This window comes from Acanthopagrus latus, chromosome 1 (genome assembly GCF_904848185.1).
Source record: "Acanthopagrus latus isolate v.2019 chromosome 1, fAcaLat1.1, whole genome shotgun sequence".
Lineage (NCBI taxonomy): Eukaryota > Metazoa > Chordata > Actinopteri > Spariformes > Sparidae > Acanthopagrus > Acanthopagrus latus.
Genome location: NC_051039.1, coordinates 5,582,199 through 5,688,936, shown reverse-complemented (window position 1 = coordinate 5,688,936; position 106,738 = coordinate 5,582,199). Strand labels below are relative to the sequence as shown.

The 106,738-nt window shown below is 41.2% G+C and overlaps 8 protein-coding genes across 14 annotated transcripts; 5 read left to right on the top strand and 3 right to left on the bottom strand.

Moving 5' to 3' along the window:
- Nucleotides 1–2,793: 2,793 nt before the first annotated feature.
- LOC119016969 lies at nucleotides 2,794–30,684 on the top strand. The gene is made up of 74 exons (XM_037093359.1): nucleotides 2,794–2,816; nucleotides 2,991–3,027; nucleotides 4,496–4,618; nucleotides 4,895–5,094; nucleotides 5,175–5,278; nucleotides 5,630–5,742; nucleotides 6,582–6,812; nucleotides 6,922–6,996; nucleotides 7,098–7,339; nucleotides 7,640–7,721; nucleotides 7,869–8,012; nucleotides 8,398–8,600; nucleotides 8,710–8,819; nucleotides 9,008–9,126; nucleotides 9,216–9,392; nucleotides 9,484–9,515; nucleotides 10,315–10,412; nucleotides 10,539–10,561; nucleotides 10,665–10,686; nucleotides 10,788–10,815; nucleotides 10,903–10,981; nucleotides 11,066–11,212; nucleotides 11,342–11,547; nucleotides 12,423–12,517; nucleotides 12,611–12,723; nucleotides 12,821–12,997; nucleotides 13,082–13,113; nucleotides 13,211–13,308; nucleotides 13,511–13,533; nucleotides 13,622–13,643; nucleotides 13,741–13,768; nucleotides 13,859–13,943; nucleotides 14,054–14,200; nucleotides 14,277–14,488; nucleotides 14,588–14,691; nucleotides 14,986–15,098; nucleotides 15,196–15,372; nucleotides 15,457–15,488; nucleotides 15,586–15,683; nucleotides 15,886–15,908; nucleotides 15,997–16,018; nucleotides 16,116–16,143; nucleotides 16,234–16,318; nucleotides 16,429–16,575; nucleotides 16,650–16,861; nucleotides 16,961–17,064; nucleotides 17,783–17,901; nucleotides 17,994–18,149; nucleotides 18,317–18,534; nucleotides 18,618–18,703; nucleotides 18,819–18,955; nucleotides 19,048–19,173; nucleotides 19,260–19,450; nucleotides 19,545–19,633; nucleotides 20,148–20,275; nucleotides 20,355–20,482; nucleotides 20,612–20,729; nucleotides 21,033–21,251; nucleotides 21,359–21,529; nucleotides 22,164–22,313; nucleotides 22,408–22,472; nucleotides 22,556–22,685; nucleotides 22,804–22,889; nucleotides 22,981–23,110; nucleotides 23,950–24,140; nucleotides 24,334–24,424; nucleotides 24,536–24,656; nucleotides 24,746–24,936; nucleotides 25,448–25,603; nucleotides 25,685–25,821; nucleotides 26,903–27,045; nucleotides 27,140–27,234; nucleotides 28,334–28,988; nucleotides 30,195–30,684. Exons 3-74 carry the CDS (start codon nucleotides 4,565–4,567, stop codon nucleotides 30,284–30,286), a joined length of 8,985 nt encoding a protein of 2,994 aa, XP_036949254.1. The 5' UTR covers nucleotides 2,794–2,816; nucleotides 2,991–3,027; nucleotides 4,496–4,564; the 3' UTR covers nucleotides 30,287–30,684.
- A 1,442-nt stretch (nucleotides 30,685–32,126) lies between these two features.
- LOC119017520 (lipopolysaccharide-induced tumor necrosis factor-alpha factor homolog) lies at nucleotides 32,127–33,587 on the bottom strand. The gene is made up of 3 exons (XM_037094227.1): nucleotides 33,466–33,587; nucleotides 33,172–33,304; nucleotides 32,127–32,381 (listed from the first exon to the last, which is right to left on the bottom strand). Exons 1-3 carry the CDS (start codon nucleotides 33,488–33,490, stop codon nucleotides 32,273–32,275), a joined length of 267 nt encoding a protein of 88 aa, XP_036950122.1. The 5' UTR covers nucleotides 33,491–33,587; the 3' UTR covers nucleotides 32,127–32,272.
- A 2,967-nt stretch (nucleotides 33,588–36,554) lies between these two features.
- On the bottom strand, nucleotides 36,555–45,872 carry txndc11 (thioredoxin domain containing 11). The gene is made up of 13 exons (XM_037093516.1): nucleotides 45,285–45,872; nucleotides 43,816–43,912; nucleotides 43,603–43,722; nucleotides 43,208–43,305; nucleotides 42,750–42,879; nucleotides 42,467–42,560; nucleotides 42,097–42,209; nucleotides 41,803–42,006; nucleotides 40,700–41,408; nucleotides 39,898–40,085; nucleotides 39,577–39,689; nucleotides 39,370–39,450; nucleotides 36,555–38,841 (listed from the first exon to the last, which is right to left on the bottom strand). The coding sequence occupies exons 1-13, from the start codon at nucleotides 45,407–45,409 to the stop codon at nucleotides 38,319–38,321; spliced, it is 2,595 nt and encodes an 864-aa protein (XP_036949411.1). The 5' UTR covers nucleotides 45,410–45,872; the 3' UTR covers nucleotides 36,555–38,318.
- Nucleotides 45,873–47,990: 2,118 nt separating this feature from the next.
- On the bottom strand, nucleotides 47,991–56,223 carry LOC119017198 (bifunctional apoptosis regulator-like). 3 transcript variants are annotated; one of them, XM_037093715.1, is made up of 9 exons: nucleotides 55,964–56,223; nucleotides 53,990–54,290; nucleotides 52,664–52,762; nucleotides 52,168–52,261; nucleotides 50,432–50,604; nucleotides 50,051–50,195; nucleotides 49,505–49,684; nucleotides 48,670–48,866; nucleotides 47,991–48,262 (listed from the first exon to the last, which is right to left on the bottom strand). In XM_037093715.1, the coding sequence occupies exons 2-9, from the start codon at nucleotides 54,268–54,270 to the stop codon at nucleotides 48,070–48,072; spliced, it is 1,362 nt and encodes a 453-aa protein (XP_036949610.1). In that variant the 5' UTR covers nucleotides 54,271–54,290; nucleotides 55,964–56,223; the 3' UTR covers nucleotides 47,991–48,069. The 3 variants fall into 3 exon arrangements, with proteins under 3 accessions (XP_036949610.1, XP_036949601.1, XP_036949618.1); XM_037093706.1 differs by having other exon boundaries at nucleotides 55,960–56,222; XM_037093723.1 differs by lacking the exon at nucleotides 55,964–56,223 and adding an exon at nucleotides 55,808–55,906.
- A 1,987-nt stretch (nucleotides 56,224–58,210) lies between these two features.
- LOC119025850 (zinc finger protein Xfin-like) lies at nucleotides 58,211–89,997 on the top strand. Its single transcript, XM_037109890.1, has 26 exons — nucleotides 58,211–58,351; nucleotides 60,402–60,576; nucleotides 60,680–61,131; nucleotides 62,043–62,241; nucleotides 62,687–62,739; nucleotides 63,271–63,424; nucleotides 63,524–63,616; nucleotides 63,770–63,844; nucleotides 63,931–64,026; nucleotides 64,423–64,500; nucleotides 65,241–65,483; nucleotides 66,214–66,995; nucleotides 67,778–67,910; nucleotides 70,310–70,408; nucleotides 70,953–71,092; nucleotides 75,041–75,158; nucleotides 75,658–75,850; nucleotides 78,939–79,009; nucleotides 80,087–80,230; nucleotides 80,735–81,001; nucleotides 82,032–82,630; nucleotides 85,656–85,773; nucleotides 86,062–87,014; nucleotides 87,145–87,328; nucleotides 87,449–87,580; nucleotides 88,370–89,997. The coding sequence occupies exons 1-26, from the start codon at nucleotides 58,343–58,345 to the stop codon at nucleotides 89,065–89,067; spliced, it is 6,258 nt and encodes a 2,085-aa protein (XP_036965785.1). The 5' UTR covers nucleotides 58,211–58,342; the 3' UTR covers nucleotides 89,068–89,997.
- On the top strand, nucleotides 68,398–72,326 carry LOC119017314 (zinc finger protein 239-like). Of its 4 annotated transcripts, XM_037093967.1 has the most exons (5): nucleotides 68,546–68,744; nucleotides 69,105–69,157; nucleotides 70,275–70,408; nucleotides 70,953–71,225; nucleotides 71,490–72,326. In XM_037093967.1, exons 3-5 carry the CDS (start codon nucleotides 70,291–70,293, stop codon nucleotides 72,104–72,106), a joined length of 1,008 nt encoding a protein of 335 aa, XP_036949862.1. In that variant the 5' UTR covers nucleotides 68,546–68,744; nucleotides 69,105–69,157; nucleotides 70,275–70,290; the 3' UTR covers nucleotides 72,107–72,326. The 4 variants fall into 4 exon arrangements, with proteins under 4 accessions (XP_036949866.1, XP_036949862.1, XP_036949858.1 ...); XM_037093971.1 differs by lacking the exons at nucleotides 68,546–68,744; nucleotides 69,105–69,157 and adding an exon at nucleotides 68,398–68,539; XM_037093963.1 differs by lacking the exon at nucleotides 69,105–69,157.
- Nucleotides 73,317–78,001, top strand: LOC119017342 (zinc finger protein 239-like). 2 transcript variants are annotated; one of them, XM_037093987.1, is made up of 4 exons: nucleotides 73,317–73,406; nucleotides 75,025–75,158; nucleotides 75,658–75,924; nucleotides 77,155–78,001. In XM_037093987.1, exons 2-4 carry the CDS (start codon nucleotides 75,041–75,043, stop codon nucleotides 77,772–77,774), a joined length of 1,005 nt encoding a protein of 334 aa, XP_036949882.1. In that variant the 5' UTR covers nucleotides 73,317–73,406; nucleotides 75,025–75,040; the 3' UTR covers nucleotides 77,775–78,001. The 2 variants fall into 2 exon arrangements, with proteins under 2 accessions (XP_036949882.1, XP_036949892.1); XM_037093997.1 differs by having other exon boundaries at nucleotides 73,319–73,411.
- Nucleotides 89,998–90,965: 968 nt separating the features above from the next.
- On the top strand, nucleotides 90,966–101,862 carry si:ch73-12o23.1 (lysosomal alpha-glucosidase). Its single transcript, XM_037093397.1, has 21 exons — nucleotides 90,966–91,115; nucleotides 91,913–92,037; nucleotides 92,727–93,299; nucleotides 93,638–93,783; nucleotides 93,882–94,047; nucleotides 94,682–94,778; nucleotides 95,104–95,223; nucleotides 95,577–95,695; nucleotides 95,781–95,912; nucleotides 95,997–96,107; nucleotides 96,226–96,339; nucleotides 96,671–96,755; nucleotides 96,847–96,964; nucleotides 97,058–97,191; nucleotides 98,193–98,344; nucleotides 98,426–98,574; nucleotides 98,664–98,805; nucleotides 98,907–99,005; nucleotides 99,703–99,867; nucleotides 100,057–100,203; nucleotides 100,375–101,862. The coding sequence occupies exons 2-21, from the start codon at nucleotides 91,945–91,947 to the stop codon at nucleotides 100,435–100,437; spliced, it is 2,925 nt and encodes a 974-aa protein (XP_036949292.1). The 5' UTR covers nucleotides 90,966–91,115; nucleotides 91,913–91,944; the 3' UTR covers nucleotides 100,438–101,862.
- Nucleotides 101,863–106,738: the final 4,876 nt, after the last annotated feature.

Below are 106,738 nucleotides of genomic sequence, written 5' to 3'. Positions count from 1 at the left end.
CCAGAGTGACCGATGTGTGAGAGGAGGAGGACCGATCCTGAGCAAACACTCACAGCTCAACAGGTGATTTATTGTAACACATGAATGCACGTTGGAATATACAGCAAATGAAACAATGGATGAAAGAGAGAGTGTGTGTGTGTGTGTGTGTGTGTGTGTGTGTGTGTGTGTGTGTGTGTGTGTGTGTGTGTGTGTGTGTGTGTGAGGAATCAAGAGGAATCATGTTTTATAGAGGTTGATATTGGATCCAGGGATGGTGCCATTCTAGCTTCCAGGTTTACTTCCTGATTACGTCGCTCACTGACTATACATAGAACTGTTTGTCCTGCTGGTCTGACCCATGAATTTCTTCTTGGTTCATAGATGTCATATTTTCATGAACTTAAAGGTTTGTAAATCACTTTTCCCTGCCTGAGGTTTTTTCAAATATGAACCCTCAGTGGACCAAAAGTTCACAAATAACCTTGTTTGCATTGCAAGTTGTTCTGTCAGTATTTTCAAAGACTTCTCTTTTAATAAGGTGGTTAATGGGGAAAATGCTTGTTAGGCTGCTGCATTACCTTTGAGTTTTATGAATATAAGTTTATATATAACAATGAAAGCTAGGCTAGTGTCATATCCAGGTCTTAAAAACAGGCGAATTGCATGGTACAAATCCTGTTACACTAATGCTGCTGGATGTCTGCAAAATGTCAGAATAGATAATTGTTTGCTGACACATTTGTCTGAACAGTTTTCCGTCAGGTTTACAACTCACTCCTGTTCCAGTTTCCCTCATGGGACCTTATTTAGGAAAAACTTTTTGGATGAATGGAGAAACACAAAAAATGCTTCAGTCCTGCTTGATTTGTACCATGAACGACACATATGATGTTTTTGAATTCAGAAAATATTCTTTGAGTCAAGAAAGTCACAGTTTGTCGTAATTAAAGTAAAATATCATCTGGTTTTTGTGTTAAAACGCTCAGCGAACAACATCGTCTCGCTCAGCACACGTCACCAACACCAACATGGCCGTCAACTCGGCACAGAAACGGACTTCAAAAAGATGAAAATCACAATTTATCTGCTCATCTTGACGGCTGCAGCTATGTGAAAGCTGCTAATATACAGGACGAAGTCTGTGATGTTGAAGTTACTGGTTTGACTGCGTGACTGTTGGCTGTGATGATCACACTTCACTTTCACCTCACTGTCTTCTAAATTTACCAACATCAGACGTGTGATTCACGGCACAATTCACACAGAATCAAAACCCGATTTGTCTCCGCCCATTCACTGCCAGACACAGTTTTTTCTGAAAATAAAACCAAACCAGAAGGATTAACGCAGCTTTTAATATAAGTCTTGTGTGGTCAAGGTTTGTGAAATTATACAGTAAGAGACACAAGAAGACACAGAAGATGACAGATATGACAGATATCTAACAGCCACACATCTTGAACGACTTTCCTGCACAACAAAAGTCACATCCAGTAAATAAATCAGCCGCATATGAAGGCGTCATCAGTGTAAAACGGGGTACATTATTATTTGCTACGGTTACATTTTACAGAATATGTTCTGAAGACAGGTTCAGGTGCTCCTTTTTTCCTTTGTTTTCATTGTCTGCTGTTGAACGGTGTAGCGTTTCAGCATTCTTTCCACGGGCGCCTCCATTGTTTCATCTTTGCACCACTATGTTAAAGGTCTCATTCTGTAACTGACTGTACAAAATCTGACTGCCACTCCCTGATTCCTATCTGCCACCAAACCCACAAGCATCAACTTCGACATTAGATGGCGAATGGGCAACAATGGTGCGACAAGAAAAAAATGTCCCGGTTCACTGGCCTTGATTACGTAATCACTTACGGTGCTGTACTTGTTGCTCTCAAACCGAGATGAGTGTCGATGTAATGTCTGTGTTTGTTTGTTTTTTTAATATATCCTTGAGTTAAAAGAAGGAGTCCCTGTGATTTCTAAGTTGTAATTTATGACGTGCTTTCTCTGATTTCCTCCACAGAGAATTTCCTCACAAAGCCTCCCCCTCCCATGAGATCAATCATATCATGAGATCACGTAACCTGTTCCTGCTGGTTTACCTACTGGGAAGCTGCTATGGTGAGAGCAGAATGAGTCTTTTCTCCCTTTTTTTTAATAAGTGTTATAATCCTTCGTTCTGTCTAATGGCCAGCAGCGGTGTGCGACTTTACTGATTGCACAAAGGAGTTAGATAAATGTATGAGTTCAGGCGCGGTATCGTGGGCAGCAGGACGTCTTGAAGACGGTTCACCTCTTTTCTTCAGTTCTAACTAACTGGAGGCTATTAAACCATGTGTGGGAGTGTCCTTACAGAGTCGTTAAGGACACAGGTGAGCTCTGAGGTTCAGGGTCGTTAGCGGTCTGAGGACAGAACTCAGTCCTGTATTGTAGTTGGGTGATAAATAATGTCTCAGGCCAACTCCTCTGTGAAAAGACAGTCATTCAAGTTTGACAAAGATGGATTCCTTCACTCATCTTTCAAACCATCTATGTCAAACTGCCAAAATTACCTTTTAAACACCACAACATGATTTACAGCTGCTGCACATACGTGATAAAGGAGGCATCAGGATAAATCCATTGCAGATAAAATTTAACTTTAAAGCTGAAACATCTCAATGACACCAGCTCAGCTAACCCTCTTCTTTTCAATTTTTATGATTTGAACACTCAACAATCCAACAGCAGTGTGTAAGATGTTGTGAAGGAGAGAAGAAATATCTCAAAATAAAATTATCTCATGAATGTCTTCTTTTCCTGACAGGAGCATCAAATGAAACAACGAAAGATCCGTAAGTTGGAATAACTCAGTGGTGAACGATGCAAACATATTTCATTACAAATCCAGTGGAGCATATGTGTCCTTTTCCACTTCAGCCATGTGATTGTGCTTGTTATCATAATGAACCGTGTTGTCTTTTGTCTCTCAAAACTTGTTTTGTTGCGCCACTGATGGAACTTTACAGGAATGCAACCTGCGATGCAAAAGAAAACTGTAATCAGGTGAGTGGCACACACTCACTGAAAAGGACAGAAAGAAAATTCTACCAAAAAAGTGTTTAAATAATAAATGTTTTTTTTTTTATGATTATGTTGATGAATTGGGATTATAATCAAAATCAAATCCCTCCAAATGTCACCGGAGCAATTATCAAATCCTGATTTTTTTCTGGTCTGAAGACAATTCCTCATTTATTTCCTAAACAACAACAAATTGGCAGTAAAGTCTCTAAGTGAGGGGAAAACAGTAGTACAGTAGTGTATGGTAGTGTTTTAATAGTACAGAGTCATTGATATGAGGAGACCAGAGATGATATTTGTCTTTGAAGCCGCTGTCTCCTCGTGACTTCGCCGTCTCAGGAAACTGTAATGACTCAAATGTACAGTAGCAAACTGGTAATATCACATATCAACAGGATCAATATTTCACATTGTTACCAGATATATGATACTGATAAAACACTGACAAACACAGCAGAGTTTATCAAAAACATCTGGTAGTCAACAGCCACAGACTGCACAACAAAAACACTGGATACTACATTTACCTGCTGTGATTACAAATGGGAAACATGTTTTTTGTGTTTTAAATGTACAATATATAAACATATATGTCTATATATGTGTGTATGTATTACTTTAAGGTACACATAGGAAGATCATCTGCCTGGACGTTGTTTATTTTTCAGTTTGCTGGTAAAATGAATGAATGAATTAATATGCAGCTTTGGCTCTGATGAAATGTGTAATCTGCAAAGTAACGAAAGATATCAAATGAATGTAGCTGAGCATGAAAAGTACACTACACTACCACTACAGTGTTGTATGGTGACATTATTAAGTATCAGGAACATGGAAATACTCAAATAAAGTGTGAGTATGTCAGAAATGTACAACGGTGAATGATTTTTGTGCTGAGAGTTTCAGATTTAAGGTGTAACTTTGGCCAAAAAAACACTTAAGCGGAACAAAGTGAGTGCCTTAAACTGGATTCCTTTCAAATGCCAGCAGGAGGTGACTCCACTGGTTGCAAAAAAAGGCTGATAGTATGTAAGCTTATGAGAAAATAACCCTACTTCTCATCTGATTTATTACCTCAGTAAAAACGTTCCTGTGTTCACAGTTTCTTAATTAGTTTATAGCCACAAATTCAAGTGTTCTTCAACAAAACACGATGTTCATTTTGTAAATATGGTCCCACTCTGAGTAAAATGGAAAAAAAATGTTGAAATCACTGTTAAATGCTGCACGATTAGTCAGCAGGCCCACAGTCAGCTTTGGCTTCCTGAGAATCTACGTCACATTCCTGATGTCACACATGGATCACATCAAACCAGTTTGGTCTCTGATGTGATTTCTAATGTCTTCAGATTTCTGCGATGAACTTAAACGCAGCTTTGGAATGCGTTTCATCAAATCGTTTCCTCATCACTCAACTTTTCCCGCTTTTTTTTGTCATTTTTATTCCAAGGTGCCAGATTCGACCTCGGGCTTTCTCCGGTGTGTGGGATTGCCATCGACGGACACGGGGAGAGATCACATGCGGAGGCTGAAAGACATGCTTGAAGCGGCGATGGACGTGTACACGTTCATGGTACGGATGAGAGCATCAGGAATGTCCTTCAGTGGAGTCACACTAAGAAAGGAACACAAATTCCAACCTAACCAGTTCGTTGGGTAATATTGGCAGTCATGGAGTAACGCTCAGACTTTGACTGTTCCTCTAATGAAATGTCGTGTTAGCTTTTCAGGGAGGCTCTTTCACTCACATGCTGGAAATACATTTAAAACTATCTCTCTATCAAGCCACTTTCATCCCGTCTTATTTTATTTTGTTTTCTCTCACACCCCTCCATCACCACAACCACAGAGGTCCAGCATGACAGGCGTGCCACTTCTCAGCCTGCAGGGGGCGCTGGAGTTAAACCAGGAAGCCGACCCTCTCCAGAATGAAGATCTGGTGCACATGTGGATGGAGGTGAAGATGAAACCGCTGCTGAAGTCCATCACCAAGAACTTCCTGTCCTGCCTGAGCACCAAGAACTTCAGCTGCTCCTCCTACCAGACCGTGTACGTCTGAGTCTCCGTCTACGTGTTTCTGTTTCCTCCTCCGCTGCAACAACTTCTCACCATCTGACCTCTTCCTGCAGGGTGAAGGAGCTCAGTCACCATTTTTCTGAGATGGATCCAGTCAGACAGAAGTGGATCTACACTTTCTTCATGCAGCCGTTTCTGTCTGGAGACAGAGTAGAAGGTAAAGCTTTCATTTGGACTTGACTTGGACTTTGGACTGGAGTTGGGACTGATCAAAACCAGAATCATTATCGGGTATCGATACTGACATAATTCACTTGATGTATATCAGAAGGATGACGTCCATACATACTGAACCTTTAACCGGCACAGAAAAGTTTATTTTTGAGTCTCATCCACAACTGATCAAATACTGACGCTTCAAGATTGAATGAATTGTCAGCCGAAGCCTCAGTATTTGACGAGTCGGGAATGAATAAATCAGTTTTTATTACAGAAAGGACCTTTAAGATTTTTTCAAGATTATTTCTCCACAGATTGTGTGTTTATGTGCTGTATAATCTCTGTACAGGCTGTGTGGGCAGGAACGAGAGCAGTGAGGAGTGGCTGATGAAGAACTTTGGCGCCTTCAGAGCGATGGCCCGCATGAAGGACTTCTCAGCGCTCAACATGGTCTTCAGTGGAGTGAGTTAACTCGAGTTTTCTTCAAAATGCTTAAGATTTAAAGGAATGGGTCGCACAAAACAATCCAAAGGTTAGTTGTCTTTTCCCCTCTTACCTGCTGGGCTATTCATTCATCTGGATTGATTTGGTGTGAGCTGAAGAGTTTTAGAGAGTAGAGATGATGGAAGTGCCAATAAATGGATTTCAAAAACTCAACAGAAATCCAGAAATCCAGATCCTCCAGAAATCATGACCTGGTTACTCAACATGATCCAGGATTTTCATGTAGGAACTATTTTCTATCCGTATCGCCTCGTAGAAGGAAGAACATATCTACTCATGGATGATAGGCTAGCTAACTAAGCTAACTAAGCTAGCTAAAGTTGTAGCCCGGTTACCAGGTTTTAATCTTAGCAGTGATTTCTGCAAACCATAGATACGTCCGAGGTGACATTTCACATTCATACCATATACTTATTAACAGTCAGGAAGTGGAGGGGAAGGAAGTGGTGTTATTACAAGCTACAAGGCTTCCAAACAGACGACTACAGCTCGAGTCTGTGGGGACGTTTTCCAGCTGTTTCACTGGCGACCAAAACCAGCTATTGCTGTTTTTGTGGTGACAAGAAGAAGGTATTTTAAGCCAAAGCTCGGGTTTTCCAAACCCTAAACAAGTGTTTTTTTTGTGTCTTAACCTACGCAGACCGTTAGCACCATGTTCTGACAAGAGACAAGTAGAAAAATACAACTAAAACAAATGTAAAGTTGCAACGTAAAGAAACTCTGCAACGAACACAGTCCGCCTATTTAGTTTAAGTGACTCAGTAGACGAATAAGTTCCTCTGGCTCTTGTTCCACAGTTGGAGGTTCTCCACCTGCTGTCTCCGGCGCAGAAGGCCGAGCTGCTGATGATGCCTGAGGTCGCAGGTTTGGACAACGGCACCCTGACCCTGGTCTTCCACAGTTTGTTGACAGGCAGCACCGGCCCTCCGCCCCCGACAGGCGGCCCTGGATGGGGCCACAACTGGACCACCCCTGAATACCCGCTTAGCATTGGCCCACCTCAGCCCCCACAGAACACCTTCCAAGAGGTACTGTGATGTCACATGGATGTAAAACCTGAATAACCGGTTTTTAACAACATGGTTTTGACTGTCGAGCGCTTGTTTGCGAACCTCATCTCCTTTGTCGCACTTACAGATTGCAAATGGTTTCATGATGGCGTTCAGACCTGTCGGGAGCTTCGTCCATGACTTTGTGTCCTTCACACAAGAGGTGCAATATCACACACACACACACACACACACACACACACAGATACATAAACTGACCACCTGCCAGGAGAAATGACTCCTGACCCGCTCTGTGTTCTCCAGAGGGACATTTCACAAATACGAAGCACCACTCTGACCCAGTTCCTGCTCAACTGGACTCTGGCTGAGCTGGCAGACATGTACCGAACAAACGACACAGCCGTGGTTCCCGAGCAGCTGGAGTTTGACGTGACGGATGTGGAGGATTGGTACAAGCAGGTGGTGATGCCGCTGTTACGGAGGTTCCTGCCGAATGAAGAGGCCCTGCTGGACGGAAACATCAAACTCGCCTTCCACGAAGTGTTGTCCGTAACTCTAATTTTTTCCCTATTGTATTCTTTATTTAGTGCGTGTCAGTACAGATACAAAAAGAGAGACAAAGATCTATATGTACATATTGATACATATTACCAAAATGTATTGTATTGGCATTGTATTTTGGTAATATATTTTTTGATGGAAAATCATAATTTACAGTCTATTTATCTATTTATTTAGTCCACCAGTCTCACTTTCTCCAACCCAGATCAGTGTGTTTGTTTCTATGATAAAATAAGTTATTACAATGTGTTTTGAATGTGCATTGGTGTGTTGTTTGTGTGCAGCTATCTGGACCACCGCATGGACAACGAAACCTCTGAACACATGGACGTCTGCAGCATCACTCTTGATAAGCGTCCCTGTGGGGTGAGGCTTCATTTAATCTTTGCACGTTTAAATGCTCAGAATTGTGATCTAAACCTATCTCAGCTTCTCCTTGTTGGCCTGTAAAAGTCCACCTTCAACTCCTGCACACATCTTTTTTTTGTTTGTTTGTTTTTTACCCCCTTCCAGCTCACGGACGCAGTGGAAAATGTGGCGAACGTCTTGCACTGCGCCGCTCGTACCAACCTGACGATGTCTGAGGAGACGATCATGAGAATGATTTCAGAGCTGATGGGACGTCTGAACTCGCTGATGAGGGAGTTGTCCACCGCGGTGAGGATGTTAACGACTCCATCCTTCTATTTATCCATCTTAAAAACACTGTAACCTTTACCTTTTGTCTCCTGCTGAAATATTTGATAATCAAAGTTTCTCAATGGACCATAAATCAGAATATTTGCCTGTGTTACTTCATTGTTTGCACACATATACACACTTAGATTCAGTGTTTTTTGTTTGCCTAGAGCTGTGCATTTAAAGAACTAACTTAATAATAAAAGTTAAAAATCAGCTGAATGTTACAAACCAAGATTACTTTTACATATCTGTAGATAATCATGACAAACAAAACCTCCAGAATCAAACTTAAAGAAATGCACAGCGACTTGAAAACATTTTGGATAAGAATTTAAATCAGAGCTTCCTTCTCCTCCCGTAGAACTTCACCGAGTTGGCGTCTGACTTTAAGGAGATCTTCAGCGAGGCCGACTCTTCGCCGATGACCAAGGAGCACCTGAACGACCCGGACTTCATCAAACTCTGGTTTAAGGTCAAACTGATGCCCCTCCTGCCCGACGTGCCCACAGGCCTCCTGTCCTGCCTCAGCACCAAGAACTTCACCTGCCCAGTTTACCAAACCATGTGAGTCCACAGGCTTCAGGAGGTGTTATTTTCATCTCACACACACACACACACACACACTGTAAGGTGCGTTTCATGTATTTTCTTTCTTTCTTTTTACTTTGTGCAGTGTGGCAGACCTCAGTAGACACATGAGTTTCATGGACGCCGACCCGATGTTCAGTCATAATATCTACAGGCACTTTATCTTTTCCTTCCTGCTGCATCACAACACCTCTGGTATGTAAACTGTCAGCAAAAGTTGCAGCTTATAAACAGAATTCAGAAGGTCTTTTTCAGACGAGTGGTGAAGGTGAAGTACCTTAAATCTGCCGCTGAGTACTTTCAGATTCTTTTAACTACAATGTCAAAACAAAGGTGTAATACTTGTTAATTTATTAAATATACATTAAATGTGCATGTTTCAGATCCTGGCTGTGTGTCCTCAGCCAATCACAGTGCAGAATGGCTGAAAGACAACTTTGGTTTCTTCTCAAGATTTGCCTCCGTCACCGACTTCTACCTGCTCCACTCAAACTTCTCTGGAGTAAGTCCAGACGACCTGAAAAACCTCCGTCTGAGCTGAAGCCTGCACTTGCTGTTAATCATCTCTTCTCTGTTGTTTTTCTCCTGCAGCTGGAGGTTCTTCACCTCTTGACTCCCGACCAGACGGCAGAGATGCTGCTGCTGCCTCTTCCCGCCCCTCCTGAGAAACACGTCGTCATCGACCGAGTGTTTGACTTCCTGCTGGAGTCACCCGAGGAGAGGAATTTTGCATCGGTCCTGCACTCGCTGGTCAAACTCACCAAAAAGGTCACTTTTTTTTCAGACACAGTAACTTTAACGCTTTTGGAAAACTTTGAACTTTTCTGGATGATTAATTGTAAAATATTCACACTTTCAGGACGATCCACCGTGTGGTGTCTACAAACAAATGTGAGTACTTTAAGGAGGTTTTATAACTTAACACATTGCTCATTAGTTCCATTGATTTTGTTTAGTTATTTTCTTTACGTTTAAGCACTAAAACGTAAGATGAAAGATGTTTTTTGTCCAATCCCAAGACGCCTCTGATGATATTTTTGAATTTCTTAAACTTCTAGCCTCCTCAGATTTGTCTCTTTTTCTCTCCAGTTCTGCAACCAGTGCCTTTTAAATGTTCCTGTAGATATATCAAATGCATGTCTCTGATTCAAGTAGATCAACTTGTTTAAAATGATTAAATACATTACAAGACCGTCAGCACCAGACAAAAATAGCTCCTTGACCACCATGTTCCTGGAAATAACCAGAGGTGTCCTCCGCCAGGCAAACATTTCATATAGTATCAATATGCATCATGATATATTACATTCTCTGGAAAAATCAATTGAGAAATGTTACGTATCATGTATATTCATTACCTTACGCATCAAAGCATGAGACCTTTCAAAGTGGAATATGTCGGGAAGTTTGGGAATCACTTCATAAACCAGTTGTTATCAGGTTAATTCAATTTGGTTTACATTTGCCTCGATGTCCTCATCATTACCTGTTTATTTGTTATTTGGCAGCTCAGTTTATTTTTTCTTAAATTGAAATTGATGGACAGCTGGACTGTTCTGGTGTGGATGTTTGTTGTATTTCACTTTAATTTTTGGACACTTCTCTCTCACATTTTCTTCAATAAAATCTGGCACCTGTTCTCATCTTTAAACGAGGGTTTTATATTTTATTCTTTTCATTTGCGTGTCAGATTTGAGAGATTGTACGGAGCGATGCCATCTCTGCCACCAGACCTGGAGCCGGTCATCTGGGCCGGCATAGACAGCCTGACAAACATCGCACCGGAGGGTCAGTCTCTGTCTCACACACACATGCAAACACAAAGGATCAATCGCTCCCCTTATACCTATATTTTATTATATGCACACAGTAGTTAACTGAATATTTTCTCATGTTTCTATTCTACTTGTGTAGAGTGTGTGCCAGAGGACATTGCGGTGAGATTTCTCTTGAATTTATTCTTCCACTTATTCTATTTTTGTAGCTTTCGTTTCAATTTTACTGACAAATAATTGTATTATTCTCCTTAAAATGTTCCAGTGCCCAGTAACCCTGTACAATGGTAAGATCTGTTTGAAACCTTGTTGTGAAGTCTCTACTTTGAATGCTTAAGAAGCATTAAAAATCATTTGTGATTTTTTTTCTTCCTCTGCTGTTCGACAGGCACTAAAGTCTGCAGAGGAGTTAACAGGTATCTCATTTGTTATGGTTTTTATCCAGAATTACCAATAAATATGTCGATAGTCTCTGTGCTGACACGTTTAATGTGTTTTCACAGCTCTGCCCTGCACCTCCACCTCAACACCTCTACAGAAGTTTCCTGCAACGTCACCTTGGAGACATATGCTTGTGCACAGGTTGGTATCTAATTCAAAAGAGTCCAGTTGGAAATACGAAGATTTATTTCCACATGAACCGCTTGCTGTCTCTCTCTCATGCAGCTGGAGAACTTCTCAGCCCATCAGCTGGTGTCTCTTCTGAAGTGTAATCTGCCCGGAAACAGCAGCCACTCCAAAATGCTGTGGAAGATGGTGCTGACCAAGTTATCCTTTGTGCTGGATCCAGCTCTGGACATCTTGGCTAACATGGTCAGTGACCCCTCTGATGGACATACATGAAATTCCTCAACTCCTTTTCAGGGTTATTAAAATAAACAAATCAAAGCATCTCTTATTAATTTAATCAGTAACGACTCAATCAACTGATCCGTCCTACAGTCCGCGGTTGTTCCTTCAGCGATGGAGGTTCTGGATGTGCTTGGAGAGATCAGAGTGTCGATGCTGACTGACGAGCAGCTCAGGAACAGCAGTGTCATCATGACGTGGTTCTCCGGACGTCTGAGCGGGTTTCTGCCGTCGGCGTCAGGAAGGTTCCTGCACTGTCTGATCCGCAGGAACCTCAGCTGCCACTCGTACCAGCAGATGTAAGTGATTGTCCACAGATGCCCAGTCTTACATGAGAGATCAACATGCATATTGCGGTTTATCACACTTTATATCCAACATCGTATTTAATATGATTTAACCAAGAAATGTGCACTTAAACATCCTCGAAACTTTGGTGGTCTTCTACACAGTCCAACAAGGCGTTAAAGTTTTTTGCGTGGCTCGATAATCAAACTGCCTTTCTCTCCATAACTGCTCTGTTCATACAGTGTGTTTCACTACAACAGCTCTCTGAAGTGTGTTCCTTCATTTTCTGGAGGCATTTCTTCATCAGGAGTCACGTGACGTTCTGTGGATATGTTTGGGTTTAGTGTGTTCCTCCATGCAGCTCCCACAGACTTCAATGCAGCTGTCATGCTGATGACCTTTCCTTCAGTTTTTGGATTCCTTGGTTTGCCTCACTTTCAGCCCAGAAGGTTGCTGCTTGGTTTAAGGACGAAACAGGTTAATGTTAAGTGTAAAGTCGAGAGACTCAGATATAAATGGCCACCAAACAGCGGGTTTGATTTAGGTTACGACATGGCAAGATGTGTCTGTTGTTTAACTTTTTTTGTGTGATTTAGTGTTTAATTAATCATCTTTGACGAGTAGCAAAATACTGAGGACCCAAATGTAAGACACACAGGAGGGAGGCACGGTCAAAAACAACAAGCAGGCTTTTTATAACAAAATCAAAAAATATAGAATCCAAAATATGCAATCCAAGAAGTGCAAATATATATATAATATATAAAGGCAGCAGGGAGCATGAAGACTATATACACAAGGGCTGAATAACTAACAGGACACATGTGAATACGTCTGCATACGTCTATATATGTACGTCTCATCCTGTCCTTCACTTTATTGTCAGTCTGAAGGTTTTCAGCCACCAGTTTGACAGGATGGACCTAATGCAGCAGCACCTGGTCCTCAAGGATTTTGTCCTCCGTTTCCTGTCGCACTCAGGTACTCGCTGCACCATCCGATTGTCTTTTTTTCAAATCTGTGAACATATGTTATCATTTACATATATCTCTTTATCTTCATGACTTGGTCCAGGTCCAGACTGTGTGTCCAACAACAGTGCAGAGTGGCTGATGAAGAATCTGGGTCCGTTCTCACAGTTCTTGTCCCTCAAAGAGCTGCTTCACCTCAACCCACAATTTAACCCTGTAAGGTTTCAGTCCTGCTAACATCAAGGCTCTAGAAAACCAGTATTTCAATTTTCAGCGGCTGTAAACATGTTTTTGTTCCTGCTCTTCCATTTAGCTGGAGGTCCTCCGACTCCTGACTCCTAATCAGACTGCAGAGCTGCTGGTGTTGACTCTTCCAGCTCTTCCAGACAAAGACGTCCTCATAAATAAGATCTTTGATCACCTGACTCAGTCTCCTGACCAGAAGAAATTCACAGAGTTCCTGTCCAGCCTCACCATGTTGCCCCAGCTGGTAAAAAGACAAACATGATTCCTCTTTATTCAAAATCTGCACTTTGCACTGTTTGTTGATCCTCTGTGTTTTCTGTGTTTGAAGGGAAACTTCTCCTGTGCAACATTCAGAACACTGTAAGTTCATGTTCACCTTTGATTATTATATAAATATGTTTTAATACACTTATTAAAGACATAATTGCGATGTTAATCCCACATGTTGCTGTTGTAGGTTTGACAGAATGGACTTGGCCATGATGAATGTTTCTCTCGATGTCGTGTCATCCATCACATACAGCAAGATTACTTTATCCAGGCACATACCACCAGGTGAGAAGAACAGGATATAACACACTATTGACATTTATATACTATAAAATAATATATTTACTCATTCTGTGTAAGTTATGTGCTGTATCAAAGTCTCTGTGTGTCATTGTTATATAATCTTATCATTGAAATGAGCATTTTAATGCGTGTTTATCTGAAGTATGTTTGTAACTAATTTGCGTATCATTTACTTTTTTTATAGGTTGCATCATTTACAGTGGAGAGGTAATTAAATGTGCTTTGTTCTACTGATTAGTTTCATAATTAGTTTGATGACAGAGAACTAATAACTCTCTTATCTTTCCCCACTAAGTGCACAGTTACCATGACAAACGGTAAGTCGTCTCACTGCTTCAGCAGGTTCATTTTGATATAATTCAGTATGTGAATGTCGATAATCACCACAAACTCATCTCTTCTTATTTTACACAGAGACAGACATTTGTGTTGGAGTGAACAGGTAAGATTTATAAACCACGCTCTGTTAAATTCTTTTGTGAGTTACTGTCAATAAATATTTGACGTTTCCTGTTTTATTTTGAAACTCCAGCACGATGCTGCAGCTCCACCTGGACAGCAGACGGATGAACGGAAGTTTCTGTAACTTTCCTGTTGAGGAATTTGCTTGTGCCTCGGTGAGACACATCTCTGATCTACAGCCGTCCTAAAGCTGCTGACTTATGAAACTGTTTGTTTGGAGCATTTTCTCACGTCACCCTGTTGTCTTTCTGCTCCGTCATCACAGCTGTCAGGGCTGAAAGCCGAGGATCTGGCTGAGTTGTTGACATGTCATCGCTCCTCCAACTCCAGCAGCTCCAGACCCGTCTGGAAGCTTCTCCTCTCCAAAGCCTCACATGTGCTGGATGAAGCTCTGGATCTTCTTACCAACAAGGTGTGAATCAGCAACGCTCCTCACGTTACTCACTCCTGATCAGATTTAGACACTGTTGGTGTGTTTTTCCTTGCAGACTCTCGACCCCAGAAATCCTGCAGTGATGATGATTTTGGACGCTATACGAGAAATCCGATTGGATACATTCGGCAGTGCCGGCCTCAGTAATCCCGCCCTCATCCAGCTGTGGTTCAACCGACGGCTTCTTCCATTCCTGCCTGCAGTTTCTCCTGACTTCCTGTCATGTCTCACCACGAAGGGACTGAACTGCAGCAGCTACCAGCAGATGTACGCTCAGTTATTCACTGTCACCTCAGTGACTATCTCTGCTTGTTGTTCTTTGTATTGTGCATTTAACACAACCCTTTGTTTTATTTCTGAACTCAGTGTGCAGGTTTTGAGCCGTGTCCAGCCACACATGACACACTCCGGGCAGATGTTTGTCTACACACACTTCATAAAGGCTTTCCTGACCAGGCAGAACACCACAGGTAGGGATGTGGACATCAGTGAGGACATTTATTATTGATGTAAACTCACAAAGGGCAAAGAGTGCAACATTTAGCCTGAGAGTGGTGCTAAATAAGAGAACATCTAGTGACCTAAAATGAATTAATATACTTATACACGTGGTCCTCAAGGAGTTAATCATCTGTTTCCTGTCGCACTCAGTTTCTCGCTGCACCGTCCAGTCGTCTGTTTTCAAATCTGTTTCATATTTTTGAACATGGATGCGAATATGTTATCATTTACATACATCTCTTTATCTTCATGACTTGGTCCAGGTCCAGACTGTGTGTCCAACAACAGTGCAGAGTGGCTGATGAAGAATCTGGGTCCGTTCTCACAGTTCTTGTCCCTCAAAGAGCTGCTTCACCTCAACCCACAATTTAACCCTGTAAGGTTTCAGTCCTGCTAACATCAAGGCTCTAGAAAACCAGTATTTCAATTTTCAGCGGCTGTAAACATGTTTTTGTTCCTGCTCTTCCATTTAGCTGGAGGTCCTCCGACTCCTGACTCCTAATCAGACTGCAGAGCTGCTGGTGTTGACTCTTCCAGCTCTTCCAGACAAAGACGTCCTCATAAATAAGATCTTTGATCACCTGACTCAGTCTCCTGACCAGAAGAAATTCACAGAGTTCCTGTCCAGCCTCACCTTGTTGCCCCAGCTGGTAAAAAGACAAACATGATTCCTCTTTATTCAAAATCTGCACTTTGCACTGTTTGTTGATCCTCTGTGTTTTCTGTGTTTGAAGGGAAACTTCTCCTGTGCAACATTCAGAACACTGTAAGTTCATGTTCACCTTTGATTATTATATAAATATGTTTTAATACACTTATTAAAGACATAATTGTGATGTTAATCCCACATGTTGCTGTTGTAGGTTTGACAGAATGGACTTGGCCATGATGAATGTTTCTCTCGATGTCGTGTCATCCATCACATACAGCAAGATTACTTTATCCAGGCACATACCACCAGGTGAGAAGAACAGGATATAACATATTATTGACATTTATATACTATAAAATAATATATTTACTCATTCTGTGTAAGTTCTGTGCTGTATCAAAGTCTCTGTGTTTCATTATTATATAATCTTATCATTGAAATGAGCATTTTAATGCGTGTTTATCTGAAGTATGTTTGTAACTAATTTGCGTATCATTTACTTTTTTTATAGGTTGCATCATTTACAGTGGAGAGGTAATTAAATGTGCTTTGTTCTACTGATTAGTCTCATAACTAGTTTGATGACAGAGAACTAATAACTCTCTTATCTTTCCCCACTAAGTGCACAGTTACCATGACAAACGGTAAGTCGTCTCACTGCTTCAGCAGGTTCATTTTGATATAATTCAGTATGTGAATGTCAATAATCACCACAAACTCATCTCTTCTTATTTTACACAGAGACAGACATTTGTGTTGGAGTGAACAGGTAAGATTTATAAACCACGCTCTGTTAAATTCTTTTGTGAGTTACTGTCAATAAATGTTTGACGTTTCCTGTTTTATTTTGAAACTCCAGCACGATGCTGCAGCTCCACCTGGACAGCAGACGGATGAACGGAAGTTTCTGTAACTTTCCTGTTGAGGAATTTGCTTGTGCCTCGGTGAGACACATCTCTGATCTACAGCCGTCCTAAAGCTGCTGACTTATGAAACTGTTTGTTTGGAGCATTTTCTCACGTCACCCTGTTGCCTTTCTGCTCCGTCATCACAGCTGTCAGGGCTGAAAGCCGAGGATCTGGCTGAGTTGTTGACATGTCATCGCTCCTCCAACTCCAGCAGCTCCAGACCCGTCTGGAAGCTTCTCCTCTCCAAAGCCTCACATGTGCTGGATGAAGCTCTGGATCTTCTTACCAACAAGGTGTGAATCAGCAACGCTCCTCACGTTACTCACTCCTGATCAGATTTAGACACTGTTGGTGTTTTTCCTTGCAGACTCTCGACCCCAGAAATCCTGCAGTGATGATGATTTTGGACGCTATACGAGAAATCCGATTGGATACATTCGGCAGTGCCGGCCTCAGTAATCCCGCCCTCATCCAGCTGTGGTTCAACCGACGGCTTCTTCCATTCCTGCCTGCAGTTTCTCCTGACTTCCTGTCATGTCTCACCACGAAGGGACTGAACTGCAGCAGCTACCAGCAGATGTACGCTCAGTTATTCACTGTCACCTCAGTGACTATCTCTGCTTGTTGTTCTTTGTATTGTGCATTTAACACAACCCTTTGTTTTATTTCTGAACTCAGTGTGCAGGTTTTGAGCCGTGTCCAGCCACAGATGACACTTTCAAAGCAGGTGTTCGTCTACACACACTTCATAAAGGCTTTCCTGACCAGGCAGAACACCACAGGTAGGGATGTGGACATCAGTGAGGACATTTATTATTGATGTAAACTCACAAAGGGCAAAGAGTGCAACTGAGAGTGCCACTACATAGCTGTTAACCAACTGCAGTAAAATCCTAATCAGGAAATACAGCAACCAAGGCAGAAAGCAAAACCAGAGAACTGAAGAGAAACAAAAACAAAAGCAAAGCACAAACCAGGAATGACATGGGCAATAAAAACCAGAGAGACACGACGGGGATGTGGACACATGAGCAGGACGGGATGGGAAACTGAACAGATTAATTTACAAAGACGGCAGGGAGTGAACAGTAGTATACACACAAGGGCTGATTAACTAACAGGACGCAGGTGAGCACAGGAAATCACACAAAGGACGGAAATGGAAAGCTAAATATGAAACATGAGGGCAGAACTTCAAGCAGGAAATAACAAAACCACAAATTACACAAACTTCCCACCTCTGCATGCTTCCAGATATGTAGTCTTAGCAGTAATGAAGGCTGAAAGCATTGAGCAGAATGGAAATTCACATTTTTCATTAAGGGAACCAAACTTTAATCAATTTGGAATCAGTTCTAATATTGATGTGTCTCATAATCCGTAGCATGATTACTGCGATCTTGTACATCTTGTCTTGAGACACAAACAGAACTACGATTCTCCAGATGCAGCACATTAGATGTATGTACAGTATCCTGTAAAACTTGTCTTGCGGTTCAGATGTCAGCTGCAGCTCAAACACGAGCAACAGTGGAGACTGGCTGCAGAAGAACTTGGGAGGTTTCTCCGCCCTCGTGTCCTTCCGGGACCTGCAGATGCTCTACTCCAACTTCTCCGGGGTACTTCCTGTCACATTCTCTCCTCTTTTATGATGTTTGTTTATTTCCATTCTTTCTCTACTTTTGTCTCACCTGTGTTGTCGTACTTGCAGATGGAAGCCTTACCACAGCTGACGGTCAGACAGCTGGCAGAGATGTCCGCCACGCCTGGACAGCTCAGCTCCTCCGCCCAGGTTGCCACGGTGATGAAACACGTCCCCACCGAACACCTCTCGGCCTTCTTCGATGACTTCTCACCTGCTATGAGCGTGAGTGTAAAATTAAACACCAATTCTTAAATCACATCTTGAACAAACAGCACAGATATAATTTATCTACTTTTATAGGCTAGAAGATAGAAAATTCATACATTTATCATGAACGTTTACTTGTTTACATATTATCTGCTTATCCTTTATTTTCTCTCCGTCCGCAGAATCATCAAAACATGTTCCCCTCTGCGGTGAGGTCGGCCATGTTGCAGGTGGTGTTTGACCGCGCAGACCTCTCGAATACCTCGACGGTAGCTGATGCAGTTGTGATGCTGTGGCTCCACAACCGGATGAGCCCCCTGCTGGTCGACCTGTCGCCAAACCACGTTGCGCCGTTCTTCCGCATTCTGGCGGGAAGAAACTGCAGCGTCGAGCAGCAGGGGTGAGGAGTCTCTGAAAATGTAGTCATTTTGTGTCTTCCTCTTTGCCCGTACGACAAATGTCACATTTGTTTTTATGTTTCAGAGTCGAAGACCTGAATTCAACAATCTCCTCGCTCAGGGAAGTCACGAAGAAAGAAATCCACAATCACATCATTCAGTCGCTCAGAGGTAAAGACAAGTGTTCACAGAATAAAACTACTGTAAATCCCAAATTTTTGAAAGTACGGCTTTTAGCAGATCAAAGTTTGTTTGACAGATGATCTCTTTCTCTTTTTCTTCCCAGGACCAGTCCCTCTCAAGTGCTACGGTGACAACTACAACCACAGTTTCTACTCCTTCATCGAGCGCTCGTTCATGGGATTCCAGTTCCCCAACCTGACCACCTTCATCTCCCTCATGACTCACAACAGGACGCATCAGGTAAAAGAGATTATTGAAAGAAAGTCATCAAGCTTTTCGTTTGGATGAGAGCAGGAAGAGGATGACTCACTGAGTGTTTGCTGTTCCTCCAGCTGGTGAACTCCATGCCTCCGTCACATCTCGGGGATTTCCTTCGTCGTCCTGACGTTGTCGACAACGATGCCGAGCTCTGTGTGATCTACAGCAACTACATCCAGACGCCTGTGTTCCTGGAGACTGTATGTACCGCCGCTCACATAAAAACACACAAAAAAACACAGACACACTGATGATGTAAAAACAAGTCTGTGTATATTCACTGCAGGAGTCTCTCCCGGCGGCGGTGCGGCGGCCCACGCTGCCTTGCGTCTGGCCCGTCGCTCTCAGCAGCTCCAGCAGGTCAGAGGCCGACGCCTGGTTCGACCGACGCCTCCCCAACTACTTGGCGTTCCTCAGCAAGACTCTGATCGGCTCCAACGTGACACACAACGCCTCCTGCATGGCCTTCCAGAAGCTGTACGTTATGGTTTACACAACATTACGTGCTCTTTCTGTGAGAAATGTATATTTTTGTCTCTAAAAATAATTCAGTTTTAATTTTGTTTTTCAGCGTCTCTGTTCTGGGTGAAAACAACTACACCACTGCAGACTTCACGAGGGAGGACTTTTTCAACACCATCAGGTCGTATCTCACCTCAGGTCAGTCCTCAGACTAACACACACCTACAGTCTCGTTTCCAACTAAGCAACGACTTCCAGTGACAAATCTAGAGATGTAACGGTCCGACTCCAACTCTTCTCTCCTGAAGAGAGTCACCAATATTTCTCAGTGAACGTGTTCTGGTGTTGTGTGTTTGGTGAGTGGAGGAGAACAGCGGCACGTTCAAATACACATATTTTAAGGTAGAACTGGTACTTCTTCCTGTAGTTGATGGTAAATTTAAGCAGCTTTTCAGTTAATAAGCTAGAATAATGTTTAGCATTTGACAATAAGCACTTGTAGAGTCACATCTAGTGATGCTTTGGTAGCTAAATGCTAACAAAATGATAATTGTTCATACTTGTCTTCAAGAAAAGTTGTAGATACAAGTTGATATCAAGTCAGGCTAAAGGGTTTAGTACAGGGCTCTCTGTTGATTTGTTCCCCTTTCTTTCTTTACTTCACTTCCTCAGAAAAATCCTCTATGTAAATATTTGTAATCTGTCGTTGTAGCGACCGTGCCGAGGTGTTACAGCCAGTCCGACCCAGAGCTGAACTCCACGGCCTGGTTTGCTGAATACATCGGCCCGTTCATTTCTTTCCTCACTCTGGAGGACTTCCAGACATTCGGCTCTGCACAGGTACTGAACACAGTTTGAGGGGATCATGAGCTTAAGATATATGGATTGATAAAGTAACACCCACCGATTTCTCCTGCAGAGTATCCAGGTGTTCACAGTGAACCCTCTCAACATCGCACTCTTCAACCACTCCGTCTTACCTGTCAACGTCACCAACTACTACACTGAGCTCATTTATCAGCAGGACAGCAACTTCAATCCCTTACTGTGAGTCTAAACCTTTCAGATGTGTTTTTACCTTTCAGCCACACGCACCTGAATACTTCCTCCACCACTACGTACCTGAACGATTCTATACTATTTGTGTGTAACGGATTCTTCTCTCTCTCTCTGCAGTCTTCCTCTGGTGTTTCGGTGTGTTGTTCCCGGTCCAGCGTTCCTCCAGCTGAACGCAGCACAAAGTGAAATAGTTCTGTACAACCTGACCACCCTCTGTACAGACCTGGACCCACAGGTGATGAAAACACAAGAACACACACTTACATTTCGGCTGATGCGACCATTTTTTTCTGCAAGCAGACAGATCTGCCGGAAGGAAGAAATGAATGAAGGAAAATAACTGAAATACTGAGCAGCTTAGATTTATCCTTGTTTGTTTTTTGGTGGGATATGATTAATTTTAGGGAGTTACACGTGCCCAGTTAAGCTCCTCATTTTTGATGAGAAGTGTCCTGGTTCATCCAGGGACACTGCTCTATTTTTACGATAAAATCTTCATTACAACTGACAAAGTTTAACTGAGCTTTTTCCTCTGTAGGTCGCTGCAGCTCTGTCGAGTAACTTCGGCGACAACATTGACGCCTCGGTCATTTCTGCCCTCGGCAGCGAGAGCACCGGCATATCCACCGCTCAGATCGCCATGATCAGGCCTCAGGACTTGATCGCGTCCATCGGCATCCTCAGCAGCGTGAACGGCTGGAGTGAAGGTCAGGCCAAGGCCATCATCCAGTCGCTGATGTCTTCGGGGATGATGCAGGTAGCTGCAGTCCGTCGGCTGAACCACGAGATTTGATTTTGAGGTGCAGTGGTTCTTGTCTGCGAGCGCAAAGCCGTCTCACAGTTTCTCTGCTTCCATTTCGCCAGATCACCAATGCGTCAGCGCTGCTCATGCTGGGCTCGCTTGTTACGGGAATTCCTGCAACGACGTTCAGCAGCATCAGCGGCTCCCAGCTGATCACTGCGTCCCAAAATCCCTCGTTTGTGACACACCTGACGTCCGCTCCTCAGATCGTCCAGCAGACCTTCGTTACTCAGGTAAAACAGCTGTATTAATTTATTTATTTATTTATTAGGATTTTACTGTAACACTTAACAACCATGATTGAAAAATGGTTTAATTTCATAATTTCCACTGTTTATTGTAATGTTGCAATCTGTGTTGGTAATATTATTTTATTTGGATGTACATTTGAAAGTTGCAGGTTATAATCTCTCTCTGTTCATATTAGACAATCGCTTTTTAATCACAGCTAAAAAAATGTTCCTATTTTGCTCTGCGTACTCTAACAAATAACAGCTAAAGATGAAATCCTCTAAGCTTGGCTGCTTTTTTATGTTATAAATTATATAATATATAGTAATTGATTTCAATTTTAGTCATCAAAATACCAAAATATTGGAGTATTTACTGTATTCTTGTGTCTTTGTTCATCCCTTCATTTAAACTGCGCTAGTTTAATTCTAAACTCTGTTCCCAGGACATCTTACCTGGACTTCTACACCTCTGAATTGTTAACCTTTACTGTTTTCCCGTGAAGCAAATTGAATTGTTTTAAAGTTTGCTCGCCACGTTACATCTGTTTTGTAGAGCACAACTTTGAGACCACTCTGCTACATAAATAAAGGGCAGTGAGACTCGTTAACCTCACTTTTCCACATCCTCACTCAGATCATATCCGTGAACAGCAACAGTGAGACGATCATCCAGAACGTTCCGGATGAACTGGCCACTGAGATCCCTCCTGCTCTGCTGCTGGGCCTCTCAAGTAGCACCACCGTCATCACCAGACTCAACAAGAAGAAATGGAAACGGCAGCAGGTTAAGAGGAAGCAGCCCTGTAACGCACACCTTTGGTCCTGATCACGGCTCCTGGACCGTACGTCGTCACACTCTGTGTTTTTATTTTCTTCAGGTCGAGTTGTTCTTCGACGTGGTCGCCGTGGAAACTGCAACCGCAGCGCTGGGAAGTCCGAACAAGTGAGTCCCCGGAGAGTGTTTTTCGATAAAGCGGAGGGTTTAAAAGTGAGATAAACTGTGTCTTTGTCTGTTTGTGTGTGAAGTTTGTCATCCTCAGTGCTGCAAGGGTTCACGTGCACCAGAGTGAGGACCATCAAGAGGGGTCAGATCAACAAGCTGATCAAAGCCTGTCGGAGGAGAGGCAGGAACAGGGTCAAACTGGTGGAGACTCAGGTACTTGTGCACCTAATTTATCAGTTTTTCCACGTCAACATCTTCTCACCTGCTGAGTGGAGCAGTAACAGGAGTGCACGCAGAACTGATGACGATTTCATGCTCGTGTCTCCGACAGCTGACCTGCATGTACAGCTACATCAGAGCAGAAGCCGATGCCACCAGCTTCGACCTCTATCCTCCCGACGTGCTGCTGTACTACGAGTGAGTTTTGAGTCGTTTGCGTTGGACTGGAGTTAGAAACCATCAGAGCAGTTTTTTTTTTTTTCTTAATTAAGTCTCTCCGTCTCCTCAGTTACTCTCTGGTGCCGCAGGCCAGCTGCAGGTTTTACTTCCAGCAGCTGGCGGATGCCGACTTCTCCGTTTTCTCCACCGACCTCAGCTACAAACGGAACGATCTGTTTACTAATTGCAGGAGCTGCCTGGTGAGTCCCCCAAACACCCACACAAACATCTCAAACTGGCATTTACACAACCGTTCTATAATGGAAATGATTACAGTATCATGACAACTGATGCACCAGTTATTGATACTTTGCAGGCTTGAGAAGAGTTAATAATAGTTTTATTAGTTTGCTCTAAATCAAAGTGTCTTTCTCAGAAATGTCCCTTTGTTGAATTAATTGAACTAATTTCCTGAAGGAACATTAAAGCATTACATGACGGTTTAATTACATTTCTGAGGAGGCCGATTCAGTTAAATTTTGGGTTGGAGCACCAACAAGATCATCAGAAACAACCTAATAACTTTACTAGAATCGGTATCAGAGACATTTTTTGAGGTTTGAGTTTTCCTCGCTGTTTTAAAATCTGTCTTCACTTTTGCTTTTTTCCCCCTCCAATCTGATTACAGTACAGGGGTTAAAATGAATCTTTGAAATACACAAAAATCAGGATACACTTCAGGAAGCCACATTTTAAGACACAATGTCTAGATTATGTTATATTTTATTTTATTTCATTCAATTCAAACCGTTATTTGAGCCCCAAAAAGTTCTCAGTGAAAACAGTTGCACAGTTGTTTTGAAATCATTGCCTTGAATTGTCCATTTGTTGTGAATGTCGATCTTGTGATGCTTTGTAGATAATTCTGTGTGCTCAGATTTAGTTCAGAATAAACCTGCAGGACTTGATAGATGTTAATTACATCTCTGAACCACAAAGGACAAATCAACTGATTAAACTATTTAAATTAAATGTCAGATCGAGTGTCAGTGAAAATCTAACAGAAGCTTACATGTGCTTACTTGTTTTATTTTCTAAGGGTATAACAAGCACAAGTTTGACTGAGGATAATATATCGGTGATGGGAAACATGTGCTGCATTCTGGACGGGTCGTACATCCAGAACTCCGACCCGTCCATCTTGGATAAACTCAACAGCTGCCCAGAGCTCACGGACGCTCAGGCAGCTGCTGTTGAAGCTCTGCTGCAGAGCGGGAAAACAAAATACGGGTACGTCAGCAGAAGATGATACAGTGAACGTTAAACCTCACTCGGCAGATTCATTTCTGGCCAACAACCTCCAGTTTCCTTTCAGATATTCCCCTGTTGGTCTGTTTTTCTCCACAACAAAATAGTCAAACTTTGGGTTTTTGTTTCGATTTGAGTTTCACTGTTTTTATACTCTCTGTTTTTCATCAACCAGAGCTCCATCAACGTGGAATGAAGAGACTCTGAGGGACCTCGGCATGTTACCGCTGTATCTGACTTCAACCTTCTATGGTAACTTTGACAAAGTGAGTAACTCCCGTTCATCCGCAGCATTACCTCACCTGTCTGCTGTTGTATTGAGGTGGGTGACTCGTGTTTTGTTTAATTATCTGTGTCTGCTTTATTCGTGCGAGCAGAAAACAAAGAGGAGTTTCCTGAGATACTTCCTGAGGACCAACAAAGTGGACAGACAGAGGCGAAAGGCGATGAGGAGGGAAATAAGAAAGTCTGATAAAAAGAAGTCAAAGCGATCTCTGGGTGAGTCGCCCTCCGTCGTCTGCTCTGCTCTGACATCCTCCTGAATTTATAACTTTTAACTTTTTTGTGTATTATCTCGTGTGTTTCAGCAAGCGAGTGCACTGTGGGAAACATCACCATGGTGACCATCAGCGATGAGACGTTCCCCTTCGACTACGACGACATCAACCAGTTCGACTTCTGCCTCAGTGCCGCCACTGTGAAGAACAACCTGGATGCAATCACTCAGAAGGTGGACCAGGAGGAATACCTCGCCATTGTTCTCAGAAAGCTGACAGAGGTAGGGGACGCCTTTTTTAAACTGAGAGGTTAAAGTGAAACTCTCTCAAAATGCAACCTAAGCTCTTTTTATGAATGTATATGAGTCAAACCTTCGTGTAAAAGCATAAATACAACGAAAGGGGCACTTTTAAGATTTACCATGTATTCGTTTTCGGGTCAAACTGAGTTCCAATGGGAGTGCTACGGGCACTTTTACGATAGCATCAAAATCGCTATTTCTAAAACACTAAGAAGGCTCGACACAACATGAAACTTTGCTAGTAGTATTGCCAGGGTCTCTACACATGAACACCAGCATTGAGAACATTGTTTGTGAGTTTACTAAAAAGAACGATCACCTTAGCAGTGCTTGTTTCGCTCCCAGTCAACATGGCAGCCGAGAAGCATTGATTTTCGAATGCGACGTAAACTGTAGGACAGTTAAGGTGACAATGAAGATCACATGACGACAATAACAGTCAAAACACCACTGATAACTTTTATGTTGTCTCATTCTCACATATCTGTAGGCTTACGCTGCCTCCATCCCAGAGAGTCAGGTTCAGCTCTTAGGCCCAGCGTCCCGTGTGGCCAGTAAAGATGACATCAGCAAGTGGAGCATCACTCAGATCGACACGCTCTCTGCGTTGATGGACTCGACAAACGGCCCGTGGGACCCGAGCCTGGTGAGCAGATCAGTAAATGAGTAGAGTATACTGCGTATCTGTGCATTGAAGCAGGTGAGTGACTTGTGTCTTCTCATCTAGGCGGAGGCCATCATCTCTAAATATCTGAGTAAGGAAGGGAACGAACTGGGCAGCGCTGAGCTCAACGCCATCGGAGGAGCCAACCTGTGCTCTCTGGACGCCGACGTTTTGAGGAACATTTCCCAGCAAAGCCTCAAGTAAGAAGTCAGGGCAATGTGTGTGTGTGTGTGTGTGTGTGTGTGTGTTACCATTGTTGCTTGTGAAACCATGAGTGCAAAGACAAATGTACAAATTGGAGGTTAAAATAAAGTCAGGGATCTCGAAAAACTTTCTTGAAACTATGTAAAATGCTGATTCTTGTGATAATGTTGTTGGGTTTACACAAAGTTGGCCCAAACTCAAGGCACACAGGCCAGGCAGGTAACGAAACAAGAGACGAGCTTATAGAATAAAGCTGTTAACCAAAGTTGATAAAAACAAATTACAGAAAAAAACTCAAAAGCTTAATAAAGTACGAGCCAGATATAAACGCAAGGAATCAGAACCAATGACAAACTGACCAAGAGACGCTGCATCCTCTCTGGAGACTTCACTGGACTTCACTGATTCAATTACCCACAGTTCATTGCAATACGGACGTGACATAATGGAACTTTTTATGAACAGGTAAAAGTTACTTTGTTATAATGTCATTGAATCGTTTAGGCTAGAAATAAAACTCAACTGCATGATAATACAGAAATATTAAGAAGTAAAGACTGTTGAGGTAATCAAAATAGATTTTATTGTTGTAAGTCTCATAGCTGTCTATCAGTGACTTAAATTTGCTGTCTTATCTCACGCGCTCCAAGCGTGAAGTGATGACAGTGAACATGTCGCGGTACGTACAACTGAAGTTCAGGAGGGGATCAGTTTGCAAGTTCAGAGGGTGGAGATTTGGATTCAGACTTAAATACTCAAGGGTTGAGGAGTGAAAAGGGCAGGAAAACAGACAAAGGGAGGCAATGAAAAACAAAACATGACATATGAGGGCAGAATTTCAAAATAAAACAGGAAATAACAAAACAGTGACATATATCTACCCAGCAAACAACAAATGAAGATGAAATGGAGTTTTGTGCTTTCATAAAAATGGCACTATGAAAAGAAATAAACTATTGTAAATATATTATTGCACCCAGATTCCAGATCGTGTGGGAATTATATTTTAGTACTACCTCCTGTATCCAACGTCTACTATTCCTCCTCTCATTCCTACTGTGTTTGTGTCTCCTGAAGAGACGCCAACGCCCTGGACGTGTCCAACTGCACCACAGAGAAGAAGACCGTCCTGTTCAACATCGCCAGTCAAGCGTTCGCCACAAACACGCGTTCTCAAACTATCTCTCTTTCCTCCTACCAGCTCACAAAAACGTACCTCGGTACGCAAACAGACACAAAACACATCGTCACACTGCATGATGAACTTCATGTGAGCAAAGCTGACTCACTGTTTGTTTCTTTCGTGGCCTGCAGGGGGCGCAAATGTGAGCTACGTCCGAAGTTTGTCGGCCTCCAACGTCAGCATGGACATGGACACCTTCACCAGTCTGGATGGGAGCGTTGTACTGGTCAGTTGTGTGTTTGTTTGTGTGTGTGTGTGTGTGTGTGTGAGTGTGTGTTTGGCTGTTTCTAACTGTAATTTATTAGATTTTAGTGGTGTTCATGAACAGCAGGAGTCTCAATGTACATTGATTGTTAATTAGAGGTTTCAAAAAGGCAACAATGCCCGAGACAGAAGGCTGAAGTGCTGTGAAGCATTCTGTTTTTGCATTTTGTTGCAATGGGAGAGTGGAGTTCAACGTACCTGGTTCGTTCTGCAGGATTAAAAAAGAATATAACTTAAACATTTTTCATAAAACAATTGTTGCCCGTATGTTCTTGAAACAGTCTTTGCCGGCTGTAATCGTTCATACTGCTCATTAAGAGCTTCCTTCCCAACATGCTGTCGATGTTAGTGATGATAGAGAAAACCCACAGTCCTCGCTCAGTGTGAGGCTTCACATGGCCTCAGCAGTCTGACACATCAAGTTTTTTTCTCTTAAAACCTCAAACTTACAGGCTGCGACTCAAAGACAGTTCAGGATTTATCTTGAAATCAGATTTTCCTTGCAGAACAGGGTCTGTACAAAGGAAACAGATCAGGCAAACAAGTCTAGACGAGCAATTCTTGGTGGTTTGAATGGCTGCTATCTTTCCGTCTGTATATCTACTTCCTATATAAATGTATGGATCACTCACAAAACTGACCGTTAACCTGGAAGAGGACATGTGTTGTAAATGTGGTAAAAACCCCGATTGAGAGGCATTTTACAAATTCCCAGTAGACATCTCCAAAGAATGCTCCGAAAAACCTGAATCGAATTGGCATATCCAACATGTCCTAGTCAGAAAACTTAACTTTAGGAATATCTTAATGAGTTGGAATACCCAAACAGAATATGCAATTTACACGACCCTTCTATGATTTATAATGATAAATAATATTCTGTCTATGACCCTGTAACCATTCCGGTACCAAACAACTCCACGACTCTACATTTTACTCTACATCACTGACATTTGAAGCATATAAGAAAGAGATCTTCAGGCTATCATGGACCGGAGAAGACAGAAAATTGTGACTCATTTACACCCATATATAACATTTCTCTGCTCTGCTCTCCCTAGCAACTGTCAGTTGATGAAGTTCAAGGTCTTCTCGGCCAGAATGTGGCAGAATTGAAGTCCTATGAAAACCAAACGCTGGTACAGAGTTGGATCAGGGCGCAGCCTCAGTCACAGCTCAACACACTCGGACTGGATCTTACCGGAGGCAGGGCTGACACGACAACCGCCACTCCAACCACCTCCAACGCTGCGAGCTCCACTACTGTGGCCACCGGCTCTACAACCACCTCCAACTCTGCAGGGGCTTCTACAACGACGAACGCCGGCTCTACAACCACCTCCAACTCTGCAGGGGCTTCTACAACGACGAACGCCGGCTCTACAACCACCTCCAACTCTGCAGGGGCTTCTACAACGACGAACGCCGGCTCTACAACCACTTCCAACTCTGCAGGGGCTTCTACAACGACGAACGCCGGCTCTACAACCACCTCCAACTCTGCAGGGGCTTCTACAACGACAAACGCCGGCTCTACAACCACCTCCAACTCTGCAGGGGCTTCTACAACGACAAACGCCGGCTCTACAACCACCTCCAACTCTGCAGGGGCTTCTACGACTGTGAACGCCGGCTCTACAACCACCTCCAACTCTGCGACAACTACCGCTGGGTCTGGATCCGCCGGCACCACAGCAGGATCGACTGCCACCACCGGTGAGTCCTAAAAACTGTGGTTGCAAGATTTGAATACTACTAGAGGTGTGAGGTAGATTAGAAGTCCATCCAACCTTTAGATGAATCTAAGATGTCCTGAGTGTTTCTGATGCACCCTGAAATACAGCAGTTTAGCATCCCTGTATGTTTGCTTGGGCCAATGATCCCAGGGTACGTCGCACCTATTGTAAGACTTTGGTACGGACTATCTGTACAGTTTAGTTGCAAAAGAAAGACAGGAGAGGTGTTGATACAATTCGTATTTTGTAAAGTACAGCACCAAAAAGGTCATCCATGCTTGTTTGGTATGTGAGGTTGTAGGTCAACCGGATGAAGGTCAAGCAGCAACTAGCTGAAACAAGCTGCAATGTCGCCGCCTACAGTGATTGAGTCGGACATAGTTTTGTCAATAACTTGATTCTCCTCTGGTTCCTTGAATACTGGGACAATGGCAGTAGTTCAATTAAATGTGGAGCTGTGACTGGATGGTAACCATGTGAGGTGGGACAGTTTTCCCTCATGGGACCATATTTCACAAAAATATTGATCCCATTTTACAAATATCGTCAATTCACGGCACGATTCAACTTAATAGATACTTTTTTTCAACTTGAGAAAGTCACAGTTTGTTGTGAAGTTGGTAAAGAATCATTGAGTTTTGTGTGGAACTACAGCGTCTCGTACAGTGTACATCACCGACACCGACACGATCGTCACCTTGGCACAGAAAAACTATTAAAAAAGGTGAAAGTCTGCTCGTGTGGACGGCTGCAGTTATGTGAAAGGAGAGTTCGTCCGTTCTGTGAGCTGGTTATTATATCGGCTCTACAACATTTAACTTACAGTGAGCGTTAAATGAGACGGCTGTTGCGTATTACGTATATCCACAGTCACATACTTACTCGACTTTCTTGAGTTGAAAAAACATCCTTTACACTGAATATCATGTGTAGCTCGTAGCATAATTCAAACAGGCTCAAAACAAATTTCTCACCATTAACTGCTGCACATTTTTTTTCTGAAATGAGGTGTTAAAGAGGAGAAGAGGTGCGACTTTGCCTCTCCAGCATATATTCTTATAATCACGGTATAACATGTGACACTGATTGCAGAACATATTTAACGTTGGTTTGATAAATTGTGTACACTGTACGTCGTGAGATGTTACTGATCTCTGATGTGAGTCTGTGTTTGTGTGTTTTTTAGGCAGCAGTGGCGTTGGCGTCCGTGCCGACGCCGGCTTCTCCGTCCTCGTTCTCCTCGTGCTCCTCGTCACTTCTCAGCACATTTTTGTGTGAGGAACAAACGTGGCTGTTTAATCTAATTAATAAATGCACTATATATGTACTAATAGGAGGGAAATACTGTCAGACAGCCAGTTACCTCAAACCATAAGTGACATAAAACGACATTTACTACTTGTTGTAATACAGGTGAATAACGTATTCTTGATTAATGAACCCTTCAGTGCTCTGACACATTTAACTTTGCATTCCTGGTGGTTCAGTTGTTTTATTCGTTAAAATGAAGGCTTAATAGACAAATGAATGTGATTGTTTCTGCTGTATTTGTGTTGTTGTTATCCTGCGTTTCCCCCTTTGTTTTTTTAAGAGCAGGCTTGCCTTTAAAATGAACGACATGTCTGGAGCTGTGGGACGTTATTAATAAACTCAGATTGTATGTGATTGCAAAATCATGGGAGCTCATCGTCGTAGTTTATTAATATTCAGGGGTTTGACAGAAGGCCAACGTCATTTCATCTGTGAAACAAACACATTTTATGACAAAGCTATCATGAATATATTAATAAATCTGAGCTGTAAGTAAGAGAACATCACCCATTTCTCCAATCTAATTTTGTGAAACCCTTTAAAGCGAAACTCTCACCAAAATGCAACCAAGGCTTTTTTTGTGAATGTATATGAGTCAAACCTTCATATAAAAGCATAATTACGATGAAAGAGGCACTTTTGAGATTTACCGTACTTTCGTTTTTGGATCAACCTCATTTTCAATGGGAGTGCTACGGGCACTTTAGCATAGCATCAAAATCTCTATTTTTAAAACAGTAAGAAGTCTCGACACAACATGAAACTTTGCTGGTAGCATCACCAGGGTCTCTACACATGAACACCAGCATTGAGAACATTGTTTGTGTACACAGAGTTTACTGAAAAGAAAGTTTTTGAACAACTCACGTTAGCAGTAGCTTGTTCCACTCGCCGCCATCCTGCCAGCAGAGAAGTGTCGACCTCTGAATGTGACGTAACCTGGAGGACAGTTCAGGTGAAACTCTACTGTCTTCCGGCGACAACACAATGTGATATCTCACGTGACTTGTCCGGCTTTTTATTTTAGTATTGTTTCTTATATGAGGCTCCTTTTTCAACTTCAAGGTCAATATTGTTTTTCACTAACGACAAAACAATGAATTATCTGTGCATTTATGTGAAACTAAGCTTTAGGAGCGTTCCGCCTTAACTCTCTACTAGGTTACATCGCATTCGGAGATCAACACTTGTTGACTGGCAAGACAGCGGCTAACGGAACAAGCTACTGCTAACATGAGTTGTTCAAAAACTTTCTTTTCTGTGTACACAAACAGTGTTCTCAATGCTGGTGCTCATGTGTAGAGACCCTGGTGATACTACGAGCAAAGTTTCATGTTGTGTCGAGTCTTCTTACTGTTTTAAAAATAGAGATTTTGATGCTATCGTAGAAGTGCCCCATGCACTCCCACTGAAAATTAGTTTGACCTGAAAACAAAAATATGGTAAATCTTAAAAGTGCCTCTTTCGTCATGATTATGTTTTTATACAAAGTTTTGACTCGGGTAGATTCACAAAAAAAGCCTAGGATGCATTTTGGTGAGAGTTTCACTTTAAGGCAGCAACAACTGAGAGGAATGAGTCGACATGTAACAGAGTCAGAGGGATCTTTCATTACAGTCAGATTCACTGGAATTACAGTTCAACAGTGGTTCATTCAGGAACACAGCTGCTGTCTGTAGTGTGGTGGACTGATTCGTGTGTTGAAGGTTTAACCCTGAGGACGCCAAATCAGTTAGTGCTGCAGTTAATGCTTATTTACATCATTGATTAACCTGCCAGTTATTCTCTGAATACATAATGTTGTCAGTAAAATGTCAGAAAGTAGTGGAAAAAATGTCCTCTGGTAAGTTTGCAGAGCCAAGATGAAACAAAAAGTCCCGAAATCCAAACAACATGTTGAAGCAGAAACAAACACGTTTGAACCTTAAAGCCTTTAAAAAGATAAAATATAGTTTATAAGCGTTTATACACGCCGAGTTCAGTCTTGCAGGTCGGGCAGGTGTGCTTCGCGTCTCTCAGCCGGTCCACACAGAACGGGATGAGACAGCAGCCTAAAACAAAGCTGGAGAGGACAGCAGCGAACGTCAGGATCAGTCAGCCTCATTCACGTAATATATTGTATTTATACTGAATTTTAAACATTGTTTGGTCATTTATCTTATTATTATTATTTAAAATAAAAGATGGCAATGGTTAAATTGATTTCACAAGTCAGTTTCTTCTGGTCTGTCACTACACTGTGTAACCTGGTCAAAGTCAGACTCATTTAAACATGCGTGCAGTTAACTTAACTTGTTCTCTGGCTTTTTCTGTTTGATCCAGATTTGAATATCTTGAACACACATGACATTCATGGTCCTCAGAGGATGAATCCTCATCAAGACTTTACAACTAGTGCCAACGATATTTCAAAATGTGTGCTTGTCCAACACTTCAGAGTAAAGTATGCACCAAATTTCTGTCAGCCTCGACTGCTTTTAGCTAATATGCTAAATTGCTAATGTGGCACATTTCCATGCTAAGATCAGCAGATTGGTACAAACAGGAAAACCTCCTGTTGTTCCCTGCGTTGATAGCCTTGAATGTGTTAGCTTTGGCACCGGCTATTATTTGTGAGTGCTGCAATGGCTTTGAAATCCTCGAATCTTCTACTTTATATTACAACTGGTGGCGAGAAGTGTTCATTCCCACGAGGCTTCTTGTTTTCACAGACTAAAAGCAACTTCAGATGAGAGATTTGGCCAAGTACAGCTCAGACAAATCTATTATGACCTTTTGAAAAATAGTCCAACTAACCCTAACCCCAAGACTTGTAGCCTTCATGTATATTATAATGGAGCGCTCCCTCTTACCCACAGAGGAAGAGTCCTCCACAGAAAAGGTAGGTGAGCAAACCGGCGGAGTAGTTCACCTTGGACAGAACTGTCTGATGGCACTTAGGACAGGTGACCTGAACCGGACTGTCGCCCAGCGGAGCGACCGGCACTGGATGAAATGAGGAGGGAAGAGGACAAGTGAAAAGTGAGGACAGCGTGGTGAACAGACGAGTTAAAGTTAAAGGACATCACTGGTCTACAAATCTCACACACACACACACACACACACACACACACACACACACACACACACACACAGTGTAGACTCACCAACAGGCATTTGTGCATTCGCCATTGTTCCTGTAAACAATTCATATCAAAGATTTTGGTGAATACAGGCAACAACATGAGCATATTAAAGACAGGAAACACAAATTATAACAAGATTTAAAACAAGGAAAATAATTCTTCTTCCTTTATCTTTACATCAAAATATAAAAATGTGGAATAAATATTATTTGTTCAACATGTAATTCTTGTTTAAACATGCCTTTATCAAACAGTATTGAGACTTTTAATTATGCACTCTATCATTGTTCAGCAGTGTGGACGAGTTCACAACCTAACAAGAAGAATTACCTGCTCAACTACCTAAATATTAACTAAATTCGTAAAGATTAAAACCAACCATGACTTTTTACAATAAAGGCGGAGTACTCACAGTTTGTGTGGAGGAATGTTTGACCGCAGCGAGCGCAGTTTCTCTCAGCGCGGTCTTCACCTTCCCTGCCAACCTTATTTTCGTCCAGGAGTCATAAGATGGCTGGAACCGCCTGTGTGAATTTCTGTGACCCAGCCCTGTTACCACCCAGATGAGCGAGGAAAACATATAACCCAAGATTTCCAATTTCCCAGATGAGTGCGTGAGAACAGCTCTCGGCAGAGTTGTCTCTGAGATGCAATCTGACTTTACAACAGTGTGTTTTTTATCATAATTTGCACCCACACTTCTTGATTTTTACTCTTTTTTTTCCCTACTTATCCACTTCTGTGTTGGCTGGTAGGATTAATTCAATATCATCTTACTGTCATGCACATATATGGATTTAAATAGATGTGGAGTCAGTAAATTTTAAACTTTGACATACTTTTGTGAGCAGTTCTGGAGAAAGACAGCTTATAATTGAGTCTCATCAGCCCAAAAGCGTCTTTCTTCAGGATGTTGACGCCCAGAAACAAACAGAAATAATAAGGATATAAGAATAAGTAAAGACGGAGGGCAGAGTCTCTGCAGACACAGACACGACAACACACTTAAACAGACTGGTGAGTGATGAATGAGAGGGATGATTTTTTACAGAGGGATTTCTGGTGTGTTGGAAAACATGCAGCCGTTTCTGTGGCTGAGAGACTCGCAGCACATGCATCTAACAGAGGACAAATAATCTTCCATTCAGACTGGAATTAACAGCACATGCTCCTGCTGCTGCAAATTAGACCTGGTATTTAACTCTTTAACGGACGAGCAGCACAGTTCATGGCTTCGACTGTGTCCTTATAGGAGAAGGTTTGAAATGTTTCTGTGTTTTACTTGAAAATTAAATGAAAAGACAACAAGCATTTTCTTTTTGAGAGAGAAGTAAATAAAGTCTGTTATTATTATTATCATTATTATTTTACAAAAACTTAAATATCTCCCTTGGACACAGTAGTTTTTACCAAACACTATTAAAACAGTTCATTCATTCATACGGGAAGATTTTCAGCCTTAGATTCATATTTGTTAGTAAGTTTAGTGAATGTGAAACTTGTAGGTAAATGTTTCCCTTCTCAGTTAACATTTGTCAAGTAGTCAGGAAGTCTAAAAGCTTCACACTAACCCACATACTCGTGCATGTCTTCTGCAATTCTCTTTAACCACCCGAACAATTGTATAAAAAAAAAACAAAAAACATTCATTTGGGTGTCTTGATTGATTGATTGTCCAAATCAAGTCAGGTCAATTTTTTTTTTATGCAGCCAAGTTTCACAGCTCATGTTGTCTCAGGTTTTTTTTTTACAATATTGTGTCAGTTTACTGTCTGTAAATACTCACAAACCAGCCACAACATACATAAAATATATATATTTAACAGACAACCCCAGGTAGTTGGATAGTGCACAGATTCAGAACAGAATGAGTTTCTCCTGTGTGCCTCTTAAGCCTTCACAGACAGGCGTCGTCACAGCCTGACTGGCTCGGAGGTGAACGCTCCAGGCTGCTGTCACTCACTGATCAGGAGCCAGTGACCCTACAGGTACAACCACAGGTGATCTGAGTCAGTCCAGAGGGAAGAGCCACACAATGAGACGGCTACAGTATGTTCAGTGTGTGACACCACCCTGGATTTGATGTAAGGGTGTGAAGACAGAAGGTGAACCACAAACCCACAAAGTACCTGCTGTTAATAAAGAAATATTGCATTTAAAAAAAAAGAAAATACTGTCTGATTTATGAATAAATCATTCAGTCTTGTTCTGTTTTAATCTCTCTGTTAGTACTCTGTTCTTCTTCCTCTTCATCTCTGAGATCTTCACTCTGCTGTGCTCGTTAACAGATTTGTAATCAGCATCACCTGAAGTGAAACAAGAGGTGAGAACGAGCTGCGACTGACAGGTGCTGCCATCTTCTGGTGAGTCAAACAGGATGTGTGTTGTGTTCTGAGTGAAATGAAGCCTCTCATATGCATTTATTTATACAAACAAGACATTTTACATTGTTTTCAACCAGAAGACAATCAGATTAACGAGCCACATACAGTAAATTAGTTAATTCATATTCATATTTTGACCGCAGTTCATTTTGGAAGCTACATTATTCTCCGCTACATTTACTGGACATTATTTTAGCAAACTGAGATTATTTTATCAAGCCTATATAAAGTAATATAATTGTTTTACTGCACCTTTACTAGAAATGAATAACACCTGAATGCATCACTAGTTATAATCCAGTGATTTCATGTATTTGTCTCCAAAATGAGACTTTCTGAATGAGCACTTTTACTTCTTGTAACGATCAGGATCCCGAATGTAAGACTTGTACTTGCAAGTTTCTCTCAAGTGAAATTCAGGTACTTCCATCCAGCTCTTAATCAATTTGTGAGCAGCCTTTGAAGCCTAAAACTTGTGGAGGAAGGAATGAATTTGATGGAGATGACTGATAATAGTATCGAAAACCTTTGCTTCTCCCCCAGTTCATTCCTCTTTTTAAAATTTAGACATTACAATGATTTGTACACACTTAGAAAGTTTAAAAAGAGGAGTAATTGTCATGAAGAAAAATATAAGGTTGATTCTGAATCTCTGACACAGAACAAATATTTTAAATCCACAACCAATTTCAACAATTAGACGCCGACCACGATAAAACACAGGAGTCCGATAAGATGAAAGATTTTTTTTTTTAATCAGTAAAAACAGGTGCAATATTTCACATGTAAACAATTGCAGCATCTCATTCTTAATACCTGAATAGTTACAAAGAAATAATATTTTAGAGACTCAATGATTCCTGTAAAAATAGATCCGTTTAACAAAAGCATTATATCCCCTTCAAGAAAAAAAACAACAAACAAAAAGAAAACAGAAACATCTTGCTAATTATTTCAAGTGCTCCGAGGCTCGCCTGCCGATCAGTGAGCAGGTGACACGTCTTCAGTATTAAATAAGTCTCGGCTTCATCAGTAGCCGTCTCTCTCCTCCCTGCAGCCAGAGTCCATCTCCCTGACCTGTAGTCGTGCTTTTACCTGCTGCTCAACATCAACCTGAAAGACGATGACTGGAACATGTTGTCACTGTCTCTCAGCTTGTAGAGCAGCAGGTGAGTGCACACTGGAACTTCTCAAACAGAGAAGCAGGCTTTTGTTTCTTAGATTTCCTGTTCCTTCATAAAATGTAGTTTAACGTGTTCCACCGTGACCTTTTTCCTTCCAAATAAACGTCTGTGAATGAAACTCATCACCTTCCTCGGCATCCTTCCTTTTATATTTAGATCAGGAGGTGTTGAGTTTTGTTGCCGCAGCTTCACTGTGTTTAGAAAGTACAGCAAGGAGGGAACAACTGGAATTAACTACAATATGAAAGCATTGTGTCTGCGGACAAAAAGAGAAACTGAGCGACTCTGTTGTTCTGCTGAGGTTGCAACCAAGTCCAAAGTGACATCTTCAAACAGCTTTTATTGTCCAACAACCAGTTAAAAACCAAAAGACTCTTTATTTATGATCATGTATGAGAAAGAAAAGCAGCAAAAATCCTGACTTTTCAGCAAACGTCTGACGTTTGCTAAAAAAAATGATCCAAAACAATTAATCTAGTATCTCAAAAGCTGGCGATTCATTTTTTTTCTGTTGACCAATCAATGAATCAACTAATCACTGCAGCTCTACATGCAGGAGGATTTGCTGATTTTATTTAATTGTCTTGTTAAAGAAGACTCAAAATTCAGGTTTTAAACTGTCTGATCAGATGAAACAAACTATTTGAGGATGTCACTTTGGGTTTCAGGAACACGTGATTGACAGTTTCCTACCTTCACCAAACACTGTTCACCTTCACCTGGCCTTTATTTGTTCATGCTGGCTATTATCTGAGCCTTGGCCTTTATTTAAATATCATCTATTGCATAAGAACTCAGGGAGGGTGCGCTCTGGCTGCAGGGCTCTGTGTAACTCGATCAACTCTGGTTACGTCTTCACACTTCAACAGACATTACATTTGTGAAAGCACAGCATCAGGACTGAGTAGTATTGATTTTAAATTGGACAGTTGGCACTTAGTTCCCATACTAGTGTGTTCCTAAGAGTGGATAATCCCACCATCATCACAGTACTTTTATGTAGTATTCTGACTCTGACCAGCACTGATGTTTTGCTGGCTACTTCTCCACCTTCTTTTAAGCGTTTCCTCACATCTATCCTGACTTAGCAGCAGTGTTAGATGCTCTCCTGACAGATCGGAGCCGTCATTTCATCCTCCTTTCCTCTCACGATGACATGTCTAGGTCTTTGCCCTGTGGGCTTTGAATGACCTCCTCTGCTCATCTTCATTTAGCTCAGTAATTCCTCCTGTTTCACCTCTTCTGTCTTCCTTTCCTGGCCCTCTTTTCTCTTCTCTCGCTCTCAAGATTCCCTGCGGACTCGTGGTCATGACGCCATATGGCTTCTCTTCTGTTCTGCCTCTTTTCTCTCCACCTCCACCTGTTCTTTAGCCTCCGTCCTGCCCTTCAGCGCCCTCAGCAGGACCCTGAGCAGTGTGTTCTCGTTCAGCAGGTTTTCAGAGGCGTCTGCCAGGTCCTGCAGCCGCCTCACCGCCTCGCCAAGCTGCCTACTTTTCTCCCGGTGCTGCTCCTCTAAGTTTTGTCTCTCCTGCTGCAGCTCTGAGTTCTTGGCCTCTAAGGTGCGAGTGTCAAATGTCAGCCGCCTGTTGTCACGCCACAGTTGCGCCAGCTGCTGGGAGAGACGTTCACGGGCGTGACGCAGCGTTTGAACCTCATGCTGGAGTGCCAGGAACTCAGCACGGAAGATGGCCCCCGGCCCCTCACCCTCGCTAGAAGAAGTCGCTGGTTTGTCTGCGTATTGTACTGAACCAGAGTGCTGCAGGATGAAGCGTAGGAGGTTGGGTAATGTGATGGGCAGGTCGTCAGGAAACTTCACACTAAAATGTTTTCTTGAAGAAAAACACAGAACAGAGAAAACAAGAGTGAAAACTGAAATTCATTGATGATATTGTGGTGAAATCCTTCCATCCTAAGTGATCTGACCACAAGCAGACGGCTTCACTGTCAGTTCACAGCTGGCATTAATTAAAAAAAAACCTAAAAAAAACCTAAAAGTCCTAAAATCCAAAAGGATGTCTTCAAATTGTTTGCATTGTCTAATTAAACAGTGTAAAACTGTTAAGACAAAAATAAATAAACACATCAAACACATTCCTCACGTGTGTCAACTGAAGGAAAACTCCTCACCATATATCCGATAATCAATAAGTTGTTTCAGTCAATTTTTAAACATTTGTTGGTTCAGGATTTGCTTCTTTTCTTCGTCATTTCATGAAGATAATCGTTAATAATATCATCAGTTATCAAAACAGTTTCCAGATTCAGCTCTGACACACGTCCTGTGGTCACTGCCAGTCAAATGTCCAGGGATTATTGGGAAATGCAAATGTCAGTGAATTTGCGTTTGTCTGTCTTACCTGTATTTGGGAAAGAGAAGAACAGAGGGAACGTGATCCACCATGAACTCCCATGGAAGGTCGTTACGAGCAACATTCACCCTGCGGAAACAAAATTAGGATGTTAATAAATGTTAATATCAATACTAGATCCTTAAATTAACTTACACTTACACACACTGTACTGACATATAAACCTGTACTAACTAAGATTTAAACATTCTGTACCTGGCGACAGTGATGGTGCTGTTTCCCTGTAATAATCTGGCCAGCTGGATGAGGACGTGGTTGAGAACAGAACAAAATCCACACCACTGAGTGTAGTAGAACAGCAGAACATCCTACAGGAGAACAGACAGCAGCTCAGGTCCTTGAACTCAACACAGCTGACCTTCAGACTGAACATCAGTCACTATACAAAACACTCACAGCATGAACACCGTCAGACGGGGACATGGCAGTGAACTGGCTTTTGGGGAGTTGTGTTATGTACTCCCATTCAACTTTGGCTGGTTTGGGGACGACGCCAGTATTTGAGTCTTTTCTCACCTTTTGGACGTCCATGACAGAAGGCAGGAAGGAGGCAGTGTTCAGTTCTGTGATGAGCGGGCGAGGCGACGAGTGCTGGTGTTGGTCTGGATGCCTGGTTTCCCCCTCGCCATCTTTCCGCTCTTCCTCTCCCACCAGGTGTCTCTGGAGGAGGCTGTATGGAGCACTGAAGTTCCTGATGAAGGCCTCTTTAAGTAGACGACGAAAGCAGAGAATTACTTCTAGACTCATATTCAATCATGACTGAAGCTTTTACTCAGCTGGGGTGAGCCTCACTCAGCTTAAACGCTCACGTACGACTGTAAAGGCCACTACACCAGTTTCTTTGTGGTTTCAAACTATGCAAACAACAATGAAACTGAGACATCTCAGATGATATGCATAATATGCAAAACTGTGAAACAGCACAAGACCATGTCCCACAGAATCAGGGGATTCAAACAGACATAGTAACCACACGCTGAATAGACTCTGTAGCTTTCCATTCAAACACAGATCTGAGAAATGTGTTTCTAAACTACAGCTGCATCCAACTAGGTGGACTTTCACACATGAAGTCCAGATAAAACCTTCTACATTTAAATCTAAAACATGTTTAACTGTCTCAAAACTAATATGAGCAGCTATAGCCTTTTATGGCCACTTTTATTAGATGTATAAAAGGGCATTTATTTATGTGATTAAAATTATGCACAACTTGTAACATCAACATCATCACAATGTGTTGGTGTGTGTTCAGTGACTTTCTTTCTGAGCTACAAGCCAAACAGAACCACGTAATATGAATGAAACACTGTCTTACCCAGAGACTCGGTCAGTGTGGTTTCTCGGTTGCGGTGGAGAACATAATGAACCTCGTCCTTCAGGTTCACAATAGCTGCAAACGACCCGTCACTGCTCCCACCGCCAGCCTCCTGGTGTGAAGAAGCACTTTTGTTGCCCGTTGCTCCGAGCCTCACCGCCAAAGGCCAGTTCAGAGCGACATCCAGCACATAAAACCTGAGCGTCCTGTTGGTCTGACACCAGAGCCCTGTGATCCCGTCTGCTTCCTGCTGAGGGCCAGACGGTGGAGGTATGGATGAAGATGGGGGCGTGAGGGGAACTCTTTGCATGTCTGGCTCCTCTTTGGCTTGTGATTCGTTGAGTTGAGGTTTAACTTTCCTACAGCAGGCACTGTACTGACTAAATGGGCTGTAGCTGTTCAGAAAGTTGCTACAGCCCAATGAGGTTGCGGTTTTTATGGACGCGGGGTCCGATTCTTGGTGCAGGCAGCAGTGTCTGAGATAAGACTGCAACACGTCTCCTCCCTGAGCCGTGGAGGAGAAGGAGCAGCACACAGAGGAGCTGGTCAGGAGCGATCGCGACAAGCTGAGGCACACCTCACACACACTGGTGCTGGACTCTGGGAGGAGGACTGACTGGCAGCACTGCGAGTGGGAGGTGGAACTTTCGTCCGAGCTGGAGTGGTTTTTGTTGTCACAGGAATGATAACGCACAGCGATGTCTGCAACCTGAAAGACAAAAGATGGGATGTGGTCAGGTTTTATTGAATTTTTTGAGAACTTTGCTGACACAATTGGAACAAACTACAATTGGAAGATGTTGCTTTTAAACATTGATAAACTGAGATGCAGCAGTGTACATGGATACCTCTTTCAGGGTCGTCAGAGGATAAGAAGATCTAATTTTTGGAAAGGTATGTATTTGGAGGAAAGAGGACTGTACAACCTTCTCAAAACTGATGTCACCATCGAACAAGAATTCCAGATTTATAGCTCCAAGATTAACACATACTGACTGCCAGTGTTACACAGATGAGTAGACTGATTAATGTTCACAAATAAAATCTGTATTTACAAATCTATCTCCACAGATCAGGTAACTCTTACTCCCTTCCCTGCTCACCTGCTGCAGTATGGGACTGGGGCTGGACCCGAGCGGATTGTGTGGCAGGAACAGCAGCAGTGCCGGACCTTTAGTCAGCTCACGTTCCAGGAGGCGGGACTTTGTTCCTGGAGGCTGCAGCCAGTGGAGGACGGTCTCGTGGTGTTCAAACACCCAGCTACAGATGGCCTCTGATGTGAAGTTGCGCTCACTTCGAGGGAAGATCTAACAGAAGAAAACAACCCCAGTCCGTGAGTGTACACCTTAAATTACAGTCAGAATCTGCTGTTATTTTCACTGCTGACTTTTACTTACCAAAGAGGAATTCAATCTTCTGTAAAGGTAAACTGTTTCATCGTCCTGCAGCGGGATGGCCTCGGCTACCTGTTTGTTGGTCACAACCCCGAAACGTACAGCACCGCGGAAATCTGTACCAGGAAAACAGAGAAGACTGAAAACATCTGAACTTCATAAACCCACTTTCAGCACATTTGATAAAGCGAATGCATTCACAAGACTGAACATACAACACTGACATTAATCCATTATTGTACATTTTTCATTCAAAGCTCACTCACTTTTATCTTCAATGTTAAAGTTTCACAAACAAGGCCGTTTTTAATCCAACACTTTTTTTTTTTTTTTACAAATGAACCAGCTTCAGTGCCATATGACATCTTCTTACCCCTTTTTAGAGCCTGCAGAGCAGAGGACAGATATGTGATGTACCCCGGCGGCTGAGGAGAGGAGTTGAACTGGAAGAAACCCACCACTCGAGGCTACAAACGCACAAGAGACAGCCAATTACATTCCAAAGTATCATGGAAATACAGTCTTATTCAAAGAAGACACAGGTGTAACAAACACAGATTATGTAACTTAACTCAACTTTCCGTAAAGAGAGAGCCAACGTTAGTGACTTTACATGTTTTCCTGCCAACTCTCAATCAAACGAAGACAAAAAATACCTCGTGATAGGAGAGGAACTCTCTCAGTGTTGCTCTGGATGGGAGGTAAGTGAGCGGCGTGATGACTCTGAGGATAAAACTTTCCACATACGGAGCCAAAAATGGACCCTTGTACTCAATAGGCCCAAACCTGCAGCACAGAAATGTAAATAAGTAGTTAAGATGACATACAGGAATTGAACATTAAAGTTCAACTGAAATGAGTGGTGGCACTATTTTCATACAGGAAATGCCTGAGACAAGACGAGATGGATTTTAATGTGTTAAAGCTCAGACACATCAACATCTGACACATTACAAACCAAAGCCACTAATGCACTGATCAGTGTGTCAAGTTTCCAGCAGACAGAATAAAGACTTCTTAAACTGAAGTAATCTTATCAGTTGAGGCAGGAATGTTAAAGTCACGTTGTGCTCTTCAGTTTCATTTTTCATGTGCCCATTATTCAGCATCTTACCTTCTATAAAACAAATGGATGATCGGGTACTGATAGAAGCGGTTTTGCTTCCTGCATTTCCCCTGACTCCACCAACAGTTAACGGCCACAAACTGCACCTGTGTTTGTGTGAGAAACAGAGAAACAAGAGCTGAACCGTGAATTTCCAGACGACAGAGATGGTGTGATGTGTTTTCATTGTCAGGGTCAGAGCTTGATGAATTACATCTCAACAGTCAGACAAGTACAAGTTAATATTTTATGAGCTGTATTCACTCTTTCTAAGTTGACATGCATGTTTCCATAACGTCAAGCCATTGTTTGTTGCTGCCTTGTCAGCGGTCATCAGTTAAGGTTGTTTTCTGATATCAAAACAGCCCTGCAGGGTGTCTGTTGTGTCCTCAGGTGTGCTGTACCTGTTTGGCCAACTTCTTGGCGACCTGCTGCACTTCCTGCCGCGCAGCCATCGAATGAGCACACCACGGTGCGTAGAAGAAGATGAGCGATACCTCCGCCATGCTCCTGAGACGCTCCACCTGCAGAGAAAACATTACAGACGTGTCACAGCCCGACGACTGTGGAAGATTTTAACTCTGTGTGGTCATTGATTTTACCACCTGGCGTCTCACCTGGTCTAGCTGACCCATGTAGAGGTCCACTACCGGGGCCTCGGTAGAGAAGAACCGCACCGGAGGCCGAGCCGATGCCACCACATTCTTAGCACGGCTACAGAGAGAGAATTTTCAAAAAAAAAAAAAAAAGACTTCAGTGCAAATTCAAACTTTCCTGTGTTGAACTAAACACTTTATTCTCTGGAGGTTTCACAGGTGGAAAAAGACTGCCAGAGTCACGAGGCAGGGAGTGCCCGACATCATTTGTCTACTATTTGCTTCTCCACTGGAAGTTAAGTCTGTGATGTTTAGTGCTTAAACTATTTGTTAATTAAATCATGAGTCAATTGAAGAAAACATAAAAAAAACACAAGAAAAGAAAAAAAGTCAATGTTTGCTTTACTTCTATAATAACTATGGATTTCAATGATTAAACGAATCATCGCTGTTAAGAATTTAACAGATAACCAACAGTGAGTGATGGGCACAAATGCATTTAATCAAAATACACTAATTTGAAACTTAAAAAATACAACATAACATTTAATATTACTTAAATTAAGTCACTATTTTATTTTGTGTTCATGTTTTGCGTAGTTTATCATTCAGGTAACTTGGTCTTTACTTTATTCATGGTGTTTGTTTTAACTCCTGATGTTTGCATCAAACATAGACCAGCATTAGTGGTTCAAACTGTCAGCTGGACAAACGGAGAATTGTCCAGTATAACTCATATATCATCAATGATTAACCAATAATCGACTGATAAGGCAGCCAACAATCAACTTGGAAAACTGCTTAAAATTTGCTTCCATCACAACAAAAAGTCAAATTATTGACTGTTAAATCAAAACAGCTACAGGCACTGTACACTGCCTTTACTTGACTAATAAAACAGTGTGTGTGATCAGATCTACAGATTGTGCTGGTTATACTTTTGAACAACCCTTACACTAATATTACTACTTTTACTCAACACTTTCAACACTTTGTTCTGGCACCAGAAACAGGATGTATCTGAGATCATTTGTCCACAGTTTGCTTCAAGTTTCACTCCTAACAGCTGTAACCTCCACAGCTGGAGGATCAATGTGTTGTTAACTCCTGAGCTGAGTTTTTTTTTTTTTTTAAAATGTCTTCTGGGTCACTTTCAAACACACCTTGAGGATGTCCCGGAGGAAAGACAGACAGTAAATACACTGCTGTCTGTTTAAAAAGTTTTAAAGGTTTTTAAGCAGGGTTAATCCTCTTGTCCTGCAGTTCACGTCAGGTTCAGATCAGCAGCACAACACACGAAGACCCCCACCTGGTTTTTTAAGTAACCAGCTCATTATAAATGTTAGCTAATTAACGGTTTGCTAATGCTACAACAACAACAACGTTTATCTCCACGTAACCACCATGTTCAGTCAGGAGGTCTGTTAGCCTGAGAACTAGCTCACACTGACAGACTTGAGGCTGCTCTGGCTGACGCTGCTGACAGTTACCTGCATGTGAATTTGACGGCCAGGACGAGCAGGACGCCGAGCACGATAGCCCCGCAGAGCAGACCCGGTCTCCGGGCCATCAGAAACAGCACCTGCCGGAGAGACTGCCGCACCCGGCGCAGCATTACAGGCTGTCGTCGGCTCTCCGTCCCATTTATACGCCCCGGGTGCTGCTCAGCGCGACCATTAGCCCAACGGGGGCGGGGAGGAAGACTGGTTAGACGGGGGACACAGCTATCCTGGATTGGACATCGGTGCTGCTGGTGTGTACGGTATTCAAACGCGGTCAGACCAACCTTTCTTCCCCACGTAGACTTTTCACTTCCGCAACAATGACGTAAGGGACAGACGGTAAAGTGCTGTCGGCGGCAAACGCGAGATTTGTGCCGATAACATTAAGCAAACACTAGGATTTATAATCCGTTAGTCTTACGTTCTGGTGGATTTAACTGCGATACGTGACTATCTTGTTTGAATTCGACCGTAATAAGTGTCCTTGTGATTATTTTTGCGTTTTGAGTCCTACGTGCTCTTTACAGATAGCCCCTACGTTGTTATGGCGACAACCGTTGCTGCCATGGCGGCTGGCGGACGCTAGAGGGCGGTGTTTCCAAAGATTATAATCAATTAAACTTTATTTAAATAGCACCCCTCGACACACAATTAAGGTTAACTTTATGGGCCACACGCAAGATATTGATTACATTTATTTTTCATAAGTTGTTTTTTTTTCTTCTTCTTTTTTTTCTCTGAACATAAATATGACAAATATAAATTGTGTAAATCATTCCACACATATTCTATGTACAGTTAATTTCACTTGAACAGTAAATTAAAAATGGTCTTTCGTCAAACTTTTCTTTTTTTTTTTTTTAAATCGTACTTGTTGGTTTAGTCTGTTTTTGTCTTTTCTTATACAATTTGGCTTTTTAATTGTATTTGTAAATACCGTAAAATAATAGCAATAAAACATTTTAATCATAAGAAAGGCTAAAAATGTAGTTATTTTAAGTTTAAGTTAGGATTTAGCCCAAATTCTAATTATTAATGTATTGTAATCCGTAAGGGAAGACAGATCCATACAGTGAAATTCTTCTCTTAACTTCAAAACAGAACAAAATCTTACATTAATAATACATAATGTGGAATATATAAACATATAGTTGGACTATACATATAAAAATATACTTAATGTAAAAATATATTATCGGCATATGGCAGACAGTGCACATAACACTGAGCATGTGGAACCCAGTAAGTATATTTATAGATTCATTCAACCTGATCTTATGTAGGATTATTTGTAAAGGTCAACAGATGTAGTGAGTTAAATATAGCTGGTAACATGTCTTTGTCAATGAAGGGTTGTTTTGTGGGAGTGTTATTTCAGATATGTTAAGATACTGTTTATAATCTACATACTGTAATTCCTTACACTGTTTATTTCATCTAAATTATTTTAAAGGGCTCTTTTTGTAATATAAGCACACATGCAGTTATTCAAAACGTGGTGTTCCTATTTCTGAAGTTCAGGTTATCACATCTCCAGAGTGTGGATTCAGCTTTTCTTATAAACATAATAATCCTCAATACATTTAAATTGTTCAGGAATTACATGGTCATGATAGAAAGAAATCCGCACAACATCATGTAAAAATCTTTATTTTTTCATTAGAGAACATTGAAACAAAATCACAGTGTAGAACTTTTGAGTGCAAATGAACTATGTAAAAAATAAAGGCTTTGATTAGCTCTACCCTCCCGTCACATGAAAACAGAATGCAGACAAAATGTTTCTGAACGATAAAAAAATGTGCTAAGCAATATTTGTCAGCAGAGCCAGCAAGTAAAATCTGCTATGAACACGTTCTGTTTAAAAAATCATAAAAATTAGGGAAAAAAAAGAAAGATCTGTTTTGGAATCTCACAAAAAATTAAGAAAAACATAATCTAAGTGCCACATATATTGTGAGATGTTTTTGTTTTCCCTTGAATCACCTGTAAAGTCTGACGTTCCCATCAGGCTGCAGAACGACAAACGTCAACATTTGACACATTTCACAATCGTGTTGCCAAACCTCGCAGCGCTCTACACTTCAGACAGCTCTGCAGGACCAAGATCACAGTCAAACCTGCCCTGAAGACCCGAAGAACATCATCGAAATTCATGCAGGATAAGAATTTGTAACTTTCTATAAAACGGTTTCCTTCAACCAGATACTTTTAAAGCTGCAGTTGTTCGTTTAACTGGCTGTGGATTACATGTTATTAAGACATTTTTAATCAAACAAAAATTAATTCTTGTTTTGTTCTTCGTTCAGTCGCCAGGTCACAGACATCTTAGTGCTACAAAGCTGTCAGGAAACTCCTTACGAGGCCGTCCTTACCACCACCGGTGCTGGAACATGACTAATCATTTGCATAACTGCCCTCTGGACCTTTTTAGGCAATGTGGTTTGTGAATGCACTGTGCACGCAGAGAGAGAGAGATCGCTGCGGTAATCTCTCTTTATCAATAACACCACAGATATCTCACCCGTTCTCATCTTGTTGGCCTTGTTGCTCCTACAATAGCTCAATGCCTCTTTTGTTTCACATGGCAACCATCCAGCAGAGAGACAAGACTGGAAGTGAGAAAACTTCCCACCCAGCAGAAAAGAAGCCAGTCTCATGTGATTTCACGGCCAAAAATAAACACTTGTCCACTTCAGCAACGGGATTTCTGGCTATTTTATTTGCTGTGAATTGTACGGCGTTAATTGGGCGACTGACTGCATGCAGTTTGTTACGGTGCCTGAGTCTCTGGGTGCATCAGTTGCTGCACCACCAGGTCTATATTAATGATGGGACTGAAGTACAGAGCCCAGTAGAAGAGGCAGTTGCACACAAACTGCGGGACAAAAGGCCACATGATGGCGAATGCGAACCCCTGAGATAACATCTTCCACAAGTGGTTCCACATCTTGTCCGGCAGAGACCTGAGGAAAGTGGAAAATCTAAGTTAGTGTATGTAGCCAACCTTTAACTAAACATCTTCACATGCCTGCAACAGACATAAAAGCTTGATATTTAAATGGGCTACTTGTAAGAATTGAGTATGAATTTGACAAGTGCCAAATGCTAACACGTCACCTTTTATAAGCTAGAATCTTAAGACTTCATCCTTTTTTCCCCTTAAAAAAATTAGTCTAACCCATTAATTGACACAATCACAATAGTTAATTTCACAGCTGACAACTAATCAACGAATCAATCGTTGCAGCTCTAGCAGATCAAAATTGATCACATTCTTAAAAAAAAACACGTCTGTATTTGACTGTGTATCAAAAAGAGAGAAAACAATAAAAAGCAGGAACAGAATGCCCGGTGTTCCCTCTGAGTCTACCTGATCGTGGCTCTTGTCCAGAGTCTCCACAGTGCGCAGCCTTCCAGCACAGACAGCAACATGGTGTTGACAATAATGAAGCGAGATGTCCAGTAGTGGACGGCCAGCCAGTCCCAAGCAAACTCTGCTATCAGCTGGTACGGAAGCAGGAGGTACTTCACAAGAAACTCTGCCCACTGTCGCCAGCTGGGCTCCAACTAACGAACACAGAACCACCACAGAAAACAAAAGAAGCAGAGGAAAAAGTCAATTCAGTTTGTTTTACAGTAAGATCTGCATCCTCAATAACTATATTATAATTACATACAATTTTAAATGAATCATTATAGCTTTGATATCAATTATCACTTCTCATCGTATATTGCCTTTCTCAAATTTGACCAACTATTCTATTTTTGTCAAGACTTTTATGATAATCCCACGAAAAGCAACAATAAACTGATCACGCTATCAAACATCCTGTGTATTTAAAGCCTCATTTTGTCCACTGTTGTTAAAAAACTATTAAGATGACTAAACAGGGTGACATATTGCTGGAAACAGTCCCAAATAAAGACACTGTTACCTCCTATTACTGTAGAAGTTACTGAAAACTACAGTGCCAAAGTTATGTAGTTGTGTTAGGAACAATCTTTCCTGGGGGGGCACTAACAGGGAAGAGAAGTTGGAAAATACAGAGAAACAAACTAAATATTTGTCTCTTTTGGTCTTTTGATTGCTGAATTATTGACTAAAAGGTGGTGAGTGAATCGATGCCCCATAAAAGTATAAATATGTACCCACTGATTCTACCTCTTGAATGATATTTTCTATCTGGCAGACCGCAAACTCTCACCTGTGTGTTGAGGAAGCTGCCCTCCAACGAGTGGTCGATGTTTGCGATGGCCGGACAGCAGGTGTGCAGGAAGGGCAGGAAGGTTTCCGAGTAGTCGAATAAATACAAGTAGAAGAGTGTGAGACGAGGGGAGCGCTTCAGTGCGTACAGCAGGAACAGAGACTTCCCTGCATTAGCAGCCTGGAGGATGGAAGTGATGGAAATACAAGAGTACAGAGAAGGTGGACGGTCATTTGGTTGTACGTGGATGAAATTAAACAAACATTAACAGGAGACTCTTCTTAAAATCTCAATTATGGCAGTTTTTGTAGAATGAAGGGACGATGGTATTAAAATGAAAGCAAAGGTCACATTTCCTTACAGACCACGAGTATAACAGGATTCTTACACACTTTCTCAGAGGTACTAATACTTCTAATTTGCCATCAAGAATTAATGAAAATATTACCAACTTGGGAAGTATATCCAATCAACAATTCAACAATCAATACTGAGAAGGCTACTATTGATTAACAGTGTATTCTGGGGCCGCCCAGTCCTCGTTACCTTGTATTCCCAGAGGTTCTGCGGAGGTTTGACCCCCAGAGTTTTAATTCTGTCCAGTTCAGCCAGAACCGCCCGTCGGTGAGCCTGATTTTCAATGTTATAAGGAGGTTTTAACAACTCTTCATCCCCCAGCATCAACAGCAGCCTAAAGCAAAGAAATAATCACCACATGACACGAACATAATGATCTACAGCATAAGCTGCAACGCTCATTATGTACTTTGGGACTTTGCAGGTCTTAACCTCAAAGAAGAAGAATGTACCACAGTTCTACCCATGTTAGATGTTGGATAAATGTTGAATAGATGGCTAAACTTTCTGTCTTGGAGGAGGTAATGTGTCTGCATGTTGAAGTCTAGTCAAAACACATGATTTATCCACCTGCCATTGACGTTCTCCTGCTGGAAGGGCTCCCTGTAAAGCTGAGCCCAGGGACCCAGGTGATCGAGCCAGGACACGACTTCCTCCGGCGTCCAGCGAGACACAGGTTTACTGATCAGCGGGTCATGCTCGTCGACCACACCACTGCTCCAGTGATACACCAGCACCATCACCTGGAAACACACAGAATTATTAAAACACAGTACAGTGACCACTCGTTTACCTGCTTATACTGCACCAGGGTGCGTTTGGTATTTGGCTGCAAGGCGAATTTTACAGGTCTGCACGGTGGCACGAAAACCTCATAAGCTGGTCTGGTGCCAACCTGGTGTGTCTCTACTAGATTCAGTTACTGTGTCTTGCATGAATCAGCCACTGCCAGTAGAGGCCACTATATGTGTTTGACTAAACCCTGCAGCAGTGTTTCAAAATAAGCACATAATGAGTCCTCTTAAGAGCAAGGTCACTTCTAAACAAAGAACAATAAGCATTACTAAAAATAAAATTCCATGCATGACAATTTGCCCCCAACTGCCCTAACATTCTTCATGGACAGTTGTTAAGCCGGCTCAGACTACAAGAGCTTGAAAAATCAGTTCAGTTTTAAACTAAAATCCACAAGTGTCCATTTGGCTGTATGATACAGATAAAAAAAGTAACTGTAACTCCACCATTAAATATCAGTACTGTGCATAATAAACAGACTATAATAATAATGGATAAAGTGAACAAAATCACCAATAAAGTGAGCAAATGGAAAACCAAGAAGTTGTTTGTGGTGAAAAAACTAAAAAACTGCGAAAAAGAATCCTATACATCTTTAGTTTTGGAAATAAAATGGTAAAGGACATCTTAATTTGAGTTTAGAGAAAGGGTGAACCCAGATCAGCAAGTTGGGCATATGAAATTAACCCAAAAAACAAAATATTAACCTGAACATGTAAACACTGATTACGTTGAAGTTTCATGCCCACTTGACGTGATCAAGCATGACAGATTTTGACAGATCAGCTGTCATTAGTTAATTATAGATAAAACTTAACACGTCTCATGAATCTGAAATGATCTGATGCTCGTGGCTCAGGCTCTTCTTCTCTGAATGACTTGATTCAGTCATGATATTCATAGATGAACTGTGGACAAAATCAAGACCATGCTGTTCTATTTACATTCTTACCCAACAGCACACACACACACACAAACAAATGTACTGCCACACGGCAAAACACACAGTGACGTTGCTCCCGGGTGCCACATGGACAAAATAAACATGGTCTGTCTACATGATATGAACCCACCTCTTCAGTCACGACTGTGGTGACCTCAGCAGGTGCATTTTACAATACCATGGAGTAAAAAAGTGGGCACACGCAAAGACAACTCTTTAGATAATGTATATTACAAAATATCATTGATTAGCAGTGCAAAGTAAATATCCACCAACTGGACACTGGTAACGTTTGCTGCATCTTACAGGCCATGAATCTAATTTACCAATCCAGTAACTAATATCAAACTAAATGTAATTAATCTAATTTAAACTATCCATAATTTACCTGAATATTCTGTTTGTTTAACATTGTAGGCATTTACAGCAATTGCCTCCACAACAACTTACAATTGCTGTCACAGAAAAATATATCTGTATGCAAATACACAGCAACACTGACCTACAGTCAATAGCACCTGTGTTTGAATGTATTTGAGTTGTTTTTTACCTGCCGTTGAATACTTACAGCAACACACGTGAGCGCAGTTAGGACGCCAGAGAAGAAGAAGCCCGCTCCTTTGTGTTGGTTTGTCTTGGATCTACCCAAGTTGTCACCGTACCTACAAACATGTAGATAATTAATGCACGTCAGCTCTTTTGCTTCAGACTACAAAAGGTATAAAATACAACAGAACAGATCAGACGCAGGGCAAAGTCATGGGGATGCCATTATCATTGTCAAATGGGAACTTTACCAGACTAGACATCAAAGTGTGTGTCTGCTGTCGGCCATATGTAGGCACCAGATTCAAAATGAAATAAAGAGGACATAATAAATAAACCCCAAGTTCTGCTGCCTCAATTTTGATCCTTTGTGTCTTAAACTGCTCATAGTGAGTCGGACAATTTTTCAGGAGTGCAATGCTAAATCAGTAGTGTACTTTTTCAGTGTACACTGAGCTCACACTCAGTCCCAAAGCTCTACACAAAATCAGCTTGTATCACAGATTATATCTTGCTACCTCTGGAAGGCCAGCAAGCTGCGGGAGATTTTGGGGTTTGCCTGGATCTCTGCTCTCCTCCGCTGAACGACCTCAGTGAACAGCTTGTCAGTTGCATCCCTAGAGAGAGAAGCATCAAGTGAAATTAGCAGATTAAATATTGATCATCTACAAGAGAACAAACAAAAGAGGTGGTGAAAGTCTGATTGTGCTGTTTGAGTTTTTTTCTTTCGCTTTTAGCAGAGGATTCAAACCGGTCCTTCAACAGTCATGCTGAGAAAGATTTGTGGTAATTCCTCTAAAGCCACGTCTTCACACTTTGCTTCCTCTATCTGATTCCTCTAGTAAACAGTCAACACGTGCCTTTATGTGTGATACATCACAATGACAGGTCTAATTGCAGACAACGTAATGATTTATGTGTTAAATTTGACCCGACTGTGGCCTGTCAAATTTCGCCCCCTTGGTACAACGTACTCCGACAAGTGAAAACACCTTTAATCCTGTCTTTTCACACTACAACACTGTGCACTGACTGTGTCAGACACTTTGCATCACTTCCTGATTCATTCAGTGTTACAGTAAATGCGTCATTTACATTCAAATGTTGGTCAAACAATTGTTTCCTGCTTCACTGACGGAGTCGGTGGTGGCTGGGTGTTTCTAACACCAACTCCATAATTCTTAGTCCACAAGTTTCTCATCATCCTTTTACCCACGACATTCTTGACTAATGATCGAAAGACCTTTAGTAAGTATGTGACTTCACAAAGTTGTTTTGGAGTAGAGTGAAAGTGAAACCATGCTGCACCATATAAAGCATAAACATGTGACAGTCCACATGTTGACAGGGAAAGTCTGCTACTTATAATGTGGGGGAAACATTGGAGGAAACATTATTCATCATTAGGCAGAGAAGCTGAAGCCAGCAGAGTGCCAACTCAGTCAGAGAGGCGCCAAGCTCAATTGATATTTCAACTGTCAAAAACATGCCTTACCACAAGTCAAACATCAGGATATTACTATCATCCTGTACACATGGAGCTGAATAATCTGGTTTCTCTGTGTTTAGTGTAAACATCATACTCTGAATGTGACAAGGCTCAAAACGGGGATACTAGTGTGCATGTAAACATGATCAAAATGCCACTGTCCCAGTGGAAAACAACATTACTGGAAGGCATGGACAGACAGTCAGATGTTATATAATCACTAACACACATACTTTGCGTCTTTTGAGGTTGACAGTAAGTCTCTGTTCTCTACTGTACATGAGAGAAATGTGAATTCTGTGGTCAGAAACTCAAACATTGGTTCCCTGATATGGTCAGGCTGTGAAGAGCATACCTCAGCAGTATGTTGATTTTAGGAAAGCCTTCCCACTTCTCCCGGCACTCTGGGCACTCATTTTTGTGAGAGGACTCCCACCACAGGGCCAGACAGTGGCGGCAAAAGTTATGGCCACAGGTCAGGGTGGTGGGGTTCACCAAGATGTCGTAGCAACAGTGACATGAAAATTCATGCTCGGAGATGCCGGTGGTAGAGGGCTTTGACTGAGCCGGTTCGAGTGTGTGAGAGGGGTCGTCCATTACTGCTCCCAGACCGTCATCTGACGAATCCCACTCCATCTGGTGCAACGTATCCAAGTCTGGATAAGAGGAGCAACAAGGTTACAAAAGAATACACCAGCGATACAGCCCAGATGTGCATTTTTATTTGGACTGTGTTTACAGATATGACTGCAAAAGAGGAGCTATTAACATTACTGCCCATGTGAGAATGCACACAGGGACAGAACATTTTTCAGTCATTCAAAAACTTTGTCAAAAAACCACCAGCTCCTGGTGTGTAAACTGTGTGCAGTATTGATGGCTGTTTGTCACCTGTGTGCATTACTGCTGTCAATTTTTATGTGCAATACCAAGTGTTACATTACTCTCTCTGTATCAGTTATGCATTGTGTTAGATAAAGTATACTCAGTGTATGTATAAATGAATAGATGTTTAGTATTTTATATGCAGGTAGATCATTTTGATCCGGTCATTCTGAAAGTAAGCTAAAACAGTGTGGGCAGCCTGATCAACACTCCTGTTAAGAACACCACAAACCCTATAATATATTTTGATGTTCCTCTGTTCTGTTGTGACAAAAAAACAAACAAGTTTATTTTTAAAGTGCATTATCACATTATTTCAGTGAGGACTCATAAATAACTACAAATAACTAATGTTACAGAAATCTGTTTATGTTTTGTTACGTGGTTCTATTGGCCAATATATCGCAGTATCACACTTTTCACCAACTATTTGTATCAGTATCCTTTATCAGTCGGGCTCTACTGATCATTACTGATAAAGTAATGTCTCCATTATATGGAGATAATGTGTCTGTCTGATATGTATCGTGCATTCCCTAATACAAACCCAGTTTACAGTGTTATAAAACAGAGAAACACAGAAAATCTTTACAGTCCACATAGATAATGTGACTCTAATGAAAATGAATGCAGAGTTGATTTAGCTTGTTAAATATGATTACAGAAGCATATAGAACGCAGTAGTTGCCTGCAGCAGTTTAGCAAAACACATATAATGATGTTAAACTACACGGAAGGTATTTGAAAGTGGTCAGCAGCATTAATGTAAAGTATAGCTACATCAGTTGTGGATAAGGAGGTATGCCAGCTTAAATTTCCAAAACCACAGACTTACTCCTTCAACGGGCGTAATGCTGATAGACACTGGATGTCATTGAGGACATATAAACACGAGTAAATATATGTCTGGATGAGGAAAAGGCATGAAGAATCATTTTAGCTGTCAGCTAGCTAATGCAGTACTTTCAGCTACATTTGGTTACGTTATTTTGTTGACAATGAGCTGTTGTCCTGATAGCAATGGGTCAAATACGTAGCTAATGTACAAATAACGTTATTAAACAACAAACAACGAAGCCTGTTAGAACCGGAAGCGAAAACCTTACATTAATTTAGACGCTGACAGCTCGTTTGGTCTAATTAGCTAGCTACTTTGCTAGCAGGTAACGTTAACTAACCACATCCTGATGTGGACGTTAGCTGTTAACTCTGTGACAGTCTAGCTCGATAGCTACAAAAGTTAGCTACGTTAGCTTCGTGAGAAATAGATCGCTGATGTTACACATACCGAGATGTGCAGTCGTTCGCTGTAGGACTGTTGTGCTAGCTGTGAGAGAAAGCCAAAAGCTACCTTAGCAGTAGTGACGCGTCGTGCTGAGTTACCTGTGCTAAGTGAGTAACTGCTAACAGTCAACGTCATCCATCAAAACCTCAGATTACCTGCCTCAGGAGTGGCCTCTGACAGCTGACCCGCTGGAGGAAGACATTACCATCTGCTGTAATAACTTCGTGTCGCTTCCCGTCAGTCAACACCGGATCAAACGATCTACGGAGCGGAGGAGTATTTCTGCTTCAGTAGTTGTCACCATGGCACCCCGCACCGCTGCCGCTGCTGCTGTGGAAAGCCCCACGCACACTCCCACGCGCACGTCAACGTGTCATGCGGGTGCCTGATTGCGGGTGAACGGTCGTCAGTGGTCTACACTCACTTGTGAGCCCGCAGCTGCAGCAGAGGAGGAGGAGGAGGAGGAGGAGGAGGAGGAGGAGGACACAGGAGCTCTTCCTCCGTGATGTTGTAATGCCTGTGAGGCACAGCTGATTTCTGACATGTGGCTTTTTGAAAGCTGCTGCAGCTCAAAGTTCAGAGCTGATCCCTGAGGTAACCTATTAACTAACAGGTCAAGGGGAGAACATGTTACATTAATAGTGAGTTATGTATCAGTGTGTCTTCAGATAGTCCTGAGTCAACATCAGAGCACACATTCTGCAGGATAAGACATGTTATAGAATATATATATATATGTTATATAATCTGTCAGATATAACCCACCAAGGGTAAAATGCCTTTTATGAGTTGTATTGGCCCTTTAAAGGTATATGGACTGGTAAAAAATGACTGGATTTGTTATAATCTGTCAAATATAACCACTAAGAGTGAAATCAAGTGAATATAATGCAGTAACAACCTTTCAGTCACAACTAGGAGCTGTAATTGCTTTTTTGCAGGTGAAATACAGCCTTTTATGAGTTGTATTGGCCCTTTAAAGGTATTCCAATAGATAGAGAAGACTGGATTGGTTATAATCTGTCAAATATAACCACCAAGAGTGAAATCAAATCTGATGCAGAAACAACCATTCAGTCACATGGTAGACGCTATTATCACTTTTTTTGCAGGTGAAATACAGCCGTTTATTAGCTGTATTGGCCCTTTAAAGGTATTTCAACAGGTACAAAGGACTGGATTGGTTATAATCCAGGGCACAGATGATAATCATAAGGATAATTACAACAGAGATCAATTCTTTATTTTATACATAATCCACCTGTAAATCATGTTAATAACAGTGTAGTTTCCAAATATGGGCCTAATCAAGGATATAAGACATACAAATATACATAATATCACTGTAAACAATACTGTTGCCTGTGAACACATAAATGTCATTCCCTGATGATAATATGAACTGCAAACACTTTGGCCACAACTGTCATTATTCAGTTACAAGAAACATCACAGACATACCTTTGCTATAACCACAGACATAAAATTATCGGTATGTGTAGTTTTGACTGTTAGATCCAGATAAAAGCCGCTGTAGACATATATAAATTGGGCGATGCAGCTTTAACAGGCCATGATCACTTTTTGGCACCACAGGGGGAGCTTCACCTGAACATGTCAGGAGACGCAGGTATGGTGTTCCCAGAGGCAAATTATGGAAAATCGGCATCACCCTGTGTGATGACTGGATTATCTACAGTGAACAGCCACCTTATGTTTCACTTACCTCAACATTTAATTTCATCTACCTCAATATTTTGATTTGTATTTTATTTCATTACTACCTAAGCATTTTATTGCATATAGTATTCTATTATTGGGAACATTCTATTCTATTGTTTTTATGCATATTGTATACAGTACTTTATTGTTTCTTATTGCTTCTATATTTGCCCTTATATTTTTTTGTATTTGTACTGAATGTAGAATTGTTTCAGAAACAACAAAACACAATTAGCAGCTCTTTGTTTAGACAATATAAAACATCAATATAAACAAGTATTTAAAGAAAGATAAAAATCCCAACATATATACAACAATAATACAATATTATTATACATTTTATTTAGTAACTCATTGCTGTATTTAGTTTATTTACTTATTTCTTTTTATATTATACCCATGATGTAAGTTTTTTACAACCTAAACAATTTTTACTGATTCATTTTTTTTTTTTAGATTTTTTTTACTATTAGTATTTTAGTTCACTTCAATATATTAGTATGATCTATCTATCTATCTATCTATCTATCTATCTATCTATCTATCTATCTATCTATCTATCTATCTATCTATCTATCTAATCATTTATGTGTCATACCCCCTTTTGACCAGCAGGTGGCGGTATGCGCCCTCCAGCGTGTGTGATCTGCCATTACTGACAGAAACCGCTGCAAAAAAAAAAAACCCACGAAGAAGAAGTGGTGGCGCAACACAGTTTAGCTAGACAGCAGCGCTCATCCAGGATAACGCCACAACTTAGCTTCATTTACTGTTCACCCTGGTTTTTCTTATGACATCCTTCAAATCTGGCGCACTATGTTTGAGGTAACGTAGACTATTTAGCCGCTGTTCGGGCTGTTAATGACACTGCGAGCTGTCGTTTGCTGCGGGTTTTTTTGGGATGTAGCTTAACTGTTATAGTTCACTAGCTAACTGACACAGTTCGTTAACCTGGAATGCAGATATAAAAAGAAGTACCTTGCTAGGCGGTGGGTCGACTGGGGTGACGTTTGTTTGCAAACAATACGCAGCTTTCATTCCTACATTTTAACACCTGCTCTGATTGACATCTGCAGAATAGCTGGGCTAGCTCGTTAGCTAGTGACGTTTTTTTTTGTTAAAAACTACTAGCGATGCATTCAGTGACATTAACTTATCCGGGGAAAGATGATTTATTGACTCCAGACTGTGAGGAAGTACCCGGGCCTCTGTCGTGTGCTAGTGATAGTAAAGACAATATCAGACACACAGACACTCATTGTGTTGAGGATGATAATAGCCAGCGTAACAAAACAAGTTTATTCAAGGCAGCACCCACTGTAATTATTGTTTTAATGCGTTTAAGATTGTTGTTCCTAGCATGTTAAAATCTCAGTCGCTTCCGCCATCTGTCAGTGGCTGCACAAAACCGACTGTTTCTTATAAATATGTTTTGTTTTTGTCTATTTTTTGATTTGATTAATTATACTTTGGTATACTTGTACTATACTTATACTTATTGCAAGAAACTGCAAGTTTCTGATAAAGGTCACATATACAGCATTACATTAAAAGTATTGTGTTTCTGCAGGGATGTCCTGGCTCAAAAATGTTATTCTACAGATATATGAGAACATGTTTGTGTGATGTGAACCCCAACAAGTGTCAAATCATCATGATTTTAATTGTTTAATTAAAAGTCTAAATTAAAATTATGATGCAAAAATGATCATTGTTACTAAGCGTGAATAGTATCGCAATCAAAATTACTGCAATATGATTTTATTTACCCTCGTAATCCATATATATAATGCACTTTGTTTTTTTGGATGTTATATACTGTAATATTGTCTGTTTTTTTTGTCTTGGCCATCATTCCCTTGAAAAATTGATATGTAATCTAAGTGGGACCTCTTCTGGTATAAGAGATATGAACGATACACCTGATTGAGTTGATTAAAATCCAGTTAGCTTGGTTAGGGTTGTTTGTTTCTGTTTGAAATGTGCAACACAAATAACTTTCTACGCTTATGTTGTGCACAAGGAAGGAGTGAACACATTGTCCACATTGCTCCAAGTTTGTTGAAAAGACGAGACCTTTGGAAGGGAGTCAAATCACAAAAGACTCAGACAATAGCATGATCAATAATTGATAACACATGTCAATAAAATGAGACAAGCAACAGTGGTTAACATCAGTGGAATACAAAAGAAACCTGGAAATGGAAAATACAAGATGGGGCACAAGACAAGTAATTTTGAAGCACATGAGTTCAAATAGGCACTGAATCTTCAGCTCGTTCACTTGATTTGTTTTGACAGCTTTAGAGATGTGCTGTCACAGCAGCCTGCGGCTTGAGATTAAAGATGTTGTTGCTTCAGATTTTGAATTGAATTTCTCGTGAAGCTCTATGAATAAACATTGCTGTAACAATAAACTAAGTGGCGACAACGTGTCAGAACAAGTTTGCTACCTTTTTCTTCATGAATTCAGTGTCTTAGGCACCTGTCTATAAGGTGTGAAGTAGACTGTCAAATCTAATGTGAGGCTACAGGAGTAGAATTGCAGGACACATTCTTGGAACAATATATGAACGCCCCTATGTTGTAACAAAGGGACATTTGTATTAGTCTGCTATGATAAATGTGGAAATACTTGTCTAACCTCACCATGTTTATTGTATCCTTAAGTACGTATGAAGCTGTATTTTTGCATATACCAAATTTTGTAAGTGTTGTCTCAGAATAATTTTTCAGATTAAGCTTGTGTTATTATGCATAATGTCTTTTGTTTTATCGCAGCTACCCTGAACTTGTGGTTTCTGAGGATTGTTACTGAAAGCCTTAAAGATGTTGGTTTCTGAGCATGCATGTCTTTGTATTTATTTCTCAACAGGATCCTGAACTCCAAGATCCATTGTCACTGAGCTTAAATGAAAACTATGATGACCAGAATTTGCCACATGATGTTTCAAAAAAAGCACCAGCGAGTCCCGACTATAATTGTGAGACACCAGAGATTCAAGTAATCATCAAAGAGGAAGAGGAAGGCTGGACTGTGAGTGAAAATCGTGAGTGGAAAATCTTACCTATCAACAAACTCTTATCAGATGCCATACACACTTTTTCTCTGTCGTGACTTTTATTTGTTTTGCCTTGTCATGTTAAACACAGATGAGCACTTTAGCTCAGAGGAGGAGAAAGAGGATACCTCCACACCCACTTGCTATCCCCACCTCAGAGCGTACGGGAAGGACAGCTCCATTTCACACGGAGTAAAGAGACACGACAGAGTATGCTTAGAGGAGTCTGGTGGTGCGACTCTCTACGGGCAGAGCTCCACTGCCAGAGAGGGACTGCAGAGACACATGATAATGGACCCTGATGAGAAACCTAAGATTTCCTTTATATGTGGAAAAACAGCGGGAAATGTGACTGTGTATCAGTGCAATAACACAGTATGTGAGATGACCCCCAGTCACACAAAGAACACGAAGTCCCATCAGAGTACATATGTAGCGGATGAGTGTTGTGCTCAAGACCAGAGCACTGACGTCAAACAAAGCACATCTCTGCCAACAGAAGCAGAACTACATGAGACCAAAAGATCAGCACCTTGCCAAACAGTATGTATAAACACTTGCTGTAGAAGCGTTCTCTTTTTTTTCCTCTTAATTCGTTTTCCAGTCATTTAGTAGCGGTTATGGTCAAACAACAATGTGATCTTCTAATGCCGCCACTGTCAAAGATGCACGTGTCTTTGTGTACAAGTTTCTGGACAGAGCTTCAAGTCCTGTCCAGCAAACACAAACGGAGTGAAGCAGGTGGCCTTGCATGGCATTTTTAGGGCTGTAGATTATGTTAATCATCTGATATCGCAGGTTTTCACTCTCTCACACAAAGGTGACAAATCTGGCTGATTGGAGCAATTTAGGAAAAGTTTTGACTCAGAACACTTGCATGAACAAGTGAGAGGGATTAGTGATGGAATGTTTATGCATTTTCATAGAATGATGAGAGTCTAAGAAAATGTCCTGGTTTTGGAGTTTCACAGTTAAAACATATTACTTTATTTCACAACCACAGATGTATCAAATCATATGAGCATTTTTATTAAGATGTTGTATTTTTGTCTCCATGACATTTCTTTCTTTTGTTGTCTGTTGCTGTTGATGACTTTTTAAAAAGAAATCAACAGTAATCAGTAATAAATAATAAATATACAAAAAGATAGTTCATAGTTCAAAGAAGTACAGTTTGTACAAATTAAGGAAATAAATCAACATCTGTTTTGTTTAAGGGGGCTATATGCCATTGTTGTGAGGGTTGATTTATAGCGCTGTGCAATGCTCCTTTACCTGCTTTGTTGCTGTTGTTACCAAACCATGACAGTTCAAACTATTAACTATTTGGGATTAGAATATGAAAATGTTTCTGCATGTGGACCAATGATATTTTTTTTTGAAACAGTAAAACATGTTTTATTCTATTTCAAGTGTCATACATGATGCTTTTCTACACCGTGATCTGTGTTTAGGATTCTCCTGAACGAAAGCCCCTGATGCCACATGGACTGAAGATGGCATCTGCAAACTTAGAGGACCAAACGCTCCATTTGACAGTCAGACTGCAGGCAGGGGAGGAGGAGGAACAGGAGGAGGAACCGGAGGAGGAACAAGATGAAGAAATTGGTGGTTTAATCAACTCTGATGGAGAAGTGGTTGAGTGGGATGCCAGTAAGTGAATCATAACGGCACATTTACAGCAGAGGCACGACTTGTGCAAACACTTTAGTTTATTTAGTCAGAACCGTTTTTCATTCAGTTTCCCGAGTCGTTTAGTAAGTAGCAATAAAAAATACAAGACATTTTTTGTATGCATTGTTAACCAAATATATGTAAGTATTTCCAAAACAAGACTTTTTAAATGCATGAAAACTCCTACAGTCATTTTTTGGCTTTTGCTTTATTTTGTCCATCTTCACTGTTCAATTGGTGGTCATAGCGCACAGCATTAGAAGAATACAGTATGCATTCTGTTTATCGTTACAATAGCTCTGTTTTTCATCTAGAATGCAGACATTTATTGAAACATCAGTTTTAAAATACTGTTGTACATGTTGAATATCAGTTGTCATGTCAGGTATCTCTGAAACTGAGTCAACTATCCTGATTTTTATAGGAGACAGTCCTGACCGAGGCTCTGATTGCACAGAAAGTCCTCAGCCTAGCAAGGTAATTTGTCTTTTTGACACAGCTCGACAATTTTGATAGAAACTCATTGAAATGGGCTGTCGCCTTCATGTCTCTCGACACCTCTAATTGCATAGCATAAAATGGCAATGCATAGAGTACTATTCAACAACGACGCATGCTTTATACAACCTGCAGAGTGAGAGAAGAGTTGAGACAATATGTGACCTTCAAATCACTGACATTTTTTCTGTGCAGCTTTTTTGACAAAGTGGAAAGATAGAAATTACTTAATGAAAATATAATGTAAAACAATGACTTGTCCCGGAAATGCTTTTATTGTTCACCAGTGATTTATCAGGTCTCCCTCACGACCCTTCCAAAATTGTATTTTTGACTAGTTTCCCCACAGTGAGTGTCTGCGAAATTTACTGCTTTGTGTAGGGTTGAGCGAAAGTTGAAATTAGTCGAAGTCTTGCGATACTTGCGTGCTTTACTGTCCTTAACATTTAAGTACTGTTACCCAGGTTTGGGGTGTATGTTTCTGATGGTTTTTAATGATTATGTTCTCAGGTTGTCATCCTGTCCGAGTCTCAGCTGCAAGGCCAAAACCAGAGAGGAAGCAGCTGTCCAACGCTCATCATGGAAGTTGAAGATGATGAAAGGGAAGAAAGCGAGGAAAAAGAGAGTGTAGCAAAGATGCCAGCCGTCTCATCCGTATATCGTGGTAAACAAAAAGTCAAAAGAATTAATTAAACTGTTAAGGTTGTACGTAATATTTACTGTCTCAGTTTTGAGGAAATCTTTCTGTACACAATGTAATCAGGAAAGAGACACAGAAGAAAGAAAAAGGCTCCAGATATAAAGGTGGTGTCGGTGGACGTCTCAGACACAGAGAAAGAAGTCCCTTCACATCCTGGTGAGTGAAGAAATGGAAAGTCATTCATTGTAATGCATGTTCTCTATATACATTTAAGATATGCCTCATCATAGCATCAGTAGATGCAGATCAATAATCAAGCGCTGTTTCTCTCCATTTGGTAACTTTTTCCTGTTTCTCTTTGTCACAAAGTAAAACGAAGGGGCAGAAGAAAGAAATCAGAAGTTCCACTGTTGTCCAGTGAAGACTTAGAGGCAGAGCCTGGAAGTGAGTGTTCCTCTCAATTTTTATGGTAATAATAATAATAATAATGCACTGAATGTGTGGATTTATGTAACCTTTTTATCTTATAGTATCAAGGCGAACCCGAAGAAAGACACAGTTCCCCACCATAGTAGAACCAGAAGAAGTCAGCTTAAAAACTGCCCGTCGTGCTGCTCCTAAGGCTGGTGAGAAGTCCAGTTCCGCTTGATTATTCTGCTTCATTGCATATTAAGTGAGCTATGAACAATTGGGATTTGAGTTTTATATCTTGCACAGTGGGGTTTTAAATTAACTAATTCAGAAAGTTCAACAAATCAACAAATTAACATGTGTTTTCTGTTGTATGGAAAACCACTTGTGTTCCGAAGTTCGGTTCATTTTCAGACACTGTTTTAAAAGTCCGAACTGCACTTTTAGGAAGTGATGAGCCGGAACTAAAAAGACGTTTCCTAACAAATCCCTGGTTCGCAAACATTTTAAATCTAATTTTGAATCACTTCTCCATTCCCCACCCTGATACATGTTACGGTTTAACATCAGTTTCTGACTAAAGCAGCACTTCTTTTTTTCTCCTCCGCCAGCAAAGCGACCTTACAGAAGGAGGAAAGATATCAAACCAACTGCTGAAGGAGAGGGAGAAAACACAGGTGTTTCTGCTGGTAAGTGCAAATAAAACGGTTCACCAGAGTGTATCAACAGCTTGGGAGTGCAGATGCACCTAATACCATGTTATCTAGTGGTAAGTGCAGTGTGCATTGACTGCTAATGTGGGGGTGAGTAGAGAAACTACTGGTGCTTCAGTGTGTCTGCCTGCAGTTAGATAAACAAAGACTGCTGGAATGCTTCTTAACAGTGAATACATTGTTGACAGGAACTGTGATTTTGTTGTCAACCTGTGTTGGACTTTCTCCAGTGTTATCTAAAGCACTCATTAAAATGGAGAAGACACATGACAGAATCATCATCATCATCATCTTTTTGCCATTACCATTTTTTTTTTTTACATTAGCAGAACTTTAGAGGTCAACATGCTGATATGTACCAAAGATTAGTATTGGCCATAGATGTTTCTAAAAATAGTAAATATGTTTGTTTTTGTTTTTTTTAAACATATGAACATCCCTGTTGGTTTGAGTCCTATAGTCATCTTTTAAATTTGAATCGTCCTTTATGTAATACCTCAATTCACACACAAACAAAGAAAAATATCAGCTTTGAAAAAGAATCACTGCAACTCTAACCCACATTGCCTGCAAGTGGTTGACAAATTTTAAAAAACAAACACTCTCCACAGACAATGTAATTGACATCTGACTGGATTTTAATCTGCAAGCTCATTTTGTAAGCATTCATCTAACAGCCTAACCTTGTGGTTTCACATTTCTTTTTTCCCACTTAGGGAAGAAGCGCCCTGGCAGAAAAATGGTTCGTGTTCCAATAGAAATCCCTCCGGAGCTCCTGAAGACGCCCAAAGAGAAGATAGAGTACCACTGCGCAGTGTGTGGCAAAGAATTCCCCCACGCCTACAAACTGGAGAGGCACCAGCTGATCCACACGGGAGAGAAACCGTACTGCTGCTCCATCTGTGGTCGTGGTTTCAACCAGAAGGGAAATCTCAAAACACATTACAAAGTCCATTTTGGTGAGACTGGATTATGTTTTACTTACAATATATTTACATGTCCAATTACATCCTGGAATATGTTTGTTTTATTTTAATCTACATCTGCATATAAAAACATATGCCTTTAAAAAATAAAATGACATCCAATCCCATCATTGATTCAGCAGGCTCCAAATCAAAACTTATGTTGTCAGTTGAATTGGCCTGTTTCCTGCTGCATTGTGTTGTACAAATGCCTGTTTTCCACCAACAAGGAACCGGAGTCTTTCTGGTGCAAGATTCCCCCTTGAGCAAGCACTTGGCAGCAGTGACAAAGTGAAGAATTTGTGTTTTTCTGGGCAAAAGTCTCAGAGCAGGTTCAACACACTCTGTTGATGATTTGTCCTAGATTACAATGGTTCTTTTCAAAAATGGTAGAAATTCAAAAATCTCAGTTTGAAGCTAATTTGGTGGTAATGGAGCAAAACATGGTGGTCTACAATGTTTTTCAAACCAAGTCTTGTAAATGTGATGTGGAGGAAAAGGAAGACAGAGCAGCGCAACAGAGAATTAAACATTTATTATACAGTGATATATTTGAAGAATAAGTCAAACACTGGCAACTTAAAACCTACTTGGAACAACCAAATTGATATGATTACAGTACTTGGGTCATTGTAAACCACAAATGAAATCTAATTGAACACTTTGATACTTGGAGATTAAAACACTTGGAGATTAAAACATGATTTGTCTCTCCTGTGTGAAGGTCGTAAAAGCACGGTGGAGTTTGAGGATGAGGTTGATCCCATAGCGTCAGAACTCTGCGAATACTTGAAGTCTCTACCGGGGGAGTCCAGGATCCGATCATCCCTCCACTGCCTGGAATGTGGAAAAAAGTGTGATAGTCAATCAGCTTTACAAGCACACCACATTACTACACACTCAGAAACAGCTGGTGAATCGGAGGTAGTTGAGCAGAGCTCATCACAGCTTCTGTTCTGCCGCCGCTGTGGCATTCAGTTCAACGAAAAAGAAAAGTTGGAAGAGCACATGAAAACCCACGTTAAGGAGAAGCCCTACTCGTGTCCCGACTGTGGCAAGAGGTTCATCAATGAGAGCTACATACAAGTTCACCAGCGCATCCATACTGGGGAGAAACCGTTCCTCTGCTCCCAGTGCGGCAGAGGTTTCCACACGGCTTCCTCTCTCAAGCTACATGAGATGCAGCACTCTGGGGAGAGACCGTTCGCATGCTCCATCTGCGGGAAGACGTTTCGGATAAACTCGTACCTGACAGCACATTACCAGACCCACATTAAAGACAGACCTTTCATCTGTAGCGTCTGTGGGAAAGGCTACTCTAGAGCGGAGGAGCTGAAGGTACACCACAGGCTTCACACCGGAGAGAGACCCTACGAATGCGGAGTGTGTGGGAAGAGCTTCATTTACCGCCAGGGTCTGCGGCAGCATCAGCGCACACATGCTGGAAGACGCATTGGGCCAACCAGACAGCTCGGTAGACCGAAGCAGGAGGGCAGGCTGGACATGTAACAGTTGATCTATTGATGCATTTTTTTTGGTTGTTAACTGTCTGAAGATATTACAGTACAAAGCGCTTCTTTCCTGATCTTCTTCCTTCCATTCCTTCAACAGAGACGATTACTGTGTCTGAAAATATGCGCTACAGAGTCGGTGTGGATTTCCAAGAATAATTTGGAAGCTTACTGTGTTGTCCTTCTTGTATTCATGTTTTGTACCCATGTTTTTATGTTCACTCTTCTCTAGTAGCCCATCTGTACAATTGGAGTGCCTTTGTATCCTGCATGCCAAATACTAATATTTAATGTTAAAAAATATGCACAATATCCCTGTTATTTTAAAATCCATGACGATGGAATACAGAAATTTTTCAGAAACATGTCTTCATGTTATTTTCTGCATTTGAAAAATGAGTCTGTACTTAAGGAAATTTGTTGCATGATCTAATGTGCCCAGTCAGCTCTGTGACCCTCCTTTGAAAGCTGGTATTTTGGTAGCATAGCATTCTGCACATAAACTCCACCACTGCCTGAGTTACTTATTCCTAAAGTCATAATTCATCCAAAGTGATGATAGTATCAAATCAAACCTTTATCCTCAATCTTTTCAAAATATGGCCAGTTCACCCAGAAATGATGAAAACTCATAAAAACCCAATAGTACTCAGGTAGCTGTGTGAGCACTACATGTTTGCCATTTAGCAATTTTGCAAAAAAGTTCACCTGAGAGTTCACACAGGAGAAAAGCTGCACTAGTGTGATGAGTGTGGGAAAAGATGGTCCTATGGACAGGGCTTCAACAACCGTAAGACAACTCACAGTGCCAAACCCATCGGGCCCACCAGGCAGCTGGGCAGACCCAGACAGCTGCAGAGTACCAGGAACTTTGAGCAGGCCAAAGAGAGCGCTGCCAGATTCAGATGGTGTAGACCTGATCAGGGATCCTTCTGACCCAGGTAGGTGTGTTGATCAGTTGACTTTACCATTGACATTAGAGCATGCGCCTATTAATCTCAAGGGTATTGTGCACTTCTGAAGATTCATGACAAGAAGCCAAAACCACTGGGGAGACTAATCAATAAAATCAGCTGGGTATTCGCAGTAATCTGAAAATGTATGAATGAATATATGAGTCCACTCCTCCATTATCATTATGAAGTAAAATTTATTTCATATGACTAATGCTTGGTGATTGACCAAGCATTATGACAATTTTTGAATGAATTGAAATAACGTTGCTCTTATTTGAATGTGTGTCTGTTGGCAAAAAAAGCTGACAAAAACTAGACTACAATGAAAAAGTGGGGCTTTTATTGTGATAAAGGACAACCGGAAGTCGTGACACCGCTGCAGAACTGGTGCTTGTTGATCATTTGAATTAATGCAAGAATTATTTCGTGTGTATTTACAACAAGCTGTATAAAAATGCGAGAGTACAATATAATGTTATATTAGTGAGGCTAAGTGTGATTTTTTTTTAAATATTTTTTTCTTTTTACATGCTAACCGGAAGTCCTGATCCTACTGTACGTTGCAGCAGCTGCAGCTCGACAGGTAACCATCAGACCCCAAAAGCTTATTGAACTTAACTTATTAGTTAGTCGGCATTAATATGACACATCGTTTTAATATGATGAGCATGAAAACGAGAAAGAGGTGAAAACTATATCTCAGGGTCGTTTCAATAAACTTCTCCCGAGCGACTACTTTTTTTTTCTTCTTTTTTTTTTACATGAAGGGGGGCAAATCTTCTGCTGAGGTTAGTCAAAATGTCTATTGTCTTGTTAAACGTTAGCTAGCTAAATCTGCGACGGTTGTACGGGCGGCGGTGACAGTTAGAGAAGAGATGACGTATTTTTCTCACGCCGGGTTACGTGAATCTATCGTAGCTGTTATTTGTTGTTGTTTGTTAGCATCTGTAGATTTGGAGAAGGGGGGCTACTCGCTCGCGTTAGCTAATTGCCAAGCTCAGCTGTGAACGCCATGTCAGTGGCTAGCTGGCTAATAACAGTTAGTCTGGAGGCAGAGAGCTGGTCGGTGACCGAGGAGCTGGTCACTGCCGCCGCGTCACGACTGAGACATCTCAATCAGAGGTCAAACACTGGTGTCTGTGCTGCAGGGTGCGTCTGCTCCCGGTGAGACAGATGTTATGACACCAGAAGATACCAACAGGTTAGTCAGTAAGGCTGCTGCTGCTCAACTCAGATCACAATTAATGTCCGATTTAGGTGAAGGGAGTAAAAATGTGTGCCATTAAACTAATGCTGGAATAATAATAATAGAAGAAAACATCCCCTGACTGAATCCTCGACTAATTTCTTAATAGATCATAACCAATGAGATGAATCTCATTTTAATCCATTTTGTCATTCCTTGTACAGTTCTCCCGTCTTAACTTATCAATCATCCCACACCTATGTCTCTGTTTGTGTATAATGTTTATATAGTTATAGTCATTGTTTGTTTATTATTTATTGTCAATTGTTCAATGCATGCACTTTATTCACCAAGACAAAATCCTTTCTGGTGATAAATGTGATTCTGATTCTGAATCACTTACCTTTAAATTGAATTCTTGCAATTCATTTATCTTTGTCGTGATTTTCCATTAAATTAAATTTATTTTCCAACTCTGAAGAAACAAGATATTTAACATCAAGACTGAAATAATTCAGTTAGTTTGATTAAAATCAGTCCATCGACAAGCTGGAATGTGTTTTTGAGAGCACAGTTCTTTTAACAAAAAAAATTGTATCATTACGTAAATGAAATTATTGCCACAGACACTCAATATATATGGGACCAGAGCAGTTAAATTGATTTGATAGCCCCGTATAGTCTAATACAATGAAGTTGTTTGTATTGTATTCAATAGATAGATAGATAGATAAATAGATAGATTGGATACAACAATTGTATGAATCACAGTCAAGACACATTTAAATCACACGAAATGGGGCTGTCAGAGCAGCAACTGATGAAAAGAGTTTCAAAAGAGCGGTTTCTATTTTATGTTGTTCAGGTAGGTTATTGCAGAGGGAATTAAATAATTCTTGTGGATATTTAATGTAAGGCTAGATGACCTCTTTATGGTTATTTTAAGCACATCTGATGTTGATGATCGTTAATGTACTGCTGGTCCACAGAGCAACAGAGGTTGTTGCTTAGTTGTCTACCACAGCTGTGAAGCTTTTGACCATGTTTAGCTTCATATATTGTACATTCAATCACTAAGCTATAACTTGTAAGTTGTCTGTTTGCTGACTTTTTGATTGTTGGCCTCTCCAAGGCTGTATATGTGAGGGATGGACTCCGAAAACTCAGACGACTACGGACCAGATGTGATCCTCATTGAAGATGATGAGCAAGAAATCGGATGCCTGATCAACTCTGATGGAGAAGAAGTGGATTACCCAGCTCACAGTAAGCAAATAAATAGCAATGGCAAAGTCTGATGTGAATCACTGGAAGAATAGAGCCCCATGTTGTCATTCAATCTAATATGTAACGGCCGTGTAATTAAGGCTAATATTTTGACATTTTATAGTGCTACTCCTTTTATATAGAATCATATACAAAGTCAGCATAAACATCCAGCTCCATGCATTCCCAGCAGAGCTTGACAGGCCAGTCTTATGAGGATTTGAATACTTGAAGGTGCCTGAATTCATCATATCTGACTTGCAAGCAGAGCAGCAGCAGGCTGTTCAACAAAAAATCTCTGTAGCAACCAGTTTAAACTGAGATTTCTAGAAACACGACTATGAAGGCTCAGCAAATCAGCAAATGATTGCTGCAATTCTGTTTAGCATGATAACTTTATGAAGTTAAAATATGTCAATACTGTGTTTACAGCTCTTTTCTGCAGTCCCGAAATGACAAATCAGACCCACTACGATTGGAGTTGCTTAATAAAATGTTTCTTAGTAAACTGCCATGTGTACAATACCCTATGCTTTCCTTTTAGAAGAAACTGGAAGAGAGCCAGAACCTGAACACAGCAGCTCCTATGAAGAGCCTCAGTCAGAGCCTGAGCCCGAGGAGCCGAAACAAGACCAGGCACCTCGCAGACCCAAGAAGAAATATGAATGTCTGGCCTGTGGAAAGGTGTTCTCTCACAACACCCATCTGCGACGGCACCTTGTGATTCATTCTGGGAAAAAACCTTACAAGTGCTTCATATGTGGGAGAGGATTCACCCAGAGTGGAAACCTCAAAACACACATGAAAGTTCACAGAGGTCAGAGGCAACAAGAGGCTGCTTTGTCTTCACTAAGATGCTTATCAAAAGAATTAAATGGGACACCTTCTCAACTGGTTATATCACCTTAGTACCTAGTTGCTTAATCGCTTTTTATCCGTTTAAATGACAGATGAGTTATGTAGATCTTATCTTGTACTCTCACTACAGTTTCATTATGCCAAGAACTGTTTTTTATCTTTTGAGATATACAGCAAAGAATCAGAAACTGTCTGAAATGAATGTCTTTGTTTTTTCACATAGGAGAACTACCAAAGTGGACATTAGTTAAAGAGAAGAGTCCTCCTGAAGAAACTCCTGTAGTTCATCTGTGTGGAGAGTGTGGGATGGACTTCCCTCAGAAACAGCAGCTGGAGGAACATCGCAAGAGTCACAAAAAGCCTTTTGAATGTCCTGACTGTGACAAGACATTTAAAAACGAATATTATTTTAAACTGCATAAACGTGTTCACACGGGAGAGTCCTCTTTCATCTGTTCACAGTGTGGAAAGAGTTGTGTCACAGCAGATTCCCTTAAAAAGCACGAGTTGAGACACACCGGACAAAAGAACTTTCACTGTGATCAGTGCGGGAGGTCGTTTTCACAATCCTACAACCTGAATGTGCATCTCAAGACTCACACCGGAGAGCGGCCTCACCTCTGCTCCATCTGCGGTAAAAGTTACTCCCAAGCACGTGTTCTGAAAGTTCATCTGCGTGTTCACACTGGAGAGAAACCGTACACCTGTGAGAAATGTGGAAAGTGCTTCTATTACTCTCAAGGGTATCGAGCGCATCTGAAGATCCACGACAAGAAGCCAAAACCTCCAACAAAACAGCTGGGGAGACCAAAACAACAGCTGTTATTGGTAAATGATTAATAATATCACCTGGGAATGAACAACATTCTAGTATTATATAAAGGGGAAAGTGAATATATCACGGTTCGCTTCTCTATTACCATGTGAGATAAACATCTTTCAGGTGACTGGTTAACTGACTGGCTAAGCAGTATTATAAGGTGTACAGTCACCTCCATTATTGCATAAATGTAGTGGAATATAATATTTAAGAAAATAAATCATGATAATGTGAATTGTGCTTAATCGTATTTATTTGTTTCTGTGTGTTTCTATTTCTGATTGAAATATAAGTTTGGTACAAAGGAAAAACACTTTTGCTGTGTTCTTGACAAAGGGACTTACATTTTTAGTTTCATTATATACACCAGGTTAATTTTTGTATTTTGATGTATACAAAATATAAGCTGCTGTATGCATTGGGTTATAATAAGATCACGGCTAATGGTGTTAACATTACCGGTACCTTTGTTGTGAATGTACTTTTGTATCCCAAACATGGTTGTTGAACCTTTTCTGTCATGCTCCTGTTTGAAAGCTAAAGACTGAAGTTATGAGCTTTCATCCTCCTCATGTGGAAAAGAAAAAGAACAGTAACAACAACAGTTTGAATATTATTGATAATAACATTATCTAGAACATGAACATGTGTTCTCCACACCATCTTTTTAGTCTAGTTAAAACCAGAGCATTATTTTTTGTTTTGGGTTTTTTTTTTTTTTTTTTTTTTTTACATGTTTGTGTCATCATAGCAGTAACAGTACAAATAGATGTAATTACATTGATTTTGGCTATGGTCCACAGGTCCATACATTTTTTGTAACAAAATGCAACAGATAATGCAGTTTTGTTCCAGCAGTCTTTCCTAACTCAAAATGGCTACCGTGTTTAAGGTCTTTTCTCAGGTCAGACTCTCAGTTTCTGTGCTCAGTACTTTATTTGGTCTCAGTCAGCAGATCAGCACAGATGTTTATTCTTCAGCCATATTCCAGGGATGGAGCTGAAGTCAGCGCAGGCTGAGAGGTTGTACCATTCTTCAAGGTAAATCCAATGCCTTTCCCTAAAACAGGTGAGTGATATGGTGAGTCTCTCACTGATATCCGAGCAGAGACTCTATCAGATAAATTACAACTTAACATACATTTGCAATCCTACCAAAACAGAAGACACTGCTCTCAAGAATTTACTTATCTTATTTACTCCCCCCTCCCCTCCATACTTGGTCCAACCCAGTGATTTCACTGATGATGTCAGCTGTGTATAACTGCCGGAAGTAGTCGGGTACCTCAGGTCGGATACGCCACAGTCGCACGTATAGCGGGTATGGTAAGGAGCAAAGACAGAAACTTACGGAATGTAGAACTGAACTGATACACAATGAGTGAACTTAATGTGGCGGCGTGGACATTAAAAGCGGCGTGAATGAACTGTGATGTGCAGACCGTCACTTTTTGAAGTGGCAGTGGGCAAATCCATCGCAAATCTCTCTGCGTCTGTGATTGGATGTGGGCAACGCCAACGTTCCATTGCTAATCCTTCCGCCTCTATGATTGGCTGTAGGCAACGCGAACGTTCAATTGCGTATTTGTCCGCCTCTGCCATTGGCTAGTTAGATGCTAGCTACGCTCACACATAAGGCAAGTTTATTTGTATACACAAGGCAGCTCAAAGTGCTTTACAAGGCTATACATTTATATTAAATGACATTAAATATTGCATTCAACAAACAAAAAATGGCAAACACACATTTTGTTTAAAGAAGGCTTTTTATTAAATATTGTCTGTGACATACCCTGTTTCAATTATTTTATTTCAACCATAATAATTATAATTATAAACAGGTTACCTGCAACACTGCTCAAACCCAAGTCTGCCCAGCAGCCATTGCTACATTACAAACTACTTGAGGCCACGCCCATCTTCAACCTCGGTCTTCATTATATGTAAATAATATTGCCTACTGCAGGAATACTTGTCGATGTTTTACCCAGAAATCTTGGGGTAATGCAAAACTAGAGACCATTTTGCGATGGGATCACGCTGACGCCACGACCCCCATCAGCATGGTGACATTCCAACCCAGGACTCAGGCTTTATTTTGATCTCATCTCCACACCTGTACATTTTTTTACTGCATCAAAACAAACATGACCCAAGGCTGTAATATGGGGGGCCCCTTTGCTCAGACCATGTGCCATCTTCAGCCTCGACTACACACCTTTTAAGTTTCATTACTGTTTCTTACACAGCTGTGATGCTATAACGATGTCATAAATCTCTCCACAAACAGAGACAAATTAAAACCTACCAAAATAGGCTCACAAGGTGAAAACAATACCAGTCGACACTGTCATGGCCGGAAGTAATTGTGTCTGCAAGTTGCAGATATTTGATGGAAGTAAAGGTAAAACAAACAATTAACAGATTTTGTTAAATACACAGTATGAGCAATACAGCACTGATGGTAAAAATAGCATTTTTTCAACACATGTTGATAATCTCTCATGGTCACTTAACCTTCAATTCAGGCAAAACATGTGGCAAAACAGCATAATAATGATAATAATAATAATAATAATAATAATAATAATAATAATAATAATGCCATTTATTTAAAGCCTCCTCTCAAAGCCCTCAAGGACACCGCACATAACAACAATATATCAAAAATCAGGAAACATTTGAACTACCATAGTGCTGCAGAGGTGTCCCAGCCTGCAAATCTTGTTTTCCTGATGTAAGATAAAATAACAAAAAAGTGAAAAATCTCACATCATAATGATCTAAATATTTTTTCCGTGAAAATGAAAATTGTATTGAAATATTTTTGTCTGCCTCACCTGTAAATCTTGTGGAACTGTTTTGCTTTATATAGTCCGTCATTAGCATTGACTTGTAAGCTGGTTGTTTACTGACTCTTGATTGTTTACATGTACAAGGTTTTACATTTGAGAGATGGACCCTGAAAACTCAGAGGACTTTGGACCGGACGTGATCCTCATCGAGGATGATGAACAAGAAATCGGAGGCCTGATCAACTCTGATGGAGAAGAAGTGGATTTCCCAGATCTCAGTAAGTAAATAAATTGGAACAAAGCTTAAAAAGTAGCATAATACTGAGTGACAGGAAGGTAAAGCCCTGTGTATGTTGTTATGTTATCTAGTCTTGTAATCAACACTAACATTGTGAGACTTAATATTTATGTATATAAAAACAAGACATTGTCTGGGCTAATTCTGTAGTTTATTTTATTATATAGAATCATTATACACAGTCAGCATAAACATCCAGCTTTATGCATTCCCAGCAAAGCTCAACAGGTCAGTCTTAGATGAGGATGAGGAAAGAGTTAAAGAGAGATTGCCAGGAACATGATTCAGAATAAACACTGATGTTTCTCTCCTCACTGCTGCGTGTGTAAATAAGCAACTGTTTAACAACTGTGTTCTTCATATTTACTTAATGACAGGATGTCAACGTTGTGCTTACAGCTTGTTTCTGCTGAAGTGACAAGTCCATGTTCCTGAAAAAGTCATCACCATGTGTACACTACTTTGTGTTTTATTCGTAGAAGAACCAGTTAGTGAGCCAGAACCTGAACAGAGCAGCTCCCATGAAGAGCGTCAGCAAAAGCCAGAGGAGCCAAAACAAGACAGAGGGGCTCGCAGAGCCAAGAAGAAATACGAATGTCCGACCTGTGGAAGATTTTTCCCTCACAACACCGCTCTGCAGCGACACCTAGTGGTTCACTCGGGAAAAAGACCGTATAAGTGTTTCATATGTGGGAGAGGGTTCACCCAGAGTGGAAACCTCAAAACACACATGAAAGTTCACAGAGGTCAGTGTTTTACTGAAACTGTTTGCTCTCAATTGTTGTTTTTCAGTCAGTTGTTGTTTTTTTTTTACAATTGAATACGATTTAAGTTATGTAGATCTGATTTTGTACTTTTCCTGCGGTGTTGTTATGCTAAAAACAACTTATCTTTAAAGCCTCTGCAACGGTGACAGCCAGCTCCATCTGCCTGTGCCATTCTTGTGAACTTGATAGCGCAGGAACACCTGGAGAGAATTTCATTCCATCTGGCATGAACATCCACCTGGACTCAAGGCGAAATGATCAAATTTTGGTATTCAAAGGTCAAATTCACTGTGACAACAAAAAAGCTCATTTTAACAAATGTTTAATAGGATAAATCGATGAAGTGATGATATTTTATTTCCAAATTGTCAGAGATCCGTTTCCCAGTGGCATAATCTTCTGCTTTCTGGCCATTATTTAACACCATAACTCTGGTCAGATACTGAATTGTGCCACTAATCTCTGGCTGCCCACCTTGAAACTGTGGTGATGGGACAGATTTTCTGCTGCTGGGTCAAAAATTTGTTCTTGGGTCAGTTTGTACCCTCTTTGCAGGACTGTCCATTTTTGAAGTTTTGAAGTCTTTACTGCATTTATTGTTACTCTTCACTGTCATAGTCATGAACACAAGACATTATAAATACTAGACAGTGTTTAGGGTCTGATGTGATGCCAATGCTGAAGTTCCTTAAACCTGCATTCTCTCTAATGGCCTGCAGAGGGCGACTCTTCCTAAATAAGTCAATATGTATGTAAGCTCTTGAGAAAGTGACCCTCTTTCTCTCGATATTGTGTCTCAGTAAACAGTTTCCTAATCAGTTTAAGGTCGAAATCGCTAGCTTAATGTCACCCTCAATAAAAAATGATCGTTTGTTTTGTGGATTTTTGCCTGAAACAGACAATAAGGCAGGGAATGCTTTCTGGTAGGTTACCTTGTTATTGACAAGTCAGGTTTGCAGTCAGATCCAATCTTGTCCAACCTTGTGTCCAAATACGGTCACTTATGGCTCCAACAAAACAAGATGGTGAGCTACTAAAGAATGAGACCTTGGCAGTTTTTGCAAATGTATTTTGCTCATGCAAGACAAACCACTGATTACAGTGATTCTATCCATATTTTGTTGTGAAATGCAATGCTTCAGCTGCTTATGTGACTGTGCTTTAAAATGCAAAACTGTCTGAAAACAAATGTCTTTGTTTGTTTGACAGGAGAGCTACCAAAGTGGACATTAGTTCAAGAGAAGCGGCCTCCTGAAGAAACTCCTGTGGTTCATGTGTGTGGAGATTGTGGGATGGACTTCCCTCAGAAACAGCAGCTGGAGGAACATCGCAAGACTCACAAAAAACCTTTCGCATGCCCTGACTGTGACAAAAGATTCAAAAACGAATATTATTTTCAGCTGCATAAGCGAGTTCACTCAGGAGAGTCACTGTTCATCTGTTCGGAGTGCGGAAAGAGTTTTGTTACAGTCGGTTCTCTTAAAACACACGAGTTGACGCACACTGGAGAGAAGAACTTCCACTGTGATCAGTGTGGGAAGTCGTTCTCACAGTCCGCCCACCTCCGCTTGCACCTTGAGACTCACACCAGAGCGCGGCCTCACCTCTGCTCCATCTGCGGAAAGAGTTACTCCAGAGCATTTGTCCTGAAAGTTCACCTGCGAGTTCACACTGGAGAGAAACCGTACACTTGTGAGAAATGTGGAAAGTGCTTCTATTACTGTCAAGGGTATCGAGCGCATCTGAAGATCCACGACAAGAAGCCGAAACCTCCGACAAAACCACGAGGTCGACCGAAACAACTGATGTTAGTGGTAAATGACCAATAATGGTGAACTGACAGCAGTGTGAGATTATATAAAGGGTAAAAGTACATTGAGAACAGTTTGCTTCTCTATTAACATGTGAAATAAACATCTTCTATATGACTGAAGTGATTGGCAGAGCAATATGACACTAATTACACGTATTACATGGTGTATAGTTAGCTCCATTATTACAAAGTTGTATTGGATGTCAGTATTTAAGACAGTAAATCACTATATTGTAAACCATTGTTAGTTACATTTGTTTGTGTGTCTGTATTTGTGATCACTTTATAAACTGATATATTACAAAGGAAGAAGATATTACTGCACTGATGAGGGAAAAAATGTAATCACTTAATATATTCATTTTTTCTTTTTGGTCAGACTTTTTACATCTTAGTACTCAAAATATAAGCTGCTTCATGGATTATATTGAGCATTACAGTGTTGACATCACTTCCACCATTTTCTTTACCCAAATTATGGCTATCAGATATTTTCTGTCATGCCCCTACAAGTAAGCTGAATAACTAGAATTTTATTGAAATACCATCATCAAGAATAAAACTGCATTTTTAAAAAATCTTTATCGAAGGCATTTTGTCATGTTGAAGCAGGAAATGCACAGGCAGATGTATAAACAGTAATCATGGTTGCATCCATTCATGAATGCTCAGTATCATGGTTGTGTCTAAGCAGAGAAGCCCAGATGTTTTATTCCTCAGTCATGTCCTTCAGTTCCTCCAGAATGATCCTGAGGCATCTCCAGGTGTGTTCTGCCCCTGAGCGTGTCACCGGTCCAACCTGCCTGGAAAACGTTAAGATGGAGGGAGTTATGATCACTGAAGACATTAAGACATTCTTAAATAAAATTATGAATTAAACCTGTTTCTCTTAGTGTTTTTGACCCAAAGAGAAAGCTGTCACTTCAGATTTTCCCCATCAAGGGACACTCCCATCAACAAGAGTCAATTTAGGCTGTACCACTCCTTCAGATAAGTCCAATACCTTTCCTGAAAACACTTAAGCGATACATTAATTAATTCTAACTAGCATCCACGTATAAAATAATTTCATATAGTCTGTAGTGTGACATACATTTGCAAGATACATAAACAGATAACAATGTACATCAATTACTTGCGTAATCAATTTTTAACTCCCCCCATACTTGGTCTAACCCAGTGAGCTCGCTGATGATGCCGGAAGTAGTCGGATAACTGCTTGCCGGAGTCTGACGGCGTATAACGGTTATGGTAAGTATCAAATAAAGAGGCCTGCTGAACTGAACCCATGAACATTAAGTTGACTCAAAGTGGCAGAAAGCAACATGAACAATACAAACTGAAATGTGACGTGCGGGGAAACGTAAACACTCCATCGCAAATCCTTGCGCCTCTGATGGCTAGTTAGATGCTAGCTAAGTGGCTATTTAACTGTTTGATTCAGAGAGTTTAAAATAATAATAATAATACGAAAGTTACGACTCAAAGATAGCAGACAGGCACATATGTGACCACTCATTTTATTTTTTTTAATGGAAGTTTTCTGTAAATATTGTCTGTGGCAGTGGTAACTTTTAATTTCCACCAAAATTATGACAAATAGATGATATTGCGAGCCCTTCACGTTCCGATCCGTGACTTATCAGTAGTCATTACTATGTTATTAAGAGTGCTTCGTTTCTACTATGTTATTACATGATCAGGTTGATAAAAATCTGTCCAGAGAAAGATGTGTTTCTCCAGGACCATGAATGTTGGCCAGGGGTACAAAGAAGAGGAGGGCATCATGTCCCCACTTCAGACACCTTTCCTCAGACTTTAACCAGCTGAAGTCGTGTTTACTGTAAACAAACCCGATGCAAAACTAGACACCAACCAGCAGTGGGATCACACCAGTCGTAATGTTAAAATGTTGACATTCTTACACATGACAGCTGTAGTCATTGCGACATTATTACCTGGGTATTCAGTACTTGGGGGTCAAACCACACCCATCTCCAAAGTCTGTCTTCATTTTGATCTCAACCTCACTTGTTAAGTTTTCCAACAAATGAACGTGGACCAGACCGGGGGGCCATGCCCCTGATTTATGTCCTGTTTGCTCGGACCACAACCCTCTTCGGACTCAGCTTTTATTTTGATCTCAACTACACACTTGTACACCATAAATCTATAGTGAAAACAAACCATTGATAAGCATGGGTAAAGTGATTGTGCTGATGGTGAAAATGGGGACAAATGCACAAAGACACATAATAATTTCTCATGGTCACATAAGTTTTCTGTTAACTGACTCTTGATTGTTTACTTCTGCAAGGTCGTTTATTTGAGAGATGGACCCTGAAAACTCAGAGGACTCGGGATCAGATGTGATCCCTGAGGAGGAGGAGGAGGAGGAAGAGGAGGAGGAAGAAACGCACGAAATTGGAGGCTTGATCAACTCTGATGGAGAAGTGGATTTCCCAGATCTCAGTGAGCAAATAAATTGGGACAGAGTAAAAGACAGAAAAAAACAAAAAAACAAGACACACACACAAAAAAACAAAACCCTATTTATGTTGTCATGTATTCTAGTCTTGTAATAAATTCTAATGTTGTGAAACTGTATAAATAAAAACAAGACATCTAGTCTGAGCTACTTCTGTTTTTTTTTCATTATTTAGAATTATTATACAAAGTCAGCATAAACAACCAGCTTTATGCATTACCAGCAAAGCTCAACAGGTCGATCTTATATGAGGATTAGTTAAAGAGATATTGCCAGAGAAATAAGTAAATAAGTGGCAACTGTTTGTTAACAATTTGTCTGCCATATTTAATTTATGAGGTCATTCTGTGCCAATGTTGTGCTTACAGATTGTTTCTGCCTCCCCGAACTGACAGAGCGTTCCTGCTAATATTAGAGTTGTTTATTAACTCCTCCTCAGAAAACATTGCCATGTGTACACTACCCAATGTTTTTCCATGTCTTTCTAGAAGAAACTGTTAGTGAGCCAGTACCTGAACACTGCATCCCTTATGAAGAGCCCCAGGAAGAGTCTGCGGAGCGAAAACAAGACCAGGGACCTCGCAGACCCAAAAAGAAATACGAATGTCCGACCTGTGGAAGATTTTTCCCTAACAACGCCTCTCTGCAGCGACACCTTGTGATTCACTCAGGGAAAAAACCTTTCAAGTGCTTCATATGTGGAAGAGGATTCACTCAGAGTGGGAACCTCAAAACACACATGAAAGTTCACAGAGGTCAGAGGCATCAAGAGGCTGCTTTGTCTTTAATTCTATGTTGTTTGTTTGTTTAGTTAGATGCTTGTGTGCTCTTGGCTGCCCACCTTAAAACTGCAGCTTGAAGATGAAGATGTCAATCAGTCCTCTGTGCTCCACCTGTAAAGATAGTCTCAGTAAAGACAGCATGTTTCTCACTGGAAATTATTCACTGGAATCAAACATTTCAACCTAGTGATAACCTCAATTTCACCAAAAAAAAGCACACTCCAGGTATGGAAATTGAAGCCAATGCAGAAGTTCCTTAAACCAGCTTTCTTTCTGATGGCCAGCAGAGGGCGACTCTACTGGTTTCAGAAAAGAAGTCCATTGTATGTAAGCCTATGAGATAATGACCACACGCCTCACTTGATTTATTACCTCAGTAAACAGTTTCCAAATGAGTTTATGGTCTCAATCGTTAGTATTTTTGTGTATTTCTATACAGTATGATGTCAGGTTGTCCTTGGATTCTCTGTCAGATCTTCAGCTCCACCATCTCATCCTTAAATGTTTTTTAAGGTTGCTTTTTTCCTCCAAAAAAACAAAATAGCAATCTACAATTTCCTGTTGAATATTTCTCTGTCCTATTGAAAAAAGGCACAAAAAAGTCCTTCCATATTATAAATGTGGTTGTCAGAGCTTGGTGACATAGTAAACACTGTCAGGGCTACTAGATAAACTACTGCATCAGGTAAATGAGCTGTTAACGTGCTAGTTAGCTGATAATCAGTCACAGCAAAAGATATATTTGTACTCCTTTCTCATAACAGTGTGTCGATCATCCCACTTTTGTGGAGCGGTTTGTATTAGTGGTTTAATAAAAGTGATTTGCAACACAGCCTAGAAGCAAAGTGTGTGGTAATGTATTTTTTCCTGGCAAGCCAATTCCCTGATTGCAGTGATTCTATCCATCTATTCGATTTTGCTCTGAAATTCAGAGCTTCAATTGTGCGACTGTGCTTTAAAATGCAAAACCATCTGAAAACAAATGTCTTTGTTTTTCTCACAGGAGAGCTAACAAATTGGACACTGGTTCAGGAGAAGAGTCCTCCTAAAGAAACTCCTGTGGTTCATGTGTGTGGAGAGTGTGGGATGGACTTCCCTCAGAAACAGCAGCTGGAGGAACACCGCCAGAGTCACATAAAGCCTTTCGCGTGCACCGACTGTGACAAAAGATTCAAAAACGAATACTCTTTCAAACAACATAAGCGAGTTCACTCAGGAGAGTCCTTGTTCATCTGTTCGGAGTGCGGAAAGAGTTTTGGTTCAGTGGGTTCATTTAAAAAACACCAGCTGACGCACACCGGAGAGAGGAACTTCCACTGTGGTCAGTGCGGGAAGACGTTTGCACATTCCTATAACCTGAACCTGCACCTCGAGACTCACACCGGAGCGCGGCCTCACCTCTGCTCCATCTGTGGTAAAAGTTACTCCAGAGCATTTGTCCTGAAAGCTCACCTGCGAGTTCACACTGGAGAGAAACCGTACACTTGTGAGAAATGTGGCAAGGGCTTCTCTTACTGTCAAGGGTATCGAGCGCATCTGAAGATTCATGACAAGAAGCCGAAACCTCCAACAAAAACACTCGGGAGACCAAAACAACAGCTGTGATGGTGAATAATCAATAGTGTCATGTGGGATGTCACAGTAGTCTGATAATGTATAAGGGGTGAAGCTAAATATATTACAGCTGCTCTTCTATTTCCATGTGAATAAAACATCTTTCATATGACTGAATTGATTGACCAAGCAGTATGATAGTAGTCACATAATATGATGTACAGTCAGCACTCTTATTACCGTACCTGTTTTAGATGTCAGTATTTAAGAAATTAAATCAGGATGTTGTGAAACCTTGTTTGCATTTTTTCTGTGTTTCTGTTCGTGATCACTGCATAAATTGTGAGGGAAAATGTATTTTAGTGAAAGAACTAAACAGAGACAAAAGGCTGTAACATGACTTGAGAAGATATTCAAGTGATTTTAGCCAGAAGTTTTATTTTTGTATCTTCATACATAAATATTAGCTCATTCATGCGTTGGATGATCTTGAGAACGCCTGCATAATGAACACAGTGCAACAGATAATCCCATTAGTTGCACCTTTATTTGATAACTGTCATGATTTCTTGCGCCTCTTTTCCCAAATTTTGGCAACTAATGATTTAACATTATCAATCCATCACTGCTCAGGACGTGTGCAATCTCAGTAAGACTGCCTTTTAATCTGACAGTGACAGAGTATGATCATGGACACTCAGCCATTATAATAATAATAATAATAATAATAATAATAATAATAATAATAATAATAATAATAATAATAATAATAATAATAATAATAATAATAATAGTAATAATAGTAATAATAACAACAACAACACACCAGTTAATCTTTTTATTGACAAGCAGTATCGGTATAATATAGCTGGATCATTTGTGGCTGCACTGGCAGTAAAATGCTTACATGCTTGCCCAACCTACATAAAAATATCAACAAAAAAACATGTAAATGTGGGGGGAATGCACTATGAGTCCACGACTTGGACAATAAACCAATAATCAAATGCCTCTTTTGGGTATAAGAAACAAATGTGCTCCTACAAGCCCCAGGGAAATAAAATGTAAAATTGAAGGTGTGAAGGACCTTAGGGTTTAAAACGGTTCCGAAAAAAGACAGTTTCCTAATTAGAATGATATGGGCATCCAAGAAAACACTATAGGGCTCAAACAGTCCCGAGTTTCTGGCTGACAATTTAAAGGGAAATTAATTTCTCAGTGATTCAAGTACTGATTCAGAGTGAGTGAGAGAGCCACCTCTGTGCCATTCCCCTCCTCTTTTAGCCTTCACAAAAAGGGTGTCATCACACTGTGACTGGCTAGGAGCTGCTTCCACTCCTCAATCAGGAGTCAGTCTCCCCACCTGTGCACAGGTGATCTCAATCTTCTGCAATTAGTCTTGAGGGATTTGGAAAAATCAGCCCCAAACATTAAAAACAGCAGGTCTCAAACAATTAGACTGCTGCATTTATATGTATGTTTTTAAGGAATGAGTGTTTGTTGTGTAGTTTTAATCAGTGTGAGCATTATTTTATGTGATATGTATGCGTTTACAAAAAAAAAGACGTAGAAAAAGGAAGTGCAGTACAACAGGTAATATCCGCGGTGCTTTTATTTTGAATTTAAAAGCCGACCGGAAGTTCCGACGCTGCTGTGTGTTGCTAGCAGCTAAAGCTAGAAAGGTTACCATCAGATCCAAACGCTTATTTAACTAAACTCACTAGTTATTCGGCATTAATTTGACACACTGTTTGAACATATTGAGCGTGAAAATGAGAGAGATGTAGAAACATTGCCAAGTGGTTTCAATAAACTTCAGTCGAGCGACTACTTTTTACCTGAGGGGGAAAAATCTATGCTGAGGTTGGTCAAAATGTCTATTGTCTTGTTAAACGTTAGCTAGCTAAGTTAGCGATGGTTGTGCGAGCGGAGGTGACAGCTGCAGCAGGTATAACGTGTTGTTTTCACGTGGGGCTCTGTGGTGAAATCTGTCGCAACTGTTATTTGTTATTGTTGACCAGCGGCTGTAGCTTCGGGGTGCTAATGCCAGCTAATTTCTAGCTAGTGAACGCCATGTCAGTGGCTAGCTGGCTAATAACAGTTAGTCTGGAGGCAGAGAGCTGGTCGGTGACCGAGGAGCTGGTCACTGCCGCCGCGTCACGACTGAGACATCTCAATCAGAGGTCAAACACTGGTGTCTGTGCTGCAGGGTGCGTCTGCTCCTGGAGAAAGTGGTATTGTGACACTGTAGATACCAACAGGTTAGTCAGTTTGGTTGTTGCTGCTCAGCTCAAATTGCAAATATGGTTAAGACTTAAGTGGTTGGACCAAAAAAAAAAAAAAAGAGTCCCATCAAGCTAATGCTACTGAGCTAACCGGGCTCCTCAGTGCAGATGCAGAATTACAGGTTTCCCCGAGTGCTTCCCTTGACATTAAAATCACTTTACAGAACCCGTCATCTTATGACAGCGAACACTGTAACCAGTGATAATAGCTTACTTGCCATTACAATAAAATAGTATGGACAAGGTAGATTGTACATCAGGCCCAGCCAGTTTCAATCCCCCCCTCCCATTACAACAAAGCATTCACCCTGCTGAAGTGTCCTTGAGCAGGACAATGAATGTCTTCCAGGGTTGAGGCAATGTTATGTTGCTCATCCTCCCTGTAGAGGGGGACATGTGACAAGAATACTTTCTCACAGAGAGCTGGCGCTGGTGGTTGGAAATACAAAGATGGAACATGATGAAATAGAAAGACATTCGCTGAATTAGTCAGTTGGGTCACTTTCTACTGAAGTGCCACTGGGACCTTTCATATTTAAACTGATTTGCAATTTTGTAATTGTCCTCTCTCAATTTTCCTTCAGGACCTAAGAAACCAAATCTAGAGCAATAAAGCAAATTCATTGAAATCATTGTCTACAAGCTGGTATTGAATGTTTTTGAGACCACAGCCCTATATTTTATATATATATGTAGTATATATGTATAATCAGTATTTTGCTGTAGATTAATATTTGTTTATTGACTGTTGATTGTTCTCCTCTACAAGGTTGCAGCATATTTGAGAGATGGGCTCTGAAAACCCAGAAGACTTTGGACCAGCTGTGAGCCTCGCTGAGGAAGATCAGCAAGAAATCGGCGGCTTGATCAACTCTGATGGAGAAGAAGTGGATTTCTCAGATCTCAGTGAGTGAATAAATCGTAAAAACAAATTCTGCACAGAGAGACGGGAAAGACAGAGCCCCATTTATGCTGTAATAAAATCCAAAATACCAGTCGTGTAATAAATACTAACGTGAAACTTAATCTTGTTGACACCGAGTTACTCAAGTATGTGTTGGAATAAATTACATTTCCAGTATGATAGAATTACCTTCCAGTATAATGTTACCGTCCGTTGTTTATTTTTGAAAATTTTCTTCAACTTTTGTGTTTTCCCAAATAAAATCTTTTCTCTTCTTTCTCTTCACACAGGAGAGAGTGTTATCCCTGGCATCGTCCCTGCAGTCATTCCCTCCAAGACATTTCATCAAGCTGAAAATGATAAACCCCCGTCCCTACACAGCTGCTCAGTGTGTGGGAAAGACTTCCCCTACGCCTCTAAACTTCAGCGTCACTTACGTACCCACTCAGGAGAGAGGCCTTTCCCCTGCTCGATGTGTGAAAAGAGATTTCCAGAAAAGGGGCTGCTCATGATCCACGAAAGGGTCCATACTGGGGAGAAACCATTCCCGTGCACTTTCTGTGAGAAAAGATTTGCTAGTCAGGGGGAGCTCAGGCTGCACAGGCGGACACACACTGGCGAGAGGCCGTATCACTGCTCCATCTGTCTGAAGAGCTTTTCCCGACACTGGCATCTGAAAACTCACTTGGAGGCGATGCACTCTGAGGTTGTTGCGGGCTTCACGAGGAAGAAGTTTCCATGTTCGGACTGTGAAAAGAGCTGTAACTCAGCAGCTGAGCTCAGAGATCATCAGAGGACTCACACCGGAGAGAGGCCGTACCAGTGCTCTTTCTGTGACAAGCGATTTGCCTTGTCGGGTACACTTGTGAGACACGAGCGTCTCCACACCGGCATTACACCCTACCACTGCTCAGACTGCGGGAAGACATTTGCGCAGCAGTGGACGCTGACGACACACATGCGAACTCACACAGGAGAAAAACCGTACAGCTGCACGCAGTGTGATAAGTCTTTCGTGGCTCCAGGAGAGCTGCGGAGGCACACCAGGATTCACACTGGAGAAAAGCCGTACACGTGCCCAGACTGTGGGAGGCACTTCTCACTGGCAGGAACTCTGAGGAACCACAAACGGTCGTGTACACAGAACAAGAATGGACCAGTTACAGGCGTCGTCTCAGACCCAGTTCAAGCTGCAGTTGGCGAATCATCTCAGCAAGACATGGTCAACAATGTCAGCTCTGAGGTAGTGACAATACACGGCATTTTCAGAATACAATCTTTTTTGTGGCATTTGGTTAGATTCGTTCTTCTGTCCTTTACAGTCTCCTAACAGTATTATTGCCTCCACTTGTTTTGTATTACCTGCTGTATAGGTGTCTGACAGTCCGAGTTTGCAGAGTGCAGTTGAGCCTCATTCCTCAGAAGGTCTCAACTGTGACAAAGCAGCTCAGTGTGAAAATAAAGAGAAAGAACCAGATGACCAACCAGAGGTCGTCGCATCCAGTCCGCAAATGAATGTAATAGTGAAAGAGGAGGAAGAAGAGGAACCTTTGTGTGGTACATAAACATGAGATTCCAGATTGTTTTTGTGATAGTATTTATTAAAATGATCATAAAAGACTTTGATAATGATTTTTACACTCTCTTTTTTTGTATCACTTGTGTTTCTCCCTCTAGAAGAAGCTCCTGACCAGCTGTCTGGTAGTGAGGATTGTACCACACCAGAGGAAACTGAAAAGCAGCAGCAGGAAAGCAACACAGAAATTAGGATTACAGTAAAGGAGGAAGAAGAAGAGGATCTTGTCAATAGTAAGCAGAGTACATTTCAGTGTTTCATTAACTAATAAGATTGTTTTACCTCATAACCCATCTATCTTTCTTCACTCTTTCATTGTTTTACTCTTCGCTGTTTCTTTTGTGTGCAGTTTTATTTTGACTGCAGCTTTCATTACCTACGGCCAGGCAGACACAGTATGGAGGAAGCTAGATTTTAGTCCCAGATTGGTGGCCCTCAAGTAATTCGTGAAGCTGGATGAATTTCTGCTGGATAGAGCGCCATTTGACGTGCAGTTTTAGAGATATTTGGTGGGCAGTCTTGCACTTTGAGCAGTTCCACTTTTAATGTGCTCCTTTTTCTACTGTGTTTGTCTGACAATCAAGGGTGGTTTATTATTATTCTGATATTGGAAATGATAGAAAGTGGACTGTCTCTTTCAGTTCACTCTGATTGACTCTTGGTGTCTCTGACTGACTTGTTTGAAAATGAGAACCCTGCACTTGTGGTCAGTGTTCATGTAAAATTCAGAGAATTCAGAGCTGATTTCTTCAGTTGTAGCATGAGTTGAGATATTTAATGCTGCTTTTATTGTACGACATTAACCCACATTCACATGCGCTTGAATGCTGGACTGCACACAAGTGAACTGATGGTTGATATGTAGATTTTTTTTTTTCTGTCTCTCTCCTTTTTATCACCTTCTATCTTATATCATGTTGGATCCCACAATCAGCTGTGTCTTTTAAGAAGTCAGATGGTTGTTGTCATTTTATTGTCTAGTCTAAAGAGTGTTTGAACTCATGTCATATATTTTTCCACAGTGTCTGAAGAGGATCACGATCGTGTGTCCGACAGTGAAAAAGACAGCCCTCTGGCTTCACCTGCGAAGGACCAGCTGAATGACAATCTGACAAAAAGCTCTTACTGCTGTGGGCTCTGTGGAAGAGACTGTCACAAGATGTCTGCGCTTCAGATCCACATGCGAATTCACTCGGGTGAGAAACCTTACCAATGCACTCTGTGTGGGAAGCAGTTCACCCAGAAAGGTCAACTCAAAGGTCACTTGAAAGTCCACACGGGGGAGAAACCGTTCTCCTGCCCGGACTGCGGGAAGAGCTTCGCCCACTCGGGCGCCATGAACAGACACCGGCTCACGCACACAGGAGAGCGACCCTACCACTGCTCTTTGTGCAACAGGAGCTTCAACCAGTCCGGACGCTTGAGGGAACACGAAAAAATCCATTTTGGAGAGAAGTATGACTGTCCAGAGTGTGACAAGAGTTTCACACGAGCTTCGAGCCTCAAGAACCATTTCAGGCTTCACACGGGAGAGAGGCCGTACGGCTGCGACATCTGCGGGAGAGGCTTCAGCCGCTCACAAAGCCTGAGGCTCCACAGACGGAAACATGAGCAGGGTCAGACTGAAGATGACTCTGCTTTCAGTCTGAGGAACGATGATTTATCACAGAGTGACGACAACTCTCCAATTAATATGTGTATAACAGACAAAAATGACTGATAATGTATTTATATAAATGATAGAGATATGTACCAGTAGTAGTATTACAATTCAAGATTTTCAGGCAGTTAAACATGAATTGTAAGAGGGGAAAAGTAAGAGACTACCTCTGTGAATAAACCGTCATTAAACCTTTTATGTGGTGGTTCACAAAAATGTATAAAAGCTACAATATTTAACACCCAGAGTGGTGCTGACAAATTAATAAACAGACGCGTCAGGCGATGTTCAGCAACTAACAACATTCTCAGACAAAATGACCCAGCAAATCTTTCCCACAAACACAACTTTTGTAAGATCTTGGAAAATGTTTAGATGACAAATTTTAGTGGTCATATTTATTCGCGTTTATCACTCTTACCTGTGTTAGTTGCATTGAAATTATCGCACTCACATTAGTATTTATGGTCGTACAAATGAATCATTAAAGGTCTGTGATTTCACATTTTTCCATGCAGTATTTATCATTGAAACTAATTGTGTATGTGGAAATTGGACTGAAGAAATATGATGTTTTTGTATCAGACGTTAAGAGGGCCAATGAGCAGTCTGGGAATCAGGTGAAGCTAATTCATTAGCTGGTGGTGAACTGCTGGAATGTCAAAGATGTTATCGGTTAACGAAGCAGTGGGATCATCATGATATTCATCAGGTTCTTCTTGCCAAAACCATTTTGCCTTTGTGGAAATGTTTTTGTTAAATGTCTGTTTTGAACAGCAGTTATTCAACAACCAAATAATGAATCAGACTCACCTGGTTTAGAAAACTCTTGAAGGCCAACTAACCATTTTGAGTAAAGGTGTCATTCTCTAAGGCTGTGATAGAAAAGGTAATAACTTGAAACTGTGTAGATGGTAAATTCTGCCCAGTGCTGCCTCTGTCTTATTGTATGGGACATGTTATACTGAAGAATAAAAGTATTAAAGACTATTTTGCCTGGGGATTTGTGACTGCAGGACGAGAAATGAATGGACGAGATATATGAATATATGTCTGCAAAGTCAAATATTTAAGATGTACTTTATATATTCAATATCTTTTACACTTGTAAGATGCATATACTGTAAATACCAGAAGGAACTCTGACCAAAAGAGTTCTGACATAATATAGAAAATCAAGAGGTTGTATTAACAGAGAGCCAAACAACAGAATATTGAAAGAAGATAAAGTGATGCATCAAAAGTATTTTCTCAGATTTTCTCCATCAGTATAAACCAGTTCTTCCTCAGTCATGCATGACAACATGTTTTTGAAGAAGACAGTCATCCACAGAATGTTTTCACTTTCCTTCATGTAGCCTATACTTTTGACTACCATCACACTTGCAGTATGATTGACTAAATCTGCTCAGAGGTGGATGGAAAAGAATACTAAAACATAAAAGTTTTGTTAAAACATACACACTTTAAACTTAGCAATAATGATTTACCTCCTGGAGCTAGTGGGCTATTTGAGCTGCACACTCAATCATTAGCATGTGGGAAATATCTATGAAAATAGACAATTAAATATTCCACTACAATAAATTTTGACCTGTTTATATTTTATACAGTTATACTACTTTATGTGTTCAAAATTCTGATATGATGGATTTTTACCATTTAAAGCACATTTACAGGTGTTCATACTTAACTTGAGTGTTCGTGTCCAGGTTTTACATAACCCAAATCTGCACCTGAAAGCAACACAGCGGCAAGAAAACACACTCTGCCCCCTTAAATTAACAGAAATTACCTACCTTACAGATTACAAACCAGCGTTATCTTTATTTAGATATCAACGTGCCTTTAGTCTGATGATTTATCGCATAACACTGTTTACATTTGAAGTTTAGGTTTTTTTTTTGACCCAGTATTCGCGGAGGTGCTCCTGAGCCGGAAGTTTTCGAAATTCCGAGGTGTGTGAATGTGTCACGAGGATAAACAAACGCGCAACATGCACACTGTTGAGGTCATCGACGTCACGAGTAATTTAGCCGACATAACGTTGACTTAAAGGAAACATTGATCCTTATGCAGCATTTTAATCTGTCTGGAGATTTATTCAGGTGAGTACCGGAGACGCTCGCGCTCCTGTCGGCTAACGTTAGCTCACGTTAGCTAAAGTTACTGCACACTGCCGTTAAAGTTTAAGCTAGCTAATGCTAATAACCGTATTTCTGCAGTATACTCTGTCACTCTTCGGTGAATACTTATGTTTTTATAATTACCTCGGTGTAGTCAGAACTGCCAGTTATTGAGTGGTCAAACGTCTCCCAGGTGAACTTTGACATTCACATGATTCGCTATGCACGGCTAGCTAAAGTTAGCAACAACACAGCGTCCTTTGGACCAAATGTGCAGCACTTCACGTCATTGTGGGAGTTCACAGCACCTCCAATGTGGGGAATTATATCATGAGGCGACACTGGAGTGTTGTGTTTGAGAGATTCATCAAGTCGAGATTATGTTCTGTTGATTGTGGTTCATGTGACCTCGATTTGAAGGCTAGAGGTGCCGCAGTTAAAGACACAGCAGGATATTTATAATGTAATTATGAGCAGTGAAGTTGTATTGAGGTAACTGCACCTCCATGATAAGTTAATGTGTCCTTAAAATGTGTGTGGTCTTCTTCATTGTCCAGCTGTTGAAATGATAATTCATCATCATCATGGTAGTTCCCATAATTTATACACAGAATCTGCTTCCTCTTTTGATACCCCCCCCCCCCCCTTCAAATTAAAGACAGTCATTTTCACTTCATCCCTTCTAACACACACTTCTCCAAACAACTCCAGGCTGCAGGAAATTTGATTTTCCATTGCACTGAACTTTGCTCTGCTGTCTCTGTCTCTCTTGTGTTCAGTCACTCGCTTTGACAAACAACACACTATCAGGATGGTATCGTACAAGCGGTTGAACCCTGAAGATGTTCAGTTTTCCAGTGCAGTTTTGTCAGAAGAGCCTCGTCCTGTCCGCGAAGATGTTCCAGTGAGTTCATGATGTGTATTTATACATCATCTATATGCACTGCTTCCTCCTCTGTATACTGTCAGACTTAGAAGTGTAAAGGATTTGGTTTCTTGAATAATAAGTGCAGAGATGTCTTGCTTGTTAGTCTTGTTATTTTATTACTTGATAGTTTAAATTTCATCTTCTCAAGGACTGAAATTACTTGTTGATAGGTCGATAATAATCTGCAACTATTTCGAGAGCACCTGGCACCACTTAAGATTGTTACTGCTCACGTCAGCTGGGATTTAAACAAACTCTGAGTGTCATTTTCCAATATTTTTGCACAATGTCAAGGCCAAACAGTCAATCAAGAAAATACTCAGAGATTAAGTGTTCATGACACAGCTGTTAGTTGAAATCCTATTCTGTGTCTGTCATGGTTTAAGACAACTGTTGTTGTTGGTTGTTATAAGTTGCCAGATTAAATTGTTCCAGTGCAACCGTAGTTCTATGTTTTTAGTCTTGAGCTGTCTTGAAAAAGTCTCAGTAAGGCGTCCCTGGGGAAATAAATATAAAACCTCTCATTGTTTTCTTTGTCGGTTCCCCACACTGGAAAGCATCAGCAGTTCTTTTTTTAACAGTGTAGAAGAATAAGTCTGATTCCTCCTGATCGAATGCTTTTCTCAGAGTCTCTTGCTGATGGGATTTCCTCATTTTGTTTTGAGGTGCCCGACCCGGAGGAAGCCTCTTTGCTTCCACGGAGGCCGTCATGCTCTGTCACCACGGGCGTTTTGGTGATTGGCTGCCTGCTGCTGCTCCTCTGTGGCGGCTGGCTACTTGGCACTATGTTCTGGCTGCACAGTCCATCCAAAGAACAGCCACATAGACCTCCACCTCCTGCAAAAATGCCAGACTCTGGTGCAAAAACAGGACTAAATGACACTGTGGCTGCCGCTGCCCGCCGGGAGGCTTGCAGTTTAATCCCCGAGGCGTGGAGGTTTGATTGCTACCCTGAAAGAGGGGTGGTTGTGACCAAAGAGTTGTGTGAGGCGAGGAACTGTTGCTTTATGCGTGCATCCTCCCCGTCCTCCTCTGGCAGCAGCCCGTCAGGGAGGAATGGTATCCCTTGGTGTTTCTATCCTCCGGATTTTCCTTCCTACTCGCTTGTGTCTATAAATGACACATCGCTGGGGCAGAAAGCAACGCTTGTGAGGGAGGTGAAGACCTACTATCCAGCAGACATCCTCACCCTAGAGGCAGAGATACGTCATGAGACGGATACGCGGCTACGTGTCAGGGTGAGTAAACAGTATGTTGTCACACAGATGAAGTTTTTACTTGAGAAGTTTTGACTTTATACCAGTGCAGATGACTTGTAGCATATATGTATTTAATAATGTAGTAATCTGATATTATTGGGAACAGAAAGCTTTTGTTGCAGCTGCTTGTCCACAATCTACACTCACAGCTCAATCCCTCCCTGTGAGCTGATGTGTCGATGAGATATCTTTTGTTTAAATTAGGTCGGTCCAAAGGTACCTATATAAACTTTATAGGTTGATGGTCAGGTAGTTTTTATCACATCTTTATCTGGTCTGTAATTTGACTAATGTGTTTCTCTTGTTTCTCAATCTAGATCACTGACCCATCAAAGTCACGCTTTGAAGTCCCGATATCTGTTCCCAACGCCACCAGGAAGGCAGAGAGTCCGACCTACATCGTGGAGATTTCAAAGCAGCCGTTTGGTCTCGTAGTGAAGAGGAAGTCAACAGGAGCTGTGCTGTAAGTTTAACAGGCTACATGAGGTAGTTTCTCAAGGTGCGTTGTGATAAATGAATTAACAATACAATACTGTGTCCCCGTTCAACGGTTTCTGTTAGTCTGAACACCACGGTGGCTCCTCTCTTCTACGCGGATCAGTTTCTCCAGATCTCCACCTCTCTGCCGAGTCAGTTCATTTACGGCCTGGGCGAGCATCGCTCTTCCTTTCTGCACGATGTCCACTGGAACACACTCACCATGTGGGCCAGAGATGTGCCTCCGACAGTATGGAATTTCCTCTTTTTGTCATTGCTGTGTTTTGTAGTTAAAACCAGTGTGCGATTTGAGTGTGTGACTGCAATCCCTCTCTTCATCCTCTGGTAGCAGAGAGAGAGCGGGGGCAGAGGGGTTGTTTTGTGGATTATGTTAATCTAGTCTGCTCGACTCATTGATCCTTTATTTGTGTGCAGATTAGAATCTCTTGCCCCGATCGTGGCTCTGAAATATCAGTAGTGTAACTTTGCATCGACAAATTTGTGGTGCTGTCCGTGGTGCTGAAGTGACAGACCGATTTGCATTTACCTCTTTTTCTCTCAGTCTCATCTGTCTTCTGTGTTAAGATTAAGAAATAACCCACTAGTTCTAACATTTTATCAACAGAAAACAAAAATGAACTTTCAAGTGAACAGCAGCAGACATTTGACTGTTAGTACAACTGTGTTAACTAATAACATTAAAGGACAAGTTCACCTATAAATGAAAATTCAGTCATTATCTACTCATCCTCAGTCAGGGCTGTATTCTTCTTCGTGACTTTTCTGCTCTGGATTATGGCTCGAGTGAATGTGCAGCTCAGTTGTATAAATAAGGTGAAAGGGTTTTTTTTTATAGCGTCCTTGTGTTTCTCTCCACATTGTAGGAACAGACAAACCTATACGGAGCCCATCCGTTTTACCTGGCCATGGAGGACGGAGGGAACGCTCACGGCTTCTTCCTGCTGAACAGCAATGCAATGGGTCAGTCTGCATGTCGCCCCGACACTCTCACTTCAGGTTTCACTCTGTTCAATAACACACATTAGTATCAGAATCTGTGGATTGAAGAGGTGGGAACGATTCCTACAGTGTCTCATGACATTAAGCAATTTCCTCAAAACAGAAGTCCCACATGACAGTTCACCATCACGACTGTCTGCAGTGTCAGAGAAGTGTGACTGCAGAGTCAGTAATTATCAGCTTCAAGTGTTTTATAAAGGGGTCGCTCAGAGGTTGTGTTGTCTTGAGCAGAAGGATTTGCTTATAAAGGTCAAATGTTTCATCAGAAGTCGTTCTGTTTCATCAGATGTGATCCTCCAGCCCGCCCCTGCCCTCACCTGGCGCACCATCGGTGGAATCCTGGACTTTTATGTTTTCCTCGGTCCCGATCCGGCTTCAGTGATCGAGCAGTACGTAGAAGTCATAGGTCAGTAAGTGTTGATGCAGGAATGTTGAGATAAAACACCTGAACAGCTTCAGAAGTGTGAAAACTTTATCTACCTCCTCCTCCTCTTCTCCTTTTTAAAACGGAGATTATTCATCATGACACACAACCACAAGCACCTGGATAAAGTGCTGAACATGACATTAATTTTGCTGACACATCTTGCAGAAGATTTGTGGCGTCAAGAGTGAAAAATAACTGTACAGCCTGTTTCTGTGATCAGACTCTGTGCTGGATGTAATTCTGTTAGCCTGAGAGTTTGTTGAAGGTCTTAACGGTTATGTCCTTCTGCCTTATGTACTCTTCTCCCTCTTCATCCCTCCTTGTGCTCACAGGCCGCCCAGCGATGCCCATCTACTGGGCTTTAGGTTACCATCTCTGTCGCTGGGGCTACAACAGTAGTGAGTCTACCTGGGAGGCCGTGAAGAGCATGAGAAATTATGGGATACCCCAGGTGAGGGTAGTTTATGTTGTTCGACTGTCAGTGTGGCTTGTTGAGTTCTTCATGAAGTTAATAACTTGTGTTGGTTTGCTCGCAGGACGTCCAGTGGAACGATATCGACTACATGGAACGTTTTCTGGACTTCACGTTTGACTCAGAAAAGTTCGCCACGCTGCCTGAACTGGTCAAGGACCTTCACGCACATGACCAGCGCTACGTCATGATCCTGGTACACGGGAGATTATGTTTGCTTTCATATGTGTGTTGTGTCTGATGTGGCGCGTTTGTGTGACGGCTGTGTCTCAACCTGCAGGATCCAGGTATCAGCAGCTCACAGCCTGAGGGCTCGTACTGGCCGTTCGAAGAAGGGCTGAGGAGACACATTTTTATCACTGACGCTGACGGAGAAACACTCATTGGGAAGGTGAGACAGGTGATCCTGTGATGATGAAGACACAGTTACAGCTTCCCTTCTGTCCTCTGCTGTCAAAAGGAAACATTAAGGGTGGTGTAGTCTAAAGATTCTCCATCCATCCCTCCAGGTGTGGCCCGGTCTGACAGCATATCCTGATTTCACCAATGAAGTGACACATGAGTGGTGGTACGACAACCTTAAGAGGTTCCATGACAAGGTGCCATTTGATGGAGTTTGGATTGTAAGTATGGGAATCACTATTTAGATTTTGATAATCAATTAATGGGTTTGAGTAACCTGATTCCAGCTGTTTAAATGTGAACATTTTCTGGTGACAGTAAACTGAAAATCTTTTGGTTGTGGACAAAACGAAACATTCGAGGATGTCATCTTATGCTTATGAAGGACCGATTTACTTGCATTTTCTCACATTTTATGGACAAAACAACTTGAAAAATATCTGACAGATTAATTGAATCAATCAGAATGAAAATGAAAAGTTGCAGCCCTGCTATCATGACTCTCTCTCCGTTCTATATCCGCTACTTGAACTTTGTCTTGTTCGTTTTTAGGACATGAATGAGCCGTCAAATTTCCTGGATGGGTCAACCAAAGGCTGTCCATCACACAGTCTTGAGAATCCTCCTTACACACCCGGTCTGAGATCTCATGCATACATCACACAACAGATATCACACAAACATGATAACAGAGTAAATATTAAAATGTTTTGTCTTTTCTCTCTCAGGTATACTCGGGGGTTTGCTGAGAGCCAAAACTGTGTGCGCCACTGCACAGCAGAAACTGTCCATACACTATAATGTGCACAGCCTCTACGGACTCATGGAAGCGAAGGCATCTGCAAGGTCAACACCTCACACACACACACAGAGATGCAAAACAAATCTAAAATGTTAAACACATGAACAATCTTCTCCTCTGTCTCCACTCCTGTGCAGCGCTCTGAAGCGGATCGTGGCAAAGAGACCTTTTGTCATCTCTCGTTCCACCTTCCCCAGCCAGGGGATTTACTCTGGTCACTGGCTGGGAGACAACAGGAGCCAGTGGAAAGACCTGTACACGTCTATCGCAGGTGAGATCATTCAGATACATTTATCAGCTGAGGCGAGTGTTCAATTAACACACAAAAATGTTCTCGCACATACAGAATGATTGTTTATTTATTTTAAATGTGCTTTGATATGTCTGACCTGTAATCACACATTTAAAATTAGTTCATCTCAATCAGCAAAAGAGCCACTTCATCCCCTTCATCATAACTTTGAAAGCTCAGTTTGTCATGTTTGTATGTCAACAATGAAGTTGTTGTTTGTAATGTGAAAGCGGTCGCTCGTGGTAATAAACAAAGTATTTTCAAAAACTCTTCTGAGTGTTTAGAAATGTTTTGTCTCATTATTTCACCTGCACATTTGCGGTATGCTTCAGTCTCGCGGCTTCTGTCAACCCCACAGGCAGATATTTTCAGTAAATATATCAACTATCTGGTGAGGAAAGCTGATTCTAGTGGAAGAACTAAAGCTAAAGAAGCCAGTGTTTTTAAAGAGAATTTAAGGGGATCAAAACTGAATTTAGTCAGCTGGACACAAACATGTCTCCAAATGATCGCTAGTGTTGTTAAATAACTCTATCAGCTGATAATGTGTCAGCTTTGTGTCTTCTGCTCCTCAAGTAGCCAAAATAAACTGATCCAGCTTTAAGTGACAGTTACTTTACTGCCATGCTGTTCCCCACAAGCCTCCATATTTACAGGATTAATGTCACACTTATGTTGTTGTACAACTGCTGATTTGAAGCTTGTGCGATTCTAAAGATCTTCATTACAGTTAAGTGGCAGCTACATACGTTTTATTGCGCACCCGGCTCTGTAATTAGTCTGTCAGCTACGGTACAATAAGGAGGAGCAGCAACACCCAAGCTGATGGGGTGTTATTAGACTTGTCTGTCACTAGTTTGATAATGATTCTCTGTCTCAGTTGTCACTTTATTCTCTTTCAGTTTCTCTCAAACTTGATCATGTTTCTCACCAGCGTTTTAATCCTGGTGTTATGTCCACCTTTGTTCCGTCTCCTTCAGGTATCTTGACCTTTAACCTTCTGGGCATCCCGCTGGTGGGAGCAGACATCTGTGGCTTCAGCGAGGAGCCGCAGGAGGAACTCTGTGTCCGCTGGACGCAGCTGGGAGCTTTTTATCCCTTCACTCGCAACCACAACTCCATCAACATGATGGTGAGATCTCAACATCACTGCTCCACTGTCACCAATGATTAAAAATAGTCCATACCATACTTATTCTGTTTAAATCCGCAGCCTCAGGACCCGACAGCTTTCAGCCCTCTGGCTCGTACAGCCATGAAACAGGCTCTGCTGCTGCGTTACTCCCTCTTCCCTCTCCTCTACACTCTCTTCCATCACGCACACGTACACGGACACACTGTCGCACGGCCGATCATGTTTGAGTGAGTAATCCTGCATGTTTTTATCTTGACCTGATCAATTTTTTTTGGCTGCACTGGAAGGATCTGTGACATATATATCCTGTATGTAGGTTCCCGAAAGATATCAAAACCTATGGGATCGACAAACAGTTCCTGTGGGGGAAGAGTTTACTGGTGACACCAGTGTTGGATCCCAGAGTGGACTATGTGGAAGGTTACTTCCCAGAGGGTGTGTGGTATGACTACTACACGGTGAGACCTACTACCAACATTCAGCCCTGTACACACACACACACACAGATTACAGAGGTTTAAACAGTTTACTAACAATCACGTGTTCATCTGCTTCAAAGGGCGAGGCCGTGCGCAGTAAGGGCGAAGAACTGCGACTCGACGCACCTCTAGATAAGATCAACCTGCATTTGCGCGAGGGCTCTGTCATACCAACACAGGTAAACTTGGTGCATTGTTGGATTTTTTTCCTGAATTATTCTTAACTTCTTCACCTACAGGCTCATTTACTCTGGACAACTTTGAGCCCCAAAAGTTGACAAATGTGAAAAAGTTTTTAATCCAAATTCAAAAAGACAGCCTGCGTCAAGAATGTCAGACCAAAATGTCTTAATGTGACTGTTGCACATCTACAAACCAACTAAAAATGCAACATGTAATGAAGCAGAATAATCCTCCTGCTATAAACATACGAACCTCACATTCTCCTTTTTTTCAGTTTTCTGATTGAAATAGAAGAACCTCTGTCATGGCCAAAGCTTTTCTATCATTTTGTGACACTTTCAAAACCTGAGACGGTGAAACAAGATGATGATGGTGTCTGTCTTTCTCATAATTACTTTGTGGTGCTATGATCCAGCTGACATTCATCAATATCTGACAAACATGTGACAAGCCTCAAAATCAGCAGTAACTTGACAAGAGAGGAGATTTGGATGTATTTAAGGTCTTTGGTTAAAGTGTCAATTTCCCTAAATTACAGACATTTTCTTGCTTTTGCTTAGCAGTATTTAGGAATGCGTCAACTGTAGTTTTGGTTCCATCAGCTGAAGTTTTGAGATGCATCTTAAACTCCTATTTCCTCAAAGAAAGTTTTTATTGTCGCACATATTTCGCTCCTCACGTCTGTTTGTTCAGGCGCCCAACCTGACGCTGTGGGTAAGCAGCGGTCAGCCGCTTCATCTGGTCTCGGCTCTTTCCGACGACGGCTCAGCCAGTGGAGATCTGTTCTGGGACGACGGAGAGAGCATCGACACCTACGAGAACAACCAGTACGCCTACATCGTCTTCAACATCTCACAGGTGCTGATTTTCAACTAGTTCCGCCTCAGTCCGATTCTGATTCAGTTTGTGATTTAACCACATTTCAAACAAACCTTTTACGCAACCACAACAGCAGCGCACACAGTCGCACGTCTTGTTTTGAAGCAATATTCTCTCAAACGTGTGCTGTGACGCAACTAACACTCGTCCATCTGCCTGATTACGTAGAACGTGATGACATCAGAGGTGCTCCGGACCCACGAGGAGGCCACATACATCACGGTGGAGACGGCCTCCTTCTACGGAGTGAAGCAGAAGCCGAGCAGAGTGCTGGTGAACTCCCAAGATGCAACGTTCACCTACAGAGCCAACCAGGTGAGGTTAGGGGGGGGTCAGAGGTGAACAGACAGACGCAGACAATTCAAAATAAAGTGGTAAACGTCCCTGGTGACGATCACATGCACCAAAACAAGATTACAATTATTATTTAAATCTGGAACCTGGAGGTATGTATTTGATTGTTTTCTCTCCTCTCTTTCTCTGCAGGTGTTGACAGTAACTGATCTCGGTCTCAACCTCAGTCAGAACTTCACCATCAGCTGGATGTGATGAATCGGATCTTTTGTTTGATTTTTAATCAGTGGTTTTATTTGCTGTTAGCTTTTTTTTTAAGATCACGAGCTGGTGTGCAGTGCAGTCTGTAAGTGTCAGGACAGTGATGCTTCTGCATGTTTTGGTCTCTGTGCTCCAGAACGTTGTAGGTTTAAGAGAATGAGTGTTTTTTATTGGGTGGACAGTGGAGACATTTATACATTTTGGGAGCTCATAAAAAGAGCCGTGATTCCAACCTGCTCATCTGATGTGGTTGCAAAAAAAACCCATCAAATTATAGCTGAGACTCGGCTCTATAACCTCAGAGTCATTGCTTTCATTTCATAGCTGATGTTCTGGAGCACAGAGAGGAAAAAAATGATGGTACTGTGGATTTACTGAGGTCAGAGGTCAAGTTTGTGTTAATCATATTTATAGGGCAATGTTTTTTTTAAAAAAAAAGTGGACTTGAGCATTTCTGTGTAAGTAAACAACAATATGCAGTCGATGACCTACAGCTTTAAATATCTACAACGTGATTTAATGTCCAGTAACTTATAGCTGAACTGTGACCTGACAAAAAAACAAAAAGCTTGTCTCAGTCTTTTTTTTTTTTTTCAGTTCAGCTCATAGATCAAGTCCCCATTTTTAAATTTTTTTAAAATTCTCATAAGCGGAAAGACGACGTGCAATAAGTGAAAGAAACGACGATCTGCCTTCCCGAAAATGCATCTGAATAGAGTTCGAGATGTAAAAAATATTGTGCTCGATTGCTGTTTACAGCCTGGTTTTTTTTTGCACTACACTGAAGTATTGTAAAGGTGGAAGCAGGTGCCTTATGATTCCTGTCTGTGTGAGTTTGAGCGTCTCGGGGTTTTTTCCCGATAAGCCTTTTGTTCGAGCTTTAAGCCCGTTTTCAACGCTGAAGACCAGAGTGCTGCTGTGCACGAGGACTACTTGCATAACTAAGAGTGTAATAGACCATCCGACAAACATTTTACTGTGAAGTCTCTCAGCACTGGTTTTCTGACACGTCCGATGGCAGAATTAAAGGTACATTTCACGATGCTGGTCGAGTGACGATTTCAATGAAAAGTTCTGCCTGTATTTCTCGCTTATATGTGCTTACATGATATGACCGTGATGCTGTGAAAATCTGATTATAATCTATTGTTTTGCACTTTTTTTTTTTTTTTTTTTTTTAAAAAGCAGATTAACTCTACCAGTATGGTTTGTTGAAGAAGCCGTCGATGCATGTGTGCTGGTGAAGGGAAACTTTGCCAAACCCTCTGAAATATTTTAGAGCTTTTAAAGACATCGATGCAGACTCTGTATTTTACTGTTTGTGTTCGGGTCACTGAAATTGTGCAGTACTTCATGATGAATTCTTGTCTGATTTTTTTGTGTAATTGCTTAAATTTAATTAAATGAACAATATGAGAACTGCTGGAGTTTTAGTGGGTATATTCTGTTTAATGATAAGCGTCTTTTGGGCATCTACAGGTAAAGAGAATGGAAAGCTGATGTCTTGGAACCTCTTTTTCTAAAACAATCAAACAAAAATACAATAATTTTGAGCCCTTTTATGATCCACTGGTTTTATTTGTTGACATTTCACTCTGATGTGAGGTGCTGGAGCACGTCTGCCACTAGAGGACACACTTTCTCAACGCTGCAGAGATTGTTGTGATTAAAAAAATGTGATTTTTTTTTTTTGAAATATTTGTCTGTTTTAAGTGTTGAAACGCAGTGTTTTTTACAGGTCTAAGCGCCACGTTAGAAAGATTTGATAGAAATGTGAATAACAGATTATGTTCCCTGCCAGTTCAACTCTGATCAAAGCAACATATTTGATCAGCAACAGGTCTAAAGTACTCAGTAACTCAGGAACCAGATTAAATTACAGACAGTTTTATGGTAGTGTTCATATACGGCAATCTTATCTCTTAATACGTGATATTCTAGAGTGAATTACAACCTTTGTAGATTAAGAAATGATAAGATGTGTGGTTAATGTTTATCTCATTTTACTACAGATGCTCTTTGAGCCATTAAGGTTCACATATTTGTGTGTGTTGGCCCAAATTAACAGACTCCTGACACCTGATATTTACCTTCTCGTAAAGACCCACCTACAGCTTAAAATGTTAATAACAATTACATCATAGAATTCAATACAGGTGACAAGCAAATGCACACGTTATGAAAACCATCATGTTTCATTCCACTGTTCATACCACAATACTGTGAAGGATGATGGATGAGCAGACTTTGACACTTTGAAGCTGTTTTTACATTCAATGCTGAGTGTAAATTCTCTCTGTGCTCCTTGTGAATCAGATTTCATAACCCAAATTGAAAATACTAATACCAGTCCAATATTCAGCACACACAAGTGTGACGTGGAAACTTGAAGCCTGTGCACATAGAATCTTGCAAATTTGCAGAATGATGAATATTTGCATGTGAACATTTTAAAGAAGACACATTATGCTTATTTTTAGGTTCATTGTCTTGTTCAGGGTTACTACAAGAATAGGTTTACATGCTTTAACGCTCAAAAAACACATCAGTTTTCTCAAACTGTCCACTCCTGCAGCTCTTTTTTCGTCCTCTGTCTCAAACGCTCTGTTTTAGCTCCTGTCCCTTTAAGGCCCCGCCTCCTCCTGATTACCCAGCCTGCTCTGATTGGTCAGCTCACACATGCCTGAGCCAGCACAGCTCACAGTGTCTCTGGTGTTTTTAACTTCCAGTTATCTTCACATCAACTCTGATTATAGGTATTAATTATGCAAATGTGTGATGTGATGTCACAAAGTCACAGGATTAAGGATGTGACATTTCAGGAGCTTCAGGCGCTTCAGTAGCTTCAGGCGCAGTGTTTTCTCTGGGAGAGAGGAACGGACTTCAGGCTTTTTGAATTTGCAACACCTTTTACATGCACAAGACTCTACTGGGTATAATAAACTAAAGGAGAGGAACAAAATAGGTCTCCTTTAATATGAAAACATATTGTATTTGTACACTTTTAATGAGTTAATACCTGTCAGGAGGGGCATCTTTAAAACATATTTCACATCGTCCTCCTGTTGTCTTCACAGCAGAAGGGATCCTAACTTATTTTCTGTCACCTCTTCTTTCCTGCCATCAGCTCTGCAGCCTCTCTCGTCTTTCTCTTTCTCTTTGTGTGTGTTTTTTACTGTCCACCATTTTAACCCCAGCGGTCACACAGATTGACGAGTCTCAGGATGTCTGTCATAAAGATACGAGGGGGTCATCTGAGGACTGCGGCGATAAACTTTTGCTTGCCTCTATATATATAAAAAAAAAACAACTTAAAAATACCGCTTCATAGTTTGAGCCGCTCTCCTTAGAAACTAACCAGAAAACAAGCCGTAAACTGAAAGACGCACATCAGCCAAGAACTTTGACTGGATCTCATGAGTCATGACAGCAAACAAGTATTTAATTGTCCTCAACACACACACACACACACACACACAAAGACACACATGATCCAGAAAGTGAAAGCAACCAACTCGTCCTACATTTCCCCCTCTGATAGCACGGTTGAATTATCCCTCCACAACCGATGGACTCTATAGATAGACGTGTTTTTCTTGGCTCTGTGCAAACGTTCATGGGCTAACTGTTTCCAGATGGCAGCTTGTGGAAGGGCACATATATCATTCAGCGGAGGAGGAGGAGGAGGGGGGGCAGGAAAGAGAGAAAGAGCAAGCGGGGGTCTGTCAAAAGCATTCTGCTCTACTGACGAGGGCATTTCCTGTCTGGATTTGGGAGGATTAAGTATTTGTGCGTGGGGGGGTGTTTGTATGGTCGGCATGCGGGAGACGTGGGGGACAGAGTGCAGGACTTCACAGGGACTTTCATGACGGGGGGGTTCTGTTCGTGTCTGATTTGAATAAACGTGCTCCAGTGGAATGAAAACAGGGAGAAAAAAAAAGCAAAAAAAAGAAAAGTGATTTACTCTCAGGGTTTACGTGTTCTTCTTGAGAAACTCTCGCTGTTGCCAGGAAGCGTTTCAGTCGGGGTGTTCTGAGGTTGCATGTTTTGTGAAGCAGTTGAGTCATGTTTTTTTTTGTAGCTTTTACTTCATACTTACAGGCTCATATTGTGCTCCACAAAATGAGACGTGTCGGATCATTTTGAACAGATGTTTATCGTGCACGAGAGTCTCGGGGGTCATAAAAAGCTAAAAGCAGCTTCTTTGTTCCTTTGTCTTTCTTTTACTGTCTGGGTGTTTTTTTTTTTTTTAAATTTAGTTTACGGTCTCAAGCCGATAAAAACAGTACAACACAAACTGCAGCTCCTCCTCAAGAGTGTGTGTGCTCCTTGTTTATGTGCGCTTATATTCATGCCATCAGTTTTGTGAAGTCAAGTCAAGTTTTTGGCGAATTGTCTCGTCTTTGAGGATCAATTTAGATTTCGGTAATGATTAAGGGAAAGAATGTCACACATGGATGATCATCTGAGTTTTGCATAAACTCATTTACAAAACAGGAAAAAGGCAAAAAACAAGACTAAAGTACAGCCAGACTGACAACGCTACACTACTACAAAAACGACTCCGTCCGCACCAGGACCTGCTCAGCCTCGCCTCCAATCTGACACGGTGGCCACTTGTGGTACTGCAACGAAACGCTAACATATGTCCCAATTCAGAGTCTGCATCCTTCGAAGGACTCGGCCTTTACGGTCTTGTTAGCCGCGTCAGCCGTTGTTAAATGGGACAGTCTAGTCTTTTGAGCATTTCCTGGTTGTGTCACCAGATGTTTTACTCTTACATAACGATTTCTGCCGCCCAGGCCCGCAAAAGTGATGATCTACGCCACGTGATGTCGCCATTTTCTCTCTTTCTTTCTTCTTTTTTGGGAGCACATAGAATCTTGGGATATGTGAGGCCATGAAGGACAGTAGCTGTGCATCCTCCAAAAAGAGGGAAAAGAAGGAGCCTTCGTGTGCTGCATTTGGAGGAGCCTTCGAACTGGGACAGCCTTCGCGCGGCGCTGTGCGGCCTCCCAAGGATGCAGACCCTGAACTGGGACACAACCAATGAACCACATTACCAGGAAGGTAAAACAGAGCCAGAAAACTTTTTTTGGTGCATGCCAAGCCCCCAGGAAGAGCGTCTGGCTTTGAAGCCAACTTTTGTAAGAGCCAAACTGTGTCACAACATCATCACATGATGCACCGGGGCCAAGCAACACTTTTCCCTGTAGGCTTACATTGTGAAAAATGCATCTTAAATACATTTTTTTGTTTTGTCTTTGGTTGGAAGTTGAGCCATTTTTACATGTTTACAGCCCAGTGCAAACAAGGGTTTATATTATTTTAAGGCTTCTGGTTTAGTTTAATTCAGGGTGCAGGCGCTTTATGTGACAGCTGGCCACTCGCTGCCTGGCGAGCTGCACCAGACCAGCACCACGAGTCCACTTCTGCCAGTTCTGGATCAGCTGGTAGTTTGGCGGTAACCGTGCAAAGATGGTGACAGCCACTGAAATCTGTCTGCTCTGATGTTGCTGGTCTGTTCTGACTCTGAGCTTCCTTGGGGAGATATGATTATTTCAAACTAATTCTATTACAACTCATTCAATACTGAGACGTCATGGTAGCCAAAAGGAAAAGTCGGGATCATTGAAATCAGCGGGATTTATCCTCTGGGGATCATGATGCCACAACAATACCATTTTTGATCACGTTTTGCAGGTTCCAGTGTTTTGTGTTACACTCACTGGTCTGTGTTTACGCTCCACACCTTCAGCTGTCTTCCTCAAAGGTGTGGTGACGTCTGCTGCTCCCTGTCAAATATTTACATTGTTATCAGATTTTCTTCTCTAACTTTCCCTTTTTTCAGCTTTCTTCTCCTTCATATCAGCTGCAGTTAACTTCAGTGTGTGTATGTGTCTGTAACATAACTGTTAATCTTAAATCTAGTAGATTTCCCCTCCAGTGACAGATTCTCACGGTGGGCCAAAAGCTTTAATTCATCACGCCAGTTTAAGTTGTGTCCATCGAGTCCATCGGTGACGCAACGAGGACCGTGTGACCAGTGTAAATATAGAAAAAACCTGTTTGACCCCTGACACACACACACACACACACACACACACAGAGGAACATGATGAATCAGAGTGTGGAGAAATGCGTGAGTTTTTAAAAGGAACGTCACTGAAGAGGAAGTTCATGCTTCAGCTTCATCAAAGCCCAGATGAGTACTCAGGTTATATTTGCCCCGTTGCGTGACACAAAATGGAAGTGCACGGTTGAATTTCACACATTTGGCTGGACAGATCTGTAA

Coding starts and splice junctions, on each gene's coding strand:
- LOC119017520 (XM_037094227.1), bottom strand. CDS start 33,490: ATGGCGAATGCACAAATGCCTGTTG. Junction 33,305..33,465: donor GAATGCACAAATGCCTGTTG/GTGAGTCTACAC, acceptor CATTTCATCCAG/TGCCGGTCGCTCCGCTGGGC. Junction 32,382..33,171: donor GGAGGACTCTTCCTCTGTGG/GTAAGAGGGAGC, acceptor TGTCCTCTCCAG/CTTTGTTTTAGGCTGCTGTC.
- LOC119017342 (XM_037093987.1), top strand. CDS start 75,041: ATGGACCCTGAAAACTCAGAGGACTTTGGACCGGACGTGATCCTCATC. Junction 75,159..75,657: donor AGTGGATTTCCCAGATCTCA/GTAAGTAAATAA, acceptor TTTTATTCGTAG/AAGAACCAGTTAGTGAGCCA. Junction 75,925..77,154: donor ACACATGAAAGTTCACAGAG/GTCAGTGTTTTA, acceptor TTTGTTTGACAG/GAGAGCTACCAAAGTGGACA.
- LOC119016969 (XM_037093359.1), top strand. CDS start 4,565: ATGCGGAGGCTGAAAGACATGCTTGAAGCGGCGATGGACGTGTACACG. Junction 8,601..8,709: donor TGCCCAGTTTACCAAACCAT/GTGAGTCCACAG, acceptor TACTTTGTGCAG/TGTGGCAGACCTCAGTAGAC. Junction 20,483..20,611: donor AGCAACTTCAATCCCTTACT/GTGAGTCTAAAC, acceptor CTCTCTCTGCAG/TCTTCCTCTGGTGTTTCGGT.
- LOC119025850 (XM_037109890.1), top strand. Junction 79,010..80,086: donor GACGGCGTATAACGGTTATG/GTAAGTATCAAA, acceptor GGTCGTTTATTT/GAGAGATGGACCCTGAAAAC. Junction 82,631..85,655: donor GGAGACCAAAACAACAGCTG/TGATGGTGAATA, acceptor CATATTTGAGAG/ATGGGCTCTGAAAACCCAGA.
- txndc11 (XM_037093516.1), bottom strand. CDS start 45,409: ATGCTGCGCCGGGTGCGGCAGTCTCTCCGGCAGGTGCTGTTTCTGATG. Junction 39,690..39,897: donor CTGTCATGGACGTCCAAAAG/GTGAGAAAAGAC, acceptor GTTCTCCTGTAG/GATGTTCTGCTGTTCTACTA. Junction 38,842..39,369: donor CTTCTCTTTCCCAAATACAG/GTAAGACAGACA, acceptor TTTTTCTTCAAG/AAAACATTTTAGTGTGAAGT.
- LOC119017314 (XM_037093971.1), top strand. CDS start 70,291: ATGGACTCCGAAAACTCAGACGACTACGGACCAGATGTGATCCTCATT. Junction 70,409..70,952: donor AGTGGATTACCCAGCTCACA/GTAAGCAAATAA, acceptor CTTTCCTTTTAG/AAGAAACTGGAAGAGAGCCA. Junction 71,226..71,489: donor ACACATGAAAGTTCACAGAG/GTCAGAGGCAAC, acceptor TTTTTCACATAG/GAGAACTACCAAAGTGGACA.
- LOC119017198 (XM_037093715.1), bottom strand. CDS start 54,270: ATGGAGTGGGATTCGTCAGATGACGGTCTGGGAGCAGTAATGGACGAC. Junction 50,196..50,431: donor CAGGAGAACGTCAATGGCAG/GTGGATAAATCA, acceptor TCTTTGCTTTAG/GCTGCTGTTGATGCTGGGGG. Junction 49,685..50,050: donor AGAACCTCTGGGAATACAAG/GTAACGAGGACT, acceptor TCCATCCTCCAG/GCTGCTAATGCAGGGAAGTC.
- si:ch73-12o23.1 (XM_037093397.1), top strand. CDS start 91,945: ATGGTATCGTACAAGCGGTTGAACCCTGAAGATGTTCAGTTTTCCAGT. Junction 94,779..95,103: donor GCTGAACAGCAATGCAATGG/GTCAGTCTGCAT, acceptor CTGTTTCATCAG/ATGTGATCCTCCAGCCCGCC. Junction 98,575..98,663: donor GCACGGCCGATCATGTTTGA/GTGAGTAATCCT, acceptor TCCTGTATGTAG/GTTCCCGAAAGATATCAAAA.